The sequence below is a fragment of the Musca autumnalis genome, unplaced genomic scaffold (genome assembly GCF_047663935.1).
Source record: "Musca autumnalis isolate F117 unplaced genomic scaffold, ASM4766393v1 scaffold_3, whole genome shotgun sequence".
NCBI lineage: Eukaryota > Metazoa > Arthropoda > Insecta > Diptera > Muscidae > Musca > Musca autumnalis.
The window spans coordinates 259,057,511-259,201,689 of record NW_027411866.1 but is presented as its reverse complement, the minus strand read 5'-3'; the positions used below and the strand labels follow the sequence as shown (position 1 = coordinate 259,201,689).

At 34.6% G+C, this 144,179-nt stretch overlaps 9 protein-coding genes and 1 long non-coding RNA gene across 40 annotated transcripts; 5 read left to right on the top strand and 5 right to left on the bottom strand.

The window, feature by feature from the left end:
• The first annotated feature begins 7,659 nt into the window (after positions 1-7,659).
• Positions 7,660-27,683, top strand: LOC141399440 (venom carboxylesterase-6). Its single transcript, XM_073978176.1, has 6 exons — positions 7,660-8,775; positions 16,772-16,915; positions 16,981-17,517; positions 17,586-17,933; positions 26,803-27,110; positions 27,178-27,683. Exons 1-6 carry the CDS (start codon positions 8,515-8,517, stop codon positions 27,383-27,385), a joined length of 1,806 nt encoding a protein of 601 aa, XP_073834277.1. The 5' UTR covers positions 7,660-8,514; the 3' UTR covers positions 27,386-27,683.
• On the bottom strand, positions 27,582-57,133 carry Usp2 (Ubiquitin specific protease 2). Of its 11 annotated transcripts, none has more exons than XM_073978168.1 (11): positions 56,966-57,133; positions 49,330-49,439; positions 48,707-49,266; positions 46,945-47,497; positions 43,083-43,242; positions 42,560-42,706; positions 42,280-42,493; positions 41,883-42,205; positions 41,671-41,820; positions 30,484-30,562; positions 27,582-30,418 (listed from the first exon to the last, which is right to left on the bottom strand). In XM_073978168.1, the coding sequence occupies exons 3-11, from the start codon at positions 48,733-48,735 to the stop codon at positions 30,346-30,348; spliced, it is 1,728 nt and encodes a 575-aa protein (XP_073834269.1). In that variant the 5' UTR covers positions 48,736-49,266; positions 49,330-49,439; positions 56,966-57,133; the 3' UTR covers positions 27,582-30,345. The 11 variants fall into 11 exon arrangements, with proteins under 11 accessions (XP_073834269.1, XP_073834266.1, XP_073834267.1 ...); XM_073978165.1 differs by having other exon boundaries at positions 46,945-47,748; positions 56,966-57,094; XM_073978166.1 differs by lacking the exon at positions 56,966-57,133 and adding an exon at positions 55,176-55,296 and having other exon boundaries at positions 46,945-47,748.
• On the top strand, positions 55,716-56,328 carry LOC141399445 (uncharacterized). Its single transcript, XR_012411843.1, has 2 exons — positions 55,716-56,115; positions 56,181-56,328. It is a non-coding gene; the product is annotated as an uncharacterized lncRNA (long non-coding RNA).
• A 13,219-nt stretch (positions 57,134-70,352) lies between the features above and the next one.
• LOC141399444 (COMM domain-containing protein 3) lies at positions 70,353-72,931 on the top strand. Its single transcript, XM_073978180.1, has 3 exons — positions 70,353-70,371; positions 72,191-72,371; positions 72,426-72,931. The coding sequence occupies exons 2-3, from the start codon at positions 72,230-72,232 to the stop codon at positions 72,899-72,901; spliced, it is 618 nt and encodes a 205-aa protein (XP_073834281.1). The 5' UTR covers positions 70,353-70,371; positions 72,191-72,229; the 3' UTR covers positions 72,902-72,931.
• LOC141399443 (uncharacterized) lies at positions 70,576-71,962 on the bottom strand. Its single transcript, XM_073978179.1, has 2 exons — positions 71,733-71,962; positions 70,576-71,233 (listed from the first exon to the last, which is right to left on the bottom strand). The coding sequence occupies exons 1-2, from the start codon at positions 71,849-71,851 to the stop codon at positions 70,690-70,692; spliced, it is 663 nt and encodes a 220-aa protein (XP_073834280.1). The 5' UTR covers positions 71,852-71,962; the 3' UTR covers positions 70,576-70,689.
• LOC141399441 (methylmalonic aciduria and homocystinuria type D homolog, mitochondrial-like) lies at positions 72,927-74,440 on the bottom strand. Of its 2 annotated transcripts, none has more exons than XM_073978178.1 (4): positions 74,027-74,440; positions 73,662-73,819; positions 73,430-73,594; positions 72,927-73,369 (listed from the first exon to the last, which is right to left on the bottom strand). In XM_073978178.1, exons 1-4 carry the CDS (start codon positions 74,226-74,228, stop codon positions 73,082-73,084), a joined length of 813 nt encoding a protein of 270 aa, XP_073834279.1. In that variant the 5' UTR covers positions 74,229-74,440; the 3' UTR covers positions 72,927-73,081. The 2 variants fall into 2 exon arrangements, with proteins under 2 accessions (XP_073834279.1, XP_073834278.1); XM_073978177.1 differs by having other exon boundaries at positions 73,659-73,819; positions 74,027-74,424.
• Positions 74,441-88,036: 13,596 nt separating this feature from the next.
• Positions 88,037-89,873, bottom strand: LOC141398494 (uncharacterized). The gene is made up of 3 exons (XM_073975781.1): positions 89,804-89,873; positions 88,584-89,705; positions 88,037-88,523 (listed from the first exon to the last, which is right to left on the bottom strand). Exons 1-2 carry the CDS (start codon positions 89,871-89,873, stop codon positions 88,765-88,767), a joined length of 1,011 nt encoding a protein of 336 aa, XP_073831882.1. The 3' UTR covers positions 88,037-88,523; positions 88,584-88,764.
• An 8,301-nt stretch (positions 89,874-98,174) lies between these two features.
• On the top strand, positions 98,175-101,788 carry LOC141399439 (probable RNA-binding protein 19). The gene is made up of 4 exons (XM_073978175.1): positions 98,175-98,331; positions 98,398-100,637; positions 100,708-100,827; positions 100,897-101,788. The coding sequence occupies exons 1-4, from the start codon at positions 98,296-98,298 to the stop codon at positions 101,231-101,233; spliced, it is 2,733 nt and encodes a 910-aa protein (XP_073834276.1). The 5' UTR covers positions 98,175-98,295; the 3' UTR covers positions 101,234-101,788.
• Positions 101,457-119,959, bottom strand: RhoGAP1A (Rho GTPase activating protein at 1A). 19 transcript variants are annotated; one of them, XM_073978143.1, is made up of 14 exons: positions 119,301-119,875; positions 117,944-118,555; positions 109,372-109,928; positions 108,653-109,307; positions 108,299-108,594; positions 108,110-108,233; positions 105,281-105,301; positions 104,867-104,965; positions 103,733-104,749; positions 103,274-103,657; positions 103,041-103,210; positions 102,835-102,974; positions 102,520-102,769; positions 101,457-102,448 (listed from the first exon to the last, which is right to left on the bottom strand). In XM_073978143.1, the coding sequence occupies exons 2-14, from the start codon at positions 118,283-118,285 to the stop codon at positions 102,241-102,243; spliced, it is 4,263 nt and encodes a 1,420-aa protein (XP_073834244.1). In that variant the 5' UTR covers positions 118,286-118,555; positions 119,301-119,875; the 3' UTR covers positions 101,457-102,240. The 19 variants fall into 19 exon arrangements, with proteins under 19 accessions (XP_073834244.1, XP_073834258.1, XP_073834246.1 ...); XM_073978157.1 differs by lacking the exon at positions 105,281-105,301 and having other exon boundaries at positions 117,944-118,529; positions 119,647-119,959; XM_073978145.1 differs by lacking the exon at positions 105,281-105,301 and having other exon boundaries at positions 117,944-118,648; positions 119,301-119,936.
• A 10,684-nt stretch (positions 119,960-130,643) lies between these two features.
• On the top strand, positions 130,644-138,666 carry Agxt (Alanine-glyoxylate aminotransferase). Of its 2 annotated transcripts, XM_073978142.1 has the most exons (5): positions 130,646-130,824; positions 130,884-131,060; positions 137,433-138,295; positions 138,355-138,519; positions 138,587-138,666. In XM_073978142.1, exons 2-5 carry the CDS (start codon positions 130,911-130,913, stop codon positions 138,594-138,596), a joined length of 1,188 nt encoding a protein of 395 aa, XP_073834243.1. In that variant the 5' UTR covers positions 130,646-130,824; positions 130,884-130,910; the 3' UTR covers positions 138,597-138,666. The 2 variants fall into 2 exon arrangements, with proteins under 2 accessions (XP_073834242.1, XP_073834243.1); XM_073978141.1 differs by having other exon boundaries at positions 130,644-131,060.
• The last annotated feature ends 5,513 nt before the right edge of the window (positions 138,667-144,179 follow it).

The following is a 144,179-nucleotide window of genomic DNA, read 5'->3' as shown; positions in this document are numbered from 1 at the left end:
CAGAAAAATATCATTAGAATATTTACTTCTGTATTAGATGTGCAAATATTTATTTCAATTGGGGTTATTTGCCCTAACATATCACCATATAAATAAATACCAAGCTACCCAATAAAACAAGGTAACCTAAAATTATCAGTTCATATAATTGATAAATTCTAAAGTGCGCTAAGGCTAAGTGCTGAGTAATTACGGACAATGACTTTATCAATAAGGGTCAAATGAATTTGGTTTATTACCTGTTTATTTATTTGAGAAACAATTCTCGATTGTAATATAGATTCAGTTAAATGATAAACAGTGTAGAGCAATCTTTGCTGATTTCTCTTAGAGTTCATATTTACATATCGCTCATTATCAGAATGACATGCGGCCTAATGTCTGGTCAACAAAATTGTAAGTATAGATCTACATCTTTTGGATCTTGTACAGGATATGCCGCTAGGTACATATCTGGCCAATGATGGATTCTCCGGATCGAAAGCCGAATTGATAAGTGGCGTAAGACGATACCAAGGAACGTTCCTGACTGGATTTAACATGGCAAAGCCTAGAATTTATCTTGATCCCTCTTTCATGTCATGATCTGCACCTGTAATGTTCGGACTCTTTATAGAGGAGCTGAGTACAAGACTATCCAGGAAATACGGTGCATTGGAAAAGGCGTTACAACAACATCTAAAAGTGACACACGGTATTACAGTTGACGTCATGTAAAGCACGGGTTTGGTAGCAGATTTGTAGTTAGTCGGAGTTTAAAAGATCAGGACTCCAGTTTATCCCAGTTCTGAATTGAACAACTTGCTAAAATTGGGATAAAAATTAAATTTATCAACATCGGTTTTTTATGTATCCATGTCCCGAAGATAAGGGCGATCGAAACCAAAGACACATTTTACATACAATTATTCTAGGCGATTTTAAAGGCAGAATTGGTAAGGAAAGCCTCCACAGAATGAGGCTGATAGACTTCCCAGCGACAAAAATATGGAACGACGGCTAATCGAAAATAGTTTTATTGCTTTATTAAGTAGCCTCCAGCATTATTTAGGCACTTTGCCATGTGCTAAAACTAATGGTTAAAACACTTTTTCCACTCCGATTGAGACACCTCTAAAACAAGATTTTTGAACGCTTTTACAGCATCTTCTGGTGATTGCTGGTATATTTCGAGCGCATAGTTCCATGATTCGTCACCTAAATACATCTTATAAACATCTTTTGAAGCACCGCGATTGTATTTTTTAGAAATTTCTTGCACCGATCGACACGGAATCGAACGAGAAAACCCCATTTTTGCATATATTTTTTCTGGCACAATGCACAGTGGATCCACTTGTATGGAGAAAGTGGCCAAAAATATTTAGAGTGTAAAAATCAAGCCAATGCGCCTGTTATAGCTTTGTGCTGCTGCGAAGAGTGTTTTAAGAAGCCACGAGCGTAACATTCTCCCCCTTTCCCCTCTGGAGGGGGTATACGGTAAGAATTGTTTTATGCTGTTAATACAAAATGACATGAACAAAGCTCCCGATTATCTTATGACGGAAAAATAGGCTTGGGGAAACAAAACAATCTCCAAAACAACATAAAATCCAACCAATTTAGCGGATTAAAAATATCAACATTTTTGTCTGAAAATTGGTAAAATTTTTAATATAGATCTTATAGCGTTCTTCCTGGAAAGCATGTACCGCAAACGTAAGACAAACTTGGAAGAAGATTTCTTCATCTTGCCACTGATGCCAATTATGTTAATGTACGTGGTCAGATAACAGAGTTATACGCTAATATATCCATAGAAACCCTATTCCAGGGCAGCTTTAGTCAGCGACCCACCATTTACAGTCTGGCACTAGATGGCAGCTGATTTTAATACTGAATAATCTTAAACCCATGACCTACTTTGGAAAATTATTCCCGAGGTGGGCACTGGTGGGCATCATGACTAAAACCTTAGGTCAAATTTAAGTATATGATCGAATTGGCATTACAAAATACACTAAGAAAATATGCAGCTAACTAGAATTCCACAACACGCTTAAACACTATCTTTTAATGAAAATTAAGCTATTACCTTCTCCTTCAAAGTCCACTATAATATTTTGCTACACGTATTAGTTTCGCGATATTTTGAATATATTTACTTGCACTTAAAATATAGGTTGTACTCACAATAAAAAATATTATTCAAATGTTCCGACTTTTGAAGCTATTCTTAAGAATATCGCGTTCGAATGAAACAAAAACTAATATGTTTTTAAAAAGGTCCATGTCATAGCTGTCAGAGTTGCCAGATCTTGTACCAAATTGTTGACATTAATTTTTTTATTTTTGGCCAATGTGTGGATCCACTGTGCAATGGCCGTTTTTGAACAACCGTCACCACCTTCGGCCACGATTGAATTCATTAAACCAATGTTTCACAGTGCTAGAGGATGATTCTTCATCGCCTTACAAAGATTTAATGTGATCAAAGCACTTTTGCCGCGAAAATGTTCACAAGTAAAATTGATTTTTTGAGGTCATTATAAACGATGCAACACATGGTCGTACCTAATTGTAAAAATTGTACTGATATCAAACTTTCCAATGGCGCTTGGCAGCACGTAGTGTGGCCTAGGCTCGAAACTTTTCGATTAGCCCTCATAGTTAGCAGCATCAGATAAAACCATCCCGATATTCATAAGGGCACCTGGCTGTCACCAAATCCAAAAACTGATGATAGCGGACCCGATGAGGAGCCTTCTTTACCAAAGGCGAAACATGCCATGTCACATAGTGGCGGGTGTGTGTGATCGAGTCGTCGGCTTTCCTTTTCAGATGCATTATTGATCATTAAGCTCGATTTCCAAGGATAAATTAATTACGAGTAAAACCAAAAACTGGTAATCAAATGTAACTCCTTTTTCATACCATCATTCCAAGGAGCAAACATAGACTTGGATCCTTACCTTGTTGTCGAGAAGGTACCCAATTAAACATAGCCACATCATTTTCCACATAACTGCCGAGTTGTTTAATGAAAGCACTCCACGTTGCGACAACATATAAACACAGTCACAAACTATTTTCCAATCCAGGCAAACGATTTTAGACAAATTTTCCATTTTGCATTTTGTGTTCTGATGGAACAACATACCTCGTTGCAAGAAATGTCCATTATAAGTTTAGATATAGGTCCCATATAAACGTACCTCCGGATATTCGGTATTTTGACGATTTTAGCCAGATTTTCTAACCGAGGTCGCTGTAATTTTGTATTTTGACTTCAGAGGAAACACCATTCCCCCGTGCAAAAAATTTTCAATATATGTTCAAGTTTAGGTATGATTCCCATATAAATGTACGTCCCTATATTCGCTATTTTGAGGATTGTAGCCCAATTTGGCTGTAATTTGGAATTTTTGAATTCTGAGGGAACGACACACCTCATTGCAAAAAATGTTCAATATAGGTCCACGTTTAGGCATAGCTCCCATATAGCTCCCGATTTTCGGAATTTTGGCGATTTTACAGGCGTGGTATAAGGGGTGGCAGATGGGGGCAGCTGGATTTTTTATCGTAAACTAGAGACTTTCCCCTGTATTTATGAAAACGAATTATGAATTTGTTTTTTCGTAAGAATATTGTCAATGCAAACCACTATAAGTTTCAGAAACTCCCTCTTGCAAATTTGCCATTTTAGTTGGTGCCGGAAGTATTTCTTGCAGCTTTAAGGCTATTATCTCAGGAAGTACGGACTTACCCCCGAAAAATAGTACCGTCGTTAACGGGGCCCCAAGAATAACCCTCTGTTAATGTTGAAACGATACGAGAGGTGCTCTTTAATTTATTTTACCAATTTACAGAACAATTTTGATTTTTTTGGGAGAGGTACTTGAAGTAGTGGACCGATATGGTACATATATGGTACATCTTCGAACATAAACTAAGTTTGGGGAAAATATTACGAAGTGCAAAATTTGGTAGAATCGGTTGATCCGTTCGAGAGTTATCGTGCGCACCAGCCAGACAGACGAACGGACGGGGCTAAATCGGCCCAAATTGTCTGAAACGAATATCTTCCAAACATCCTTGGGGTCTAAAACCATTATTTCGATGAGACACATGTTTGGTCGTATCGAAGTGTATATACCCTCTTTAGCATAAAGGACATTTGAGCAGTTCGGGTATGTTCTGAGACAGACTACGCCTCTCACTTCACGTCTCAAGCATTTTGTTCACGACATTTAAAAAAAAAAATACTCGAAAAATAAGCGTAAATGGGATGAAGAAAATGCTTAAGGCATAAAGTGAGAGGTGAAGTGGGTCCCAGAACATACCCGATATACTGTTGTGTTTGACGAGTCTACTATGAGCAAAACACAAGTTCAATTATTGTGTAGCCAGTTTAAGGAAGCCGAGAAGATGTCAATGACGATGCTCGTCCTGGTCGTCGACAGACGATGAAAATATTGATGCTGTGAAGAAAATGATTTTGGATCGAATCACTATCAGAGAGGTTGCTGCTGAAATGTGCATACCGTACGGCTCAAGCCAAGCAATTTTTACGGTTGTTTTGGGCATGAAGATATTGCGGCAGCGAAGATTGTTCAACAATTCAAAAATTTTGAGCAAAAAGAACGTCGCAGGGAAATCTCTCAGGTGCATATTAATCATGGGTGTATGGCTATGACATTGAAACCAAAGCCCAATCACCTCAATGCACTATAGGTTAAACGGGACATTTTATTGGCCAAAAGTCTTAAAGTTGAAAAAAGTATTTGGTTTAACTCAAAATAGCGTTTTAAGTTTCGAGAAGAAAAACCCTTATGGACCAAAACTGAAAAGTATGTTATTTGGCCACAGAATTGAAGTCATCGACGTGCGCTAGTAGAACCTTTTTTAGTTATGTTTCGTTTTACTTTTAATGTTGATGTCCCTTCAAATTATTCGATGCCTTTACCATCAAAATCCGATAATATGATGTGACATATTTTTACTGTAACTGGAGATATTTAAAAAAGATTTCTATATATTTTTGTTTTAAAACACAGCAGAATACTATAAACTCCAAACTGGCTAACATTACTTTCTATATGGTATATGGTAACATGAAAAAAGTTATATAATTCTTCTCGAGCAAATTTAAGCAACATAACATAAAATTTTCTGCATTCGGCATGAGTCAATGAAGCAACTTTAATTTTCACTTCCATTGCCGAACGTTGCCGAGACTTTACAAGCTTACATAACCTTAATCTTTAAAATTTTCTCCGATAATTCAAAGTCAACACCTATTTAATGGATATTTTTACATACAAATCAAGATACAAGTACATTAGGCCGGGGCGATTTGTATGGAAGGAAAAAACCTTAATGGGCCCTTCGCGTTTCTGATTCCTGGGATTGAACTGAGCAAAAAAGTCTACTATAGCATAGGTCTATGGTGAAAATCGAGCCTCCCGATTTTGACTTTAAGTTTTTTATCCACGTTTTTTGGACATTTTGGCATATAACAGTCAAACCATTGAGATTTTCGAACCAACACAAGCACAAAAATTTTAGCCAAGACAGTAATTAAGAACTCTCTAATACATCCCAACACGATATAATATTGCATCAGAACGCTTGAATATTTCTCTGATCAACTTTTGTAGCACAGTGCCTTTTATCGACATTTTTCGAAAAGTTTGCACCTTCTCAAGGCCAAAACTGCCTGAAGGAGCGTTCCAATGCTTTTGCGATGTACGCTTAACCACCCGTGAAACGTAGCGTAATGGTTGAATGCGTGGGACTTCGGTAGACTATAATAGGTCTAATAAGCTCAACTCGAAAGAGAATTAATTAAATATCACTATAAATGATGACCTTCGCCTTAATAAGGCAAAAATAAAAAATAATTTCAGCATGAGCCAGGCTGGGATTCGAACCTGGGTCTCCGACAACTGATTGTCAAGGTTGCCGGCGTCTTAGCGTTCTGAGCCACCATCAACTTGTCAAAACTTTATTAGACAATAATTGATGATCAAAATCTTCTGATATAGGAGAACAATTACTAATGACGTAGGAATTAAACTTACCATAGTATTTGTGAACATTGAAAAATGGGATTACCATGCAGGACTATAGGAAAAGTTTGGAGTTTCAATTAACTGACATAATTTCGCATATGCATTTATCTAAGTCCCGGTCCACACTAGCGTGAATTTCATTAAAAAGTTTCATGAAACTAGGCGTTCTTAAATCGAATTCCCCACTACAGCAATTTTATGATTCTACTCTACTATGGAAGTCGATCTAGAGACGCATAATTTCATGCAATTTTTTCAATGAAATCACTCTAGTGTGGACCGGGACTAATGAAGCGCGATATATATACTAGTTCCCAAGCTTTGCCTTCGTCTGCCACAAAAACAACATTCAATACGGTAGACTCCTAATTTTTCAATGTATGTAATAGGTCTAATAAGCTCAACTCGAAAGAGAATTAATTAAAATGATTTTTGTTTTGTCTTTTTTCCTCCTCCGACAATTTCGAAACGATCCAATTTTGGCACAATTTGTCCTCTATCAAGTGGACATTGCTGTTGATCTGTAACTTACTTTGAAGTCATCCTTTACATCCCACAATGTAAACTACGGCATCCTTTTCAATCGAAAATACTCCTTAAACCTAAAATAATTTGCTGATTATACAGATCTTTCCAACATGAGCTTCAACTTACAGTGCAGATGGCAATTCCAATGGATTCGACTTGTCCCTCATATTTCTTCTAATAGATATCATGTACTGTACATTTTCTTCATCATCAAAAAATAATTCCACTGAACTTATCATTTTAAATTAGTTTTTTTTTGCGAATTGTGCCTTTTGTATTAATATAGAGTTCACAAGTTTGAAAAAACACTGATCGATAACACGTTTATCGACATCCCATGATGTCAACCCATCAATAATACAACATTTTATCTCTGTTGTGCTGACAATTGACAACCCAACTCAAGATAAGTGGCAATGCATAATCGACCCCTTTTATTTTTTGGAATATTTTAAAGTATTTTTTTACCTTTTTTTATATCTATGTTCAATAAAATGTTCTTCCCTTGTAAGGGGTAGTTTACACTATATGTAAATGTCATATGACATGAAATTTTCCATCGTTAAATATTCACTAATATGTGGAATATTGGAGATTTTCCTTACGCCATTTATCCTGTGCCTCCACCCCAGCAAAAATATAATAAAATTACGTCTCCACATTGCCTCCGTGGGTAGATATGGAATGTTTTTATTTCGTGTCATATGACATTGATAGATAGTGTAAACTACCTCTAAGTGCCACCACTGTGCAATAGTAGGTATGTCTAATTTTAACATCTTTACAGTCCCATTTCCTTTTAAGGGATCATAAATCTTATCATACTTATGATTGCAGTACTATTTAGAACTATGAAAATTTCTAATACTCGGTATTTGTATAGATTAAAGAAATCTTATTGTTTGGTTTCTTGTTTATCTTATTTTAGATTGTTTAGGGTGCAATCCTTATTTGTCTGTCAATGTAAACACGCTTTGCGGGGGTAAATAAAATATGAATAGGCCACATTGTGCGATAGGTATGTTAGGTAGCGTTGTATGATTATAGAACATAAGATATTTAAAAATAAGAATAGATCAGTGTTGTTTAAACCTTCAAAAAGATCGCGTCTTTGCTTTGTCGTACATTATCTTTTACGTAGCGCTATCACATAGTCTAAATTTATATGCAAGATCAAGCATTATTCGTTTCAAGTGTCTTTTGATTCGTGCTTGTCTACTAAATGTTGACTTTCTTACTTAAAGGAATATTAAGATATCATATTAAAGAAAATAATAATAAATAGAATTTGTTAACTCGAAAATTTCATATTTACATTTATGCCACGCTATGAATAAATGAGCGATATACATTTCACTATTATATTGTCTGATAATCGCTCAGCATTCCGGTTTTATTAAAAAATCCACACACGTTTAATTACCAAATATTAATATTGCTTTTTTCATTTGTGTAATTATTTCCATACAAATTCAGAACACATAACGACAAACAATTAATTATCTGCATCACAGACTACTATGGAATAGCAAAAAACCTGTACTTATTTCAATGACGATGAGTGTTTGATCAGCTCTTATTTTAAACAATTTGTTCACTAAGTACACACTAATGAATCACGGACGCACATACAGATACATGTAGTATAACGAACAGAAAACCACTACATACATACATTCCAAAAATTCTGCCAAAATTAAAAGATCTAATAACAAATTCAAAAATAACCGATCATTACATTTGAATCTCTCTTTACTGTTAACTGTTAAATTCTAAAAACACACACATTCGTATTAACACTGCTTGCCGATCGTTTGTTCGGTCTATCGGATGAATGACTTCTATCAAACAACCAACCAACAATCCATTGGTATTAAACTACTAACACGGGCTTCGCAATCTCCAGTTTAAGTTCCAAATAAGTACGCGTAAGATGTTGGCATGCGGTGATCGCGATCGTCGGTTAAGTTTCTTTTGCGCAGCCAATATATGTCTAAGATTTGCAACGATTTCTTTGATTCTACTTCAGTTATGTTTAACGTGTGAAGCTCGTACATCTCCGCAGCTAAAGGTGCAACTTCCACATGGAGGAATATTGGTGGGACGTCACCTAATAACAAATAAAGGTCGTCATATGCGCGCTTTTATGGGTGTACCGTACGCTGAGCCTCCTTTGGGAAAGTTACGCTTCAAGGTCGGTGAAAATTGATGATTTGTGTTTTCTGTGGAATTTGTGTGTTGACTCTTTTTAAATACATGCACCTGCGATTGCATGAAGTGATCTAATTATAATTTCATTAGAAACAAAACCTAAACTTGTTTAAAAATATTTAAGAAGTGCTGACTATATTTGTTTAAAAAACATTGGGTTTAGTAAGAATGGAGTGTCAAAGTCGGTTTTTAAATGCAATTTTTATACCCTCAGCATTTATGCTTACGAGGGTATATACACTTTCACACGGGCAAAATGTGCCTCATCGAAATAATGGTTTTAGACCCCAAGTATGTTTGTACGAAATCCGTTTCAGACAATTTGGAGTTGATTTAGCAATGTCCGTCCGTCTGTTTTCTAGATGGATTGAGCGCACAATAACTCTCGAAGGGATTAACCGATTTGGTCCAAAATTTGGCTTTGGTAATATTTTGTCCAAACTTAGTTTAAGTTCGAAGATGGATGAACATTGAGGATGATTCTTTTACGACTTTTTTAAGGTGCACCGTTTTAGTTCGCAGCTGCTTCACAGATCACCTTATTCTGCAGAGTCCTGAGAACATCAGTCGATAGATGGTGTTCTATTCGTTCTGTTATAACTAACAACGGTATATGATAATTGCCGGGATAATAAATAAAAACAATGTTCGAAACAACTTCGTCCGTATCTATTTTTTTCGCCAAATTTAGCTTAAAGTAATGGCTAACGAGCGTATATACACTTTGATGCAATCAATTAATTATGGGGGTTATCATAAATGAAATTTCCCCTTGAGTTTTGTTTTTCCGCCGTTGCAACTTAAGGGAGAAAGTGAAAAAATTCACGGGGAATTGCCGTTCATGATAACCCCCAATGTTTGGACGAAATCCTTTTTTAACAATTTGGAGTCGATTTAACCCTGTCGGTCCGTCTACCGAACTGGTCAATCAATCAATTTGGTCTTCGTAAATGTTAGATAAACATAGAACAAGCTCAAAAATGTGCAACATCGGTCCACTTCTACCGGTATCTCTCCCACAAAGGTTCAACATTTTTCGCTAAAATGATGCAAACGATAATTCTAGAACGGATCAACCGATTTGGTCCAATATTTATTTCTCTTCATAATTATTCCAGATATATGTAGATTAGGTTCGAATTGGCCTAAGCTTTACACATCGTAAAATTTCGTGCAAACCATTATGTTCCATGAAGATTTATATCCTCCTTTACAAAAGTTCAAAATTTTCGCTAAAGTGAAGTTAAAGGGCTGTTCGAGGATTATTTTAATGTTTTTTGTTGTCATACCCAAGCTTCCTGACATAATAACCCACGCTCAAAAAATCCTACGGTGGCCAACTAAAAATCGAAAGGAATGAGTGAGTAGAGATTGGAAATGGGTAAATGCCCAAATGATAAATACCCGGTACCATCCGAGAAAAAATTGAAAGGGAAATTTGGGGGTCGATTATGGATATCAACCCAACTCCAGTTGCGTTGCCCACAGCAAATTTAGTAAAAGAATTTTCTATTTCCGCATTAAAATTTATACTTTTTACAATTAAATTAATAGCTGAAGGTTCAAAACCCTGATATTGATTGAATTTGACAAAAATTTACGTCTTTTTACTCATTTTAATTGTATGAATTTCTCCTCTGGCAACGCAACTACAGTTGAGTTGCTATCCATAATCGACCCATTGATCTTGACGATTTTGACCTTGAAGGTGAGGTTGAATGGATGTTATGTGTTCACATTCTTTAAGACGAGAGCTACAACTTTTCTTCTACGAGGAAACCCAAATTCTTAGCGGTTTGGAAGATATGTGCCTGACAAAATGATCCTTTTTGACATCAAGGCCTCAGGTCTTTGGAGGCCCATAACCGCAAAAGTTGAAGTGATAGGAAAAAACGCCGGGACACATATCTTCTTATTTTTGGTCTTCTATCAAGCTCCGGTGTCAGAATATGGTTAATAAACCATGACTCAAAAAATTACAAACAGTGTTAAAGATAAACACGTGTGATTTTAACCTAATTAAGATCCGGACGATGCAACCGCCTCAATGGTATTGTGCTGTCTATATACCCTTTCTGAAAGAAGGGGTGCTTCTATAGACCCCTTCTAAAAGAAGGTCTGCTTTTGTAGACTTCATCTGAAATGAAGGGTGCTGCTACAGACCCTTTCTGAAGGAAAGGGTGCTTCTACAGACCCTTTCCGAAGGAAAGGGTGCTTCTATAGGCCCTTTCTAAAGGAAAGGGTGCTTCTACAGACCCTCTCTGAAGGAAAGGGTGCTTCTACAGACCCTCTCTGAAGGAAAGGTGCTTCTATAGGTCCTTTCTAAAGGAAAGGGTACTTCTACAGACCCTTTCTGAAGGAAAGGGTGCCTCTATAGACCCTTTCTAAAGAAAAGGGTGCTTCTATAGACTCTTTCTAAAGGAAAGGGTGCTTCTATAAACCCTTTCTTAAGGAAAGGGTGCTTCTATAGACCCTTTCTTAAGGAAAGGGTGCTTCTATAGACCCTTTCTGAAGGAAAGGGTGCTTCTACAGACCCTCTCTGAAGGAAAGGGTGCTTCTATAGGCCCTTTCTAAAGGAAAGGGTGCTTCTACAGACCCTCTCTGAAGGAAAGGGTGCTTCTATAGACCCTTTCTGAAGGAAAGGGTACTTCTACGGACCTGTAGTGTATTCCATTATTACATTTCATACACATGGCAACTCTATTTCTATGTTATAAATTCTCTCTTTAATCAAAGTATCTTTTGTACTAATTAGTATTCGTTACATTTTTAGTAACTGCCATTTTGCTTTTATTAGTTACAATCTTTGTTCACTTCGATTTCAACCATCAAACCTATCAAAACGTTCGACTCCATTTTAATTCGATTGTATATTCATCGTTATTATTTATTTAATAAATAAAGTATTATTTAAACATTAATCAACGCGTGCTCATTTTTCAATTTAAATACACAACAAAGAATTGGCGACGAGGATAAACTCAAGTTCAAAGAGTTCTCAATAAGATTTTGTGAAAAAAAATCTATTTTCAACTTCAACAAAATCCATAACCTAAAATGGATCAAAATCAATTGGCAAAACTGTTGGATGCCATTACAACAATGGCAACAGCCATGCAAAATCAGCAAGCAGCTTCTACTTCCACAACAAACAGTGTTCAAATCATCACAAATTTCGATGCTTTCGACCCAAAAAGGGAAAATTTCAAAACCTACAAGGAACGCTTGGAGCTCCACTTGCAGCTAAAAGGGGTGTTTGACGACAAGGCTACCAGTGCAAAGCTTTTGTTGCAGTACATCGGTTCACCTGTATATTCAACCCTAACCACACTAGCTGCACCAAGGACAATTACCGAGTTAAAGTACGAGGAAATAATTCAAATTCTAAATTCACATTTTTGCCCCAAAAAGAATATTTTGGTTGAACAACATAAATTCTTGTGCGAAATTCAAAATGAAGATCAAAATATATCTGAGTTTGTTGCAGTTTTACAAGAACGAGCTAGTGAATGTATGTTTGTGTGTGAGTGCAAAAAGTCAGTGACCGAGATATTTTTACGCTCTCAATTTATTAGAGGATTGAGAGATGCTCACATACGAGAGCAACTATTACAAACGCCAGAACTGAGTTTCACACAAATAGTCCAAAAAGCAACAACACTCGAAGCGGCAAAAATTGACAGCAACATCATTTCTCACAATACATCAACATCAATACATCAAATTCATCAATACCGCCAAAACAAAAATCGAAGCCGTAGTCAAAACCGCCAAACAACAATCAATTACAGCGAATTGGGTTTGGATGGTATGTGTGTGCGCTGCGGACAATCAAACCACATAGCAAGTGAGTGCAATGTAAACAAGCATAAATTGAAATGTCAATATTGTGGAAGAAGGGGACATGTTCAAAAAGTTTGCATTCAAGCGAAAATGAATCAAAAGGAAAACATATCAACAATCAATAAACATACCCAATCGATCGATGAGTGCAACCAGCTGTACTCTCAAAATGATTCAAATTCAATTCACGGAACATACCCCACCGATGACTGTTTTGGTATCAACAAAATTATCGATATCGACCAAAACAAAAACAGAAAAGGAACGGCAATAGCAGATGCAGACAAATTTTATGCAAAAGTGCAAATTGAAAATAAAAATACAATTTTTGAAGTGGATTCGGGTGCGTGCCACACATTAATTTCGCAAAATCAATTCAAAAAGTTACATATTAATAATCCAATACGGAAATCAAAAATTACATTTCGATCGTACACGGGTGAAGAAATTGTGCCTGTGGGAGTTGTGGACGTACAAGTAAAATTCAAAAACAAAACGTCAATAGAAGAAATGTATATTGTCAATCCAAAGTGCGCCACAGTGCTGGGTCGTAGTTGGATACGACACTTGAACATCAATCTCAATGATGACAATATAAACATACCACAATCATTAAGCCTGGGAGAAAAGAGTGCCTGTTCCTAGAATCACCAGTGGTTGTATTCAAAATCAACACCTCAACAAATTCAACATACAGAATCTATCAACGTTCGAAAAACAACATCTAAATTTTCTAAAAAGGAAAGCAGCTTCAGCTAAAGTTCAACATCAACCAATTTGACAAAATCAATTCAACAATTCCAAAATCATCAACACAACCAGATCAAAAATCCAAATCAGCAACTTTCAATATCTTCAAAATTTAAACCTGCCATGTTATCAACATTGTTATCAAAACATGTCATCACTGCAGTCAACAGTCCCTCTCAGCTGCACCTGATGTATAAGAAGTTCAAGCCTAAGGAAACAACCTCCTGCTCTCCTGACGGACCAAGTCCTTATTTAAGCCTGGGAGACTGTAGTGTATTCCATTATTACATTTCATACACATGGCAACTCTATTTCTATGTTATAAATTCTCTCTTTAATCAAAGTATCTTTTGTACTAATTAGTATTCGTTACATTTTTAGTAACTGCCATTTTGCTTTTATTAGTTACAATCTTTGTTCACTTCGATTTCAACCATCAAACCTATCAAAACGTTCGACTCCATTTTAATTCGATTGTATATTCATCGTTATTATTTATTTAATAAATAAAGTATTATTTAAACATTAATCAACGCGTGCTCATTTTTCAATTTAAATACACAACAGGACCCTTTCTGAAGGAAAGGGTGCTTCTATAGACCCTTTCTAAAGGAAAGGGTGTTTCTATAGACTCTTTCTAAAGGAAAGGGTGCTTCTATAGACCCTTTCTTAAGGAAAGGGTGCTTCGATAGACCCTTTCTTAAGGAAAGGGTGCTTCGATAGGCCCTTTCTGAAGGAAAGAGTGCTTCTATAGACCCTTTCTGAAGGAAAGGGTGCTTCTATATACCCTCTCTGAAGGAAAGGGTGCTTCTATAGGCCCTTTCTAAAGGAAAGGGTGCTTCTACAGACCCTTTCTAAAGGAAAGGGTGCTTCTACAGACCCTTTCTGAAGGAAAGGGTGCTTCTATAGACCCTTTCTAAAGGAAAGGGTGCTTCTATAGACCCTTTCTAAAGGAAATGGTGCTTCTATAGACCCTTTCTAAAGGAAAGGGTGCCTCTATAGACCCTTTCTGAAGGAAAGGGTGCTTCTATAGGCCCTTTCTAAAGGAAAGGGTGCTTCTACGGACCCTTTCTAAAGGAAAGGGTGCTTCTACAGACCCTTTCTGAAGGAAAGGGTGCTTCTACAGACCCTTTCTAAAGGAAAGGGTGCTTCTATAGACACTTTCTAAAGGAAAGGGTGCTTCTATAGACACTTTCTAAAGGAAAGGGTGCTTCTATGGACTCTTTCTAAAGGAAAGGGTGCTTTTATAGACACTTTCTAAAGGAATGGGTGCTTCTATGGACTCTTTCTAAAGGAAAGGGTGCTTTTATAGACCCTTTCTGAAGGAAAGGGTGCTTCTATAGACGCTTTCTAAGGGAAAGGGTGCTTCTACGGACCCTTTCTAAGGGAAAGGGTGCTTCTACGGACCCTTTCTATGGGAAAGGGTGCTTCTACGGACCCTTTCTATGGGAAAGGGTGCTTCTACAAACCCTTTGTAAAGGAAAAGGTGTTTCTACGGACCCTTTCTAAAGGAAAGGGTGCTTCTACATACCCTTTCTAAAGGAAAGGGTGCTTATACGGACCCTTTCTAAAGGAAAGGGTGCTTCTACGGACCCTTTCTAAAGGAAAGGGTGCTTCTACGGACCCTTTCTAAAGGAAATGGTGTTTCTACGGACCCTTTCTAAAGGAAAGGGTGCTTCTACGGAACCTTTCTAAAGGAAATTTGATTTTGCCTAGCCGGGACATCGTGCAAGGCGGGTGTGCATACATACCATTGTACCACGGCGGCACCCGCATATTGTACCATTGGTTTTATGTGGAAGCGAAGGCGTCTTCTAAGTAACTTACTGAAATCAAATAATTAAACGTGAAGAATCTTCCCAACAATTTTTCCTGAGCGTTTTAGTAATTTCATTTGGAAATGTAGACAAGTTTTTATTTTGAGGTGAAAACGGTCGATTATACTATTTAAAGGCGTAAGAAGAGTACTTAAATGGTAGTATAAGTATATAAGTGGACCTATACCGACAATTCTGTGCAGAAATATTTTATAGCTCGAACGGAGACATAATACCAAATTGTTACCATTTCGGTTGAATAATGTGGCTGAAACCTTCAAAATACTGAAAATAGGGAACTTCCGTTCTATGAGGAAATATCAAAACGTGGACCTGTACCTATCATACTTTGCGGGAATGTTTTAATCGCCCAGCGAGGACTTCATAACAATTTTCAGCTATTTTGGTTGGATAATGTGGCTAAAACCTTTTAAATACAAAATGTTTTAATCACAACGAAGACTAAATACCGATCTTCATCTAATTCGGTTAGATAATGCGGTTAAATGCTTGAAAATAACAAACATCGGGCGGTACCGTTGGACCTCCACAAACAAATATCCGGAGAAAAGTTTTTTAGCTCCAACGAAAACTACATACAAAATTTTCAGCCATTTTGGAAGAATAATGAGGTTTAATCTTTTAAAATATCGAAAATCGGGAGGTATCATTTTATAGGGGATATATCAAATCGTGGACCGATATAATCCATGTTCAATACCAAACATCGAAGGAGTAATGGAACAAAATTATAGAGCTCTATCTTACATATTGCCAGCTGTACATTTCAATCTTATGGTAGAGGGTATTCGAAATTCTGAATGTAGGTTTAATTTAAAAGAAGAAAAAACACGACTGGGAACAAAAATGGCATTGTTCCAGAACTAAGAAAAAATTACAATTTCCCGTACACAAAAAAAATTAATGGGCCGATTCCGTACAGCGAGGCGAGTCGTGTCGCGTTGCCGAATGCAATTTTTCGATTCCGTATGGCAATATCGCCTGACGTCGTCAAATTTTGTCGCCGAAATGTTCATTTTCCGGCGACAACAAATTAGCTGTCGCCGTACATTTTTACTAACGAATAAAAATAAAATAAAAATAACTTGTTATCGACGATTATTTTCTATCGCTGTACGTAGTGCATTTTTTAAATTTTGTCACAGAGACGATAGACGACGCGACATGACTCGCCTCGCTGTACGGAATCGGCCCATAAAATGTTCACTTCTCTTTAAACAAAAATGACGCTATCTTTAAAAACTTTTTACACGACAGATTTAAGAATGGTTGCCGGTTTCTATTTGACTGGTATGCCGACTTTGACATTTGTTCGAGTTTTTGACGTTTTTTTTTTCATTTTCCGTTCCCGTACGTTCTGAATAAAGTTGTATGTGTTTATTAATTTTTCACAGTTCGCTCGTTTACTACTTTTACCATTAAAAAAGTACGGGAACACACACAATGTGTAAAAATATCCGTTAGAATATAAAAATTTTCTGAAAGTACCCAATTTTCCCAAAAAAAAAAATTTCAAGTTTGTATGTATGTATTTTAAATATATTTTAGCCTCCGGTCCCTTATAGCGCATGGAGTGGAGAAAAGCAAGCAATAGAAGATTCTCCAAAATGCACTCAACGCGATCCCTTCAGGCGGGATATGGAAATGGAGGGCAGTGAAGACTGTTTATACATAAATGTTTATACGCCAGAGGTACTCTGAATGATTATAACCGTGTTGAACAAATAATATATTTTTTTGTATTGCCCTCCAAAAAGAAACCCCTAACCAACGAACCATTGCCTGTAATGGTATGGTTCCATGGTGGTGGTTGGGAATGCGGTTCCGGCATTAGCAGTTTCTATGGACCTGAATTCTTGTTGAATCATGATATCATCTTGGTGTCGGCCAACTTCCGTTTGGGTCCTCTTGGTTTCTTAAGTACCGAAACTGTAGATTGTCCTGGTAATTTTGGCTTAAAAGATCAATTGGAAGTCTTGAAATGGATCCAAACAAACATTGCGGCATTTGGTGGAAACCCAAAGAGTGTTACAATATTCGGTGAGAGTGCTGGTGGGGCCAGTGTTACCTATCACATGTTATCAGAGAAATCGAAGGGCCTATTTCACAAGGGCATCTCTCAATCTGGAACATACTTCAATCCATGGGCCCAGCCTGCGCATAAAGGTGTACCGGCAAAACGAGCTAAGAAAATGGCCAAACTCTTGGGATGTGATGGAGATTGGCCTAAAATGTTGGACTGTCTAAGAGAGAAGCCAGCAAATGATGTGGTGGCCACAATTTATGATTTATTTGTGAGTAGCAGAGAAGTATATAAACTCTTCCTATTGGAAATAATTGATGTTTATTTTTTTCTTTTCAGGAATGGGACTTTGATCCCATGATACCATTTCCACCAGTTGTTGAACCTGAACACCCCGATGCCTTCTTAACGATTTTACCACGCGAAGCTCCACCACCACATGGCCTCAAGTTGCCGCTTATGATTGGAGCAACATCGGAAGAAGGCTTATTAAAAACGGCCGCTTTGTTAAATATACCGCATGTCCTGAAGGACTTTAAAGCTAAATTTAATAAAGTTTTACCCATCATGCTCAACTATGATCATTTGAAAGAGTCGGAACAGCAGGAGGTTACCAGGAAACTGGAACAATTTTATCTAAAGAATGGACATGATTATGATAAATATAATTATCAAAATATAACCGATGTAAGTAAGAATTAGAATTGCATACATTAAGCGTTCTGTACTCATTTTTTGAGTTACCGACAATTGGCGGTAAAATTAAAATGCTTATAATTTCGGTAATTACCGATGTTTTTCGGTAAGTTAGCGACGAATAAAAAACAGTCGTAAAGTTCTATCAGTGCTATCAACTTTTATTTGAACTTTTCATTCATAATTTTGCGTTTTAATTTTACCGATTGTAGATTTGTTAGAGAATCTCACTACTGACCATCTTATTAGAATGTTACTAAGGTTTTATTGAACGCACATCACCGTGCTGCACCGTGCATAGAAAATACATTTGCAACCATGGTAAAACCATTTCCGACGTATCCTTCAGCCAAGTAGACATTCTAAACAAGTAGTGTCCTTAAAAAGAATGTCCCATGTCATTGAGCTAATCAGCCTTATTCTGAACGTAAGTTCCCCTTTAATTTAAAACGGCACAGAAAGACAAATTTCACGGAGAGTTACATTTGAAATAAGGCGAATATGAATCGGAGTGCACTAATTCTGTCCAAGGGTAAAAATCTTAAGGCCCTGTCGAAGGCTATTTGTAAATAATTCAATTTATAGGTGGTTATAATTAGATTCACCTTGGCAGGTTATAATTTTAAGAAGGTTCCAAAGGAGCAACTTACTTTGTGTATGTATGCCCAGACAAATTTTCTTTTATGGATTTATGATTATCACAAGGTGGGCCATAACACACCGCATGAAAACATCTGGCTCGGTTACGTCAGACTTTTTGTGTGTCGACGACAAGAAACAACGAACCCATTGCGCGGCCCAAATTTGATTTTGCACCTAAATTGTTTTTGTAGTTCCTGCGAAAAATTCGCAAAAAGCCAAACTGGGGTACATAAATGTTCCGAATAACATGCAATTCTCGAAATACAAACAAATTGTTACAAATTACAACTACACATTTTTCAGATGTACAAATTTTCATTGTACCTTTAATATTTCATAGACAGAAACTCGTTTTATCACAAAATAAAACGAATTAGGCCCAGAAATTTTTGCATATTTTGACATATTTGAGCATATGTAAAACCATATGCAAGGATTTGTGGCCTGAATATCCCACCGAAATGGCTGAAATTTGGTATTAAGTCTTCGTGGGGGGTATAAAACTATCCACCTGAAATTTGTAGGTATAAGTGCACGTCTTCATATAGCCCCCATAGAACGGTACCTCCCGATTTTCAGTATTTTAAAAGTTGAAGCCTCAATATCCCACCGAAATGACTGAAATTGGGTATTTAGGGGTCGATCATCGATAACAATTATCGTTGAGTGGCGTTGCCAGTTGTCAAAATTGATCCACGTATGGCAACTCTCAACTGAAGTTGCGAATCTCAGTTGACGGATCGGCTGTTTTTCAGCAACCACCAATTTTCAGTTGCAGTGAACATTTTTGAAGAAACAAGCATAGCGATTATGAATCTTCACGTAGGGAGCTACTCACAAGTGAGTTGCAGTTCACTTTCACCTGCTCGAGCTATTATGATTGAGCAGGGAGGAGCACAAAAAGTGAACAAGGGTTGACAAGTCGGAAAATGGAAAATAATGGCGCGACTTGTGAACACTTGAAATAATAATTTGTGTTGCCATACCGTCATTTTTTGCACAAATAACTTTGAGATTAATTAATTCTTATTTTTTGTATAAAAAATAAATAAATTTTCAAATTAATAAACATTTCTAGCAAGAAAAATGTCAGTTATTAACAATCCACTGTAAAAGAACATGGATATTGGTAAAAGAAAATACAACATTAAAACAACATGGCAACATCTGTAACAGCTGTTCTTTTGTTTTGGCAGATATGTGAAAATTGTTTATTTACACTGAAGAATTCGTGAAATTTATTGGAAAATCGTAAAAAAGTGAACAAATTAAACACCTGCATGGATACAACTGAATATATCAGTTCCGACATTTTTCAACATTGAGTGAGTATGGATATGTAGAATGTAGTTTCAGTTACAAGTTGATACTGATACTTTTTCAAACAGGTATGATATGAGTTGGTATAGACAGAAAAAAAGGAACATATTTGTTTATATCTGGTTTGTACAAACTGATATAAATGGATATTGGTGTGATACAATAAGTATTTATTGTATGTAGGCCAAACAAAATAGGAATTGAAATAGAAAAATTCCCACAGAGCTGAATTTTGGTGGAAATGTAGGATTTGTCATTACAAATGAGGTCCTAAAAATCTCTGTTGATCCCATGCCATTCATGGTCATAGGTCATATTTTTGGGTTTTTTATATATCTCAAAAACTGTAAGCCTTACCAAAAAGTGACTAAAGCAAACGACAACGACCGTAAAATTCTCTATAATATATCGCGTTCCTAAAAGTCACATAATAATGATGTGCACATATAAAGCACCTATAACTTATTTGACCCGAAAGTCAGGATACAAAATCTGGTTAGACATGGTGCTACTGGACCGAGTACTACAAACCAAATCAAAAATGTGAATTTCGAATTTCTTCAGAATCATTCCATGGACCAATAACAAATTCTGCATTTTTGCATTTTTGAAAACTGGGTTTTTCGAATTTTTCTTATAAATAGTGGGTGCAACTAGATTATAATCCAAACTAATTTATAGGATTATAGAATTCGCGATTCCACGTCGTTCGATATATATCTCATGAGTGTGCTCCGTACAGCTTCCTAGTAATAGGAGTCCAAAGGCGAAAATTTGGTGCGTAAATTTTCTGAAAAAAACTATTTTTTGGCTTTAAACCCCCGTGATTTTAGTTTTTTTACGTGCTGGATCTAATGAGCTCTTCCGCGGTCGCATCCATCCACTAAAACGCCGGATATAGATACCTTGAAAGTAGGAAAATCTGCAAAAATATATTTTGACAATTCCGCGAATTGAAACGCGATTTTCTTTGATTATTTTTGCATAAATGTAATCCTTTATAAGCGATTATAATATTTGCCAAAAAGGTGTGTCACAAATTACAAAGATTCAGGAGTAATATCCCTATTTATCCCAAAATAGAATGCGGTGGCACATCCGCAGTTCTTGACGAATCTGTGTAGAATAATTTATATTGACGTATTTTTAATAGGGGGCCATTGAAATCGGATGTACCTTATCATCATATGCATATCGCGTAATTTTTGCCCACTTGAAGGTTTTTTGAATAGTAAGATGCAACTGATGGCACACTTTGGCCGCTGAATGAAAAATGGGAAAATCCATGCATATTGATAGACATGGACTCCCTGTATCCGAAAAGCGCATGCACCTCAATCGATTTAAACCAATTCGCAAATTATACCGTTTTTAACTTCTATGTTTTTTCTTTGATTGTAATTTCAATATTACTCTCTACTTCTATTTCTATTGCTTATCACAGAAAGCAAATATACTTTCACGATGACTAATTACTTTTCTCGTAGAAGTTTAAGCAAAATACTTCAGGATTTGGATCGAAATTTAGCGAAATAATAGAATAACTCCCAACATTTATTTTTCAAATTTTTCGTATTTAACCAAAAATATATTTTTGAAATAATTTCCAACAATAAGTTTCCGTTTTTTTTTTGTTGCTGTAATATGCAAGTTATAAACGCGATCTTTATAATTTTGGTCTCACATTTTTCTACGCGTTGTCTAGATCCTGTACGTATTTTTAAATTATTTTTTTAGAGATTTTTTGGACTCTGATTTAGAATAAATAAAATTTATTCCAAGATTTCTTCAATATTTTTTGATTTTCCGCGAAAATAAAAATAAATTTAGCAACTATTTTAGCATCTACGGATAGATATCAAATGCTGCTAACGATTCATATATACATGTTCATATTACAACACAATAGGAATTTTTAAATATTTTTTCTTTACAAGAGAGTAAAACCGCATATAACTTTTGAGTGCAGCATCCAATTTTGTGAACGCGAACAGATTTGAAACCACGATTTTTTTCGTAATCCATGTACCAAAAATGGCGGATGTGCTCGCCAAAAAAATTTTTAATTTTTTTTCTATGTAATTGTAAAGGAAATTTGAAATTTACCATATGTTCTTTATCAGCCCGCTTCTACACCGATATAGCCCCATGACTGTTCTTTTGTGGAAATTACTTTAATGCCCGAAGTAAGTAGGTGGATAATACTTCGGTTAATGTATTGTAGGTCTATTCAGCTGGGAACAACCCCAACCTTACAAAGTGACGCGTCGTTTTTAGGGCTTTTGAAGGTATTATTCACTTAAGGGCCATCCAGGACCAGAACAACAACATTTTCGGCGGTGGTGGCCTGAGTATTTCAGCCATGTAAACTTATTTACAAGTTGTGTCGTAAGATACTCCGTTCGGGCTCGGACTTGATATGGAAGAAGTATCCCTTTTCCCTTCCATGAAAACTTATTTACAAGTTGTGTCGTAAGATACTCCGTTCGGACTCGGCGATAAAAGTAGGTCCCATATCATTGTGCCAATATGAATCGCTGTGCACTCATTGATATGGAAGAAGTTTGCCTTCTCCCTTCCGGGATGTTGTAGGAACATATAATATGTAAGTATTTGTTTAAACTAACCATAGGAAAGCAAATATGTTACTCTCTCTATCTCCCTCTCTTTTTAATCAGTACCACACCAATTTAAAAATGTAACAAGCTAAAACTTGCCTGCGGGAAATAAATTGGTTTGAAGGTATTTTAAACCTAGTTTTAAAATAACCACAAAAAACGCTTCAATATAACAAAACTATTTGCAATAAATATTTGGAATATAATAAAACTATTTTTGATAAATATTCGCGTTTTCATTATTAGGTCGGAAACTTTTCTAGTAGCCCTCGTACATTCCACTCACTGAACCCAGAAAAACATTCGAATTGATGCGTTCAGTTATAAAAGTTCATGTCTTTAATATTTATTTATCCCCTAAATAATAAAAATGTTCAAAAATGTTATTTTTTATGAAATTTCCCTTAGAAGTTATTCACACAAGCCTGTTACAACTAGAGTATCTGTTGGTATCTGTTGTACAACAGATACTTGAGAACGAAAAAACAAATAAAGTTCTCACTCGTTCGTATACAACACAGAACTGTTTCTAACAGTTATGTTATTGTGAGTATACACAACCCAAACAATATCATAACTGTTACACTCATTCCCACATTCATATCATATTATATCTGTTATGTATATGATATATCTGTTTTGTTGATATAAACAGTTATACCATTGCACGTGTTTAGAACAAATGTCGTTTAAAAACGTCATTAAATGGCTACAATAAGTAAATGTTTAATGTTGCATTTTGGGTGATAACAGAAATGGCAAATTCTGAGGAATACCAAGGAAATGAAGTGGAAGTTGTGTTTAGCACCATCTCCCATTCTTTCCAAGACTGCGACCCCAAAAGATCCAAATCGTGTACATTACTCTCTCTAGGAATAACAATTGCTCAACAAGCATTTCAAGTAGTTTTGAATAGCTTTCACATAGTCGCAGGTTCTAATGTAAACAAATATAGTGTGAATAAAGTCCATAACAAACCAGAGTAGTTTTTGCTCAACTATACTTGGGATATTGCAGTCGTCTAAATTCTTAGGCAAATATTGATAGCACCATGCACAGCACTCTGCGTCTTTTAATGGTGCGATGCCAAACCTAGTCATATAACTCCAGTGGATAGTTACATGCCATTCTTGGAACTGAAGGTAGACCCAATTTTGTACCAAATTCTGAAAGAATTCAGAGATTCAGACCTAATTCGTAAAGAACTCTGAAAAAATGTTAGCGGTCAATGTCCTAAGCTTTAAAAAACAAGAACATTCGTTTTATGCAACTATAAACATTATGGTAGAAATTTATAATAATGATATTTCTTTCTTTTTATAAGAATAAAAACAAAAACGCCCATTTGTTTTTAAATTTTTAAGTTGACCTCAAGCCAAATTAAAACCAAAGAAAATAGCGTCCAAAGGTCAACAATAACCTCACAACATAAAAAATCTCTTATTATTTTTTGTTACTTTCAACATAAAATACATTTAATTATCATTACAGATACAAAATATTCGTATTTTTTAAAATAAATGTTCACACTTAAATTTTTTTTGTTCAACTCACTTTGATTTCAGTAGTGAGAAATTTCAGCAGAAATTTGCCTCTTTTTCTCACTTTTTTTACATTTGTAATAGCTAATTTTTTCACGAACGTGAGTTTTGCTCACCCTCTTGTTGTTTATAATAAGGGAACAGTGAGAACATAACATCACTCACGGCGATATGATGTTTATAATAGGGGAGGAGGCGAGAAAGAGAAAACTCACGGTGAGAGGCCGTTCATAATTGGGCTGAAGAAGTAAAATAGAAGGAAAAATAAACATTTTGTTAACAATTATTGATTCTTTGCATCATTAATTAATTTTGTGTATCAATATGGTGAAAATAACGACAAAGCAACAGTTCGAAATATTAATTGATAAACTGAGTGAAAATCCAAACTTAGCCCGAGGAGTTCGGGAGTTTTGGTGAAACCAAAGCCACAGCGGATGAAGCGTGGAGGTCCATTTCGGACAGTTTAAACAGCCATGAACCTCCAACACGAACACCTGAAGAGTGGCAGAGTCTGGATTCACTTTAAAGCAAAGTTGGAAAAGAAAATGCCTCAAAATAAAATAAACTTCAACGACACTGGTGGTGGTCCGTCCATCGCAATAAGTGAATTTATCGCCTTTGGAGCGGACAGCAGCAAATCTTTTGCAAATGAATTTGGTGACAAATACAGTAGGTTCAGTTTAAGTACAAATGACGAACATCCTCCATCTATATAGCCAACTACACCAGGGAATTTCGTTTTTGAATAAAAATGGTTTTTATTTTGCCTTTTTTCCTCCTCTGTCAACTTCGAAACGATCCAATTTTGGCACAATTTGTCCTCTATCAAGGGGACAAGTTTCTTCAATACTCTCGACAATGTAGATTGAGCCATGCAATTGTTGAAATCATTGCCATGGGACTTTTGGAAACTTCCGTCATCCAAGAATCGCTGCGCACACTTTTAAAAGTGGGGGTATTCCTGTTGATCTGTAACTTTCTTTGAAGACATCCTTTAACGTTTCCACAACGTAAACTACGGCATCCTTTGGCAATCTAAAATACGCCTTAAACCTGAAATAATTTACTGATTATACAGATCTTTCCACATGATCATCAGCTTACAGTGCAGATGGCAATTCCAATGGATTCGACTTGTCCCTCAAATTTCTTCTAATAGATGCAATGTACTGTACATTTTCTTCATCATCAAAAAATAATTCCACCGAACATATCATTTTTTGGGACAGCAAATAAAACTTGACGATCCGAAGATTCAATGGGCAGGTTATATTCCAATCTTGGGTTGTTTTCCAAATTTGCTCGAAAACTCAGCCAAAATATTAAAATATTGTCCAGAATACACAAAAGAGTTATCTAAAGCGCAATTATTTTTAAAATGTTTCTTTTTTTTTGGCGAATAGAGGTCACAAGTTTGAAAAAACACTGATCGATAACATGTTTATCGACCACCCAGTTGAGTTGACATTAATGGTACAACATTTCGTCTCAGTCGCGCAGACAACTGACAACGCAACTCAAGTTTAGTGGCAATACAAGATAGACCCATTAGTCTCTGTGAGGGATACAAAACTATCCACCTGAAATTTGTCGGTATAAGTGCACGTCTTCATATAGACCCCATAGAACGGTACCTCCCGATTTTCGGAATTTTTAAGTTTGTGGCCTCAATATCCCACCGAAATTACTGAAATTTTGTATTTATTCTTCGTTGGGGGCATAAAACTTTCCACCTGAAAATTGTCGGTATAGGTCCACGTGTATAAAACTTTCCACCTGAAATTTATCGGTATAGGTCTACGTCTTTAGATAGCCCCCATAGAACGGTACCTCCCGTTTTCCGGTATTTTGAAGGTTGTGGTCTCAATATTATCCGAAATGACTAACTGGTATTAAGTCTTCCTTGGGGGTAAAAAACTGTCCGCCTGAAAATCGTCGGTTTAGGTGCAGACCTTCATATAGTCCCCATAGAAAGATACCTTCCGATTTTCGGTATTTTCAAGGTTGTGGCTTTGGTTATACATTTCTCTATTTTATTGACTTGTCTGAAAAGAATTTTAAACAGAAAAATTGCACACACTAACATTGTTGTTGCATTGAAATTCCGCTGACTATTCATTTGTAATTCAAGAATTCTATTTGTAATTACAAATGTAATTCGAATTACTCCATTTGTAATTCGAATTAATCCATTTGTAATTCGAATTATTGTATTGTAATTCGAATTATCATATTATTCCATTTGTAATTTAAATATAAAACCAAAAACCAATAATTTTGTGATTTTTGTTTCCAATTTTAAAGGGAATGAATTAAAATAAATTAAAAAATTTTAAATAATTCAAATTTCAAATGGAATAATTCGAATTACGAATGAAAATGAAATAATTCGAACTGCAAATGCAATATAACGAATTTCAAATAGAGTTCTCGAATTACAGTTTAAATGTTTCGAATTACATCCGAAAAAAGGTGTACAATGAATGATTCGATGTTATATCTGAACAAGTTTTAGTTTCCATGTAAAACTGCCCGTACCACAAAACAACAAATAAATATTTAAAAGTCTCCTTATATTTGGGTACGACTAGTATTTAGGGATGTTACAGAATTTTTGGCAACATAAACATATAATGACCTTCCTCATATTGTGGTCTAGGTAGGGGTAATAATATTTTTACACTATATAAGTTCACACTACCTACCTATTATTTTCTTTTGATACTATTGTTACAGCTTATATCTGATGGTTGGTTTATAGCTGGCATTGACGAGTACATGCGCTTGCGTATGAAAAATCTGCAAAAGTATCCGAAAAATGTTGGTCCAACATATGTTTATTTATTTGAACACAAAGGTGCCGCCAGCTTTTCAGAATTATTTAAAGGAGGTCGTGAAGATTACTATGGTGCCTGTCATGCTGAAGAATTGCAGTATTTATTCCCCATTGCCCATAGTCTTTTTGTGAGTGCTTCTCCAACGGAAAGTGATTTGAAAGTAAGAGAAATCATGCTTTCGTTGTGGGTAAATTTTGCTAAAACAAGGTGAGTATAGTGCGTCGCCACCTGAAAAGCTGAAATAATAAGTAATTAATTTACAAACAAATCGTAGCAATCCAACGCCAAAAGAATCGAATCTAACAACATGGGAGCCCGCTACAACCTATCCTGTGGCATTTGCGAAAATTGGCACTAAAAATGAAGAGGAAACAGAGTTGCTGAGATACGATAAAGAACTTTATCAGCAACGAGTGGAATTTTGGAATAATCTGAAACCTCATGTTCCAGCAAAGGAATTCCAACTTCGTGATGAGCTGTGATTTCATGGCCAAGAGGAGGAGAAAACACGTTTGTTTATTTTGTATTACTTTATTTTTTATATTTACTTGTATTATTTTCATATTTCTCCATTTTTAATTTTGTATTTTGTTATTTAATTTGATTTTTATTTTTTTTTCATTTAGCAATTGTACCTATTATCTATAAAGTTCTGTTCTCTGTATTTTTAATTATTAATTTTTGTTTTTTTTTTTTTTTTTTGCATTTATACGTTTACATCATTCGAATTTACTATTAATATAGAGATTTTTTGTTAATAAAATTTAGCATTATTTTTAATTGGTATTGACTTGACTCTTATGAATTGTTTGTTTAGTTTCTTTTTGCTTAGTTAGATGTAAATGTTTTTGAAATGTCAACAAGTAAAGATGATTTTAAAGAAGTTATTATTTGTTTATGAAATACCTAATTACATAATAAGAAAATATTGCATACACGAAATGGGTGATCGATTTAAAGGGAAGAAGGGATGTCAAAAAATTTTAATTTTCTAAAGTAACTAGTCCCACCATCTAAATGAAATCGGATATAACGTTGTTAATAGAAGCAATACATTGATTATGAGAGTGTTAAAACTGAGTGACTGTAATGGAATTTCCCTTAATCTGACATTAGCTTTGAAGCACATTAGAAGAACTGCAAGACAAGGATTTCGTAAAAAAAACCTATAAAAATACTGTTGCTTGCCTGCTTGCCTTATCCACATGAAGTTTTATCACTCCTATTGCCAATAGTATTCTCCTCCAGTGGGACTATTAAAAAAAAAAAAACAATATATTGCACTAACATTGGACGAAATTTTAAGATATGGAAATCTGTTGTATCTTTGTTACTAATGGAATACTAACATATATTGTGTGTTAAAAGACGGACAGATAGGATGAGTGGTATTTAGTTCAAAACGGTTAGCCAATATCTAAAGGAATTGGAAACTGTAATAATATTAAAATAGTGATAAATAAACAAAGAACTTCTGTTATTGAAATTAACAAAAACACAAAATTAAATTTAAAAAATTACAAATGTAATTAAATTTTCTTATTGTTTCTTTTGTAACAAGTTTTGTTTATAAATTAAAATAAATAAATAAAATAATTATATAAATTAAGTAAAATAAAGCATCTCTTGTTGTGTTGTTTCTTTTTGTTTTTCATTTGTTGTATATGGATGTGTGTGTGTGTGGGTGTTGTGAGTGATTGATTGTATCCATGAGGATGTGTAGATTCGGGTGTATATGTGTTGTTGACATTCAAAATGTCCCATATCTTCGTCTGCATTGTCTATTTTGTAGTATTTAATAGGATAGGTAAATAGTACATATATATTTATATATTAAATATAAAAGTGTGATTTGATGTTGTTGTTGCTCTTAGATATTGTGTTTGTTTTTCGGTAATTACATTCACGATAGACTTTTTTTAAATTTATAATCTACACACAAAAACAAAATAATCAATAAATAATAATAACGATAATAAACATATGTATGTATAATCTTATATAGGTAGTTACAACAGTTCCAACGACTGCGTTGGATGTTAAGGAGGATGGCCGTGGCATGGGTATAGCTAGCTATATTTTGGCGACAATAAGGAAATCGGTAAAAATAAATAATTACAAAAATTATAAAACATAACAGAAATACACAAACAAACAAATCCTTTCCTTTTATGATTTTCTCATAATACAAGTTTTGTTTTTTTTTCATTTAAGAGTGCGGGCGGGCGAAAGAAATTTGACGACGGCCAAGGATCAATTGGACTTTGTTTTATTTGCTTGAGAAATACTTGCAGCAAAAAAGATGAACGTATAAAATTGCTCTCAAAAATATATGAATTTTTTCTTGTTCTTGTTGTTTTTGTTTTTGTTATCTTCTTTTAACTAACCGTATGTATAAACTGAAATTGTCTTTCTTCTTTTCACACATTATTTTTTATCATTGTCAAAGACAATGAATAGCGGTGCTCTCATTGCTATAGTTTGTTATTAAGTTTTATACATAAAAGGGTGTCTGTCAGTTTGCTGGTTTGTTTGTTAATAACTATTAGCATAAGAATGCAAATAAGTAAATTATATTGTTATATAGTATATATTTATATAGCTCCTATCAGTCACATACGTTTCGTTTCAAACGTTAATCATTGTATGTGTTGTTATGGTTGATTTGTAAGAAATTTCAATTGAATGTTCTAATAAATTTTGTTCTTATATGCATATTTCTCCATCTGACTACATACATACATCTATATAGTATGTGTACCCGTATTTGATTTGCCAAAATCCAAAATTCTAACAAAAGGTTATCTAACATTTGTTGTTGTTTACAAATTCAATAATAACTTGAGGGTTCTTAAATGTTGTATGTGTTTGTTAATCACAGGCACACACAACAAACAAACGCTATTATATAAAAAATATTTTAAAAAGCCTGTTTTAATATAGTCAAAAAGCATTATTACGGCTATACTCTGCTAATGTTGTGTGGTGTTGTATGTTCTCTATTTTCTTAAAATTTAAAATAGTTTGCATTGACTTTTTCATTTATGTTTCCAATGATTCTTTTATCAATGATTTTGAAAAATAGAAAAAAAAACCAAAAATAATAACAATCTTATTCAATATATAAAACAATAATGATTTGGTTTAAAACACTTTACCAAACTGAACGGATGATCGAAATATTATATTAAACATTGTGTCTAGTTTGTTCCGTAACCCATATGGTAATCATGTGTTACGTTTTATATCCATACATGCACACACAAGTTTCACATATTAAAAATAAAACTGCAATACATGTTTTTTTCTCTGTTGCTGTGGTGTTAAAATTTGCAGTTGGTTCGTTAGTAAATAATTTCGTTAAGTTGTTATATCTTGTCGCAGAGAACATCCGTTGTTAAAATATTCTAGTGTAACTCTGAAGAAATTTTCCTACATTTATTTACGCACGTTCATAGAATAATATATAGGCACTGGACGAAACAAGATGATTTTCAGACAATGATTCGCTGACACTACAAAGAAAATTTAGAAGTTATTGGTTTTTTGTAGATGGGAGTATAGAATAATAATAACTTACAGGTTGTCATTAAATTCATGCCATTTCTTTGAGACAGGATGTTTGCATATAGCGACATAATGTCCACCAGCCGTTGAGCCTAAAAAATATGAGAATAATACATATTATGTTGTACAACGTATCCAATTTATTATTAAAAATTAGAGAATTTCGGATGGAATGTATGACATAAGGAATTTAACAAATTTAAAATAAACCGACGTTGGTAAAACCCTCATATCCATCTCAATTCCTAAAGTTCACTGTTGGGGAATATATAATTTTCTTCATTTCGTCCTATTATAATGAAAAGTGGGAGCCAATTTTTTGCTTCATAACTTAATTACAAGGGTGCCACCGTGGTGCAATGGTATGCACACCCGCCTCACTTGTCTCTTCTAGGATGTTTGTGGAACAATGATATAGTATTATCTTAATTAAATTTTTCAACCAAAAAATAAAGTTTTTGGGTTCTCCTGTTTCTACAATTTGTTGTTGAAGTTCCAGGCGTATTTGATTTTATCGTGAGTTTAATTTTTCTTAATCAGGCTTAATTTCCAGATCAAGGAATCTGTCTACTTACACAGACTGTGAGGATTTTACAGTCAACCTATCACCGGTGGGGTACAAAGCATTTGCCTAGAAGATGATATTCCATAACAGAATTCACACGATAATAATGAATTAATGACTGCATTAATATTGTGTTATTCGATGCTGTTTTATTGGCATATTGATCTGCAACACCCACGCGACGAAAGCTTACATAAAAAAGAATCATTGTCCCCTCATGTAAATTATCGACTGAGTTGAACCTTTTTAAAATACCAAAACCCTGAGGGGGTGCAACCAAAAATGGTTGTGGTACTATTGTCGATTATTTTGATTAACCTTCGTTCCGTTCGATTATCAGTAGACATCGGGTTTTGCATATTTGCATATTTTTTAATATTAAAGATACGCAGATTCTGATTGGACCAAAATTCGTTTCAGAGAAATCTAAATTCAATGGCAGGGTCATATTTCGTATTTATTTTGCATATGCACAAAATATGCAAAAAATATGCAAAAAATATGCAAAATATGCAAAATATGCAAAAAATATGCAAAATATGAAAAAAATATGCAAAATATGCAAAAAAAAAAATATGCAAAATATGCAAACAGATTTTGGCCGAAAATCGTCATAAAAGTCGTAAAATTGTCATTTAAAGGTGGAAAAACCATCAAAAAGTACATAACAGTGTTGTAAACTAAGACTGTTGACCGTATAACATCGTTTTTTTCAGCAGATTATTATGTTATTGAGACCATTTACGACAGTGTGGTGTAGGGTATAAAAATATGGTATCGTAATACCATTTTTTATTATTAAACTATGTAAAAATATAAAATTTGATAAAATATCAAACGAATTGAATTCAATATTTTCTTTTTTGTAGCATCTTAATTTAATTTGTAGCATTGGACTGGTTTTAACTCAAAGAACCAAATCGATCTCGGATTTTTTAGCCGGGGAGCCGCCTAAACCTTTTAGTATTATTAGATTTTAAGATTGCCAAAGTTTGAGCACAATTCGAATATGTTAACACGTGGTACTGGGGCCTCGAAGTTATGAAAATATATTTTTTGCTATTTGGCGACTTCGACGGCCTATATATGTGGAACGGTTAAAGCTACTTGCCCGTATTACGCATTTAATTAAAAGCTATTCTGTTCTTAACATTTCTTGCTGAACAACAAAGTACGCAAGTGTTACTGAATACGAGATAATAAACCCAATGTCCCGAAAAAGGCCTTAGGGCAAAAATGGAGTCTATTTAAAAAAAAAAAACTTTTTTCTTCCTATATTATCAAATTTTTGCGAATGAAAACGAATATATTTTACTTTATTTGAAAATGTTGCCTATTAGGGCGAAGATCTATTTTAATATTAATTTTAATTAATTTCTCGTTGGAGTCGAGCTTAATGACCGATGATGTTTGCATCGCTATCCATCAAACATTTCCTTTTTCAAATGCAATTTTGTTTTTACAAAGATGGACATTTGTACATTCATTGTATGGCTTCAATGACAAACGCTTACATTTTGTTCATACTGATGAAAATAGATGGCAACCCTCATTAAGCAACATGAATGCTGTTGTAACTTCTTTCTTCTTCTTGTGAAAATCATTCTCTCATTCTCTCGTTAATCTTCGTTGTGTAAAGAAGCATAGAATATTACTTTTAATTTCAATAAATCTTTTCATATTATTAAAGAATAAAAAACCAAGTTTTATCAGGTTATGGGCCCAGTTCACCCAACACTGGCAATTTGATTGAAAATTAAAAGAAATAAGGAAAGGAGAGAAAAATGAGTGCACCAGTTCTTCAAATAGAAAAGTTGGACGAGAACAATTATGACCTGTGGTCAATCCAGATGCGGAGTGTACTTGTCCATGGTGGCTACTGGAAGATAGTGAATGGAACAATCAAGAAGGAAGGCGATGAAGCGGCAAAAGCCAAATGGGATGCCGAAGACGAAAAGGCCCTAGCATCAATTTTCTTGGGAGTTAAACCAACACAGTTGGCTTATATAAGAAATTGTAAAACTTCACATGAAGCTTGGAAAAAGCTGGAGGAGGTCTATATGCCGAAGGGACCCATACAAAAAGTTTCCTTATACAAAAGATTGTTAAATTTGAAGATGGCGCCAAATGGTAATGTAGTGCAACATTTAAATGAGTTCTCGGAAGTATACGAGAAATTGCATGAAACCGGAATTGAGATTAAGGAGGAGCTTCTGACCATCATGCTTATGTCTAGCCTTCCTGAGGAATTCGACAATTTTGTGATCGCGATGGAAACGCGCGATGATCTTCCTACTTTGTCATCCCTTAGACAGAAGTTGCTAGAGGAGGGAAAGAGAAGACAAGAAAAAGAGGAAGAAACAACAAATCAAAAGGCATTCGTCGCACAACTTGCAAACTCAAAAACAGACAAGAAGAAGCAAAACGGCAAGAAAGGTTTCAAAGGAAAATGTTTCAACTGTGGATTAACGGGACATTATGCGAATAAATGCGAGAAGAAAAAGAACAAAACGCAGGCGATGACGATGTTGGCGGTGGCAGAGACAGCAGCATTAGAAAGCGAAAAATGGTATATAGACAGCGGCGCGACGTCTCATATGTGTAAAAGCAGAGGACTGTTTATGAACTTCAACGCACACAATGAAAGAATTGCGCTTGCTGGGGATAAATATATCAATGCCATTGGTAAAGGTGATGTGAACATATACACAAACGATAATGAAATTAGACTTGAAAATGTTTTATACTCTCCTGAGTTGCAAGCTAATTTCATATCTGTTAACAAGGCTGTCGACAGAGGTTTGACCGTGAATTTTGATGAGAAGAGAGCATTAGTGAAGAAACCAGATGGTGATGTCCTCTTGCAAGCAGAGCGAAAAAACAACATGTTTGTATTCAACAGCAACAAGTGTGAGAAATTGTTCGTTATGGATAATAACAATTTGGTGTGGCACAAAAGATACGGACATCTAAATTTCAAGAGTCTAAATGATTTGACCAAGAAATGTATGGTAAATGGAATGAAGATAAATGAAAATGTTATGGAAAATTGTGACACATGTATGGTCTGCAAAGTTCATGTATTACCATTCCCTAACCAGTCTCAAACGATTTCGAAGGAATTGTTGGAACTTGTCCATTCAGACGTGTGCGGTCCTTTTAGAACTACTTCGGTAGGAGGATCCAAATACTTTGTAACGTTTATCGATGACAAGTCCAGAAGAATATTTGTTTACTTTATGCGGTCGAAATCAGAGGTATTTGAAAAATTCAAGGTGTTTAAAGCCCAAGTTGAGAAGCAGACTGGATACAAGATTAAAACCCTACGTTCGGACAATGGGCGTGAGTATGTTAATGCGAATTTTGATTCATATCTAGAAAAAGAAGGTATTACACGGCAGTTGACGGTTCCATACACACCCCAACAAAACGGGGTAGCAGAGAGGGCCAACCGCACCCTCGTTGAAATGGCCAGATCCATGATGGTGTATGCGAATGTGAAACCAGCTTTGTGGGCAGAAGCACTGAACACGGCGGTTTATATTAGAAATAGGTGTCCCACTAAGCAGCTGGAAAACAAAACCCCTTATGAAGAATGGTGTGGAAGAAAGCCTAGCGTTCAACATTTCAGGATCTTTGGAGCATATGCTGTTGCCTTGGATAAATCTGGGAATAAATCCAAATTTGATGCTAAAGGCAGACGATACATAATGGTCGGCTATTCTTCAACATCTAAGGCGTACCGTCTGTATGATGTGGATAAAAACAAGGTCATCGAATGCCGGGATGTACTTTTTGATGAAAATCGTTTTGGCAAAAGCAGTGAGTCATCTGTTCCTGAAGAATTGTCTAAGAATGATACACTTTTTGATTATCTTCTGCCAGACCAATATAAATCTGATGGCAAAGAAAGTGTCACAGGCGATAATTTACAACAAAGCCAAACTACATATGACGGCGAAAATGATGAAAATTCTGAGGATGATATGAGTGACTTCGAAGGCTTCAACGATGGGTTCGAAACAGCAGACAATGATAGCGAGTCCAGAGATGATGATATAGTTGCTGCACAAGAGATTCCAAAGAAAGGCACTGCAGCAGGTAGGCCTAAAATTATTCGTAATGGCAAGCCTGGTCGTCCACGAAAACAACGTAATGAGGTAATATGCCATGCTGTCGACGAAAATATCCCAAATACGATGGAGCAGGCAATGTCTGATGGTAATAAAGACAAATGGCTCAAGGCGATGGAAGACGAATATCAAGCTCTTTGCAAGAATAAAACTTGGTCGTTGGTGGATCTTCCAAGAGGACAAAAAGCTATTCCATGTAAGTGGGTCTATGCCATAAAAAGAAATGTACATGGTGAAATTGAGAGATATAAAGCCCGCCTAGTAGCCAAAGGCTGCCACCAACGATTTGGAATTGATTTCCATAAGATTTTTTCACCTGTCGCCCGCTACTCAACAATTCGTACTTTATTGGCTCTGGCTGTGAAGGAAGAAATGTTTTTACATCAAATCGATGTCAGTACTGCATATTTGAACAGTGAACTGCAAGACGAAGTCTACATGCAACAGCCGCCGAATTTTAAGGAAACTAGTTCACCGAACAAAGTCCTACGTCTCCATAAAGCTATTTATGGATTAAAACAAAGCGGAAGGGAATGGAACTCCAAACTAGATCGCACATTGCGTAAGATGAATTTCAAACCATGCGATAACGAACCCTGTCTTTACAAAGGCATGAGAGGAAACAAGCTTGTGTTGATCGCCGTTTACGTAGATGATATCATTATTGGATGTAAAGACAAAATGGTTGTTTTAGATATCAAAAGAGAATTGGCAAGCGAGTTCGATGTCAGTGATAAGGGGCAGTTACGTCACTTCATAGGTATGGAGATCGAAAGAGACGGCGAGACGGGTATGATAAAATTAGGACAAAGCCAATACATACGTGATTTATTGCAACAATATGGCATGGAAGGTTGCAAATCACTACAAGTGCCATTGGAACCCGGTTATCAGGTAAATTGTAATGAAAATGACGAACGTGTAGACCAAACCGAATATCAATCCCTTGTCGGAGCCTTGATATATTTAGCAACTTCTACGAGGCCTGACATCTTGCATTCAGTGTCGAAACTGGCTCAGAAAAATGCTGACCCTCGTAAAGCTGATATGGTTGGCCTAAAACATATTCTGAGATACTTGGCTGGATCGATCAACAAGAAAATAATATATCAACCTAATGGAAGTAATCTGGAAGGATACGTGGATGCCGACTGGGGAGGTAACCTAGTAGACCGAAAATCATATACCGGATTTATATTTTCAATTGGTGGATGTCCCATATCGTGGGAATCCAGAAAGCAGAAATCAGTCGCACTTAGTAGCACAGAAGCTGAGTACGTGGCGTCTTCAGAAGCAGCTAAAGAGGCGATATACTTGAAGCGTCTTTTGAAAGAAATAGGCGTATGGAATAACGAATACGTAACTCTACACATCGACAATCAAGGGGCAATCAAGTTGGCTGAAAACCCAGTTTACCACAAGCGTTCGAAGCACATAGATATAAGGTTTCACCACATCCGAGACTTAGTCCAGAATAATGAAATAAAATTAAAATATTGTCCTTCAACAAATATGGTTGCTGATGTATTAACTAAAAATTTGTCTAAGCAAAAACATTGTAACTTTGTAGATTTAATGAATCTAAGATGAGCTCATTGTAAATGTAAAACATTATTCATGTTGAGGAGGAGTGATGAAAATAGATGGCAACCCTCATTAAGCAACATGAATGCTGTTGTAACTTCTTTCTTCTTCTTGTGAAAATCATTCTCTCATTCTCTCGTTAATCTTCGTTGTGTAAAGAAGCATAGAATATTACTTTTAATTTCAATAAATCTTTTCATATTATTAAAGAATAAAAAACCAAGTTTTATCACATACATATTTTAACTTACTTATGCCGGTACGCAGCTACCTATTAGTTATCTTTGCCTACGCGTTTGGTAATTTCTACATGCCATTTACCCATGCGTGTAAATTTTGAAATGATGTGGTAATATTGGTGATTTTCATTCATGATTTCGCAAAATCATTGCCACATAGAAGTGTTTTACAACTTTTAACACATTGACAACGATTAACCAGGTAAACTCCTTGGTGTAAATAACACGGCCGTTTTTGACTCAGTAATGTTCCCTATGCGTTGAAATTATAAAATGTTGCTTACACGGGATATATCTGTGAACTCATAGTTAACTACGCTTTGAAATTACGGGCATTAAGGGACTGACATAATGTGGTTTTGGAGCCATCTGGGTACAGATGACTCCTTGCTATGTCGCTCACAATTTTCAAGTTATTTACCATCATATACCCCTCCTGGTAATTGATGTTCTGTGGTCAAGTTGCAGAATGTTTTTCAAGAAATTCGGAGTTAAAGTTTAATCTCTTGAACAACAATTAAGTCTCACTTGTAATTATGCCTGGTAAACCTTTTTCTAGGAATTTCGGCAGTTGATTTTTGTAAGTTTGGATCGATTATTTCTGGAGAAATTTCTATCTTTGCTATGTCGATTTTTGTCGTCTTTTGGATCTTTACGGTGTTTTGCAGCATCAGTTCAAACAATGCCAGACCAATAAGTTCCTTTATCTGATATTTGTTTGTGAATGCCTTTCGTATTAAGTAAATTTTCAATGCGGTTTAGGTCTTGCTTTGGACCTTAAAATATTTCTGAATATCCTTTTCACTATTTTTTTGTATTAAACTCAATCTATTGTCTGTATTTCTTTTTAACCTATTGATAATGTTTACCCAATATATCCTATATTATATCTATATAAACATTATCTTGTTCATTATACGTTTTGTAAAATCAATAACCCAAACTCTCACTTATAACACTCAGTTGTTGTCGTGTGGGATACCAAATAAATAAATAAAATTGAAAAAATCATTATGGGGGCGTCCTGTCTCGAACGATTTAAACGCAAGGTGCTTCTACGGCCTCTTGTTCTTGGGAAGTGGGCTGGGCAGTAGTTTTAAAACACTCTTGCCTACTTCGAACTTGGATTTGTCATTCGCAGACTATTCTTATAGAAATCGCTTGAATATGTTTGGTTGATGTCCGGATGTGCTTTCAAACGTGCAGTCAAAAATCCCTCTCAACAATTTTCTAAAAAGTTTGTATGGTGGTACAGAAGCTCTCTAATATCTGCTCGAGCTCGTGAACCCCATTTTTCTAGGCATTTGTACACTGCTAGTTCTTGTTTCTCCCATGAGCTACTGTCAGTTTCAGGAACGCATAGGAGTTGTTCTTTACCCCCATGTGATACCAGAACAGCAACCCGTTTTTTCTTCTCTGTTTTGAAAATATCTGGTAATAGTTTTCCATGCCAGTGCACACAAATAGCCTCGTTCCTTGAAGCTGTTGCGTTTATTTTTCACGGTTTATTCTCCGCTGTTCACGGATAAAGCTTCTAGAGATCTTATATTTGTAGGGATCCTCTCCGATAGCTTCTACTGTAGCCATAATGATACTAGTAACGTTCCTATACACCTTACAGGGATCCAGCACCAATGACAATTGCATAGTTACGATTTTCTTGAAGCCACGATTGATTGTTTTCGGGACAGATGGTTCTTCAGATTCTACGATACGTTTAGCATAAAAACAAGAGCTAGACCTCATTGAAAATCTATTGAAATACGAAAACATAGACAAACAAGTATTAGAAAAAGGAAATAACAAAATAATAAATCACCTGTGGATCTTAGTCCTGAGCTTGTTGGCTTGGCATTGTTTGATCCAACGGTGCAAAACGCCATAAAGAGCGAAAAGGCAACAAAAATCTTAACAAAGCAAAGATTCAAATTTCTTCAGAAATATTCGATCCAAACTTCCAAAAGAGCAACTGCCGAAAATCCTAGAAAAGATCTGGCATAATTCTTGTTGTTCAAGAGATTAAACAATAACTCCGAATTTCCAAGAGGCGCAAAGTATGGTAAACAACTTGAAAGTTGCGAACTACATAGCAGAGCGTTCTTCAAGTAGTCAGCTGTACCCAGATAGCTCCAAAACCACATGATGTCTGACTCTCGAATAAATTTAATTTAGAACAAAATGTCAAAGACATTTGTTTTCATTCCAAAAATTGATAAAAATGATGAAAATGTTTCTTAATAGTCTCCATTTTCGCACAAAGGCGTACCTAGTCACGTTTTTCGGGACATTGGCTTTATTATCTCGAATTCTGTAATACTTACGTAGTTTGTTGTTTAGCAAGAAATGTTAAGAACAGAATGGCCTTTAATTTAATGCTTAATATGGACAAAAAGCTTTAACCATTCCAGAGAAATGGGTCGCCGAAATCGCTAAATAGCCAAAAAAAAAATCGAGATTTTCATAACGTCAGGGCCCCAGTGGCACATGTTAACATATTCCAATTGTGCTCAAACTTTGACAGTCTTAAAATCTGACCCAACTAAAAACTTTATGCGGTTGCCGCCTTAAAAAATTCGACATCGATTTGTTCCCTTTGAACAATAACCAGCCCAACGCTACATATTATTACAAAGAAAGTATTGAATTTTACATAGAGCGTTTGATATTCTATCAAATTTTATATTTTTGCATAGTTTAATAATAAAAAATTGTATTACAATACCATGCTTTTATACCCTACACCACACTGTCGTAAATGGTCTCAATAACATAATAATCTGCTGAAAAAAACGATGTTATACGGTCAACAGTCTTAGTTTAGAACACTGTTATGTATTTTTGGATGGTTTTTATAACCTTAATTGACAATTTTACGACTTTTATGACGATTTTCGGCCAAAAACTGTTTGCATATTTTGCATATTCTGCATATTTTTTGCATATTTTGCATATTTTGCATTTTTTTGCATATTTTTTGGCATATTTTTGCATATTTTTTGCATATATTTTGCATATTTTTTGCATGTTTTTGATATGACCCCAAATATCGAAAATTTTCCCCTAAAACGCCTAGATCCAAAATTTGAGTCCAATCGGATGAGAAATAAAAAACATGCAAAAATCCGATGTCTAATTATCAGTGTGCAATGACTGGCGGTATCAAATTAGACTGTTCGGGTTAAGTTGTTAATTTATTTGTTTGGAAATGTGAATCAATTCCGATGCTTATGGAATCTATTCCGATGGATAGAAAACTGGATGGCTTTTTCTGCTGCGACAAAAGTGAAATCATTATGTAGGATTCACATTTGCTGGTATCCTTGACTCTGACTGACGTACAGGGCTGGTTACACATTATCATTTACAATTATTAACACTGAACAAAAGGAAAACAAAATTGAAAAACACGGTATTCCAAATTGGAGAAATAAAGCAACAAATAAAGAAATTTTTTTGTTAGTTCGGCTTAAAGGACAAATATCCTGTATTGGGGCAAATATCCTGTATCCGGTAAGATAGAAGTTTCAACTCTTACTTAGTTGGCACGTTTGGAAATCTGTTCTTAGTTCGGGTTACGGAACAAAACGTTCTTTTTAGAATATAGAGCCATCTAAGTAAGAGTTGAATGTGAAAAATCGAGCAGAAGTGAACGTTTAGAAATTGATTGCTAAGTTGATGGTTCCAACATTAAACATGGTTCCAACATTAAACATGGATGATCTATATATAGCATTTCCAAATTAAATGAAACCTATTCCAAATTAAATGGAACCTTTTCCAAATTGAATGAAACCTTTTCCAAACAGAATGAAACCTAAGCTAAGATCTTCAAAATACTAGAAATCGGAAGGTATGGTTATAACTCCAGAACATGGACCAACGTTGACAATTTTTGGTAAAGATATTTAGTGTTCACTGAGAACTAGATTTCAGATATATTTTGTACACATTGAGAACTCACTGTACCAAATTACACCCCATATGATTGTACAGTATGGCTAATAGATAAAGATTATCTACGGTTATATGGTTGATCAAAACATGGACTTAAAACCCCCATTTCCAATACCAAAATTTCACGTGATATAAACACATTTGAGAAAAATGTTGACAGCCTAGGTCAATTGGTACGGCAGATAAATAGTTTTTACCAAAATATGGAGTAGGTAGTATAAAACTGTAAATTTTGAAACGATTTCACAACCGAATTCCACGATAATCTGTAAATACCCAACAAATACCATCTCTAAACAGAGCTGTTCCTATTATGTAATGCACATGGTACTGAGAATTTCACAGACAGCCAATCGTAAACTACTTCATTAGGCCCTGGTTCTTACTATCATTTTTTAAACCTTAATCCTCTCTTTTAGATTATTTTTCTTTAAACTTCATTGATGGCCAATAATTATTACATTTTTTATTTAAGAAAGCAAAAACCAATGAATTATGAATGAAAACCTGTTAAAAACTAATTTGATTTTAATATTTCTTTCTATGAATATAAAGGTTTCATTTAATTTGGAAAAGGTTTCATTTAATTTGGAAATGTTATAAATTAGACACAATTTTACAACATGCATTTATAGATGAACAAATTATAAAATTGATCGATAGATGATACTTAGGGCTGGGCAAATAGTTAAAACCCAGTTTGAAAGTTCTATTCCGAAACTTACCCATATGATTTGAAATAGCATAAAGTGAGAAGTACATATTTGAATTGGCATTTGCACCATAAGGACCCATATTTAATTCTCGTTCGCCTGTTGGGAATTCAACAATATTGGACAATTTGCTCCAACGTGTCTCTGAAAATCGTTTCAAATCTATAGGAAGATATTTAATTAATTGAGGCTGAACTCTGCTTTAAGTTTTTTCTTTAACTTACGTATAACAAGATATTTTGGAAATCGCTGAATAGTAAATGATTTCGTACATTTTCTTCTTGTTTGGCATTTGGAACAGGTTGGCATTTCATCGCCGTCTAATACCTCCTCTTTTATAAATAAATCAAGACACGCCTCCAACTTGCAACGGGACGATGATGGCAATGGTACACTTAAATCCCAGAACGGATCAAAAGTTACACTGGCATTGCCACAGACAGTACATCGTAGAGTACTTTTTAATTGGCCCACAAACAAGTCACGTATGAGCGAATTTTCCAAACGACTATACCACTCCCATGTAAGTTCTGCCTTTTTATTATCACTGCAAGTTCAGATGATTAATATTATTTGTATAGCTGCAATACTCAGCTGCATTATGAGATTTAAATTACATACCTCAAATTATCATCTATTTTGAGAACTTCGCCTTTAACACCAGAATTAAGTGCACAATGCAGTGAATCCAAAAAGAAACGCAGGAATTCTTGAGCATCTTGCTGATTATAATCACTATACATACGATGCTTTGCAGAGAAGGATCTCTTCAATTCCATAGGAGTTACGCTATGCACATTGTTTGTCCACATTTCTTTGATTAGTTTGGAGAACTCTGTAATGTTGTTGTTATGTTAATATATGTATATAAATGTTGCAAGAAAATTTTGAAAGAATTTACCATATAAGATCTGTTGATCCTTTGAGGTTGGCGATTTAGTGGCATTATAGTTCCGCAGATATTTAGTTAATTCATTTGTGTGGCTAAGACACTGTATAACGGAATTCATAAAACATGTATTTCCAATATTTCTCAGTCCACATAAACCTGAAAGCAAACAAAATAAGCGAGTGATAAACATTTCACAGATAAGTATCAACGGATATTGATTCGGACCAGCATATCGTCTATAAACCATTCAATTTTAACTTTTAAAAAACAAAAATAATTATGAATTTTATAAACACAAACAATTTGTATTGACTGATAAATTTCAAATATTCAAAATCAAGGCTACAAACCATTTATTAGTCTTGATTTACAGTGGGCAAGTAAGACTAAAGCACAGAGTGCTTTGCCCTCAACATTTATATAATCATTGTTTTCGGAGGAGTTGCACCTCAGTAATATGTTATTTAATTATTTCAATGTAATGCACAGATGATGCAGTAGGGACATTGTTTAGCTATGTATAAAAACTTACCTTCAGTTTCTTCATCATTGACTGCATATTTTTTATTCTCATCGGTATGCGACGTTGAGGAAGATATTAGCGATGATCTTGAGCTATCTCTTTCCCAATATCGGGATGACGTTGGTGAAGCAGGCGGATGGGTACTTCGCAACGTTGAAGATGTTCGCACCTAATAAATTTAAAATGAAATAATAAGACAAAGAGAGGCAAGAGTTTTTACATAAAATGTAAGTAGCAGAATTGTTAAAGGCGCAAGGGAGATTAATAACAATTCAAATTGCAAGTAGTGTTAGATACCTAAATCAAAGAATATAAATTTGTTACATTGGCTCAAAAATACATGTGTGCGCAATTTGTTTGATTAGAAAGCAAAAAACATTGAGGTCAGGAAGAGAAATTATTGTTTGGCATAGGACAATTTAGAGCATAGGGGAGGGGGTGCGATTGTGTGTGTTTTTTATAAAAACAAAAGCACAGGTATACAAAGAGGGGGTATAAACAATAATGCATGCTAAATAGAAAATAAAAAATAACAAAATACAATAACGTAATCTTATAAAAATTATGTTTGGTATTTTATTGGAAAATTCTCCCACGCTTTTTTCCCTTACGTCTAAGGCTAACCAAAATATACATATATCAAAAATTAAAAAATTCAATTGGGTTAAAAATTGAAAAGCATAAAAACGGCTGCGTTTTTTGTCTAAGAAAATTATGTTATGGTTGATGAAAATGAAAGGATGTAGGGGAGAAGATTCAGAGAGTGTATTTATTGACGTTTGTATGTGTTTTGAGAAATGATAAGGCACATCGTAACATGTTCTGTTCGGTGTGAAATAAATCGGGTAAGTTTATATATGTATGTATATAGAGATACAAAAATAAAAGTGAACAATAAAAAACTGTCCCTTTAATGCCTACAAACAATTCTTTATTTAAATACTAAACATGAGCTGTGCAGCATGTCTTATAGTAAAATTCAAATTTTGATTTCCATGCATAGATGCGTAATGGGCCAATGTTCGAGGAGTACATTTAACATGGACTCGGCACACATCTAACAAGCATCCCTGTTGCCCAGCTTATGCTTATTACTTGTAGAATTCCTCTAAAGACAAATTATCACTTATATTTGTCATTTCTTTAAAGACTACTGTTTGAAGAATATGGAGCAACTTACACTACTTGCTTCATCCATGTTTTCGCTAAGACCACCAGAGATTGACACGAGTTTCTTTTTACTTGCATCGCCATCAACCGAACTAGAGAGTGCTGTAAAGGTGGTATCCTCGGCTTGGGCATAGTGTTTGCTACTTTTCAATGGCAGGCTGCCCGTGTTATTGGGACTACTACTGAGAATAGCAGCGTGACGGTTCGAAACTGACGACACAGCCGCAGAAGCACTTGGATACAAACTGGTTATCACTTTTCCCGCCGTACTCGTTCCGGAACTGCGGTAGGGCGTACGTGTTAATGAACCTCCGCCGGTATTGGGAAATTTCAAATTGCAATTGTCATAATCACTACTGTGCCGATGATGCTGTAGGTTACTTGTACTTCCACTGCCGCTGTGTGATCGCAGTGTAACTGAACTAAGCGGCAACCGCTTTTGTTCACTAAAACTATTAAACTTTTCAATTGAGGCCCGAATACTATTCGTGTCTATGGCCGGTTCTGTCCTTCTGTCGATAGTACTCGATGCGGTTGAATTAATTGCAGCACCTAGACTACCATTGGCATACTTATAGTTGTTGACTTTTTCAAACACCATGCTACTGGTGGCATTAGAAGTGGAGGGGGCGGCGGAAGAGGCAGATGACGAAGAATGGTTGCCGGAACAGATTATGGTTGATTTGGGCCTAATGCGGCTCTTCGACGAAGACGACGTCGAAACGTTTATACAACGCTCGTATCCACTTTGTGCTGTTTTCCGTTCACTGGTCATTGTTGTTGACTGGGATGGTGGTGGTGGCGTATCATCGCTGTCGATGAATTTTATATCGTCTTGATCCAAAGACGTTTGCATATTGTTGTTACCGCCACTTGTTGCCGCAATTTTGTTTAAACTATTATTACTACCGTTGTTGTTGTTGTTATTGTTGTTGTGGTGGTGGTGGTGGTTACTCCGATGCTGAAGCGTGTGAATAGAGGACGAAAATGAATTAGCTGATGAGTTCGTAACAACAACCTTGTTCCTATGGACCAAAGGTTTGACTTGACTCCGAATATTCAACTTGTTCGGGGAAAAAGTGCTGATGCTACTGCTGCTGATGTTATTTGACGCTGTGGTGCAGACTGCTGAGTTTAATTTCTTGGATGCCGTGGACGCAGATGTGGCACTAGTTGTGGCCGGTGTTGAAGAAGACGACAATCCCTTGAACTGTGGTCCACTGTAGTTAATGTCAACCTTATTAATTGCCGTCGCAACCGCTGTGGTTGTGCCCAAATGTGTACCATTACCAGTTCGTCGCATCCCATTTGTTGTGGCAGCAAAGGCTGCTGACGGTCGTTGCTATATCGTAACGTGGACAACCGAACTAATTTAAAACACTTTGAAGCCACGAATTTGAGTTAAAAGCCGAAAGCAAAGATAATTTCAAGGAATTTAATTGAAGTTAGGATTATTATTATAAAAAGTTATAAAACTCAAAGTTGTGGCTTGGTAAGGATATAGACAGTTATTGAGTATATCCTTAAAGTGTAAGTGTTTGTGTTTATTATGCTTACCAAGTTCTGGTTTATATAAAATAGGCTGTTATCACTAGCAACCGGCCGACTAGCTTTAACCGGGGGTAATGACGGCGAAAACGACTTTGCCACTTCTTTATTGGAGGCTTTGGCGACTAGAGCGAGGGCCAATTCACACTCCTCCTTGAGGAAATTTTGATCTTTATAGGCATTAATTAGGAAAAATGGTTGATTGGCCTTCCTTACTGGATTCGAATCGGACTCGGAGGCTTTATCGGTTACTTGATTTAGTTTAATTTGAGTATTCCCTCTGGAATGTTTGTGTTTTAGAGCTGGAATGTGTTTTGTTGCTGTTGTACCGTTGATCTGTTGCTGCTGTTGCAGTTGAACTTCTTTTGTGGTTACAGTAGCGGGATCACATTTTTGATTTAGCATGGGGAACTTTTGAAAATTGTTTGTGTTATTTTTTGTAATGTCTATCATTATTTAAAATAATTGTATATTTTGTATTTTCTTTTCTTCTTTCACTGAGTTGTTCCTTTTATTTTTTAAGTTTAGAAAAATATATTGATTTTCAATTTTATATCGTTTGTTATTTATTGTTCACTTAACTATTCACCCACACACACAGATGTTATTTTATTATTAATTTGATTTGTTAAACGGGAGTTGTGATGGACCTGCAAGAGATTAGCTGGAAGGAAGGAAGATTTGTTAAATTAAAATGAGATGATGTTTAGGATTAAGGTGGTTGTTCATGAACGGGTTAACAATATGAATGAATATCAAGTCGGAAAGAAGTATGTACGTATAAGAAATTAATGAATGGGATGGGTAGGTGTGAATATATGATGTTGAAAACCTGGATCCTAACAGCAAACCCCTTTATGTTACATGGAAATCTACGTTTACATGTATCCAAGGGGGAAAGAGGGTATACGTGCAAAGCTACATACATAACTGTTAGAAATGGCGCCCTAAAGTATATGGCTTCCTGGGAATTAAGAAAAGGGGTGCATGTTAGTAGCATGCATGCGCGTGGTTAAAATGTTTGCTTGTCAATCAAATTGCCTAGTGTGTTAATTCCTTAAAAAACGAGCACTTCAGCCAAAAATTAAACTGAATTACTGTATTTTTTGTGGGAAGTGGTACATTGCATTTGCGTCTATGCCTTTGGGATTACCTTGTTTGAATCATCATTGTCTTCTGTTGGCGTTTCTAAGCTATTGTTGTGATGATTACTTGTTGTCGTCTCTGCATCAGTTTTTTCATCTTGTGTTGCGGCGGCTTTAGAATTCTCATTGTTGGCATTGTAATCGTTCACATTCAATTTGTTAAGCTTGATGTGGACAACCGTGTCAATACCATTGCTAGTTACAAGCGGTCTGTCCAGGGAACTATATGGTTTACTATCATAGTCAGTGGTGCCATTTTTTAGGCTTGTTTTCTTGCTTTCTTTGTCCTCTGTGGGTTTAGAACGGCGCAACCGAGTACGACTTAACGTAATAGTTGGAACATCTTCCGCACTTGCCGACGTATATAATGCTGTTGCCGATGAAGATCTAATAGCTGACGAAATGTTGTCAGTCTCATCCGTATCATTTCGACTATACAAGCGACTATAACGATTACGAGACCTGGTGTCATTGGCGATTGTGCTCGTGCTGTTGCTAAGGTCGGTGGTACGTCCGCGTTCCTCTATATCGTTACTGATGCCGGCTTCATTGAGCCCTGATCTAGAACCAGACAGTTCAGTATTGGGTTTATAATGGGCCGGACTGTATTTTTCATACATGTCCAGCCCAGAAGTGGCAACCAAACGCGCCAGGGATGAAGATGAGCATGAACCTGACAAGCGTTTCGAATCTCTGCTGCCACTGCCAGCACCACTACAATCTGAACCAGAAGGTGGTTTTTTAGAGACCGTGATCTCACGGCCATTGATGTCATTTTTTAGTGCGTCCAAGGTCTTTCCATGTTTTTTCACCTTCATTTCATTAGCATTGATGTTTAGAGGTTGTGTGGTGGTATGATATCGGGCGTCAGAGTGTTGTGGAAGTGTTTGGTGGTGAAATTGAACGAATTTTTTACGATGACACAGTTACATATTTACACAAATGAACCCAAAACGACAAGATCAATTTGTAAATATATGAGAGATGACACACATAAAGACAATGATGCGCGTTCGATGTTGTGATAGTTATTACAAAAATAAACAAGGGGGAAATGGAATCAGGCATTACATTTGACCACATTAGTATCACCATAATGTAAACGAAGGCCTACCTAATTAAAGTATTGATATCAACATTGACCATAAGCAAGACTACGATTAGATAGATTTGGAATTTATGGAGTTTAAAAAGTTGAATAATATGCAAGTCTCAGGCTAATAAAAAGCCTAATCATCAAAAAGAATTGTGTGAATCTTAAAAAATAAAAAAACGAACCTCTCGAACAAAATGTTATGAGAATGTATCAATACCGCAATTGCGAAGGCACGCATTTTTAAGGGAAGTAGACAAACAAATATGCTTATCTATCTATCTAGCAAATAACATAACCGGAATGCACAGAGTTTTTTTTCTGCTTAGATTATATGCGAAGTGTTCCAATAAAAGATTTTAAAAACTTGGCTAGAAATGCACCTTATGTCTGTTATGTACTTATTGTTAGCAAACATTTTACAAAGGATTCAAATCTATCCAATGGTTTCGGTTGTGTAAAAAAAACAAATGCAAAATTGATATACAAAAAGTTAAGGTGGTCAATTAGGTGGATGGAATAGTATCCAATAGAAAATATAAGGAACTGTGATGTCTCGCTAGATAATATCGATGGATGGAAAGTTTGGGAAGAGGAATTAACCTCAAAGCTTTAGGTATCACATAATTAACATTTTATAAAATTATAGAAGTTAACAATACTTAATGATTACTCACTCCATATCGGCTGAGCGTAGTTGTATCATAGCTGCTGCTAGTTGAGCCTAAAGATGGCAAAATACTACGGTATGTACCGATTCCAGATGATCCGCCAGTAAGGCTAGACGCTGAAGAACGATAAGTTGTGGAAGAACGGGGTGTGTAAGAGGAATACGAATAACTACTTAGACTTGGACTGTATGAAGACGAAGAGCCAGTTAGTTTGGATAGACTGCCAGCACGATCCAAATATGATTTGTATCCGCCGCTGCTGTATCGATCTGAAACACTCCTTGAGGAAGAAGACGATGTGTCAGTTGATGTTGTGGGTCCGACAGTTGCCGATGACGACGATGTACCGTAGATACTGCCACTGGCTGAAGTTGATGATCTACGTGGCGAAATCATCGGCATATTAAAACAGTCGACAGTTATCTGTCCAATTCTAGCCTTATCTAAACACGTAAAAATAGTGATTGCACGTTCGATTTATGTACTACAGCAGCAACAAAAACATCAATAACAAAAATTACTATTTAATTATAGCTTTATGTCATACGATATTTAGCAGCATGTATCTGCAAAAACGAAAGAGAATATGTCAAATTTTATTTTTGTATCCTTATCAAGAAAGTATTTACCATTTGGTTCCTTCATCGATGATAGGTATTCCTCTGTAGGATTTATTTTATTACATACTTAGATAAAAAGGCCTATCTCCCCACAACACAGCACTGGTTTTAAATACTTTCTGCAAATAAAACAAAAAAAGTGTTAATTAGTATACCTATTTACTACGTATTGTTAGCACTTTTAATCAAAGCATTTGGAATACGAAAAAATTAAATTGTAAGAAAATAAACTGTTTAGTTATTTACTAAAGAAACCAAAACATATGACATTTCATATCTCTTCTATTAGAGTATGATAATACATATATTCCATCTCCATTTTAGATTAGATTTAGCAATAGTTTTAAAAAACTAAATTTTAACACTAAACAATAGTATCAGTTTTCGACTGAGATAACGTTATAATACTCTCAAAAGTAGAATGTTTCTGGTGGTGGTGTGCCTACCTATGTTGTTTTAAAATACATAAAGTGTATGTCCCGTACATTTCAAAAATAATATTTGGTGGTAAAACCAGTCTGGAGAAATTTACAGTAAAACAACCACTTTTCGCTCCACTGTTTGCAATAAAATGGTGAGTCATCTCACATCGCTGCCAACATACGATAGGTACGTATGACAACTATGTTTATAAACGTAACCTAATCTGAGATGTTCCGCTTTCACACTCGTATACTTTGATCAAAATTTCAGATCTTAGTCGATTCTACATAAATTCAGTATTAATGATTAAGAAAGATTGTGGTAATATTGGCAATGCTTGCAATTAAAAAGATAAGAAAAATAAGGGACAGTTCACGAAAGACATCCATAATAACAACTTTTCCCTTCTCACTTCTGTGGCAGCTATTTCGATGGTTACTTTGTCCAGTTACTTGGGCCACAAGAAATTAATATGGAAGTCTTCTTTATATCTTACCACAGTTAAGTATTTAGATCCACATAACAAATATATACTTTTTTCCAAAATAAAAAAATGTTGTTGTTGTCCTGTTTACGACGATATAAGGTAACAGCATATTTTTGTGGTCGTAGAGAACCGTCAATAGTACATATAAGAAAAATTTTAAATTATTTATAAATGCAGTTAACACTAGAAAATAATTGTTCGCTTAGCCACAATAAGTATATTCTTCTTCATGATGAAATCTCTCAAATAAAACGTTTAATTTAGTCACCATTTTTAATTTAAATTCAATATTTCTATTTGAGAGATTCCATCATGAAGAATATACTACTTGATGCTAAGCGAAATGTAGCTTATAGTGTTTATATATATACAAAACAATGTAGCTTAATTTTTTTAATTATTTTATTTTTAACTTTGTAGTAAAAACATTTGTTTTGATTATTGAGAACCCCACAACCTAATTACAGCCAATTTAAAAATATAGAAAATGTAGATAAAATAGGGGCTATACCAAAACCTGGACTTATGTCCACAATTGTTCCAATTACAAACCCAAATGTCAAGTTTCAGTCAATTCAGGCGAAAAATTAAGATAAAATCCCCAAAATACTTGAATCGGGTGATACCGCTATATGGGGCAAATGGAAAAAATGGATCCATATTGGATGTGGTTTCATATTCATGTATTGTCATCCAATCTGAAAAGTGTGCAAAGTTTTTGCAGATGCCGACTTTACTAAGCGTTTACACCAGACAACTTGTCTTCTAATACAACTCTGATTTACTAATACATACATACATTTGTCGGCTGTCTCCCAGCTGTCCATCATTTTTTCACAGACAGTCGGGTTAACAAATTTTTGACATTTTTGCAAATATAAGTGGGAACACAGTTTATGCAGTTGGACACTAAGCCCACCAGTAGTAGGGGGATTCTCTAAGGTTTTTTTTTGGTTACCGACAAAAATCGGTAAAATTAAAACGCAGAAATATGAGTGAAAAATACAAATGAAAGTTGACAACACCGTTGCTATCGGTAGTACATAGCGACTACTTTATTTTGGTTGCTAACTTACCGACAAACTTCGTTAATTAACGAAATTATAAGCATTTTAATTTTACCGATTGTTGTCGATAACCAAAAAAAGCGTTAGAGAATCCCACTACTGATTGTTATGTTTGCTGTCAAAAACATTATTGTGATTTAAAATATAAAGAAACTCAAATCACAATAATATAAAATCTATTATGTTTGTTGTCAAAAGTTATTAACAGAACTCTGAATGGCCGACTTTCTATAGACCTTGAGTGAGATCATGGTACAAATACACAGGTAGCCGCATCGGCAATTGTTGGCAACATAAGATGTCAAAATTTGACATCAATTCAATGCAACTGACACATTATGTTACCATCAGCTGGCATGATAATGCTACCTGTATTATTGTACCATGAGTGAGATAATAATTGAAATGTGATGAAAACAAAAGAACATGAAAAAAAATACAAAATATGTGAACGAAAAACAAAAAGAAATCGACGAATTTCATTCATAATTTTACAATTGTTTTTGCAGTTGTCTGAACGCCTACGTCACACAGGCAAGTTTTTTTGGGTTTTTGACAATCGATACATGTACTCAACTGTCCTGTCATGTGTAAACGCAGGGTTAGGGGCAACAAAAATGTAAACGACAGCGGGGTTTATCGTACCGGATTGAATCGAAATCATAGTGTTCGGCAGCGGCTGCCAGGCCAGTCTGAAACCTATGCTTCCACAAACAAAGTTTGCAAGACGTCGACATGAGGTGAAAAACATACGATTTTTCATTAACATTAATAATACTTTAAGTGAGCTAAGACCATTTATTATATCGAAATTTAAATTATTTTTTTGTTTCACGAAAATGCATGTTTCTAAAGAATGTTAAATAAATACTTTAAAGTCTAATTAATAAAAATAGCTTGATTAAAATAATGAGTTTTAAGTGATTTTAGAGGCATGGTTTAAAGTGCATATGTTTGTGGCATGCCGGCAATTGGGTAATAGTTCCCGACTATGGGAACAAACCACTCTATTTAAGCAATATACTTAAAATTTCTTACATTTATAATGCAAAATTAGTTTGAATACTGCTAATACTATTTAGCTTTTAAATAAATTGGATTATGTTAAAAACAAATCTAAAAAGACAATTTTTTAATGAATTCCAAATGTAAAAAAAACAATATCGATTAAAATAATGTTATCTAAAATAATAGAAACGATCAAACGTATAAAATTTTTAACTAAAATACAAGGTGCCGACTATTGGAACATATTGGAACATTTACTCAAAGAGTGGCATAACTCAAAAAATGCGTTTTCCGAGTTAACAATTTATATTTTTTTACGACATCTTGTGTCAAATTTTCATGTTGTTATCTTAAAAACTCAGCGAGTTACAGCTCATTTACTACGAGTTTGGCATAATTCAATAAAAATGTTTTTTTTTGAGTTCATGAAGGACTAAAACACTTCAAATCGTGCTTGATCTGGCACAAAAATTTAGCACTTATATCTGGGTAGCTGTTTACAAAATATGGTCCAAGTACTTATTTTAGTTTTTGTGTAATAATCTTTTTATGTTGGGAAGTCAAATTTCAATTAGATTTTTTGATATGTGTCACTCTTTGAGTAAATGAGCGATATGATGCCGACTATTGGAAAATGGTGCCGACTACTACCCCAAGGGGTAGTATGAAATTCGCAAATTTCACAAGTTTTATAAGAAATTATTCAAATTTCAATTTTTTTATTTAATCGAAAAGTAAACTAAATTTCGAAGCGAATAAGCTTTATTTCATTGCAATTGGAAAAATTTACTGGGAATGGCGAAGGATTGAAGTTAGGAAAAACTTTTTAGTGCCGACTATTGGTACACTTACCATATTAGAATAATTTTTGTTTTCAATCAAACAAAACAATAACAAGAGTTTGGTAGTAATTCGAACGAATTTGAATTCGAATCGTCTTAGAAAACCAGACCATTAAAATGAATTCCGAAATTTCGAAGCTGATAATCTTCATTCATTGCATTGGACATATATATGGCGAAAGATTGAGGTTAGTCGGCAAATCCTTCTGGAATTTATGACTTTTAAAACACTGATATCAAACTTTGAAGCTCCACACTTCGGAAAGTAGGTATGGTAGTTCAAAAATACATATCGTTGTAATCAGACCCCCCAATGGCTATCCGAGAGAAGGTCACAATCCTTGTTATTGGAGTGTCCTTGATTTCGGCAAGCATACTTGCAGAATTTTGTGGACTCAAATGTGTACCATACTCCTGGAACACATAATTTACACAGCTGTACCATTTTCATATCAACTTTCGAAATTTGGAACTTTGATAATTTATTTTATGTTGTGAGCATATAAAGAGAGTATGTATGTATAATACAGTTAGAACAAATGGATTTTGAAAATAGCAGTAATGTTTCCAGAATGACTATGACATCGAAATAAATTTTGATTGTTTTGAAGCAGATGGACGTCCTCATCAATTAATCAGTAGTCATCAGGACAGCATGATTATACAGTTAGGGAAAAAAGTTTGCATACATAAATCGGGTTTTAGAGTATGTAATGAATTTTATGAAATTCCAAATATGCAGTTTTATTTCTTCTCACTAATAAACAATATATAATAAACAAAAGTATATTCCATAATATAAATAACGGTAAATTTTACAAAAACCAAAAATGATAGGGACAAAAGTTTACATACAATCAAAGGAAATATGTGTATTACCGTACAATTTATGGAATTAGCAGCAAAATTTATACATTTTATTATTTTGGTGTATGTCTCTGGGTATCAGAGAATTCGTTCTAATTACTACCAAACTCCTGTTGCAGTAGAAAGTTTTCATTTGATTGAAAACATAAATGGATCAAAAGCATAATTTTGGTAGTAGTTCGAACGAATTTGTATTCGAATCGTCTTAGTGAAACAGGGCATAAATTTTTGGTCTGTTCCAGTACTGCAAGAATCTACTAATTTTTACTATTTTTTTTTTTTCGATAACACAAAGGAAAAAACATTATAGTAGTAAAAATTAATAGATTCTTGCAGTACTGGAACAGAGCAATTGTTGAATATTTGGAACTTCATATAAATCATTACTTACCCTAAAACACGAGATTTATGGGGGGTATGTACAATTTTGTCCCTAACTGTATGTAAATGTTTTTATTTCATTTGTTTGTGGTTGCTGAATCATTGTTTCAATTGGAATAGCACAATATTTCAGCTACCATATTCTTCTATTCGAAAATCTTCACAATAAAATAATTATCATTCTTTTTAAAAAACACATTTTTTGCAAATACATTTTGACTGTGTCTAAATGGGATCGACAAAAAACAACACCTTTTTATTATATATGAATGATCGAATTAGATTCTTTCTGTTCTTATTTTTAGACTCAATGAGGGAACCACTTTGCGCTGCAGCCGAAAAAACAACGGACGACACTGTTCTAATGTGCGATGGTGTGAATATAAACTCACGCACACTTGTACATATCATATCATATGTTAGTTATCATCATTATCAGCGTGAAGAACGTCATCATCGCAAACGAGCATATATCAACAATATTCATTGTCAAATATCAGCAAACAACACCAACAACACAACGACAGCAAAAACACAGAAATTCATTAATTTGTGGCCCACAGGGTGTTAGTTTTCCTTTTAAGATCTAATTTTCTTACGATTTTTGCATTTTACAAATCGCCATAGGTCGGTCAAAAGCGAACAATTACTATTCGATAATCGTAAATTCCAATTAGATATTTGACATTGTAAACATTCTTTACGCTTCATACGTATATTGATTTTCAGGTGGCAAAAACTCATCTCACTGTTTTTTTATTAATAAGATAAAAACTTCACCTTGGTCGGCACTACACTTTACAAATCGAGAGAGATTTGATTCAATTGTACTTTTTTATTTCGTTAATGTGGATCGAAGATAAGATGCAAAATAATTTTTGAGAACGACGCAGAGAGGCAGCAGAATGATAGACGACACGGACAGACAAACATACTATATTTTTAACGTTGCTATTTATTTTATCGCACGTTCTCTTGTTTGATGTGTGTTCTTGTTGTTGTTTTGTTTGTGCTCAAAAGTCAAATAAAGTCATAAAAAAGAAACATTCTATTTTTATAGCGAGCGATTCATGAATTACGCAAAGAGAAAAATTTTCATTCCGCTGAAAATTGGAAAATATGCAAAGGTGAATTGTAAAATAACAAATAACACCCATTATTATTACAATGTTAATTATGATGATATTATGAAAACATCATGTACTACGTAGATACTACGAACATCATTATTGTCATCACCACGTCGTGTTGTCATGATGATGATATTAGTCTCCTGGCCAACTGCCCAAGCCAAGTGGGTGGCAGGAGAAAGGTGGCTTGGCCTTTTCTCTCTACCCAGCTAGCAATTTTTGCCGAGTGCTCTGATTTCAGATTTTTTTCCGAGTTTTTCGGATGTTTGTTTAGAAAATTTGCCGATTTCTCTAAATTTCCCTTAGAAATTCATCCGATTTTCCAATAGATTTCGTAAACGAATCTCTGCACATTTTCCTGTGCTTGTTTCCGAAAATCTTCCGAACATCTGAACATATTATAAAGGGAAATTTTTATTCGTTTCTGGTTCTCGCGTGCAAAATTCCCAAACATCGACTGAGAGTAAGTAAGGGAGAGTTTTTGTTTTGTTTGCATGTTGAAACGTGTTTTTAGTTATTTCACAGCTGTTGAGTGATTAAGACGTAGCGGAACGAGTTATGTTGTGAACATAAGAAAACAAACAGAAATGGTAAGATTTCGTAGACATTTTCTTAAAGGTTGTTCATTATAATAAATATTTTGATTCTATTTTAGATAAATAAAATGACGTGATGACATACATAACTTTATTAGAAAGGGCTGTGCTTTATAATTTTGTAAATAACCTATTAAATTCACATTGTAATAATGTAAACAAATGAATTAAATAAACAAGTTCTTGACAATTTATTGCGAAATAAAACATCCGAAAGGTTTCCGATTTTCGGATCAAACATCCGAAAAGTGTCCTATTTTCGGATCAAACATCCGAATAATTTCCGATTTTCGGATCAAACATCTCAATTTTTTTCCCATATTTTTCAGAATCTCGGAAAAAATTTCCGAAAAGTTTTCTATTTGCATCCGACTATCGAACGTTTTTAACGAGTTTCGGCCGAATTTATCGCAAAACTCTAAATTTCCCTTAGAATTTCCTCAGAATTTTTTTCCGAATTCTAAACAAATTCGTTTAGAAACTCTAATGTTTTTTCCGAATTTCCTCCGATAAAACTTTCCGAATTCGGTGGACACGTCCATACTACTTTTGTACCGAATTCGGAAAGAATTCGGCATCAGAATCGGAAACTTTTGCAGAGATTCTGTCCGAATTCGGAAAGAACTCGGCAAAAAATGTTAGCTGGGTACACACCACCATTCATTCCACTTCTCTAATGACTTTGACAATAATGATGTTCGACAAAGTTGGTGCTTGCTGTCTGCTGGCGATTTTTGTAGTTTCCGAGGTCGTTATTCTCAATTCAATTGATAAGTTATTTACAATTTTTTCAATATTTTTGCATAAACACTGGCACTCTAAACCTTTTGGTTTAAGAACTCACTTTCAGTTTATTAATTTCAATGAAATTCTATGATTTTTTGGTTTATTTTTAGCAGCGGATAATTTTTTCTCTCGGTCGTCACAATACAGTAAAATAACTAACTCATACAGTCACAACTCGATAATCAATGAAAAATGATAGCCAAACGGCGGCAGAACTTTTTAATGTACTTGGTAGTGTGTAATGTTATCATTTTTAGTGATTGCCTGATTCTCTGCAGTGCAGCGTTAGGCAAAGTGCGTTCTCTCTCCGCAAGGCCCATGAAATAAGGTTTAATAGCCCGGTTACACTAGTGAAGCTTATACCCCGTTTATATATAACCGGATTTAACAAACCGACTGGGTTTTAAATGTCAATTCCTTTGCTTATATTTCAAACAAATCCTCTCAAAGAAGGTTAACCCTGCAAAAAGCTGTAATATAAACAGCATATTAACCCACTGGGTTTAATAGATCCAGTGGGTTAATCTTACCTTTTCGAGGATATAAATTGTCTGCTGATATTTGTTTACATATACATACAAAATCATAAGTCCTTGGTCACACTAGAATGGTTTCATTGAAACAATTTCATGAAATCCAGGGTTCCTAGGTCGATATCCATATTAGAGTAATATCATGAAGTTGTTGTAGTGGGGAACTCGATTTATCAATCCCTATAAGTTTTCATGAAACCACTCTAGTCTGACCTTCGACTAAGCAAAATACCACATAAATATAAAAAATTGATAATTTAATACAAGTATTTATGTGCTTTTTACATTAGCACGAAAAACAGGTTTTAGGGCTGTTTCGTCATTTATTTGCTAAAACAGGCAACGTTTTGCGTCATTTAAGTCAAATTTACATATGCACATTAAATGATTTCGTTTTACGAAATCCTAGAAAGAAATGAAGTGTAATTACATCAGTTTTTTTGCGTCATTTGCTTACGCACACAATCGCACATGCACACGGATACAATAACACATACACACGCACACAATAATTTTTATTCCGAAAAATAAGAATTTCACAACACTAAAGGCCTGCGTACATAAGCTGCTCTGCCTGCTTGCCTTGCTTTCCTGCTTCATTTTTGACATAATAAAAATAAAAGAATAAAGAAGGCCGAGGAAATTTCGAACTGGGTTGCCCTTTTCTTTTTTATTCTTTTATCAGAAGTAAGCAAGGTAATGGGTACTTTACACGATATGTTTTTTGCATATGAGTTGTCACTTCTCCCATACAAAATGTATATGCAAAGTGGCAACTCATATGTAAAAAACATATCGTGTAAAGTACCCATAAGCAGGCAAGTCAGCTTATGTACGCAGGCCTTAATGCTTAAAAACTAACTTGACTTAATTCAAAATTAAAAAATATAACTTTTTTTAACCATTTATTTACACTTTTGTCATCGTTTTAGTATTTTTGTTTTTCTACAACACACACAAACATCATAAAACAGTTGCATTGTTTGGTAGTTTATGACGAAAAAGCAGGGTTGCGTATAATAGTATGGTGTTTTCGTGCGTTGTTTAGAATAAATGACGCAGCTATCGTCATTAATTTTTGTATGGTAAATGACGCAAAATGTTGCCTGTTTTAGCAAATAAATGACGAAACAGACCTAATACCTGTTTTTCGTGCTAATGTAAAAAGCACATTACCATACAAAAATAAATGACGATAGCTGCGACATTTATTCTAAACAACGCACGAAGACACCATACTATAGCTTTGTTCCAGAACTAAAAAGTTTTTACAATTTTTACCACTTTTACACATTTTGCGTTCCCGTACACAAAATTTATATGAAAATCATTTACGACTTTTACAACTTTTACGACTTTTACCACTTTATAAAGTACGGGAACAGGCCATATTATACGCAACCCTGCTTTTTCGTCATAAACTACGAAACAATGCAACTGTTGTATGATGTCTTTGTTTGTTTGTGTGTGTTGTAGAAAAACAAAAATACTCAAACGATGACAAAAGTGTAAATAAATGGTTAAAAAAAGTTATATTTTTTAATTTTGAATTAAGTCAAGTTTGTTGGTAAGCATTAGTGTTGTGAAATTCTTATTTTTCGGAGCTAAAATTATTGTGTGCGTGTGTATGTGCTATTGTATCCGTGTGTATGTGCGATTGTGTGCGTAAGCAAATGACGCAAAAAAGAGATGTAAATACACTTCATTTGTTTCTAGGATTTCCGAAAACGAAATCATTTAATGTGCATATGTAAATTGGACTTTATTCCGTATTGTGATTGGTTTGAAATAAATAACAAAATGCTTAAATAATGAGCAAGTGTTTTATACTTCTGCGATTACTTGTATGAGATATCGTCTTCTCTTTGCTCATATTCGTATATTGTACACGCAGGGTTACATTTTTTAACGTGGTAGCATGGTATAAGTAAAGAGGTAGATTTAAATGGAAAAATCTATGGAACCCTTGTTTTTCCTGAATTCCTAAAACATCCAAATTAGTAAACACAAAGGCAACAATTGGGTTTGTTTACAATATCAATGTTGAGCATTTTGTAAAAAACACGAAAAATGAATGAAGGGCCAAGGTTTCTCCACATAATCGAGTTGTGGATATGATAAAATGTTTGTTTCAATGAAAAGCTGACAAATTTCTTCCATACAAATGTTCTAAAAACTAATTTAAAAACCATTGAATTCGATTGCTTTTAAAATTGTTTGGCATATTATTCAAACAGCACACACACATACAAAGATTGTGTATATTGTTTTGACGTTTTAGGAACAGTCGAAAGAAAAAAATTAAATTGACAGGAAGCTTTAGCTAACCTTTCTTATTAAACCACGAGTGGTAGTTTTTGTTAAAAATTCCCTAATGTAAAAAAAGCATTTTATAATTTTCGAATAACTTTAGATTTATAAAGATCATAATACCTAAGACCACGTTTATATTATAGCCTTTTGCAGGGTTAACCTTATCAATGGGAATTTATTTGACGTATACGCAAAGTAGAGTTGTATAGTTCATGAACGAACTAGTTCAATTGAACGATTCATTGAAAAGAGCGTATGAACTAGATCAGTCGATATAGTTCATTATAGTTCAATAGTTCACTGAACTATAATCAGTCGGTGACCGTACGATCAACGAACGATTCACAATCTAGTTCAGCATGTCGTTCACAAATACATTAAGTGACGACGTCGTCTATGTTAAAGGATGCCTTCGTAATGTGATCAGTTTGTTTATGTTTTGGATCAAGGTACATGGAATCATGGTACAAATACACAGGTAGCCGCATCGGCAATTGTTGGCAACATAAGATGTCATAATTTGACATCAATTCAATGCAATTGACACATTATGTTACCATCAGCTGGCATGATAATGCTACCTGTATTATTGTACCATGCATGGAATAGCTGTCGGAAAATGAAGATTTCTACAAAAACATAGAGACATAACGAATCCATTACCTATGGCCTGTTCCCGTACTTTATAAAGTGGTAAAAGTCGTAAAAGTTGTAAAAGTCGTAAACGATTTTCATATAAATTTTGTATACGGGAACGCAAAATGTGTAAAAGTGGTAAAAATTGTAAAAACTTTTTAGTTCTGGAACAGAGCTCTAATGAATCTGCCTTTTTGGGTAGAAAAAAGGAAAAAATAAAAAGAAACACACACGCACAAAGCATTTTCGCAATGACAATTTCTGCACACACACACGCAACATAAGATTTTTTGACAGCCCCCTCAATGAAGGATTTTTTTTTCTAAAATTAATTAATCTTTCTTTAAGAATGCTATAAAACTATGTAAATGTAATATTTTTGTTATTGAGTAGTAAAATTATATTAGACTTCTGTTTGTATTTGGTGTATTTATGCGTATTTATCAAACGACCGATTAAGAGCTGGTGAACGATTTTGATCCGAATGATTGAACTGGACAGTGAACTATGAACTAGATTACTGACCTAGTTCAGTTTAAAGAGCTGAGCTATTGAACTAGATCTTTCAAATGAACTAGATTATACAACTCTAACGCAAAGTCCGACCAATACGTATGGCTGCGTACATAAGTCCCGGGCCACACTACAGTAATTTCACTGAAATTTTGATATGAAATTATGAGTCTCTAGATCGACGTCCATAGTAGAGTAAAATCATAAAATTGCTGTAGTGGGGAATTCGATTTAAGAACACCTAATTTCATGAAATTTTTTAATGAAATTCACGCTAGTGTGGACCGGGACTAAGCTGCCTCGCCTGCTTACCTTGCTTGCTTCTGATAAAAGAATAAAAAAGAAAAGGGCAACCCAGTCCGAAAATTTCGCGGCCTCCTTTATTTTTTTATTTTTATTACGTCAGAAATGAAGTAGGAAAGCAAGGCAACCAGGCGAGGCAGCTTATGTACGCAGGCCTTTAGCCGATTACAAGTGCTCTGTTCCAGAACCTGCCAGAAGCTACTATTTTTTACTACGATAACATTTTTTCCTTTATTTTATCGGAAAAATAGTAAAAATTTGTAGATTCTTGCAGTTCTGGAACAGACAAAAGAAGTTAGTAGGCCCCTGGGGCCTAATTATGAGATTCGTTTCGATCGATAATTTACTCGTGAATAAAATGTCGACACGGAAAAATAGGCGTTACGAAATAAGTCCCCAATGAAATAAGTCCCCAAACTGAAAATGAAATAACTCCCCAAATTTGGGGCGTTATTTCATAATGAAATAAGTCTCCAAAAATTTAAATGAAATAACTCCCCAACGAAGTGAAATAACTCCCCAAAATAAAATGAAATACCTCCCCAAATTTGGGGACTTATTTCATTATGAAACAAGCCCCCAATTTTAAAAATGAAATAATTCCCCAAAAACTTTCATCGATTGTTATGTTTTTTTTTGTTCGTATGCAGCAAAAATAGTAATTGGTAACATATACGGTTATACAACATCAATTTAGATTCAAATTTTCTAGGCAACAAGGCCACTTGAAGGCGTTATTTTGTTCTGCAATTGAGTTATTTTTCAAAGATTTTATTTTCATCTGAAAAACGAACTTATCGAATTTCCTCTTGGAAAATATTTACTTTGTCCCAATTTACATTGGGCGAGTTTACTTGCGGCAATTGTCATTTTGTTGGAGAGAGAGGTGAGGGATATGGTAACCCTTTGCCTCTCAGCACCCTCTCTCACCTACAAACTGACAATTGCCGCAAGTAAACTCGCCTAATGTAAATTGGGACTTTTGGTACCACATTTGTACACATGCCGTTTCTCTCATATATTATCCAAGTTAAAAAGATTTTCACCGTTATCTTACCGTTTTCCAATAACTCTGTTGACTTATCTATTTCACTGTCTTTCATAGGAATATTTTTTCTTTTTTTTAATAAAGATACATAATCAATGCTTTGAAATATTAAGAATTTAAATTTAAATTGTTTTGTTGTGAAAATATCAACCTATTTTCACAACAAAACAATTTACGATCAAATGCGATGAATGGTAGTACGAGTAGTTGTTTGTGGGAAAAAGGGCGTGTCTTGGTATCAAGTTAAAAATTCGCCTTTTTCCCACAAACAACTACTCGTACTACCATTCATCGAAAACGATTTAATACATATTCAATGCTTTCAAATATTAAGAATTTGAATGTAAATTATTTTGTTGTGAAAATAAGTTGATATTTTGGTATGAAACAAAAATTCGCGCAAATTTTGGTTTCATACCATACTATCAACCTATTTTCACAACAAAACAATTTACGATCAAATACGATGAATGGTAGTACGAGTAGTTGTTTGTGGGAAAAAGGACGTGTCTTGGTTTCAAGTTAAAAATTCGCGCGAATTTTTAACTTGATTCCAAGACACGTCCTTTTTCCCACAAACAACTACTCGTACTACTATTCATCGAAAACGATTTACTTTCACAATCACATTTCCCTATGCTTTTATAGGCCGTTTACATATAACCGGGTTAACCCAGTGGGTCTGGGTTTCAAATGTCATTTCCATTGTGTATACTTCAAATAAATCCTCATAAAGAAGGTTAACCCTGCAAAAAACTATAATCTAAACGCCGTATTAGTTATACATATATATTCCTTCTTCATTCTAATGATTAAGCTCCATATTTTTTTTTTTTTTTTGTTAAACAAACTTTCCATCTTCCACATTCACTCTTGATTTGCAACATTTTATGCTGCAAATGCAGGTGTTGTGTGTAAATCATTTTTGGAATATATAATACCTTCGAACTTTTTTCTCAGCGGCAATAATTTCGACCATACTGATCAGTAGACGCTCTTCAAAAAACTACTTGATAAGCAATAACTACATGACAAAGCACAACGACTGCGTCCAGTCCAGTGGGATATAATTTGCAATTTTAGAAAAATGAAATAAGTCCCCAAATTAATTTTTGGGGATTTATTTCATTTCTAAATTTGGGGAGTTATTTCATAATGAAATTTTCGTATGAAATAAATCCCCAGAAAAATGAAATAAATCCCCAAAAATTTAAATTATAGTTGTTGTTGTTTTGTGTATAAAATTTTGGGGACTTATTTCATTTTCAGTTTGGGGAGTTATTTCATTGGGGACTTATTTCGTAACGCCGAAAAATTTTGGTATCATGGTACAATGAAGTAGAGGTAGGCCAGGTATGAAAATCACTGAGAAATGCCACCCTGCAGCCATGGCTTAAAACGTCAAATGGCATGGTACAATAATAATGGTAGATGTACCTGCATAGCTATCCCGTATTACAAAAATATGGAAAAAATGGAACTTAGAGCTTCACTTTTTATATGTTAAAAGTGCCATATAGTGTAAAAACACTTCTTTAGCTAGGCTCCAGAATATTCTTGTTGGAAAAGTGTTCCAAAAATAGCAAAAGTTCTTCCCAAACTTATGACAGTGAAAAAATGTCATTCACTTATTTTCTATTTGACAAGTTTGGCTAATCTGACATCGTGATTGCTGTTATCCGATTTGCAGATAAATGTCAGCAGAATTTTTACAAAAATTGTAATTTTTACATTCCCATACTTTTGGAACAAATTTAAATTAATATCAATATTTGATAAATTGTTCATTCGTAAGTTTTGCTAAAAAAATCAACAATTTTATTTTGCCACGCGAATACATATTTTTGTCCTTGTTTTCAATTTTAAGATATAGTGTTACAGCAGAAGTTTTTTTGTTGGAACAATTCAGCGATACATCTACCTTTATGATTGCATAATGTCAACAACAGTACAAAATGTCAACCCTGCTTTTGACGGATTAGGCCATAAAAAGAAAAAAATTGTAATCAGCTGTTAGCTGTGGCCTACCTTCACTTTATTCTACCATGATTGCATGGCAGAACTACCAGGTAGTGGTATCTCACCAGCTGATCGAATATGAAAAGTCAAATCTCTTTATAAAAAATATTTTTGTTGTAATTTCCCCAACAACATAAAGAGTTTTGACATAACATATTCAAAATCTTACGATGCCACTACCTGGGTAATTGTGCCATGCATGATTGGTATGATGCATGGTACAAATACACAGGTAGCCGCATCGGCAATTGTTGATAACATAAGGTGTCAAAATTTGACATCAATTCTATGCAGTTGACACATTATGTTACCATCAGCTGGCATGATAATGCTACCTGTATTATTGTACCATGGTATGATGGTCCCAATTTACATTGGGCGAGTTTACTTGCGGCAATTGTCATTTTGTGGGAGAGAGAGGTGAGGCATATGGTAACCCTTTGCCTCTCAGCACCCTCTCTCACCTACAAACTGACAATTGCCGCAAGTAAACTCGCCTAATGTAAATTGGGACATGGGACTCGGTCGAGAAGGAAAAATCGTTGTTATCGATAAATTCGAAAAATAACCGGTAATCGACTATATGATATCATTAACACTCATAAAGGTAGACCCCAAAAATAAATATTTAACTTAAAACGAAAATTAAAAAAAAAAAACAAAATTATGAATGAAAAGTATTGAATATCTGTTGAATTGTTTCTATAATACTTGCGGCAATTGTCATTTTGTGGGAGAGAGAGGTGAGGCATATGGTCACCCTTTGCCTCTCAGCACCCTCTCTCACCTACAAACTGACAATTGCCGCAAGTAAACTCGCCTAATGTAAATTGGGACATGGGACTCGGTCGAGAAGGAAAAATCGTTGTTATCGATAAATTCGAAAAATAACCGGTAATCGACTATATGATATCATTAACACTCATAAAGGTAGACCCCAAAAAATAAATATTTAACTTAAAACGAAAATTAAAAAAAAAAAACAAAATTATGAATGAAAAGTATTGAATATCTGTTGAATTGTTTCAATAATACATTGAACAATAATTTCGGAATGAAGTCGTGCTGCGAAAATGTACGAAATTATTTATTATTGCAAAATCTTTTTGACATTGTTATAACTGATTGCTGATGCATCTACCTTAATAAATGTACGGTGGTTTGTGTCAAATAGAAATATTATACTATGTTTACACTTACGAAATCCACTCGATCTCAACTGTCAATTCCATAGGTTAAACGTCAAATGAAATCCAGATGAGATTTCATTTGACGTTTGAGCTATGGAATAGCATTAAAGCTGGAAACACATACAACGTTTGGGTAAAGTTTTGTGTCGTTTTGGCCGTTTTTACACTGTTGGGCATGATGCCGAAAAATTCAAATTCATTTGAAATATATGCCGACAAACAGATAAACGCTGGACTTTGGTATCGTCGTCGCTCTGTTGTTGTTGTTTTTTTCTCGACGCCCAACGCAAAAATTTAATCAAACGTTGTATCTGTTTTCAGCTTTAGAAGACAATTGCTGGTTGGCGCGATATTTTAAGAAAAAATAAATAAAATGGAACCCTCTGTGCTTTTTTATTACATATCATCTTCTGATGAAGAAGATGAAACAAATGTTAATTTAATTAGAAAACAAATCCGTACACAAAGTGAACCATTGTCTTTACCAGAAGCTGTGTAAGAATTTTGAAGTATGAAATCTAAAAATGTATTAATTTAAATTCTATAAAAATAGCTGTGTCTCGTTACCCTAAAGTATAGTACACATTGACAAGCAAAACTGACAGTCATGGAGGTCTATTTCGTGAATATCAAAGCCTAACTGAAAAATTTCTTTTGTAATCTCTAAATAAGATCGTATGTATTGTATTTCAAACGTTTTTAGCTAAATAAAATTTGTTATTTGCCCGAAAATCGTCCTAAAAGTACGTTGACTGTCAGTTTTGAATGATAGTGTGTACTCCCCTTAAAATTTGTAACAATTTGTACCAATTGTTGCTGGAAGTCGTCTGTTAACACAAAAAACCAGCAAAAGAGAGCGATTCGAGAGAGACATTTTGACAGTTATTTCACTGAGAGCTTGCAAATTCTTGCTGGACAAATTTCTTCTAGCAAGCACTTGCAAGCTCTTCTTCTTCCTGAAAACAATCAATCAGCTGTTTTTAGTTTTTTGTTGATTTATGTTTGTGAACATTAAAAACAATTTTATTGTGGAAATAGCATAGTCTAATTGTATTGTTGGCTTAAGACGGGTTTACACGCGCACGCCCGATTTTTTTGAAATTTTTACCACAGGTAGGTCTCGTTGCCCTGATCACAAAAATATATATATCGTCTAGATGTAGTCCATACTTCCCGAGAAATAGGCCTTTAAAGTTCCAAAAATATGTAGCCGAAGGCCGGCTAATTAGAGAAAAATTAATAATATAAAAAAAGTTTTGTTTCCATTCCCTAGATTTGCACTTGTCCATAGGTGAAAGTCTTAAATCCCCGGCCGAAGGCCGGCTATTTAGAAAAAAATTTAATTTAAAAAAAATTTTGTGCCCGTTCCCGAGACTTGTACCTGTCCATAGCAGAAAGTCTTAAATCCCCGGCCGAAGGCCGGCTAATTAGAGAAACATTTATAATTTAAAATAAATTGTTGTTCCCGTTCCCTAGATTTGCCCCTGTCCATAGGAGAAAGTCTTAAATCCCCGGCCGAAGGCCGGCTATTGCAAAAGAAAATTATAATTTAAAAGAAAATTTTGAACTTTAATGGCCTATATCTCGGGAAGTATGGACTACATCTAGACGATATATACATTTTTGTGATCAGGGCAACGAGACCTACCTGTGGTAAAAATTTCAAAAAAAACGGGCGTGCGCGTGTAAACCCGTCTTGTTCCTAAAATACAACGTGTTTGCTTCCTTTGTTGGCGGACAAATTGTTCTGTTTTGGCAAGTCAGCTGATTGCTTGCTGGTTTTTGCTGGGAAGGTGTCTGTTTACTTTTTACAATTTTCTAGCAAAATAGAATAAAAACCCCTTACTCTCTGAGAAAGTTCATGCTGGACAATTCTTGCTGGGAAAGTAACCAGACAGACTTAATATTTCTTTGCAGATTTCGACAGAGATTCAGGCTGACGAAGGAGGCTTTCAATTATGTCCTTTCGTGTTTGCAATTTCAGGGAACAATTTCATCATCTGTTCCACCAACATTGCAGCTGGCGGCAACGCTGTCTCTTTTGGGAAGTGGCGGTTTCCAACACACCGTAGGCTATGATTTCCTCTTAGGTTTGAGCCAGAGTACAACGTCAAAAATTGTGAAGCATGTTGTGAATCAAATGGAGCAAAAGCTATGCCCACAACACATCCAATTTTCTCCGGAACAATCGAGTGCTAGCAAGGAGTTATTTTATACCATCAATTGGAAGAAAAAATAGAAAACATGAATGGAAGTTCTGCAGCTTCATACAGAATACATATTTGGAGGAAAGATAATTCTTTTTCCTGTTGATTCCAAATCATACTACGTTGTTTTTGTGTTAAATTTCCATTTAAAACAGTTAATAAAAATAATAAAACATTAAAGGTAGGGGTGAGCACGCCTGTGTGCTAGCACATAAGTAAATTGTGAAAACATACTCTTAGTTTTTTGTGAACCATAAACAATTAAAAGTTTATGGAATTTTTTATTTATATTTTTTAATGATTTGCATTGTGGACGATTTTAGACAACACTAATGTTTAAAAAATGTTGAAATAAGTAATGAAACATCAAGAAAAATTAAATATTAATTTTCTCTTAAATTTGCCTCTCTCTTGATTTTGCTCAGCTCTGATTAAAGGCCTCGGCACATATGGCGCGTTGGGCGTTGCGTTACAACAACCACATGAAAACTTCAAGAACAAACTTGGCATCACTTACACATTTTTCTTGTGATTGTTGTTTTCAACGCGCAACGCATCGCACAACGTACCGTATGTGCCGCGGGCTTAACTTTGTTACTATGAATTATGTATCGTGTAGTATGAACGGGTTAGTTCGTGTACGTAATTGTGTGAGCGAACAACGTAATCCAAATGCCGGTGTGAACATGACATAATTCATTTAATTTATTTTTTTTTTCTTTCACATTTATTTGCCAATTTATCTTTTGTTCTATAAAACGAAAGCAACGACCAATTTGCACATTTCACTTCTATTTTCTTGATCATTTTTGGCCTGTTCCCGTACTTTATAAAGTGGTAAAAGTCGTAAAAGTTATAAAAGTCGTAAAAGATTTTCATATATGGCCTGTTCCCGTACTTTATAAAGTGGTAAAAGTCGTAAAAGTTTTAAAAGTCGTAAACGATTTTCATATAAATTTTGTGTACGGGAACGTAAAATGTGTAAAAGTGGTAAAAATTGTAAAAACTTTTTAGTTCTGGAACAGAGCTATAAATTTTGTGTACGGGAACGCAAAATGTGTAAAAGTGGTAAAAATTGTAAAAACTTTTTAGTTCTGGAACAGAGTTTTGTTTGTCTCGTAGGTAATTTAGCTACGGGTAAAGTCTCGCAAATATTTTACCGATAAATCGATAATTTTGCTCGATATCGAATGCTATCATACCACATTCGAGTACTCGATTCGAAACAACTCGATATCGAATCTCATAATTAAGTGGGGTACACACGATCACTTTTGACTGTCAGTTTTGCTCAAATGGCCGTTCATCTTTGTCAGGCATCAGGCAACCACAAAATATTTTGTGGTTGCTGGACAGTTTGACATTTATCGATATTTCCGAAGTTTTGGTCTGTTCCAGAACTGCAAGAATCTACTAATTTTTACTATTTTTCCGATAAAATAAAGGAAAAATTGTTATCGTAGTAAAAAGTAGTAGATTCTTGCAGGTTCTGGGCCAGAGCAATTATTGTTTATATGTTGAAATAAAGGATGGTTAAATTGTAAGGGCCGATGTTGAATGTGAACCACACCTAAACGCCAAGTTTTTTTCCGAGTTTTATTTGACATTTCTCTATTTTAGACTTACTCAATTTGAACCATGGAGAGATACACAATCCAACAACGTGTTAAAGTTATCCAGACTTATTATCAAAATGGGCGTTCAAATCAAAATGCATATAGTTTGTGTTTTATTCAAAATCAACATCGGCCCTTACAATTTAACCACCCTTTACATATAAAACCTTTTTTTGTGAAAAAAGAAAAAAAAACAAATCATTGTTTGGATTTTTGAAATTGGCGCGTCATCGGATATTAGTCAAGTAGATTTGTTGGTATATCCTCTTTGGGACATGTAAGTACGATAATTACCTTTTTCGGAATTCTCAAATTCCATAATTTTTGTATACTTAAAATCTTTAAAGAAAATCTATTTTTGGTCCCTTTCATCACCCCAGGAATATACGTTTATTATGCATATTTGTCCTCCTTTTAAACTTTAAGCAAACGAAGGTACTATAAACACATACATATGAGCTCTGTTCCAGAACTAAAAAGTTTTTACAATTTTTACAACTTTTACACATTTTGCGTTCCCGTACACAAAATTTATATGAAAATCATTTACGACTTTTACAACTTTTACCACTTTATAAAGTACGGGAACAGGCCAATGTATATATGTTTGGTCCTGTCTTTCTGGAACGCGCGGGAACCTAATGTTTTCACCAAGCTTAGTTTAAGTTCGTAGATCGGTCCACTCCTTCCGGTACCTTTCCCAGAAAAGTTTAAGCATTCTCGCTAAAAATGGTTTGCACAATGAATTGCGATGAGAGCAGCCATTTTGGTCTATACTTTGCAAATGTGGCCTATATCGTTCCATTCCTTGGGGTACCTCCCACACAATATTTCAAAATTCGCAAATGTGCCGGTGAAGGACATGCGTCGGATTGTTTTGAAATCTTTACAGCAGGTAGTCCTCGTGGCTTATATTATGGCGTAGATTGATCCATTTGGTCTAAATTTTACACATCGTAGTACGGCTTTCATACTACATCAAATTTGAAAGTGGATATCATATATGGAGGAGGACGCTATCCACAAAAGTACAAACTTTTTTCCTGTTCTCGGATAAAATTTTAAAGTTTATTTAACATAGTTTTGGTAGGTTGGTATATATATATATATATATATATATATATATATATATATATATATATATCAAAAAAACAAAATTTTCCTTTAAATCGAAATTTGTTTATCATCGATCCAAATCCAGACTATATATTCAACTTCTGCCAAATTTCCTGTTTTCTTAAGTAGACGGCTCTTGGCCGGGAATTTACGATTATTAAAAACACATTATCCTTCCATACGATGTCGTAAAAAGAATCGATGTAAAAGACTTTTTATTTACAGAAAATATTATAACTTTGTACAAGAGTTTATTTTTAACAAATATTTTTAAAACGCATTCTCTTTTCACATGCCTATGGCCAAGTTATCTTCCACTTCCTGTTCGAACTTTTTCATCTTGGCTAACACAACTAAATTTTGCTTCTGTTCTTCGTACGTCAGATATATTGCTGTTAAACCTTGAATACACAATATACTAGTAAGTAGGGGAAGAATGGGCTTCGTAAATTTCCGGATTAGTTGCAAAACCTCCTTGGGATTTTCGGTAATCGAAGGTAATCTATAGGTGAAATGTCTTGTAGCAAACATACAAGCCGATAGGGGTGCCAGTATTGTGGGATATATTGCCCCGAACGCTGTTTGGAACGCCATTGCTCTCAATTGCACACATGTGGGACATTCACCCATTGGATCCAACAGAACCGAACGTTGTACAAAAAGTTTGTGACATGAAAGAGTAAATATTGCAGGAATAACAACTATGGGAAGATACGTTGAGAATCTACCATATGTGCCCAAGCGTAGCTTGGTGCGGTAATGATTGTTAACGAAAATGCCGGTACCAGTCGCCATAGCTGATAATATACCCGGTCCATAGCGTAACGACCAGCTGAAAGTAAAGAAAACATTGATTAATTCCGTTAAGTCGAATTTTGGGCACTTTGCCGTATCAAGTTATATTTTAACATTTGGAATCATGAGTATAACGATTTCAATATTTTCTTGTTTAATGATATACTAATACTTTCCGAGATATGGGTATTTAAAGTGCCCACGATTTGTCTCGTATTTTTACAGAAGACCGAGGTAATATGATGGGTATCATTGTTAAGCCTTCAGGGCCTTCAAAATTTTGATGGAGATTATATTGCGTAGACGTTTGCCACCCTCAATACTGTTAATTTAAAAAGGAGGCTAAAAATGTGGGAACAAATCATAAGTACTAATGAAACTTTGAAAGCCCATCTCGGCAATTTTGACTTCCGCAAGAAAAAATGTATATCGCTGTACTCATGATCTCACGGAGTATCTGCGGTAAAAATATAAGAAGTATCCGCGTTTGGGCCAAAACTCCTTCCATTAATTAATTTAAATATGCAAACACATACACATCACTCAGTTTCTCCCATTTTGAAATTATGTTCCATTGATATGCGAGAGCTTCATCCTCCGTTATTATGACGGCATCTTTCGGTATGGATTCCTTGGTAGCTCTTGACAAAGCCATTTATTTTATTTAATTCAGTAAATTATAAATATTTATGAAGTTGTAAATACGTAACACGCACGGCAAAAATCATATGAAGAAATTATTATACGAAGAAGAGGAGGAAGAAGAATTGGCCAATAAAAATCGGGAACCAAAACAAAACTTAACAAGTTTCTCCTTTCATAGCTGGTTCTTGCTGGTTCTCTTTCATAGCTATTTCTTCCCATTTTTCAAAATTTCTCTCTTTTTCGTATTCGTTTCTTGTTGATTCCTTCTCACTTTTCGTCGTTCTTTTCCCCTCTGTTTTGATTACTGACGTTTATCGCATTTTTACATTTTCCTTGTTTTTCTAATAAGACCGTTTTCCATAATACTTGGAGTCTTACGGCCTTCACCATGGACTCAGCTGTAAAAACGAATTCTGTACTATTGTCGAGTAATGTTGTGGAAGGGTTGCGGCATTTAGGAACAATGGAGACGGAGACCAGTCGAAAGTTAATATTAAATACAATAAAGTTAACACTACACCCACAAGCCAGTAAGACCATCAAATATGTAGTACATATGTACTTCAAACTAAAGTTTCTTTTAGCGCTCCAACCCATTCCAGAAATTTACGCCACCAATAGCAGTAAAGCAAAACAAAGTGAATATGCTGTGTGTAGTTTATTCACCTTGGCTACAAAACACTGCCTCTCCGAATTCGAATTTAGGCAATTGTTAGAGGACATTGAAGGATTGACTAGTCCTATTATCGAAGAACTCGTTAAAGCTTATATCGAAAATAAAAAGTCCCTAATCTTGAGACATTTACAAATTGGACATAGTTTTCCTCACGTAACGGATTTGCAATGGAGAATAGTTGCAGATGTGAAGTCTTCAACTTCGGAAAAAAGCAGCGGGGAACCAGGTTTCTACATTAATATGGGACGTTACAAACAAAATTCCGATGGAGAAAGAGAAACTATCGTAGAATTTGTGTGCAACACAGAAGAATTGCAGCTGCTAATAAACAAACTCAAGGAAATTGAGAGACACTGTGAAAAGTGGTCAAGTGATTCATCCTAATTCCTCTTAATAAAACATTCAAAAATATAATTTGATAATAATTTATTTACTTATTACGATAATCTAAAACAATATCAACAAAGGGGGAGGTCAACTTAAAGAAAATACCTGAAATTTTTCTTGGTTTTGGTTGTCAGTTTGAAAACAGCAATTCTTACTAAAGAATATCTTTCGTTGTCGCTAAACCTGATTATCGATTAAAGACTTAATTTCAGAATAGTCGGATGGGGCATTGGTGTAAATTGAACCGGAAAATGTCTTTTCGGCATTTTCATCCGGAAGAATGACAACACAATCATTGTGTTTTTTCAATTTCATATTTAGTCCACGAAACCTTTTATCGATTTTGTACAGATTTTTACCGCTGGCCCATGAATAAAATGGTTTCCCACTAAATGGATTCATGAAGTCTGCCCAATATCCATGCAAACGGAGGCGGGAGGCAATTTCACGAGCAGCCAAAACAAACTGGAAATATAAACACGAATTAGGAATAATATTGGAACGAATATTGATATATACACACACCTTTCTAGCTCCTTGTTCGGAATCGCCGTTAAATTTTAATGTTACTAAAGTTAGTTTGTCACTAGATACGACTTCTGGAGCTGGAAAGAGTTCATGTAACGATTTCTTAATCAGTGAAGGGCATTGTGCTACAGAAAATTCCAACAACGATTTCTGTTCTTTTTGCTAAAAGAAGAAACAATAAAATTAGTAATATAAATATTACATAACATGTAACTATTTAATTTACCACCTTTCCATCAAAATCGACCAGCGATTCTAATGGAGCGTCCAATGTAATTGTGCTTGATGCACCTTGCCAAGCAGGCCCTACGGCATTTTTAAGAAAGAACCTGTTTCCTTTAGGCGCTAACAACTCCCAGTTAGGGCCACATTCACCGCCCAAAAATTCTGAAATTAAATTTGCAATAATAAAAGGTGTTAATAACTATCATATTTTTATGTATTAAATTATCACAGTCATCTTCGCCAAACATTGTTCTGCCCATTCCACAATATCAATACACATATGTACACAAATATAGATAATTTGTGTTAACATCTATTATCGTATAGTCATATGTACTGCTTTGCCTTTGCCCCTCAATGTTTATTTACCTTCTACACGAACTTTTGATTTGACAACCTTGAACGCAGACTCAAGGTTTTTCGAATCGCTACGTCTGGAATAATGTGCCACAATGCAATAATTATTTGGACGAATTGCCAGCAAATACAAGGTGAAGGGACATTGTGTATTGGTTATGCGCAATGAGGCAGAGACTCCAGCACGGACAAATCGCAATAAGGAATAGGACATGTTTTATTCCTCCTCCATACGTTTCATTAACAAATTTTGTATACTACAGTTCCCACCAATTCTTTGTCAAGTATTTTTTCGTTAGATTTTATTAAACAACAATGTCCCAAAAAATAAGCCAAATTTAATTTTTGCCCGAATTTTTTTGCAGTCTGTCGTTATTTTCGTTATATTTGTGTAATAATAATCATAGGGTATTCTAGTTCGAATACGATTTGCGATTTTTTTGATTCCAATTCGATTTCGACTTTATATCGATGAGTCGTCCAATAGAGCTGGCAAAAAATCGATGGCACTATCGATAAAATCTATTATTTTTTTAAAAATTAAATATCGATAGATAGTTTTGCCTATCGATATTATCGGAACAAAAATCCCAACCTAATGTCATGTTCACACGAGCGTTTCAATTACGTTGTTCGCCTGTCGAACGACGTACACGAATTAACCCGTTTCCAAGACACCATTCGTAATTAACAGAAACATAAACAAAATTTCCTTCATTTTTGTTTCCTTGTTTTCACGAACATTTGAACCGAAAACACATAAAATATACCTTAAATGAATAGGAAAAGCAATAGACTTTCCTTCAAATGTATCTTCTATATTTAACTACACACATTTCATTCATTTTTTCCATAAATTCTGAATAATTTTGTATTTTCAATTAAAGAGAGAGAAACATGTCAAAACAATATTTGTGTATACAGACTTTCAGTTATTTGTTTCCTTTTTGTTTCTAAATTTTTACACGATTTTGAACTAATGGACAAGAAATGTGTGTGGAATTAAGAAGGAAACACAACCATAATCCTTCAGCATCTATACAAAATGTTAAGTTCATTAATTTCTCATTCATCTTCTTCCTTTTTTCTAAAATTTTTTTTGTTTTCAACAAATTTTTCAATTTTGAATTAAGACATGTCATAATTAATTTTTCGATAAATTCTCTCATTTGTTATGGATGGGACATACTTATTCGTCGTTCAGAGAGTATTTCTAATCGAACAACGTAGAAAAATCGTCGTTTGTTCATAGAATTTTGTGTGGGGAAATAAGTAATTTATTCGTAGTTATGGGTCGAACAACGAATAGAGAACGAACGACGTACCGTGGAAACGGGCTATAAAATTCATTGAAATAAATAGAAATTTCGCTGCTTTTCGGTTTTGTGTGTGTGAGAAAGTAAGTCCGTAGTTACATGTACACATTTTTCGGTAAAGTAAAATTCATTTTTTTAATATTTTTATAAAATAAAAGCAATTGTTTATTCTCCTTTACATTTCTGTGAACTACGTGTGCAAAATATCAAGAAAAGCATTGGCATTTCCCCTATTTTCATATCGATAATATCGATAGCAATCGATATTTTAAAATATTATATCGAAAATATCTAATGTTGGCAATATCGATGGTTTGCCAGCTCTACACTAAAGTACAGTACACATTTGGTTTGTTCCAGTCATGGCACAATTAGGAAGGTAGATGCATCAGCCCAGCTGATCGAATCTAAAACGTCAAAAAACTAGGAATTCGCCATGAAAAATCAAAACAAATAACCATATGATTGGGTAAGTAAGAGATAGCATGTCATCACTTTAAAGACAAACACAAGCGATAAAAAGAGACAACAAGAGACCATTCGGCGAAAATTTTGACAGTTTACATTACAAAAAAAGTTGCTTTGTTGTAGCAATTCGCCGATGCATCTACCTTCCTAATTGTATCATGGTTCCAGTACTGCACATTTTTACTATTTTTTTCGATAACATAAAGGAAAAATCGGTTATCGGAGTAAAAATGTGTAGAAATGTGTAGTACGGGAACAGACCAATTGTCAGTTTTGAATGACGATTTTTTGCAATTATCGATAACTGTCCAACCGTCCAGCAACCACAAAAATATTTTGTTGTTATATGATGAATGACAAAAATGAACGGCCACACTAGCAAGCAACAACAAAGCTGTCATTCAAAACTGACAATGTGTACCCAGCTTAAGCCCAGCTGATTGTTATGTTTGTTGTCAAAAACATTATTGTGTTTAAAATGCAAAGAAACTCATGTAAAAGTCGTAAACGATTTTCATATAAATTTTGGGTACGGGAACGCAAAATGTGTAAAAGTGGTAAAAATTGTAAAAACTTTTTAGTTCTGGAACAGAGCTAATGTAAAATCTATTATGTTTATTGTCAAAAGTTGTTAACAGAACTCTGAACAGAGGTGGAAGCGAGTCGATTTTTAGTCGGAGGCGCAAAAAAAGGTTCGTAATATATAATTTTTCATCATATAAAAAATACAAACTACGCCTACGACATTTGAACGCATACGACTACGCCAACCGTAATAAGGGGGAATAGATAGTGATTTCATGGAAAAAAATATGAAATTATGCGTCCTTAGTCCCAATTTATATTAGGCGAGTTTACTTGCGGCAATTGTCAGTTTGTAGGTGAGAGAGGGTGCTGAGAGGCAAAGGGTTACCATATGCCTCACCTCTCTCTCCTACAAAATGACAATTGCCGCAAGTAAACTCGCCCAATGTAAATTGGGACCTAGATCGAGTTACATAAGGTGTGTTCGTTTACTCAACAATTTGTACAAATTTGTACAAGTTCAGCAACTTCTTGTAATCGGCTAAGGTCTTTTGCATTATACTGTAGAGTAAACGAACAACATCCAGTAACAATTTGTACAAATTTGAGTAAACGAACACACATATAATATAGTTCACAGTTTATACAGTTGGACACTAAGCTAGAGCTGGCAAACCATCGATATTCCCAACATTAGATATTTTCGATATAATGTTTTAAAATATCGATTGATATCGATATTATCGTTAAGTTGTCATGGCCATTAACTTGGAGATGAAAATGGCGGAAATGTCAATGATTTTCTTAAAATTATGCAAAATTATTTCACAGAAATGTAAAGGAGTATAAACAACTGCTTTTATTTTATAAAAATGTAAAAAAATACATTTTATTTTAGCGAAAAATGTGTACGTGTGACTACGGACTTACTTTCTTACACACACATAACCGAAAAGCAGCGAAATTTCTTGAAATAAAATGTATTATTTTACATTTTTATAAAATAAAAGCAGTTGTTTATTCTTTTTTGCATTTCTGTGAACTACTTTTGCATAATTTCAAGAAAATCGTTTACATTTCCGCCATTTTCATCTCCAAATTAATGGCGATGACAACTTAACGATAATATCGATAGCAATCGATATTTTAAAACATATAAGCTCTGTTCCAGAACTAAAAAGTTTTTACAATTTTTACCACTTTTACACATTTTGCGTTCCCGTACACAAAATTTATATGAAAATCGTTTACGACTTTTACAACTTTTACGACTTTTACCACTTTATAAAGTACGGGAACTGGCCAATAAATATCTAATGTTGGGAATGTCTATGGTTTGCCAGCTCTAGTATAAACTGTGAACTCTACTATGTCCCGGGCATGGCACAATTACCCAGGTTGTGGCATCGTAAAATTTTGAATATGCTATGTCAAAACTTTCTTTATGTTGTTGGGGAAATTACAACAAAAATAATTTTTTTATAAAGGGATTTGACTTTTCATATTCGATCAGCTGGTGTGATACCTAGAGTTGGCAAATCATCGATATTCCCAACATTAGATATTTTCGATATAATGTTTTAAAATATCGATTGCTATCGATATTATCGTTAAGTTGTCATCGCCATTAATTTGGAGATGAAAATGGCGGAAATGTCAATGAATTTCTTGAAATTATGCAAAAGTAGTTCACAGAAATGTAAAGGAGAATAAACAACTACTTTACTTTTATAAAAATGTAAAAGAATAAACTTTATTTTACCGAAAAATGTGTACGTGTGATTACGGACTTACTTTCTTACACACACATAACCGAAAAGCAGCGAAATGTCTATTTATTTCAATGGATTTCAGGTTAGGGGTTTTTATTCCGATAATATCGATAGGCAAAACTATCTATCGATATTGAATTTTTAAATAATAATCGATATTATCGATAGTGCCAACGATTTTTTGCCAGCTCTAGTGATACCACTACCTGGTAGTTCTGCCATGGTCCCGGGCCACACTACAGTAATTTCACTGAAATTTTGATATGAATTATCGACGTCCATAGTAGAGTAAAATCATAAAATTGCTGTAGTGGGGAATACGATTTAAGAACACCTAATTTTATGAAATTTATTTTTGAAATTCATGCTAGTGTGGACCGGGACTATGTAACTCGATCTAGGGACGCATAATTTCATATTTTTTTAACGAAATCACTATCTATTGCCCCTTATTACGGTTGGCGTAGTCGTATGCGTTCAAATGTCGTAGGCGTAGTTTGCATTTTTTATATGATGAAAAATTATATATTACGAAACTTTGTAATTTTATAGTATCATAGATCCATAAAATATCGAAAGAAACACATTAATCATTCCCTAGACGGATTTCTTGGATTATAAATAACATTAATTTTTTGATACGACATATCGGTATCACGTTTGGCGTTGACAAACGAGGAAAGAGTCGTGACTGATTTTGTTAACGACTGCATATAAAAATAAAAACAAATCAATTTCAAAAGAATTTTTTGGCAATGATTAATGAAATATATTGGAAAAAAACTACAATAAATAAAAATTTTACTTCTTCAATTCATTTTCGTATGACAACTTTCGTGTTTTTATTAGTAGTGCGATTCTGTAACTCTCTACCGATGGAATTAACGACAAATGTCGATAGTTAAAGATATTTGTCCGTAAGTGCTATTCTGTATACAAATTTTACCGATTTTTATGTCGGTACTTATCGAAAATCATCGGTCAGTTACCGACGAAAAAAAGGAGTCGTTAAAGGCCTGAGTACATAAGCTGCCTTGCCTGATTGCCTTGCTTTCCTGCTTCATTTCTGACGTAATAAAAATAAAAGAATAAAGAAGGCCGAGCAAATTTCGAACTGGGTTGCCCTTTTCTATTCTTTTATCAGAAGCAAGCATGGAAAGCAGGCAAGGCAGCTTATGTAGTCAACCCTTAATAGTACGTTTATATATAACCGGATTTAACAAACCCACTGGGTTTAAAATGTCAATTCCTTTGTGTATACGTCAAATAAATCCTCATTAAGAAGGTTAACCCTGCAAAAGGCTGTAATATAAACATGGCCTAAGTCTACCGATATAAAATAATTTTTATATTTTAAACAAAAAAATCAATGAAAATCAATTTTTTAAGAAATGATTTTGGAATCCTTTTTTTTATTTATTTAAAAAATCAATACATAGAAAGCTTCTTAGCAAATTATATGGTCTGTTCCTTTACTTTTGAAAGTGGTAAAACCGGCAAAAGTAGCAAAAGTTGTAATCTGGTTCCATATGAATTGTATGGTGTCCGAAGTAAAGGAACGCTTTTCGAGTAAAAAGTTGTAAAACTTGAAGATTCTTGCACGTAAAGGAACAGAGCTATACATGTATTGGAGATTACAATAAAAAAGCTAATACTATGGTAGTAACAATTATAATTCAAAAGTTAATAAAAATATTTAAAGATAATTGCATAGATAAAACGATAAACAACATTTCATTGCAAATAAAAAGATAAGCTGAAATACATTTCTTTACGCATAAAAAAGAAACTTCTGTGACATATGGAGGACCCTTTCAATCTAAATAATGGATGAAATTGGGGGTCATTTGAAAACCTCAAGAATTGCGGGAAAAATCTCTTAGAAAATAATAACTATTTTCAGTACGAACAAAATATTTTGAAGGATATATTCCGTAACAGTTGCTACCCATATAAAAATGTAGTGGTGGTTTCGATTAGCATCAACATTAAAAGAAAGAAGAATATCACCATGGTCGTCATTTTCCCTGATAAAACGTAAGGCCATGTTTATATTATAGCCTATGGCAGGATTTGGAAACCTCAAGAATTGCGGGAAAAATCTCTTAGAAAATAATAACTATTTTCAGTACGAACAAAATATTTTGAAGGATATATTCCGTAACAGTTGTTACCCATATAAAAATGTAGTGGTGGTTTCGATTAGCATCAACATTAAAAGAAAGAAGAATATCACCATGGTCGTCTATTCCCTGATAATACGTAAGGCCATGTTTATATTATAGCCTTTTGCAGGATTAACCTTCTTAAAGAGGATTTATTTGACGTATACGCAAAAGGAATTGACATTTGAATCCCAGTCGGTTTGTTAAATCCGGTTATATATAAACGTACTATAATTCTGATAAAACATATCAATATACACAATTTAAATAATTCTGTTCAAAATTTACATATTAAATGTTAGGATTTTAAATCTTCCGTTTCAAACAATTCAACCAATTTGTCGAATATTACACCATTGGTATGTTTCAGAACTGCAATAATCTACTAATTTTTACTATTTTTTCCGATTACATAAAGGAAAAAATTGTATCGTAGTAAAAAATATTAGCTTCTTACAGGTTCTGGAACAATGCACATGTTTACATTAGAACTTGCCGGGTTATGAGAATAAATAAAAAATAAAATAAATATAAATAGTTTTAACTACGATTTTTAATATTTAATAAACCCACTGGGTTTCAAATGGCTTATATTTCAAATAAATCTTTAAAGAGAAGGTAAACCCTGCAAAAGGCTATACCCAGCAAAAAAGTTTGGAAGTAGTGCAATGCAGAGTTATGATTTCAATACATATTTCGATGCCATCCACACGGAGTTATGAAAATGCACTCCGCTCGATACATTTTGGAAGCACTCGCTTAAAGATCCCTAGCCAAGCAAGCCAATTTTTTGATCCCTAAAGTCGCAGTCTTTTTTTCTGAACATAAGAAAGAGTGTCTAAAATTATAAGAATTTGTTTTAAAAAAATAAAGAAATACAAACTAAAATTACGAACATTGCTGTAATTCACGAAACGCAAATTATTTTTGAAGTGGAGTTGGAGTTTTTTTTTGGAAATCTGAACTGGAGTAGGAGGAAAAATGAATAACCATTTGGATGATGAAGCAAGAGCAGAGGAAGTAAACACAGTTACGATCATATTTAATGGATAGTTTTTATAATTTGTGTTAATGTAATAAAGTTAATATTCTTTTTTTGCGCCAATAAGCCATGTATTTTATTTTGGGATATTTGCAATGGCTTGCATTCTATAGCATCTTTAGACTGCATTTAAATTCAATCGAAAACACTACATCAAAGGCTGTGATCTGGATCGAAAATGGAGTGCATCCTATCTGTGTGCCGTGGAAGCAAAATGGAGTGCTTCCTACCTGCGCGCTCTCTTGTAAAATTCATAGGAAAGGATGTACTCCAGCGGCAATTGTTCTAGTGATTTAACTGCATCCGCGGATGCAAACTTTTTGCTGGGATAATATAAACATGTCCTAAAGTTGAATTTTTCTACATGTAATTTGAAACATACTTATTTTATTTATTTTAAATAATTTATTTATATAATTTATTAATATTTAAATAATTTCATTAGAAATTTATATTATGTTAACTTTGAATGAGCATTATTTCGTTTGTCCCGGTTCAAACTAGCGTGAATTTCTTTAAAAAATTTCATGAAATTAGGTGTTCTTAAATCGAATTCCCCACTACAGCAATTTTATAATTTTACTCTACTATGGAGGTCGATCTAGAGACGCATTATTTCATGCAATTTTTTCAATGAAATCATTCTAGTGTGGACCGGGACTTTAAGTTGTGATTTTTCCTATTTCTCCTAAAAAAACAAGAAACGTTTAAAAATTAGAATAACCCCCAGTTCATGTATTTCGAAACGAAAATGTGTGCGCATGAAAGACACCCAAACTTTAGTTTTTGAAATATTATTTCATTTGCTTTTGCTTCAAAACAAAAAACAAATTTGAAATACACACTCAAATTTGGTAGTTTTTCTTCCGCATTCGTTTTCTTATCGACATACATAAACAGGCCCTAATTTATATACTTCCCAGCAAAGTTTGCATTCGCGGATGCAGTTGAATCACTACCCAGCAAAAAGTTTGCATCCGCGAATTTTACAAGAGAGCTCGCAGCTAGGATGCACTCCATTTTGTTTCCACGGCACACAGCTAGGATGCACTTCATTTCCGATCCAAATCACAGGCTTTGATGTAGTGTTTTGGATTGAATTTAAATGCTGTCTAAAGATGCTATAAAATGAAAGCCATTGCAAATATCCCAAAATAAATAAAGTACATTGCTTATTCGTGTAAAAAAGAATATTAACTTTATTACACTAATACAAATTATAAAAACTCTCTATTAAATTTGATCATAACTGAATTCACTTCCTCTGCTCTTCTTTTTGTGACACCGCAACTGATATTGCTTCATCATCCAAATGGTTTTTCATTTTTGCTCCAACTCCAGTTCAGATTTCCAAAAAAACTCTAACTCCACTTCAAAAATAATTTGCGTCTCGTGAATTACAGCAATGTTCGTATCTTTAGTTTGTATTTCTTTATTATTTTTTTTAACAAATTCTTATAATTTTAGACACTCTTTCTTGTGTTAAAAAAAAAGACTGCGACTGTAGGGATCAAAAAATTGGCTTGCTTGAAATCATAACTCTGCATTGGACTACTTCCAAACTTTTTTGCTGGGTACAAGTGTACGGTGCATTTGCCGTTGGAGTACATCTTTTCCTATGAATTCACTTATGAATTTTACAACAGAGCGCGCAGCTAGGATGCACTCCATTTTGCTTCCACAGCACATAGCTAGGATGCACTCCATTTTCGATCCAAATCACAGTTTTTGATGTAATGTTTTGGATTGAATTTAAAGCCACTCTTCGGATTGCATTTTCAGTCCAAAGATGCAATTAAAATGCAAGCCATTGCGAAATATCCCAAAATAAATAAAATGCATTTATTATTTGTGTAAAACAAGAACACAAAGAACTGTATTATATAAACACAAATTAAAAAAAGTTTCCATTAAGTTCAATCACATTTGAGCTTACTTCCTCCGTTCTCGATTCAATCCAAGCGCATCTGATTTCCTTTCATCATCCTATAGTTATTTTATGTTGCCTTCTCATCACTAGTTCAGCCTTCGACATGAACTACAACTCCACTACATTAAACATTTCCGCAAAAATGTTCGCAACTTAAGTTTTTATTTTCTTATTTTATAACAAATTCTTCGAAATGTATACACTCTTGTTTCTCTTTGGAAGAAATGTGTAGGGATCAACCAACTGTTTTTTCTGTAGGGATCTCTACAGCAACTGCTTATAAAATGTATCGAACGGAGTGCATTTTTCATAACTCTGTTGGACTACATCGAAAGATGTTGTGAAATCATAACTCCAATTGCACAACTTCCAAAATTTTTTGCTGGTTTCGTATACGCTTTTCGTTTTGAAATGAAGTGCATCTTCTTCTAAATTCCGCCATTCTACCGATATTCGTCGCTAAAATTTTTGTATCGATAACATTGATGCTCTGTTCCAGAACCTGCAAGATGCTACTAATTTTTACTACGATAAAATTTTTTCTTTATGTTATCGGAAAAAATAGTCAAAATTAGACCGTGTTTAGACATACAAATTGGAAAGAAAAATTTTCTTCTCAATTTCTTTTAAAATTTCCTTGTTGTTTAGGGGTAGTTTACACTATATGTAAATGTCATATGACATGAAATTTTCCATCATTATATAGTCGCTAATATGTGCAATATTGGGGATTTCCCTTACTCCATTTACTTTGTGCGTCCACACCAGCAAAAATGTAATAAAATTACGTCTCCACATTGCCTGCGTGGGTAAATATGGAATGTTTTTATTTCGTGTCATATGACATTTACATATAGTGTAAACTACCCCTTAGACACGGAAACCATTGGTCTGTTCCAGAACTGCAAGAATCCGCTAATTTTTACTATTTTTTCCGATAACATAAAGGAAAATATGTTATCGTAGTAAAAAATAGTAGTTTCTTGCAGGTTCTGGAACAGAGCACATGTTTGTGTCAATTATAAAATTTTTCTGATTCTTCTCCACCCTCATTATCTCATTGCGCCGTTCAAAAACAAAGCCAAGGCAAAATTGTAATGAAAAGTAAAAAAGGACGTGTGTGATAAACAATTAATTATTAAAGGAATCCTTGAATTGCATTTTAATTTTGATATTTCCACTTATTTCGAATTGTTTTTGCTTAAAAAAATAGTTTTTCCACCCTCATTATCTCATTGCGCCGTTCAAAAACAAAGCCAAGGCAAAATTGTAATGAAAAGTAAAAAAGGACGTGTGTGATAAACAATTAATTATTAAAGGAATCCTTGAATTGCATTTTAATTTTGATATTTCCACTTATTTCGAATTGTTTTTGCTTAAAAAAATAGTTTTTCCTCCAAATGGTTTTTTTCAATTGTCTCCGCTGTTGTTTGTTTCTCGACAGAGAAAATAAAATGAAAGAAAATGCAAAAACAAATCTGCTGCCAACTTCAGTAGTGGGATTCTGTATCTCATTTTTGCTGTTACCGACAAAAATCGGTAAAATTAATCGCAAAATTATGACTAAAAACACTAAGAAAAGTTGGCATCACTGTTTGTGTCGGTAGAGGCTAGCGACTACTTTTTATTCATCGTTAACTTACCGAAAAATTTCGTTAATTATAGAAATTATAAGCATTTTAATTTTACCGAAAATTATCGATAACAGCAAAAATGAGTTACAGAATCCCATTACAGGTTGTATACGAAGAAAAACGAAACAAAACAGAATTTGCCAGTACAGAGGTGTGTGTACCCCCTCTTATTCCTCTCTGGTTGGTTTGGTTGGTTTACGTGGTGGCCATACTTTATAGCCTCAATTAGTATGTTAGAGATACCGTTTTGAAAAACCACACCACTCGTTCAGAGATTGCTATTTCGTTGTTGCATGTTGACAGTTAAATCCAGCCTGATGAGTTGAGGAATCGCAGAAGGTCTCCCAGACCTACTTCTGTTATCTCTGTGATATCACGAAGGAACGGTTGTCTTAGAGCTTTGAATCGTCGTTGCATTTGAGCAGGGCAGGAACAGAGGAGGTGCTCAACAGTTTCCTCCTCTTCTTCATTCCCGCAGCTACGGCAGTGGTCATTGTGCGGTAGATTTAAACGTTTTGCATGGTTACCAATTGCCCAGTGACCGGTTAACACTGCAATAAGTCTTGCAAGGTTCCGTCGCGTTTGATTGATTAGGAACTTAGTTCGTTTGGCGTTGTATTGAGGCCACGTTAATTTTGATATCTTGCATGTTGCCGTTTTGTCCCATCTACTTTCAGCCAGTGATAGATAGTGTTTGAAGATATCCCCTTTAACTACTCCCATTGGAATTGCGACTGATGCCTTTGGGAGTTCGTTAGAGGCGGATCCTGCTCTAGCTAACTCGTCTGCTTTTTCATTCCCAACAAGTCCCTTGTGGCCCGGGATCCAGGTGAGAACTACTCTTGACAGACGCCCTAGTTTGGCAAGTTCTTCTTTACAATCTTTCACTAGCTTTGATGTGACAGCGTTGGATTTTAGTGCAAGGAGCGCCGCTTGACTGTCGACGAAGATTCCTATTGAGTTTGCTGTGTGATGCTGTAAAAGTTCAGTACAGGCCTCCTTTATTGCCAGTATCTCCGCTTGAAAGACACTACAGTACTCAGGTAGCTTTGTAGATGTGTGTATGTTTGCTTCGTCCGAGAACACACCGGATCCGACTCCACATTTCATCTTGGAGCCGTCCGTGTATACCTTAGTGTCATATGCTATCAATGGTGATCCATTACTCCATTCTCTTCTGCTTGGAAATTTGATTGCAAAAGGCTGATCAAAATCCAATGTAGGTACGCAGTAATCAGCAGTGGTTGTTATTTCTTTCGGAAGTTGTTGAAGCATGCACGCATGTCCGTAAGTTCTGTCTCTCCACATACCTAGAGCTCGGAGTCTTACTGCATTACATGTTGCTGTTGCTTTGATGTGTAAATCAATTGGCAAAATGTGCATCATTATATTGAGGGCTTCGGCCGGACACGTTCGCATCGCCCCTGTTGCCCCGATGCATGCAGATCTTTGTATGCTGTATAGTTTTTTCTGTGTTATTTTCTTGTCCACTGCTGGCCACCACACTAGTGCTCCATAAGTGAGAATTGGTCTGATTATGCTGGTGTACATCCATAACACCATTTTAGGTTTGAGGCCCCATCGGCTTCCAAACAATTTGCGACATGCGTAATATGCAACAGTTGCTTTGTGAGCACGGTGTTCCACGTTACGTTTCCATGACAGCTTAGAATCTAGGATGATTCCTAGGTACTTGGCATGATCTGATAGGGGTATTTCTTGACCTCGCAGTCTTGGGAGATTAGGTATTGCATATTTGGTCTTTGTAGTGAATAGCACCATCTCAGTTTTCCCTGGATTCACTCCCAGACCACATCTTGTGGCCCAAGTATCTAGCGATCTCAGGGCTCCGCTCATAATGTCACTTATTACGGTCGGAAACAAACCAGAGACGAGTATTACCACATCGTCCGCATAGGCAACCACCTTAATCCCCATGTGGTCAAGTTTATTGAGAATTTCGTTGATGACAAGGAGCCAAAGTAATGGCGAGATAACTCCTCCCTGTGGAGTTCCTCTGTTCACGTGCTTTGACAGTGTACTGTTTCCCAGTGTGGCATTAATAACTCTGCTTTGCAGCATGGTGGTAATCCAACTACTGATGAGTGATTCCACGCCGAAGTTATCTAGTGCTTGTTTTATAGCTGATGTACTGACGTTGTTAAAGGCACCTTCTATGTCCAGGAAAGCAGCTAGAGTAAATTGTTTGTGCTCTAAGGACTTCTCTATAGTCCTAACGACTTCGTGTAGGGCTGTATCCGTCGAGCGCCCTTTAATATAGGCATGTTGGCTAGAAGATATGATGTTTGAGTTTTCCATCTTTTCTCGAATATACACGTCGATGAGTCTTTCGAGCGTCTTAAGTAGAAATGATGAAAGGCTTATTGGTCTGAAGTCTTTAGCATTTTCGTGACTACGTTTTCCTGCTTTGGGTATGAAGACAACCTTTACCTGTCTCCAACTCGTTGCAACGTAGTTAAGGGAGATACATCTACTATAGATGTATACTAGCCAAGGATTTATTATTTCCTCTGCACATTGTAGCATTTTTGGTATGATTCCATCTGGTCCTGGAGATTTGTAGGGGGAGAAGCTGTTTATAGCCCACGTGACTTTACTCGGACTTATTATCTTATCAACTTCACTGTTGTTTTTATCTACAGCTGTAATGGGTCGCATTTCTTCGGTACTGTCTGAGCAGCCGGGGAAGTGCGTGGTAAGAAGGATTTCAAGAGATTCGGCTGAGTTTTCGGACCAGGTGCCGTTGTTTCTCTTTATATAGGTAGGATTCGAATGACCTTTTGCCATAACTTTGCTTAGTCTGGCTGTATCTTTGGTATTTTCTAACGATCCGCAAAAATCAACCCATGATTGCTTTTTTGCTTTGGCTATGGCTTTTTTGTATTCCTTTAGCTTATCCTTGTATGACTGCCAGGATCCGCTTTGGTAGCTGGCATTGAAAGCTTTCCGTGACTCTTTACGCAGTTTAGAGAGTTCGGATGTCCACCATGGTGGATAGTGTTTTTTCGATCGTGTCATTGGACAGGATACTTTAAAGGCTGTGTCTAGTGATTTCTCCAGAATAGATACAGCTTTGTCAATACATGTTGTAGTGTCGCCTTTTTGAGGAGAGCTGGGGAGTTCATCTTTTAAAACCCTATTAAATTTCTCCCAGTTTGTTCTTTTGGGGTTGCGAAAGCAATTTGTTGGCGTTTCTTTTTCAGATATATTAAATAGTATCCAATTGTGATCTGAGAAAGAATTCTTATCGGATACCATCCAATTAGCAATTTCAATATGTCGTTTATCGGATACTAAGGTTAGATCAATGACATCTTGCCATCCCCTAAAGTTATCCGAGCTTGGAAATACAAAGGTTGGGTTAGTACCTCTATTGCATATAGTGAGATTGTTAGTATTAATGAAATCTAAAACTGACTCACCTCTGTCGTTGATTTCAGAGCTACCCCACAGGGTATGTCTTGCATTTGCGTCGCAGCCAATGATAATGGTGTTGTGTGGGTGTATGGCCCCCAAGGTGTCCCAGACCTCGCTTGGTGGTGCTTCCCTTGAGTGGGCCATATAAGAGGATGCGATAAAGAACTGTTTACCATTTTTCAGTTCCACTCTTGCCACGGTGAAGTCCGCTGTACTATACTGAGGACACAGAAATGCATTTATGTTTTTTTTTAACAATTAGACATGATCTTGGCTTACCTTTATCCTTCATGTATAATGTATTGTATTCTCTGCTATCAAGTCCCTTTACTTCATTCTCGAAGACGTATGGTTCTTGTATAATGCCTATGTCTAGATCCTTCTCCACCAGAAGGATCCTCAGGTTATCTGAAGCTACCCTAGAGTGCTTCAGATTGATCTGAACGACCTTAAGCATAGTTTAATGAGGGGATGATGTGGATGGCCCCTCTAGCTGCATATTATCGAGCAGCTTTTCGGCATCGTCGACGTCAACACCATCGTCTTCTCCGTTCGGGCCAAGTGGGCGTAATATCTTAACTTTGGCCTCCCTTACGCCAAAGAACAGTTTGTTGCCTAGTCTCTCCAGTGCCTCTACTCCGGCCTCTGTTATCGAGAGAACCAAGCTCATGCTATTATTATTGGGTGGTTCTATGGCGATTACAGACCATTCATCCATTGGAACGTCTTTGTTCATTTTCGCCAGACCTTGCAGTAATTTGGGGCCGTCGCAGTCTATCTTGGGCAACCAAACTCTGGCTCGAGGTCTCATAGGGATATCTTGGGCTGGTATCAGCCGCAGGCTGATGTCTTCCCAGGCATCGCTGATCTTTGCGATACATTTCTCCAAGAATCCTTTTGAGAACTCGTCCATGCATTTGATTACCCTATAACCACGGTGTACCTCGCTAGAGTCGAAATGGGGCACAGGAGAATCGTCGTTTGCGAAAACATGTTCCATAACTTGTTCTGACAACTTTGTTTCTACCATGCCCCATTCCGCTGTGGTGATAGGGGACAGCTTGTCATTCTTGTCGTTGGCCACGGCAACCATCAGGTTATCCTTAACGACTTCGTTGAATGGGCGTTTTATTGTTGAAGAGGCAGTGGTGTTATGCTTTAACTTTTTCCTCTTTGCGGGCTTGTTGTCCTCTGTGCGAGAGCGTTCACGCTTGGAGGATGTTGGTTGATCATTTTTAGAGGCTTTAGCTTTTTCGTATTCCTCTACGATTTTGGTGTAGGTAATTTTGTCTTCTTCATCCCGTTCATGGACTGTACCTTCTGCAGCATTCTTAGCAATTTTGCTGAGAATATACTTTGCCTTCTGGTACAGGGCCTTACGAACGTCGGACGGGCTTTTTTCTTTTTGTTAGACTGACCATCTTCAGTGACGGTCAGAGTTTGTGTGTTTGTTTTATGTTGCTGAAGTGAGTCAGAGCTGTTTGCAGTGCTGACTACACTTGGTTGGCTAGCTGCCAGCTCCTGGCTGGAGGCTAAAAGTTCATCCTCGGAAGAGTTGCCACACTGCATCCGAGGGGTAGTTTTGGTTTGGTTTTTGTTTGTTTTTTTAGTATTTTTTTCCATAGATTGTTCCCACGAGTGCTTATTCCTCTCTACTCCCTCGCCCATAAATACAGTTGTGTAGTTCCGGAACGAACTAGTTCCAAGGAACTATTCCGGACAAGGAACTATTGGAACTATATCCGGCTCTTTCATTTGTATAGTTCCTTTAGTTCATATAGTTCCAGCCGTGTATATAATTCCATTCATTTGTATAATTCATTTTCTTTATTTAATTGGACACGCACTTCGATCTTTCTTTTAATAAACGTAAATCACATCCTTGTTACATCGCTGCAATTTATTTATTTGTATGTCAATTCATCCACCAAAAGATAAAAAAAGAAAGAGAAAGATTCGGAACGATGGAAATAAAAAGAACGATGAAAGAGAATGATTCACTGAACTATATCGCTCTCAGAACTATTTGGAACTATGGAACTATATTAAGGAACTAGTTCCGTTTGGCAAAAGGAACTAGGAAGATCGATCCGCTCCAGGATCTAGATTGCCCAACTTTACCCATAAACTTAATTTTCTTTCCCATCAACTTTCCCTGTATAAACAGGGACTTAGTAGATTCTTGCAGTTCTGGAACAGACCATGAGTAAGAGAATAGCACTTTCGGTAATTCAACCGAAAATTTTCGTTAATTATCAATATCGGTTCCGTAGAAAAAAAGTTACAGAATCCCACTACACATGACAAATTTTCCATTGAAAATCTGTTAGAGTCCTAGTATAACGATTCAAGCAATGCAAATTTCTTATGCTGTAAACAGATACAACGTTTGGGTAAAGTTTTGTGTCGTTTTGGTCGTTTTTACACTGTTGGGCATGATGCCGAAAAATTCAAATTCATTTGAAATATATGCCGACAAACAGATAAACGCTGGACTTTGGTATCGTCGTCGCCCTGTTGTTGTTGTTTTTTTCTCGACGCCCAACGCAAAACTTTAATCAAACGTTGTATGTGCTTTCAGCTTTACTTCTTGTTCAAAAGATAATTTCCAACGAATTATTTTACAATTAAAAAAATATTTTTATTATTATTTATTTATTTATAATTAGGCTTATAGTAAATATAAGACTAATATACAAGATACAGCATTAGCGACAAAGGCCATCAGCTGATACATTGTGTTTGTATAGTTTTTGAATAATTAAATTATTGTGCTTAATATATTGAAATATACAATTTATATTTTGGATGTTGATATTTTTAAGCATTTCCAATCCTTGGTTTTGTAGAATGGTTCGTTGTTGGTGAGATAGAAATCTGCATGTTACGAGAATATGTTTTATGCTGACCATTTCGCCACATTTTGGGCATCTGTTGTCAATATTCCTGTTTATTAGGTATCCATGTGTTAATATGGTGTGACCCATACGTAATCGGGAGTAAACCTTGATTTTCTTTTTGTCAACGTTGGTGGGATATAATGCGATATTGTAAAGTGGATTAATTTCACTGTAGTGATTATGATAAAAGTTGCTCATGTTGTCCTTATGTAGTTGACGCAGTCGATTAAAAATGTGAGTATTAATATCGAGGGTTTCGACTATGGCATTTTTTATAAGAGGTGCTTTGCATGCATTTTTTGCAGCGGTATCAGCGAAAACGTTCCCTGCTATGCCAACATGGCCAGGAATCCATATTAGTTTAATATTATTATTACTGGATATTAGCTCATCTCTGATTTTATTGATACAAGTCCATTTTGTATTAGAGATATTTGCTATGCATTTCATCGCCGACAAACTATCGGATAGAATTAACGTTTTACTTTTGGTTCTTTTAGCGATATTAATAGTGCGGTTACACTACAGTTTTTTGCCGGGTTAACCCACTTTATGAGGATTTATTGCTTAATCTGGTCAAATCTGACCAGATTTGCCATACAAAAATTAAATCCTCTCACGACTGGGTTTATTTTAAATCCGGCACAAATCCACCAAAAATACAGTGTTGTATTCGGTATTTGTGCAAAAAAATCCAACTCTACTCAAAAAGTACCAAAAGTTGCAACTGTTTTTGCAACAGAGTTTGTCGTGTTTTACACGTTTACGATTGGTCGCATGAGATTTTATGGAGTTAATAAATCTAAAGTTATTTGAAAATCATAAAATTATTTATTTTTTTTACATTAGACACTTTTTTAACAAAAAGTACGCTTGATACCATGATACAAAAATGTATCCCTCTGTGTAAAATATACCAATATGAGCAAAGAGGGGACGATATCTCATACGAGAAATTGTAAAAGTGTAAAACACGACTTTATTAGTTATTTTGTATGTATACGTAAACAAACAACAGCTGACAGTTTATATCCTCGAAAAGCTAAGTGTAACCAGCAAAGATTAACCCACTGGATCTATTAAACCCAGTGGGTTAACCTTCAATAGTGTAACCAGGGTATAACGGCTTCGAGTATACCTGCTACTTCCGCTGTTAACGTTGAGTAATAATTTGATAGTATTTTCGATGAGAGAACTTTACCAGCACTACTCACTACTGCGTATGCCGTGATGAAGTCGTTTTTTGAAGCATCTGTAAACAGAGTGACCCAGTTTGTATGTTGTGCAATTAGACGATTAAAATTGGTTATATATATCTCATTGGGTGTGTTATCTTTTTTGTACACAGATAAAGATATATCACAGGAATCTTCGGAATACATCCATACAGGATATTTCTCAGTATAGCTTTCTGTTTTCCCCACAAAGTTTAATACATTGTTTTTAACACATTCATATATTATAGATGGAACTTTGGGCTTCCTTTTCGATGTAATTACTTTTTTGACGTCTTGATTGATTATTGAGGAGGTTATGGAAAGAATTTTAGGTAATAATCTGTTCCTTATTTCAAGGTACCTTTCCTCTAAGGGCGGTAAACCTGATTCAATAAAAAGCGTTTTAATAGGCGTAGTTCTGTATGCGTATATACTAGATCTAACAGAACCATGGTAAACCGACTTTATGTATTTTAATGAAGAGTTTGGACTGTTTCCGAAGAGATAGAGGCCATAATCTATTTTGCTTAAAACAAATGTTTTAACAAGATAAGTGAGTGTGTTAATATGAGCGTAAGATTTGTTAGCAAGGTATTGGAACAGTTTTATTGCGACGTTGAAAATTTATTAAAGATGACAAAACCACACGACATTACCATAATCCAAGGAGATTTTAATGCTAAAGTTGGGCAAGAAGAAACAACAGGAATCACAGGAAAATTTGGGCTATGACATCGGAATGAAAGAGGAGAACGACTGATACAATTTTGTCAAGAACACCGTTTTAAGATTGGGAATACTATGTTTCGCCTCCACCCAAGACGACTTTACACCTGGAAATCGCCACAAGACAATAACAGAAATATTGTTAGAAACCAAATCGTCTACATTTTAATAAATAAGCGATATTCCTCCTGCATAAATAAATGTTCTACGTACCCAGGAGCAGATGTTCCCTCGGACCATAATCTTCTGTTATGCAAACTACAGATAAAGCTAACTACCATCCGAAAGAAAACACCAAAGCGAAGAATTAATATTCAAAAATTAAATGATCTTTCCACTAAACAATCCATGAAAGATCACCTTAATACAGAACTATGCAATATTGATGGAGAAGATGTCGAAAATCTATGGAACAATGTAAAAAACTCCGTGAATACCATAACCAACAATATCCTTGGAACCACAACAGCTGAAAGAGAAGACACATGGATGACGGACGAGATACGCGCTTCGCATAGAAAGGAGCCAATATAAGAACTCAAATTATGAAAAATATTGGGAAATTAACCAAGAAATAAAAGTTGCAATTCGGGCCGCAAAAAATGAGCAATTAAATAAACAGTGTCAGGAAATTGAAAGACTCCAAATCCTACATGACGACTTCAATCTCCACAAAAAGTTAAAAGAGGCATCTGGAATATATTCAAAAAGATCATCTGCATTTATTTTCGATGAGAATAATACAGCCATATATGCTGTTTATATTAGAGCTTTTTGCAGGGTTAACCTTCTTTATGAGGATTTGTTTGAAATATAAGCAATGGAATTGACATTTAAAACCCAGTCGGTTTGTTAAATCCGGTTATATATAAACGGGGTATTATACGAAACTTCAGAGAAGAAGAAACACTGGGAAAAATATATTAGAAGTCTGTTCACAGATACCACAAGAACAGAAATGCATAACACAGATACGAGAGAAGCCAATTTTAGAGGAAGACGCATTACAAGAAGCGAATTAGATGTGGCCATAAATTCAATGAAAAACAACAAAGCTACCGGGCAGGATGAAGTCCCATCTGAATTATTTAAATTACTAGATGGAAGAAATAAACAACTATTGTTGAAATTATTCAACCAAATTTATGAAACAGGACAATACCCTCAAGATTGGCTGAAATCTACTTTTATTATGATTCCCAAGAAAAATAATGCGAAGACGTGCGGAGATTATAGATTAATAAGTCTTATGAGTCATGCCCTTAAATATTCTTAAAGATAATACATAAGCGCATATACCCAATATGCGAAGCACACATGGGAAAATCGCAATTTGGCTTCAAGGAATGCATGGGAACTCGAGAGGCCCTACTTAGTTTGAATGTACTTATACAAAATTGCCGCGATGTACAAAAAGATGTATATATGTTTTGTCGACTACGAGAAGGCATTCGATACGGTCAACCATGACAAATTGATGGAAATTTTGATTTCAATTGGGTTAGAGGATAGCGATATAAAATGCATCAAAAATCTGTACTGGCAACAGACAGCAAACATTCAAGTAGATGGTGAACTTACTGGAAATGTTCCAATTTCGAAAGGTGTAAGGCAGGGTTGCATACTATCGCCTCTCCTGTTTAATTTATGCTCCCAAAAAATATTTGAGGATTCAATATGTGCGAAAAACATCGGAATAAGAATAAACAACACAATTATAAACAATATACGTTATGCCGACGACACCATCCTAATTGCAAGCAGCCTCGCAGGACTACAAAAACTAATAGATGTTCTTGAACACGCCAGTACGTCATATTCCTTAAAAATTAATATAAAAAAGACAAAGTTCATGATTATATGTAGAAGAGGCGTCGAATCCAACACTCCTTTAAGCATTAATGGTACTCAAATAGAAAGAGTCTCAACATTCAAATATCTAGGAGTTCAAATTAATGAGAACTGGGATCCATCAAAAGAAATAAAATGTCGAATTGAAATGGCAAGAAACTCTTTTCATAAATTTAGAAAAATATTAACTAGCCATGACATAACTCTGGAAACAAAAAAACGATTTGTAAAATGCTACATATGGTCAGTACTATTATACTCGGCAGAAACATGGACACTGAAAGCAGCAGACGAGAGAAGACTGCAATCGTTTGAGATTTGGATATACCGACGGATCTTAAAGATATCCTGGACAAATCACATCTCAAATAATGAAGTACTGAGGCGAATGAATACCGAAAATGAAATTATCAGAACTATAAAGACGAGAAAAACTGCTAATTTGGGACACATTATGCGAAATAGAAAATATAATCTCCTCCAAGTTATTATAAGAACCAAAATTGTAGGTCGCAGACCAAGAGGAAGACGAGAAATAACATGGATGAAAAACATTCAGGAATGGACAGGACACCAAGATGAAATAATACCCCGGTTACACTATTGAAGGTTAACCCACTGGGTTTAATAGATCCAGTGGGTTAATCTTTGCTGGTTACACTTAGCTTTTCGAGGATATAAACTGTCAGCTGATGTTTGTTTACGTATGCATACAAAATAACTGATAAAGTCGTGTGTTACACTTTTACAATTTCTCGTATGAGATACCATCCCCTCTTTGCTCATATTGGTATATTTTACACACAGGGATACATTTTTGTATCATGGTATCAAGCGTACTTTTTGTTAAAAAAGTGTCTAATGTAAAAAAATAAATAATTTTATGATTTTCAAATAATTTTAGATTTATTAACTCCATAAAATCTCATGCGACCAATCGTAAACGTGTAAAACACGACAAACTCTGTTGCAAAAACAGTTGCAACTTTTGGTACTTTTTGAGTAGAGTTGGATTTTTTTGCACAAATACCGAATACAACACTGTATTTTTGGTGGATTTGTGCCGGATTTAAAATAAACCCAGTCGTGAGAGGATTTAATTTTTGTATGGCAAATCTGGTCAGATTTGACCAGATTAAGCAATAAATCCTCATAAAGTGGGTTAACCCGGCAAAAAACTGTAGTGTAACCGCACTATAATAGCCCGTTTAGACTATTCATTTTAAATCGACTCGATTTCTAAATCCAACTTTTAAATCCTAGTTGTTTAGACTAGTCTAAAATGATGTAAGATGTCAGTCAGTTGATCTTTGTTTACGTATACATACGCGAATTTGCTAAAAGAATTGCTTGAAAATTAAAAATGGAATGGAATACTGCAAAAATAATCTGACAAATTGCTATTAAATATGTTGTTTACAATTTATATTAAATTAAAGCTACATCCATTTTATTTTTATTTCATATTTTTTTCTATTTTTCCGCTTCTGTTTGTTTTTGTGTGTTTGTGTTTACAGTTATTTGAAAAATGTAAATAATAGGGTTATGACTTTTTTACAACCTCATATCCCTGTGTCATATTTGGATGAGCTTTTGCATAAGGTTAGATAAAATCTTAATTACAAGGTGATTCGATAGAAAAAAAGCTCACTCACAGAAAGCTTTTAAAGTTTTTATAGATGAGCTTTATGGAAAAAAATTTGGAGTCACTTTAAGCACATAAATAACTCAAAATAATCGTTAAAGCCACACGACGTATCCAGAATGACATAAGCTGTTGTTTCTCACCAATTTTATCATATTATTACATATATATCATTTTATATGATATTTAGCTTCATTCCATGTATCACATAAATGAACTTTATTTTTGGCATTAATAGACTAAAGTTCATTCACTCTTGCTACAGGAAATCATTTTTGAGAAAAAAAGTCATAAAGTCATAACCCTAGTAAATAAACGACACATGAACATAGTTGCCAATATTGGTACAGACTGCAATCGTTGCATTTTTAGGAGCAAAAAGCAGTGTTGTATTTCAAAATATTTCGATTTAACATTTGATTTAAAACAAATCCAAGTTTTGAGTTGATTTAATTTTGTATGGTAAATCAGGGTGGATTAAGCACTTAAATCGAGATAATGCCCTTAATCATGGTATAAGGGTATAGTCTAAACGGGCTATAAGCCTTTTAAGCGCCGCAAGAGATAGTAGTGTTGGGCAATCTCGTTCATTGAGCGGATCGATCTTTTTCATTCCGTTCACCAAAAAGATCCGGGTCGTTTACTTCGTTCGTTGGCTCTTTTTCGTTCAACAATACATTTGACTGTATTATTTTCTTTTGAAGTCGTTCGTTCTCTGCTGCAAATGACTCCGTCGTTCTTTTCACCGAATCGTTCTTATGAAAATGTTCGTTCACGAATGACACAACTGTTGTGTTACTTGCTTGTTTGTGTGCTAATGGGGGTGGTTTTGTTTCTGAACGTAGTGGTGGTGGTTTTGATATGAAAGAACCAGATGAACGAATGATGCAAAAGAAAGATATGACCGATATGTGCTACTGAATGAGGTGAGTTACTGAGCGAGAGTAGCTCTCTGAATCATTGTTTGTTTTGTGTGGAAATTTGTGCTGCTTGCGCTAAGGCAGCGTTTGTTTAGAGTTTGACTGCAAAACCAATGCTGTTAATTTTGTAAGCAGCAATGACTCGTCCATCGGGGATCTAAATGAACGATATAAAAGTATGAGCTGGATACGAATACGTTCGTTCTTTTGGCGGAATCGTTCCTTTGAGCCGGTTCGTTCATGAACGACACAACTCTAAGAGATAGAGAACTAGCTATAATTGAATGATATGTTTTAACTTTATAATATGTAATTAAATAACTCTGTAATAATTAACATTGTATGATCGCTAATATCCGAATACGGATTTGCAAATAAAGAAGAAGAAGAATTTTTTAGCAAAAGAATTCTTTAAAATTTGATATTTTAGCTTTTAAGGACGTTTCGACACGTCAACTTGCAATTTTGGATACGACTACGCCAACCGTAATAAGGCTGATTAACTCATTTTCATGATAATGAAACTTTCAAGGTCTGACACAATACCATATAGAAGCAATGGAATTAGCCTATTGTGAATGATTAGACTGTTTGACGTTTGTTTTAAAGAATTTGTAGCCAATAGAATTGCCCTGTTGTTGCTATTGTAAATTGACTTGTTTCACGTGTATTGTGAAATAAACAATGCAAACCCTCGTCGGTAGTGAAAAATAAATTAAAAAATCTTCAATTATGTCTAGAATTATTGTAAAACAACTGCCAAAAAATGTAAGTAGCGACAGTCTGTTTTTTTCAACATAGTTGATTTAATCTTTTCATTGTTTCCTTATATAGGTCACAGAAGATAAATTGCGCAGCCTTTTCGGACAAAAAGGCACCATAACTGATATGCAACTCAAATATACACCTGATGGAAAGTTTCGTCAATTTTGCTTTATTGGATATCAGACGGAAGATGAAGCAGCGGAAGCTATTAAATATTTCAATAATTCTACGATACAAACCAGTCGGATAAGAGTGGAATTATGCGCGAAATTGGGAGGGGATGAGAAGCCACAAGCATGGAGTAAATATGCCAAGGACAATAAGAAAGATGCAGCTAATAAGGAAAATAAAAGTACCAAAGAAGTAAAGGTGAAAGATGTTAAAGCACCATCAAAAGTTGATGAATTATTGGGCAAACACAAGGATGATCCCGAATTTCAAGAATTTATGAAAGTCCATGAAAGAAATCGTACGCTATGGGCTAATGACACCACAGAAGTGGAGGTTCCAAATAACGCAGATACAAGGGCGGATATTGAAAACAATAACGATAACGTATGCGGTAAAGACGGAGCAGAAACCAAGGAAGATACCGACAGTGATGAAGATAAAAGTGACAATAACGACGAGGATGAGGAGAGTGAAAAGTTGGCGGAAAAGCCCATTAGTGATATGGAATATATGAAATCTTTAATGGCGAAAAATAGTAATAGCTCTGCGTTGAAGACAAAGAAATCCAGTGTTGATTTATTTACAATCAAAATTCACAATGTACCGTACAAGACTAAACGTCAGGATATAATTAAGTTCTTTAAACCCTTGAAGCCCTTCTCAGTGCGTTTGCCTACTAATGTCCACGGCTTTTGTTATGTGGGATTCAAAACTGAAAAAGACATGAACAAGGCTATGCTGAAGAATAAAAGTTTTATCAAAGGCAAGCAAGTGTTTTTCTCCGACTTTACCGAAAAGAATAAAATCACCAAAGCCAAGCAGAGTGCTGCCAAAGATGGAGAACAGGCCAATCAAGTTGATAGCGCCGACAAAAACTCGAAATGGAAAAATCAAGAGGCAAGTGTAAACAATGAAGAAGATATATCGGAGTCCGGCAGAATATTTTTTAGAAACTTAGCATATACCGTAACTGAAGACGATTTGCAAAAAGTGTTCGAAGAGTTTGGCCCAATTGCTGAGATACATTTGCCTGTTGATTCTGTTACACGACAGATCAAAGGATTTGGTACTGTAACATACGTAATGCCTGAACATGCTCTCCAAGCCTTCAATAAATTAGATGGTACAACGTTCCATGGACGGTTGCTACATTTAATACCCGGTAAAGGCAAAAAGTCGGACGAGGATCAAGATGAAAACGATGCAAACTTGTCATTCAAGCAAAAGAAAGCGCTGAAACTTAAGAAGACTGCCCAACAAACTACCAACTGGAACACTTTATTCTTGGGTCCAAATGCTGTGGCCGAAATTTTGGCAAAGAAATTCGAAACCTCGAAACAACGAATTTTGGACACCGAAGAAGGTGGATCCAGTGCAGCAGTACGCATTGCCCTGGGAGAGACGCAAATTGTCATAGAAATGAAAAAATTTCTCGAGGATAATGGGGTTCGAGTTAATGCTTTCGATTCCGTAAATGCCAAACGTTCCAAGACGATAATACTGGCTAAGAATTTACCGCCCGACACTACAGTGGCAGAATTGACGCCCCTTTTTGCTAAATTTGGTCCAATTGGAAGACTAATTTTACCGCCCAGCGGTGTGACGGCTGTAATTGAATTCTGTGATCCCACAGAAGCTAGACATGCTTTCAAAAAACTTGCGTACAGCAAATTTAAGAATGTTCCGCTCTACCTCGAATGGGGTCCCGCAGATACATTTACAACATCATTGAGTGGGGAACCGTTAATTGCTAAAATTGAAAATGAAGAAGCCAATGCAGATCAGGATAATGCGCCAGAAGAGAATCCTCAAAATGATAAACAACCCGAAGAGACAGAGAACATGGAGGATGAAGAAAATGAAGATCCAGAACCGAATACAACATTATTTTTAAGAAATCTTAACTTTAAGACCGTGCGGGAAACGGTTTACAATCATTTCAAAAGATTGGGCACAATACATACCGTAGAAATAGCAAAACGCAAAGATCCCAACAATCCATCACAGACAACGTCATTGGGCTACGGTTTTATACAATTCAAGAAGTCGTCAGTTGCCGAATATGCCCTTAAAAATATGCAATTTACCACAATCGATGACAATCAGGTGGAATTGAAACGCAGTGATCGTATTTTAAAGTATGTAAACAAACAAGACATTATACCACAATGTCGTATTAATGTACATATTTCCTTTTTGTTTTTGTAGAACACCAATCATCCAAGGAGAACGCAAAAAGGTCCAACTTACCAAACAAACTGGTACAAAAATATTGGTACGAAATATACCTTTTCAAGCCAAAGTTCGCGAAGTTCGAGACATTTTCAAGTAAAATAACCAACAACAAATGTCGCTTAAACAAAGATGTGCTAATATATTATTGTTGTCTTATTTCAGAGCTTTTGGAGAATTGCGTTCAGTGCGATTACCAAAGAAAATGGCACCCGGAGAGGAATCGCACCGTGGTTTTGGTTTTGTAGATTTCGTAACGAAAAGTGATGCTAAAAAAGCATTCGATGCATTGAGCCAAAGTACACATTTATACGGTAGACGTATTGTCCTCGAATGGGCTTCTACAGCCGATGAAGATGTAGATGCCCTACGCAAACGATCCGCTGAACAATACAATAGTACAAGTCAGGATAAATTTGCAAAACGGAGCAAAAGAGCAGTTTTCGATGCCAGTGGTAGTTCAAATGTTGCTCAAAATGATGATGAGAACATGAGCGATTAGATATTAAAAATTACACCTGTTCATAGATGTAATTCAAATGACTGGGTAAAATTCAATCAGAAATTTAAAAGCAAATATCAAATTTTTCATATTTACTTTTAAATTACGTCCAAAATGTAGACATATTAAAGTTGATTTTCTTACTCCCACTTACTCTTAAGAGACGACCATGTTGTTTTTATACAATGCCCGTTTTCAATTATTTAAATATTGCTTTTTCTCGTTTATTTTTATGTGTTTTTTATATGTATCATTTGTGAATACATTATTCTTTATTTTTAAATAAGTTTACGGTCGACTAAAGAATATTATATAATTTTTAACATTTGCGGTAAGATTTAAGACCTTTGAAGCTGTTATAGTTCTGTAAGACGAAATAAAATACATACGCGAGAACATTGCAATGTGCCGAAGAAGATTTGTGGTGCCGTGCGGCATAAATCTTCATATAAATATATGTACACAGCAATATGTCCTCTGTAATAACGATACACACTATAGAATAAATGTATAATAGTAATAATAATTAATAATAAATTTTGGATTTTCAATTTATTTATTTTTCTTTTGTGTTCTTTCTTTTCCCTATCAAGTTGAAAAGCATTAGGAAACTTCATTCATCCAATTTTCTTGATCTGTATCCAATTGCATATGTTTAGACGATGTATATTTATGTAGGTATGTCTGTGGGGGGTCCTTACGAAGAATCAGCCAGCTCAAAGCAATAATACTTGACAAAACTGAACCACTTGGATTTATGTACTGTATTTACATAAAATGCATAATATATATGTATATATAAAAATATCGTGCTTTCCTCTATATATAATATATGTATGTATGTTCATAATGACCTGTTAAGTGTTACTTGAGCTATGGAATACGCTTAATCAAACTTGCCGCCTCGCCTGTGCAGCATATATGGTTTGCAGCATTTTGAATGCTTTATTTTATAGATGGCCGGTAAATCATCATCATCATCGTATATATCGCTAATTTCCTTTCCATTATGGAATTATAGAGTCTCTGTCATACTGCATACGTGCTTGCAGGAAACAATATAGGATGCCAGCCTGAGCCATAACATCTACCGTACTGGCAGCCAAAAGATCTTTTTGTTTTGTTTGGGTTGCTCCCGGTCGTAGAAGTGTTGGACCAAACACCATAGCCAAATTGTGTAGAGACATTTTGTTATCGGCTTCCCGATTGTGAACTCTGCATAAAAAATATTTTATAGTTTACAAAAAAAAAAAAAAAAGAAAGAAAATCTGAAACAAATTGCATACCTTATTAAATGATCTAAGATATGATTTATGGAGGCCTTATTGGCCGGCGGCAACTCTTCAAATACTACCAAAAGTTCGCTGATACGCTCTGCTTCGTTGTTATTGGTAAATTTGCTGAATGTCTCGAAAAATTTAGGATACAAGACATCCGTAAACAAAGCCTCGGGTAATTCACGTAAATACGACTTAAGAATGCCAGTTACCGAGTGAATGTCAACATCTTTCAGTAACTGTTCGGCTTCATATGCATCTGGAAGGAAGATACACATAGATATAAGCAACGACTTCAGACTTTAGTTTCTATTTGAAACTTACTTGTTTCGAACGATTTCTTTAATTTGGCTAAATCAGAGGCAGAACCACTAACCCGATAAATGCCAACCTCAGACATTCCCCGTTTCTCCACTTCTCGTATACAGGCACTTATAATAAATGGAATGTCTCGTTTTTCACGTCTAAAACAAAGATGTGCAAAATATTTAATATTTTTCAGAACTTATGTGGAAGCCTTCGCTACTTACTTCAAAACTTGTTGCATTTTTGCACCAAAAAGAGCTCCCGGTTTCGAGGTAGGCACTCGCCTTAAAGTCACTTCACCAGGTACGAAATGTAAAAGAGTGTTCAGCACTAAGTTATCACCTAATTTAATGACACGGGCTTGTGGTGTTTCCTTCAACCAGCTGCGACTCAACTGTAATTTTGTGATATTTTTGTGAAGCGAGTGGGCGGGTCAAAGCAAAATTTTCTTCCTTACCTTAAGCACATGTTTTGATTTTAGAATGGGTCTGTCCTGTACAGTGTAGAGTAAAATACGAACATTTTGACTTCCCTCCAGTTCAACAACAAAACTTTCATTCCAAACGGGATTAATGGTGCGGCAAATCATTTTCGTCCCAGCCTTACGGAAATAATGGCCATACGAATCAACTTCTATAATTATATATGAATCGACGGGATGTTCAAGACCCGTTAAACTTTGTACGGTCATATGTAGATCGCCCACCAGTAAACTTTCATCATTTGTATTGCGCATAAGATAAGAACCCATTTCGGTCTTCATGCTCTTCTGCATTGCCACAATAAAGGCATGCACTTCTAGGGCATTTATACTGCTGGCACCGGGAATATTACAAGTTTGCTGTGTAATCCAAAAAATAAAAAGTACACATTAGTTTAGGAACACTTAAAATGCCACGAATTGTGTCACACCAACCTGTAAACTAAGTATCGACTCAATCCACTGGGTTCTTTCAAAATCTGAACTTAAGAAAAATGTAACGGTTTTATTTGTTGACTTATTGCCTATACGAAAAACTAAATTGGGCGATGCCAGCACTAATTGTGATTCTAAATCAGCCAATTTTCTGCGATATTTGTCGCCATAACGAAGTCCATTTGCCTTGCGTGACTTATCATCGGCTTTCTCCTCCATCAGCAGCTGATCTCTTACCGTACAGGCTTGCGTTTTTAGCTGCAAAATATTTGGTGGACTAGATTCTTTAAGGTCGGCACCGGCATCAGTTTCTTCAAAGACAGCCACATCTTTCAACGGTATAAACCACTTTAGTTCGTAGTCGATGCGATCACGGCCGGAGGCCTTGTATTTGGCACATGCTATTACGTCATTGAACAGGAAGAGATGTCGCAGCTTACGATGCCCATCCACAAGTTCAACAATAAACGAATTCTTCACCATACGGCGGAGATTCTTATTCGATTCGGTTGGTAGCTTTTGATTAACCACATTGAATTGTTTGAGGAACTTGTGTATTGTGTCGTGTGCATGCCTAAGCGGATGATGATCGGGATGATTGGGAGGGGTACACTCAAGAAGATCATTAAATACCAAGGCATTTATTTGCACACGTGCCACTGGCTTGTGCAATAGATCTTCTAGTGTTAGCGATTGCTCTGTCTGCAGGTTCAAGACAATTGTCGAAACAATTTTCTTGAACTGCGGATTATTGGCACTGCATTTCTTTACCGTTTCGATGGCTTGATTATAATTGTGCAAAAATGCACTATACAAATCAACCATTTCGGCTAGACGCTTAAACGTTTCGCCAATAAGCACATCGCCACCCTCATGAGCAACCAGAGTTTTCAAATCGCTCAAAAATATCGAATGAGAATCGTATAATTTTTCGATCATAAAGAAAATGGTATTCTCTTCCTCTTCTTTGATGACCGGTTGTGATGTACCCAAAGTAGCATGTATGGCCTTTTTGTACTAAAAACAAAAATAGATTAATTTGGGGTAAATTCAGCGTTCAAATCGATATGAAAAGAAAACTAACTTTAATATAGCATGCGATTTGAATAAAAAAGAAAATATAAAATCACTTACTTGAATCATTGTATTCAAACATGCCACATAAATGGTTTCGCTTTGTATGATTATATTCAAAATTGTCCGTATTTTATTGCCACGCTGATTGCCCGAAACCTATAAGTTATAAATAATAATTTTCTAAATTATTCAGGAGACGCAAAGATCTTCGACGATAAAATAAAAAAGACGATACACAAGATATGAAAATGTACCAAAGTCCCACAATTATAAATAAGAAAAAAAAAATTATGAGAAAATATATTTCGAAATGCAACAGAATACATTGAGAACAGCAAAAATGATAAAAATAATATGAAACAACCAACACCACAAATGCATACATATAGTAGGTAAATATGTAGGACAAAAAAAAAAAAACAAAAACATACGAAATATATTTGATCAGGATGATAAAAAGTGTATACTCACAAGTATTGCTGAAACAAGATTCTGTTCAGTTGTTTGTGTATGTGTGTAGTTTGTAAAAATAAAGGTATTAGAAAAAAGGAAAGGTTAACAGGTTAGTTAGTTCATTATTATAAAATAAATTCTTTTTATTCGGAAATAACTCAATTATGAACGACAACAGACGACATCCATAGGAAATTCATTTTAATAACCAGCAAAATTTATTTGACGTTGTTCTATGTGAAGTAGTGATTGATTGCATAGCTTTTTCTGAAGTCAAGAGTCATGAAAAATCCATTCCGTTCTTCACATTTCGACAATGTCCGATTTGAATCCATTTCATAAAAATTTCACATTTTAGCAATGTTTACATTTTTAATAATTTTTTGCAAATGAAGTACTTAATAACTTTAGTAAAAACAATTTGTTTCATGTAATTTTAATTACGTAGCAAAATGTTTGTATTCAAATAAGTAATCATGAGTGCAATTTGTTTCGGACTACATCTTTGTTTGTAGCCAAAGAAGTAGTTGAATCATGAATGCAAGTGACTATATTTTATTATGTGAAAGAATTCACGATTTTAAAAGGGCATGGTGCAGCTTGTATGCTCTCTATTTTGGATCTTAATCACGTCTTTTGCATGACTCTATGGACGTGAAGCACTTTGAAGATGTTTTTCGGTATTTTTGAGTAATCAAACATAAAATATTACCTATTTAATTTGTATTATACCATCCACCATAAGATGTATTTTGACTTTGCATATATCATGGTTGAGGTATAAAAGTTCCACCAAATCGAACTTAAAACCTTTTTTTATTTCAATTGCTTTATATAATGATATACTTAAAGTATATCATAGTTTTTTGTCAATATATTTCAATTTCTTTATATTTAAGTGTACTATTATACAATGATATTCATTGAATGATGGCATGTCTCACTGAGACGATTCGAATTAGCTCGAACTACTGCCAAACTTCTGTTTTTATTGATTTGTTTTTATTTTCGATCAAACAAGAATAACATAAGTTTCGTAGTCATCATCTTAGGGAACATGGCATAAAAATACATACCACAACTTTTTAATATTTCCTACTAACCCTGATAATTTCCAAATCATTGAAACAATTTGCAATTCAATTAATTCAATTAATAGATGTCAACTTCTTTGATATCCGCAAAATGCTTTCTTTAGAATAAATTTTTAACGAATCGAAAAATAAATTAAAAAAACCTTCCATGGAATATATATTTATTCACTTCAAAGAACTAATGCAAAAAGTGTGATGAGATGCAAAATGGACAGTAAGAGCACCATGCCATTGTAAAAATCATGGCTTCTTTCACGTAAAAAGATCTACTCCGGAATCACTTGCACCAATTACTTCTTTGGCTACAAACATTTTGCTGGGTAAATAACAATGTATTTCAATTTAAGTTCATTTGTTGTTCATAATCGGATTATAATTTGTGTGTTCGGAATTAGATTAGTAAATGAATGTAATTGATTTTAAGAGCCGAGTGTCAACATATCTATGTGGCTTGTGATGCCTTGTCAGAATGAACCTTAACTCCCGTGTTTCTAGGGATTAGTACCTAAGTTTTTTGCGAAAGACATTGAATGAAAAAAAGATTCTTTGGCTGAAATGTAAATTAACAGTTCTCGAACGAAATAACTGGCTCCCATCTTTGTATTAATTTATTTCATTTCATAACAAAGCCTAATATAGGCCATATAGGCATTAAAGTAACACAAAACAACTTAACATAATAGTCAATATGACATCGCCAAACGTGTGACTGATTTCCAAAACGACCATTGCTTTGTCGAAGATGTAAGTATTGTGTTCCACAAATCCGTTGAACAACATTGGAGTTGTTCAGAACAGATGGTGCCGCAAAACAGTGCGAATGGCGAGCTTGATCAACTCTACCTTCTCTTCTATCCCTCGACCTTGCTTCAGACGCTGTATAATGTTTTAAATGTGTGGAAACCCGTGATGCATAAAATGCATGTACAAGAAGTCGAAGTTCCGAAGTGTGAATCCTGAATAACTTGAGTTCTGTGGATCAAACAAACATGAAAGTCTTCAATGCGAGAAATTTGTAAATATCCACCACTAAATGTCCAGGTCAATGACAGAACAATTCCGATCACAAATATTTTCAGGCCATCTGGACATTTCACAGCTATCTGAGAAAGGAACAAGGTTCTTAAATCCCTAGCCACTTTGGTTATGAAAAGGAGACCTAGGTAAAACTACTGCATAGATGCCGATTGGTTTGTTGTAAACTATGCGCCTCTAGTATGATCCGCAAGTTTAAAGATTATTATCGTACTACAGAATAATAAACAGTTATTGTTGTAGTACCTTCTTGGGTATTACCTAACCATCTTTGTGTTCTAGAAATGAAGATAAAGATAAACGGTGCTGTCTCCGATACTATATTGGAACGATATACGATAACTTTCGGAATTTAACATGTTAATTTAGAGACTTATGTTAATCAAATATTGTTAATGGATTTTGTTTGAAACTATTTGAGAATAGATAAGGTCTACATGATATCAATTTTTTTTTCAGCATCAGTACTATTAATATAAATGTTTTGTTCTTGAAGGCTCCATATAGATGGTAATTCGTGTCTAATTATATGTGATTCTAACAAATTCCTAATGCCTTGGAAGAACAAATTGTCAAAAAATATGATGTATTTTATCGTTCCATTCATAATTTTGAAGTAAAATGATCCTTACTGATAAACAATTTTTTTGGGGTGTAATTCGTGTACGTTCATATTGACGTTATATCTCCCAATATTCCTTTAAACATCTTTTCTTACCTTGCGAAGAACACCTGGAACTGGAGTATTGTGATCATCATGGGATATAGTGCGCATTATAGGCATGCCATTTTCATATTCCCCATCACTATCCATTGAACTGGAACGGGTTTCATTATTTTGACTAAAACAAAAAATGATAAAAATGTATTTCAAAGTCCAATTTAAACAAGCCCAATCATAACTTACTGTATAAAATAGTCAATATTGACATAATTTGAAGATCGTCCAGGAGATTCAGGATCTGTAACACTAGCTTGACTGCTCAAATGGGCATGTGAACTCATGGGAACAACGCTACCAGGCGTTGATAAATCATCGCGACTAGAAGAAGAGCCTGTGCGACCTGGCTTTATATAAACATATTCATCATCCCCATTGTCTAGAGGCACAGTATCATATAAATGTTCCTGTTCACTATCTCCCGTCTGATTTGCTCGAACACTTTCTGAACTTAATGACGATACCGATTCATAACTTTTGATCTGTAAAAAAATATATTGTTGAGTAGTATTCACACATTCCAAGAATTAAATTACATACAATTTCTGATATGCCCTGTGAAGACAACGACTCTTTAGATCCAACATTACGACCATGGGCCATTGATGATTCTGCATCAACAGGTTGTAGGGTTGACCTTGATTTTTTATCCAAACTACCAGTAGAGGCATTATCCGCGGTTGTAAGCTTTGCATTTTTATTAAGACTGCTTGTGGGGGATGTTCCCGTTGCGGCATAACTTGTGGGTTTACTCTGTCGGCTTATTGCAGGAGGGCCACTGGTTTGTGCGTTGGGACCACTGGCAGTTCGTCCCAAACTACCAGTGGGACTATGAGTGTATCCTATCTCTGGTCTTTTAGTTTTCTCTAAACTCTCAGTTTTGCTAATTTTATGACCCAATTCTTCAAGAAATTCGGAATTATTTATGAACTTGTTCAGTTCAGGTGTGGTCTTGCGATTTTGAGAATATCCTTTACTCTCGCTCGTTTCCGATGACTTTGATCGCAGAATATCAGATGGTTTGACATTACGTTCTAGAGAATTTGCTGGGCTCTCGGAAGAGGACAAATTACCAGAATTGGAGGGTATAGGTACAGAACTACCAGAAAAAGTAGCATCGCGCTTTGGCGAAGAGGAAAGAACTGAACCGGGAATTGTGGGGGGTTCTACACGCCGTATAATTTTTGGCGGAGGGCTGTAAAGATAAGGAAATACGGGTGTTATTTAAGTTGACATTTACAGTGAATATTTTGCCTTACCGTGGTGGCATTTTTTTCTTGGCCTCTAATAATGCGGCAGCATTTGACGACGACATCGAAGGGGAGAGCGGCGGTGCTGAAGGTTTTCTTTCAAAGCTACTAAATGTTGAGGTCATATGATCAGGAACAATATCCGATCCTTGATCCATTGATAAACATGGATTATTTTGATCCATGTTTATTTTACTTTCCTTCACCTCGATAACGGTTACAAAATGTGATGTGTTTTTGGAAGATGAGGTTGATCGATCAGATGCTGACGATAATTTTTTGTTTGAAGAACTGCCTATTTCTGCCGTTGAATTATCTTCATTCGATGCTATCGATGCGGCCAATTCACTAATACACTGATGCAGTGCTCCATTTTTTCCGTTGTCTTTTTCGGTACCAATATCTTTGTCTTCTTTTTCACGTTCCTCGCTGGATGTTGATGGAAAATTATTTTTATCATTTTTACCACCCGGTCCAGATGTATATTTATTATCGGTATTCAATGATAGCCTATTACTTTGTTCCTTGTTTGCATTTTTAGATTCTCTTAAATTTAAACTGGATTTCTGTAAAACAAGAAACGTTTATTAGAATTTAAAAAATAAAGGTTTTTTTAAAATAGCTTAGTGTGGGCGCACGAAATACATATATGGGAAACCCGTAGAACGAAAGTGAACACGGAGAAACGTATAACATAGTTGACTTAGTGTTATTCTTCATTCTGAGATCACAAACAACCGACTGCTATGACTACCATTTACGATTAAGTAAACGTAATAGGCCGTTAGCGTTGACCAATCCGTGGTATGATTATTCGAATGTTAACGGTACGCAGTGGAAGATTATTCGATGCTGTCCGGAGGACTGCGACCAAGTACGCACTCATGAAATGAATCATCTTCATGAACAACAGGCGATACACACCAATATTCTTATAAAAGAAATTCAATCGCCTCATTCCTTTAGGAGCCGAATTGGGAAAATTTAACTAATTACATGGAGTTCAGGGATGTTGCTACATAGCTAAATGATTTCACCAGTGTTGTCCCAGGTTGCTATGAGGAGTCTTGCCAATGTAGGAGAAACTTAGCAGGAGGGCAGATTGTGACTTGTAAAAATAGTTTCAATAACAGTGAGATCAGGAAAGCTAAGAGGAAATCCGATATAGGCTTCAGTAAGCGAATAGAGGGATTTAGTGGAGCGGCAAAATTTTGCAAGGTGATCTGGAAGGGTCCCAAACCCATTGGGAGCTTTAGCGAAGTGAAGGCACGTGGACGAATTCTGTTGGCATCGTTTCTAACCAATTCTAATCTGCAAAACGTGGAGACGAATAACACTTATAATTCTTGTGAAACCATTGTTAAAGCATTTCGTGGGCGATCAATGCATTTCAACCCTACAAATCTCTAATGCAAAAATCTACCTAATGCCGCAGTTTTCTATCTGATGCTTATTTTGTGGGTATGCTGCGCAACAGTGATGTTTTGGAGTGCAATATTTCTCATTAATACTGTAGACATATAAAACGCAACTGATGTTTCGGATTTCAGCCTATTATTCCTCACGTTAACCAACCAACCAAACATTGTTCACAAGGGATAAGCCCTTGTATATTTACTAACAATTTCTTAAAATATTTTTATTAATATAAAATTTTAGCAATAGGTTCGTTATATTAGGGCGAAGCTTTTGTAAATCCTCATGGGCTATACATTTTTCAATATTAACGTTCAGTGGGATCTGGATTACAATTTTTACGATTTATATACATAACTAAAAATTTAAAAATAATTAATTTTCATTGAATTTTCTTTAATTTATAGCGGGTTGAAAAATTTTAATACGGTATAAATCTTTCAAGTTAAAAATGCTATGAACATAAACTGCAAAAAACACATAGCATAGTTTTGATGCTGGGTTGGCCGCCGCTGGCCGAAACACTATGGTTGCCGTGGAATTTGTTTATACCCTCAGCATTTATGCTAACGAGGGTATATAAACTTTCATACGGTCAAAATGTGCCTCATCGAAATAATGGTTTTAGACCCCAAGTATGTTTGGACGAAATGGGTTTCAGACAATTTGGAGTCGACTGAGCAATGTCCGTCCGTCTGTCTGGCTGGCTGGAGCGCACGATAACTCTCGAACGGATCAACCGATTCGGTTCAAATTTTGGCTTTCGTAATATTTTCCCAAACTTAGTTTAAGTTCGAAGATGGGCTATATGGGTCCACTCCTTCCTGTACCACCCCCACAAAAGTTCGAAAATGTTCGGAAAATTTGTGCGCACCATAACTCTTAAAGGGAGTAACCGATTTGGTCCATACTTTGCCCATCGTGAAATGTGTACCAGACTTAAATAAGGTTTAATATGGACTCAATCGGTCCACTCCTTCGGGTACTTCCCACACAAAATTTTGGAAAAGTTCAGTTTAGGACCATCTCTCGAATCGCTTTGATTTTTGTTTTAGCAACTTGTATTCACTGGTCTCCATACGACGGTACAAGTTTCATCAGGGGCAAGTCCATACTTCCTGAGAAAATAGGCTGAAAGTTGCAAAAAAAACTCTATGACACCGTGTGAGGTGGTTGGAGCGCAAGATAACTCTCGAACGGATCTGGCGATTCGGTCCAAAATTTGGCCTTATTAATATTTTGTCCAAACATAGTTTAAGTTTGAAGATAAGCCATATCGGTCCACTCCTTCAGGTACCTCCCCCACAAAAGTTCAAAAATGTTCGGAAAAATTGTTCGTATGGTAACTCTTGAAGGGAGTGGCTGAATTGGTCTATACTTTACACATCCTAATATATCTACCAGATATAGATCAGGTACAAATATGGGCTATATTTGCCCACTCCATCCGGTACCTCCCACACAAAATTTCGGATAAGTTCACTTTAAGACCTGATATGAAATCACTTTGATTTTTGTTGAAGCAATTTGCATTCGCTGCCTCAATTACGATGATAAAAGTTTTTTAGGGGCAAGTCCATACTTCTTGGGCAAACAGCCCGAAGAATGTAAAAACCCCTTTTGGCACCATATGTTGTGGCTGGAGATCCACTTCCATAACGGTCAATGTCGATCCATTCCTTTTAATATCTCCTCCGCAAAACTTTTGATCTTTAATCCTAATCAACATTTTTGTCGGTTCAAACGGCCAAACCCCCTAAATACATACGTATTTTGGGAAAAAATGTTTCAATATACACAGGCTGAGGGTTTATCTCTGTCGGCAAAGCCGACTGATACTTTTTTACTTGTTATATTTTGTTCCCATCAGTTAAGATTTCGAAATGTTCTCCAACAGCACTACATTAAAAAATTTTCTTCTCATAAATTATCACAAAATATTTTATTTTATAAAAACATTTGGAAATGTTAACACGATTTCCTGTTTTTGGAAAAATTGATGCCGGTTGGGATGAACAAACTGACTTATGTACATGTAGGGACCTCTAGCAACTGCTAATAAAATGAAAGAAGACTCCGTTTGAACTGCATACGAATGCTATTAAAATGTGAGTACCTATGCGGTTAAAATGCAAGGAATTAGAGTGCATTTTTCACGACTCTGATTGAACTGCATCCGAATGCAGTTAAAATGTGAATAATGGATGTCATTCGTTGGATCGCATCCGAATGCGCATAAAATCCCAGTAAAATGTTCGATGAGAAATTATGAGTTGAATCATGGGTGCAAGTGACATGGCATCGATGAAAATTCGGGTGAATCACTATTGAAATTTAGAAGGGAGTGACAACACGCTTTCACGAATTAATTTTCATGACATTTTGCACCAGTTCATTGTCATGGGATCTTGCAACAGTTCATTGTCATGGCATATTGCACCAGTTCTTTGTCATGACATTTTGCACCAATGCATTGGATCTGGATTTCCAACAATCGGAAATAAAATTTGCGGACCAATTATGTAATTTGTTGAATACAATACACAGATGTCATTCTTTTTATTTTTATGTAATTTTCAAGATTATTATCTTTATGTGCTTTTTAATATATTATTAAACAGGTTTCCAAACACAAAATATATTTTTCTGCTTGCTTTATAACAATTTACATAGTATATTTAATTAAAATATGTAAATTTTGCCAGTATCGATCACTTTCTTCTGACTTTTATTTTCATTTTAACAATTAAGGCCTGGGTACATAAACTGCCTCGCCTGTTTGCCTAGCTGACATAACAAAAATAATAGAATAAAGAAGAAAAGGGCAACCAAATTGTCTGAAACGAATTTCGTCCAAACATACTTGGGGTCTAAAACCGTTATTTCGACCGTGACGACCAGTCGTTTTGTGCTCAAAAAACACTGATATTCATTAATATTTCAAAATACATTATATAAATGAAGTACACCGAGTTATTCTAGAGGAATGAACAAAGTCTATTTTAACTTCGTAAGTATAATTTTATTTTTTAAACTATGATTTTGAGACATTTTAGTCGTGTCCCTATTTTTGTTTGTCATTCCCGTGGGCCAATGTAGTTATTAAATCGGTTTTTAATTTATATGTAATCTGTCAATGCAGCGACAATTCCCGTTAGCTTTAAAGATAATCGACAGAAGTGAAAAATATAGTCAGTAGTTTGAGAACTGTTGAAGTGTTTTGTGTTTTTGTGCATGTTTCTGAAATTTGTTCATTCCAAATTTATGGTAATGGTGTATTTATTTCTTGAGCCTTCATTGAATTACATCATATGTAACAAATTTTGAAAATTTCCACATTTAAATCCAAGGATAGTCACGTTTCCATCATTACCGTGGCCTCATTACCGTGGGTATAATTAATGTAAATTTGAGATTTTCCAATCTATGATAATTATTAAATAAATTTATCATAAAAAAACCATCAAATACAACATGGAACCATAAAAAACAAAGTAGAAATGCAGAGGAAAATAAGTAGTCAATAAAGAAAGGATCATGTCGACCGGGCTCGACTATATGATACCCTACACCACTGTGAATATGTTATATTGTACTTGGAAGCTATATCCAAATAGACCAATTTCAAAGTCGAGGCTCTACATAATTAATATACTGAAAGGACAAATGAATCTTAAAAATGTAATATTTATATATAATATCTGTGGGTCTATGTCATTCCCGTGAAATAACCCTTAAATACATATGGCCCGTTGCTAATTTATGCATAAACTTATTAAAATTGTCTTATCAGCCTAAAAATATTTATTTAAACCCATTTTTTAAACTTTGCCGTTTTCGACCCCCAAAACAAGTCTTTTCGCAATATTCACCTTATATAGTTTTTTTTTTTTTTTTTTTTAATTACTGTCACTTTTTTATACTTTATATTACACCTTTAAGATCGAAAGACTTGGCAACTTACACGATCAATATTATCTGTGAATATCAGATAGGTACTACTTTGTTTTATACATACTTCCCTCCTCACCCGCCTTTAAATGACTCACACACTATTAAATTAAAAATTTCATTTGAAAACAGAAGAAAATCGAAATATTTACATTCAATTGATTCGACCGTTGTTGTTGTATGTTTGCTTGGTTGGTTGGTAGCTTACAGCTGTGAGTTGAATGCAAACGGTTTTAGGAAATGATAGCGAAATATTCTTCATTAAGTGTTCATTAACACAGTGTTCATATGTTAAGTATAAGTATGGATGAATAGATGTGTACGTATATTCATAACATGTTGGTAGACTTTACCCCGCGCCACAGTTTAAACTTTTCCTTGAACGAAGACATTTTGTCTGGTGAATTTTGCACTGGCCACTATTTTATGAATGATGTCGTCACTGGTGGTGATTAGGATGTGCTGGTGCCACGTTCAGATTTTTATGTATATTTTCCTATAAAGGCAGTGGAATCGATAGACACTATGCAACAGACACCATTAAATGATAAACACATTTTCAAGAAAAAAACTCTTTTTTTCAAACTTAAGCACACACACAAAGGCACGAACTACTCCACCCTGTTGGTGTACATTTTATATTCGCAACAATATATTATGGGTGGATGGATAACTGGATCAATGACTTCTGTTGTTATTAGGTTTTAGCAGATTGTATTTATGAAACACAAAATTTTCTAATTGTCTTCGGAGAAAATAGAAAACAAAAATAACAAAACACGACGATGTAAAAAAGAACAGCGTTTCTTCAATTAATGGCAAAAGTTACGACTAGGGAGTGCGGGTAAACCCTACGAAGACATAGTATTAACTGAACAATTCATATTGTTCGCATTGCTTCGTCTTGGCATGATGGTGGCTGAATAGTTCTATGTCGTCAATGTGGAGAAGGGGAGGGCAACTCAAAATGCAGATAACAGCAAATGAATGCAGCATAGAGCAGGAGGAATTTCGTAAAAAAGGAATTACAAAACGAGAGAGATATTGCAACTCCATGGAAAAGGGTGCAATTGGATGGATGGACATTATGGACAGACGCATCAGTCAAGGAAGAAAAAGAGTATGGGCCATCATCTCTCCCAATTGAATCGAAATGTGCAAACCCTATAGACAAATAGCTTCATACACATGTACAAGTAAGTATTTGTAGGATGACGATGATGGTGGTATTGTGTGTTCCAGTCATATCTCGCGACAACTGTTGTCCAAAAACGAAAACCGAAAAGAGAAACAGCGACTACGACAATTGAGATAAGATAAACAATTTTCTTTGCCTTTTTGTGTAATAATATTTTTTATTATTATTATTGTGGTGCCTTGTTATTGTTTTCGTTTTATTTTTTTAATTTGCTTTCGTTCTCTTTCGTTCGTAGATTCAATTAAATTTCCTCCTCCCACTACTACCCTTTGGGATGGGAAATATTAACGCCACAACAAAATTAAATAAGCATGAATACAACAACAATAAAAGTCACACAAGATAGTGGTAGCAATAATTATATGTCTGGTTACTGAACGCCTGGTAACTGAAGTTGTTGAACATTGCCAGGTTATTGAGTCAACAACAAACACAAATCCAAGAAAGCAACTATTTAACAGATGATTCTCCAAATGGAAGGCTAACATAACAGTAATATTTGACAACCGTTACAAATCGTTATTTCAAATATTTGAATTTCCTTCCTATTTATGTTTGAATATACACGTGTGGGAACTAGAGTTGCGCAAATCTGTTCAATTAAACAATTTAGTTTACTATGTAGTTCCAATCGATCACATCGTTGTGTGAGAGAGTTGCGCTAATCTAGTAGAAGTAGAAGGACAAATTATTATTGTAGCATTAACAAAGGAAGTGAATTGTGTTCTCCCATGTAAGTGCATAAAAACCCATTGTAAACGGGCCTTCCTCTAGCAATTGAAATGTACTCTAATTCTAATGAAACCATACATGTGGAGAAATTCTAAAAATCATTATTTAACACTTGTAATGTAGAATCTTATGATCTAAGACTAAGATGCAGCCACAGTTCTTTATAAGATAGGAGTTCGGCAACTACGAATTACTGAGTTATAAAGAAAATTCAACTCGTTATAGAGGAAAAAGGAACAAAAATTGATGTGGCCTACAAACATATGGGAATGAAACAAAAAGTGATTTTTATTTGTTTTTGATTGTTCTACATCTTTTTATAAACACAATGAGCAATAGAAGTATGACCAGACTCCAAAAATGTCGTTTTTATTTTTTACGATGTTTGTAACTGGGAAGTTGAGGGCAATTCAGAATATTTTTGTGTCCGATTCATAATACTCGAAATCTGAATGAAAACAATTGACAAACATAGTGTTCTCTATAATTTTAGTATAAGCTTTGTTCCAGAACTAAAAAGTTTTTAAAATTTTTACGACTTTGAAATGAATAAATTTAAATAAAAAAATGGCGCTGAATTACGCTCTCGTTAAGCACTTTTTACTCAATTCAATTTTTCAATTCAATTCAATTTATTTTCATACTCGACAAATTGGAGCGTGTAAAAATAGTAACATGATTGCCGGCGTCTTATTGGTTGGTACGCCGACTTTGACAACTTTTTCAGTTTTTTTACTTATTTTCCACTTCTCCGTTCCCGAACTATTTCCAAAAACTTTTGTGTGAGAAAAAATTTTTTACAGTTCTCTCTTTTACGAGCTTTACTATTAAAAAGTACGGGAACGAAGCTATAGTATGCGACCGATCACCAACATTATTTTTAGCTAATATGTTTCCTCATAAACGACTGTTTTCTTTTTTTTTTGGATTTTGGAACTTTCGAAGCGTATATCTCGGGAAATACGGACTTCTCAAACATGAAAGATATATTAACGTAATCAACATTCCCAGATCTACCTGTGGACAAAATTTGAAAAATTTCGGAGTCCAGCCACTACATTCATCTTATGCCGGTTTGTTTCGTAGACTAGACAATTCCCACAAGTAATAATTTCCAAACAACTGACAAATTCGGCATTTGTAAATGTTGGACCCTGATAACTTCGATAACTTCCCCTGGTTGCCTATATGTAAGTATTTACGTATTTGTTCCAGCTAATAACTTAAATTGGGGGTGTATGTTATGAATTGTCTTATTTAAAGTAAATTACAATTTGTTCTTACCGAGCATCGGTCACCACCACTGCCTTCCCTCTCGCCAACACTGGACGATTCTATGTGATCACCCGGAGTGGAAGACTTCGATCCATTATTTTCAGCGTTGGTAGCTGCCTCAAACAAACTTGTTGGATCACCACCCGATTCTCGATACTTTTCAACATCGGATAACAATCGTTCCAAATATTCGACGTACAGTGTTTCTTGTTCCAATTCTTTGGTTAATTCGTTTATTTTCGTTTTATGTCTTTCGAGGCTGGCACGAACGTCCTGTTCCCATGCATCGGATAGGGAACTTTGTGGGAAGCGCTCCATCCACAATCGTTGGAAGTCATTGAAAACACTCATGTTTCTTCAGTGATTTGTTTGTCTTCTAGTCACTTAATTTCATTTATATTATTTTTAAGCGATGTTTTTTCAAATGTATTTAATGTTGTTTTGGAGTTGTTTTTCTGTGTTTGACAGATTCTTTGTTTTTGTTTTGTTTAGCTCAAATTAATAACATCTAGCGACGAATAATTTCCTCTCTCGTTCTCTTTATGTACTACTTCAATCATACTCTCTCAATTTCTCGCCAATCCTGTTTTCCAAACTACGCACCACCGCCACCAAACCAAACTTTTTTAATTAATATCAAAGATTATTATTGTATATATTTTTTGCAAATATTATACAATTAGAAGCATAACGGCACAAGATGTTTTTTCGCTTCTAAAAATTAGCACACGCGTTAATTATTAATTTTAAAATTTGTTGTTTTTGTTGCCATATACATATAATAGTTGTGTCTTTTTACTTTTTCAGTAATAATTATTCAGTAACTTCTTTTCAGAGAGTAAGAAAGATTTTGCTCTTTGATACGAAAATAGAGAAAAAAGTAAAAAGACAGCATTTAGTAAACTTTAGCAAGATATCAGTTGATAACCAAAACAAAAACATTGGCGCCAATGCATGAACGAAAAAAATAGCTCCAAATCAAAGAAAAAGTTCTTTAATTTTAAGCAAAATAAATAAAAATAATGAATATATTAATAAAATAATCAATAAATAATCCTGAATCGTAATATTTATAGTATTTTCCCACAAAAATAAGATAAACATTGAGCAGCTGCCCATTAGCAGATGATTAAAAAACAGCTGATCGAACTTGCTAAATGTTGCTGGGAAAAATTCTTTCAGCAACTTTTAGCAATTTCTCAGCAAACAACTGTCAAAATTATTCTCTCGCTTCGCTCTCTTTTACTGAACTTTTGTGTAAAAAGACAGCATTTAGTAACATTTCGTAATAATTATTACAAATTATCACGTAAAAAGACACACCTAATATATTATAGATATTATGAATTCAATACAAGGTCATCACCGAAACTAAAGCCCATCTTTAAAGGATCTACGTAACGCAACAATAACAATGCTTGCATTTGCATTCATCCGTGCGTGTGGTAATAAACGACACGCACGGGACGGATATAAATCGCACCAAATCAATTACTCGTATATTTTAAGCCACTTCATCAGCTCATCAGCTTTGCAACACAACAAATTAACAAAAACACATAGAAGATAGTTATGCACTTTCCAATTCGATTTTTAGTCAGGGTTCAAGCAATGGTGGTGGAGTATTTACTTGGCACACCTTTCTTTCGAATTTTTGTTTTGTGTCGTTTCGTTTTGTCAGAGTAGTGGTGGTGTGTTGATTGATTTTTTACATTTACAATTATACATTGGTTTTTTCAACACAGCATCTTTTACACGACCACTTTACAGAAAAATGCACACAATTCGAGTATAAGCGAACAGATTTTAGCAAATCACATATATTAATTCAATATCAAAACACGATGAATTATTTTTTCCAATATTTTTAGATTTTTTAACAATTTTTTAGGAAAACAGCACATCAAGACTTCTTTTTTTTCTCGATTTTAGGTATTCTTCTTCTTCATGTTTCTCATTTCTGACGTTTTCCCTTTCAATATATTTTCTCCGTTAACAGGGTGTCTCAACATTAAATAAAAGTGTGTCACAAAACACATAAGCTTTGTTCCTTTACGTTAAAGTTTCTTCAAGTTTTACCAGTTTTAACATTTTTAACTCGGAAAGCGTCCCTTAAGGCTTGCGTACATAAGCTGCCTTGCTTTTCTGCTTCATTTCTGACATAATAAAAATAAAAGAACAAAGAAGGCCGAGCAAATTTCGAACTGGGTTGCCCTTTTCTTTTTTTATCAGAAGCAAGCAAGGTAAGCAGGCGAGGCAGCTTACGTACCCAGGCCTTTAACCCCAAAAAGTAGTAAAACTGGAAGCAAAATTTAGAGTGTTGCGTTACAACAACCACATGAAAACTTTAAGAACAAACTTGGCATCACTTACACATTTTTCATGTGGTTGCTGTTTTTAACGCGCAACGCGTCGCACAACGGCCAGTATGTATTTGGCCCATAATAGAGAGAGCATGCCGAAATGGCTTTCTCTTTTTTACTACTTTCTGCTCTACAAATTTCGTGGTGTAAAAAGTTGAAAATCTGTCAAACTGCGGATTTGTCATTTATTTGACAATTAAGGCAACTACAAAAAAAGCAAACAATTTTGGAAGATGTGCATGTGGAGTTATGATTTCACAACATCCTTCGATGCAGTCCACACGGAGTTATGAAAAATGCACTCCGTTGGATATAATTTATAAGCAATTGCTTTAGAGATCCATAAAAAAACAGTTGGTTGATAACTACCCGCCGCTGGCTAAATCATAAAATAAGATGGAGTGTATACATTTCTAAGAATTTGTTATAAAATAACGAAATAAAAACGTAGGTTGCGAACATCTGTGCGGTAGTTCACGATTTTTAATGGAGTGGAGTGCAATTGGAGTCCATTTCGAAAGCCGAACTAGTGATGGGAAGACAACATAAAAAACCCTTAAGGCGAGAACACAATGGATTTTTGTTGCTTATTTTTTCGTCCTCGCTTCAAAGCTCAAAAATGAAATTGTACTGTTTCAATAGGACATACCACAACGAAGCGAAGCTTCAGGCCACATAGTTGAAAATTGTTGAACTTTTGAATTCTTTGCCTGGCTTCATTTTTGACACTTCTTTCCGACATTCAATTTGATATAAACACGTTTTCAATCTCAAAAATAGAATTTGGCTGTAATTTTTATGTTCGGTACTAAGTCGAAGGCCACACTAGAGTGGTTTCATTAAAACTTTTAGGTATTTATAGATCGAGGTCCCCACTACAGCAACTTTATGATATCACTCTACTGTGAAACTTGACCTAGGAACCCTTGTTTTCATGAAATTGTTTCAATGAAACACTCTAGTGTGACCTTCGACTAATTATTTACGAACAATTCATGTTAAAAAATTGAATTTTATTTGATATATTGAAATAATTATGTTTATAGCGCCCATGAATTTTACGCTTCGATGTGTGTTACCAAGAAATAAGCGGTCTAGTGAAGAAATAAGCTAAGCAGCAAAATTAACTCCATTAACAATTTCCGTCTCATGAATTACCGCAAAAATGTTCGCAACTTAAGTTTTTATTTCTTTACTTTATAACAAATCCTCCGAAATGTATACACTCTTGTTTGTCTTTTGAAGAAATGTGTAGGGTTTTATCTGTTGGGATCTCTACAGCAACTGCTTATAAAATGTATCGAACGGAATGCATTTTTCATAACTCTGTTGGACTACATCGAAAGACGTTGTGAAATCATAACTCCAATTGCACAACTTCCATTTTTTTTGCTTTAGAGATCCCTACAAAACAAAAACAGTTGGTTGATCCCTACCCGTCGTTGCCGACATAATTTCTTCAAAAGAGAAACAAGTGTGAATATTTTTTTAGTGCCTGTTTCTGTATGTCGAAAGAACGAGAGGATACTACCAAACTCTTGTGTAATTTTCAAATTTGTTTTTTGTTTTGAAGCAAAGCAAAGGTAAAAATATTTCGAAAACCAAAGTTTGGAATTGTTTCATTCGCACACTTTTTCGTTTCGACATACAGAAACAGGCTGTTATTAAATTCATATTTTGTTTACAATAAAATTTGTACATAAAGAGATGGTTAAAAAACCTTAAAAACTTACAATTAAAAATTTAATGCAACACATACATTTGTACATAGTTTATACTAAGGTAATAAATGGAGGAGGAAAAGATGACAAAAAACCTTCAAGTGTGAATATATTTCGAAGAATTTGTTATAAAAAAAAAAAAAAAAACTAAAGATGCTAACATTTTTGCGGTAATTTACGAGACGGAAATTTTTAATGGAGTGGAGCTGAACTAGTGATGGGAAGGCAACATAAAAAACCTTTAGGATAACGAAGCAAAATCAGTTGCGCTTGGATTAAGTGGAGAACAGAGAAAGTACACTCAATTGTGATTGAATGTAATGGAAACTTTTTTAATTTTTGTTTACTTAGGGTTAGTTTACACTATATGTAAATGTCATATGGCACGAAATAAAAATATTCCATATCTACCCTCGGAGGCAATGTGGAGACGTAGTTTTTTACATTTTTGCTGGTGTGGACGCACAGAGTAAATGGCGTAAGGAAAATCTCCAATATTGCACATATTAGCGAATATATAACGATGGGAAATTTCATGTCATATGACATTTACATATAGTGTAAACTACCCCTTAATAAAGTTCTTGTATAATAAATGCTGAAGCAATCCATAGCTGTGTTCCTTTACTTACCTGAGGTTACCATTTGCTACCATTTTTAACCTGCAAAGCGTTCCTTAACCCCAAAAAGTAGTAAAACTGGAAGCAAAATTTAAGAGAGAGCATGCCAAAATGGCTTTCTCTTTTACTACTTTCTGCTCGACAAATTTCGTGGTGTAAAAAATGGAAAATCTGTCAAACTGTCTATACAGTCGGACAAGCCCAAACTAGTTAGCCCTGACTATTTAGTTTGCTGTGAAATACATTATTGTGACATAAAATACAAAGGAAATCAAATCACAAAAATGAACAATCTATTATGTTTGTTGTAAAAAGTTGCTAACAGAACTCTGAATAGTCGACCTTCTGTAGACCTTGAATGGTACGTTTAGACTTATAAATCCACCCGATATCAAATGTCAATTCCATAGTATATACGTCAAATAAATTGTAGTTCTAAATCCACTGGATTTTATTTGACGTATATTGTATGGGTTTGACAGTTTAAATCATAGTATAAGTTCATAGTCTAAGGCAAAAGAAAACAAGGAAAAAACGCGAAAAAAGCAACCACTTTTAAGGCAAAAAAAAAGAAAAAAAAAAACGCGCACTGTCAAAGCAAAATAAAAAGAAATAAAATAAAATAAATAATAATAAAAATCCAAGCCAACGAAATAAAAAATAGTGAAATTTATTTTGTTTGTTATTATTTTTTAAGCAACCACGTTTGTTTTTTTTGACATTGCTGCCAGATTTACTATTTTTTCGTTCCTCTTCTTTTCTGCTAAACTTGTTACCTGAGAGCAATTTTGACAGTTCCCTTTTTTGCTACTTTTACTACTAAAAAAGTAAAGGAACAAAGCTATAAAAAGCACATTTCGTATAAGCTTTGTTCCTTTACCTGCCTGAGGTTACCATTTCTTACCATTTTTAACCTGCAAAACGTTCCTTTACTTTAACAAGCATACGATTTATATGAGACCAGTTCACCACTTTACCATTTTTTGCCACTGTTACCATTTTTTAAAGTAAAGGAACAGACCAATAATGAGCTATCTCTAAAGCCACACTTTGAAACTTTCATAGCTTTTGGGAGAGAGCGGATATGAAGGAGCTCCTTCAGTTCAGGTATTCAGTTTGTATTTCCAGCGGTTGCTTCTACTCCAAATGGGAGAGTTCAAATCCGGTCAAGGCAAATTGAACAGGTAGTGGTATCGACAAATTTTGAATATATTATCTCAAAATGTTTTATATGTTTGGATTATTACCCAAAGTGACAAAATACATATAAAAAACATATAGTGTAATGTACCCATAAGTATAAAGCCGAAAACACATCCAACGTTCGAGAAAAGTGATGGCGGAATAAAGGCCTGGGTATATAAGCAGCCTAGTCGCCTGGTTTTTTGCCTTGCTTCATTTCTGACATAATAAAAATAAAAAAACAAGGAAGGCCGAGCCAATTTCGAACTAGGTTGCTCTTTTCTTCTTTATTCTTTTATTTTTCTTATATCAGAAATAAAGCAAGGCAAGAAAACCAGTCGACGAGGCTGCTTATGTACCCAGGCCTTAAAGGCATCGGCACATACGGTCCATCTTTTTCTATGAATTCATTTATGAATTTTACAAGAGAGCGCCCAGCTAGGATGCACTCCATTTTGCATCCACAGCACACAGCTAGGATGCACTAAATTTTCGATCCAAATCACAGCTTTTGACGTAGTGTTTTGAAGTGAATTTAAAGGTCCTCTTCGGATTTTTAGTCAGTCTAGAACAAATAAAATGCATTTATTATTTGTGTAAAACAATAATACAAAGAACTATATTATATAAACACAAATTTAAAAAGAGTTTCCATTAAATCAAATCACATTTGAGTTTACTTCCTCCGATCTCCATTTAATTCAAGCGCATCTGATTTTGCTTGATCATCCTAAAAGTTTTTTATGTTGCCTTCCAATAAAAATTAATTTTATTTATTCTAGGATATTTTGCAATGACTTGCATTTTGACTGTATCTTAAGATTGATTAAAAACTAAAAGTGTGCAGTACATTTGCCGTTGGAGTACATCTTTCCTTATGAATTTACCCAGCAAAAAGTACAGTACATTTGCCGTTGGAGTCAGCGTTGCCGACAGTTTTTGGTCGGAAATCGTCAAATCGTCATTAAAATATGTAAAATCGTCAAAAAATCGTCAACATGGTCCCAAACTCGGTTTGGTTACGATTTTTCGCTTATATTTTTGTGAATGAGACTGGCAACATAAGATATACAACCCACAGCAATAAATCAAACCCAATATCACTTAAATACCCCTATAAAAATAGCACTCAGTAGATGATAGTTTCCTATGGTTATCGAGTTTGCAGTAATGCGGCATGGTAAAGCTGGGTACACATTGTCCCGAATGACAGCTTAGCTTAAATATCGCTTTCTTGACAGTGTGACCGCCCATGATTGTCGGTACACGTACATTTTGGTTGTTGGTCGGTCGTAAATCGATAAAAATTGTCATTCAAAACTGGATGACAGCTTAAAGGGGACATTAATGGGAAGTTAATAAAGCTGGACTCATATTTTTTTTACAACAAAATAGATATCTTTTTATGAAAATACCTGTATTCCAGGTATGTGCCTAAATATAGCCACTCCGTCTGGAAATGGCTATAAACCATTAAAAAAGCTCAAAAGAGATTTTGGAACATTGTTTTCCTTAAAATCTTTCGTGAAATGTTGGTCAAAATTTAGTAATCGTCTTTTATTTCATGCATTTCTGGCTTAAGTGAAAAATCGTCATTTTGGACCGTCAAATCGTCATTTTTCAATTTTGGGCCAAAAAAACGTCAAAATGACGATAAATCATGCAGCTAGGATGCACTCTATTTTGCTTCCACAGCACACAGCTAGTATGCACTCCGTTTTCGATACAAATCACAGCTCTTGATGTAGTCTTTTGGATTGAATGTAGTCGAATTGTGTTTTTAATCAATCTAAAGATGCAGTAAAAATGCAAGCTATTGCGAAATGTCCCAGAATAAATAAAATGCATTTATTATTTGTGTAAAACAAGAATACAAAGAACTTTATTATAAAATCACAAATTGAAAAAGTTTCCATTAAATTCAATCACAATTGAGTGTACTTCCTCTGTTCTCCATTTAATGTAAGCGCAACTGATTTTGCTTCGTCATCCTAAAGGTTTTTTATGTTGCCTTCCCGTCACTAGTTCAGCTTTCGACTACAACTCCACTCCATTAACAATTTCCGTCTCGTAAACTACAACAAAAATGTTCGCAACTTTAATTTGTATTTTTTTATAACAAATTCTTCGAAATATATTCACACTTGTTTCTCTTTTGAAGAAATTATGTCGGCAGCGACGGGTAGGGATCAACCAACTGTTTTTGTTTTATAGGGATCTCTACAGCAACTGCTTATAAAATATATCGAACGGAGTGCATTTTTCATAACTCTTTTGGACTACATCGACAGATGTTGTGAACTCATAACTCCAATTGCACAACTTCCAACATTTTTTGCTGGGAAGTATTAAGAACTGAATAATTATTATATTTCTAAACATAAAATGTCCTTGAAAACAGTCTAAATGTGAAATAGGCATCTGAGTTGCAATTGTTTTGAGCAGCACTGTATATCGTTGTGATCAGGGTGCCATGGAGCCTTAAATGAGTTTAACAATAGAAATGTCAGTCATGTAGATTTTTCTGATCGATTGTCAATATTTATTAGCACTTTACCCTGCGTTTACACATGACAGGACAGTTGAGTACATGTATTGATTTCAAAACCCCAATACTTGCCTATGTGACGTAGGCGTCCAGACAACTGCAAAACCAGTTGTAAAATTGTGAATAAAAATCTTCGATTTATTTTTGTTTTCCGTTCAAATATTTTGTTTTTGTTAATATTCTTTTATTTGTCCCAATTTACATTAGGCGAGTTTACTTGCGGCAATTGTCAGTTTGTAGGTGAGAGAGGGTGCTGAGAGGCAAAGGGTTACCATATGCCTCACCTCTCTCTCCTACAAAATGACAATTGCCGCAAGTAAACTCGCCTAATGTAAATTGGGACTTTTCAACATATTTCAATTATCATCTCACTTCTTTTTTACAAAAAAGACAAAAATTCGTTAACCCTACTGTCTCTGAAAAAATTATGGACAGCTGGGAGACAGCCGACAAATGTTTGTAAATCAGAGTTGTATTTGAAGACAAACTGTATGGTGTAAAGGCCTAGTTAAATTTAATATACTTTTTGATATAACCCAGCAACAAAAATTGGAAGTTGTGCAATTGGAGTTATGATTTCACAACATCCCAGCAAAAAGTTTGCATCGCAGTTTAATCAGTACAAGTGTACAGTACATTTGCCGTTGGAGTACATCTTTTCCTATGAATTCACTTATGAATTGTACAAGAGAGCGCGCAGCTAGGATGCACTCCATTTGCTCTCTTTTACAAGAGAGCGCGCAGCTAGGATGCGCTCTATTTTGCTTCCACAGCACACAGCTAGGATGCACTCCGTTTTCGATCCAAATCACAGCTTTTGATGTAGTCGTTTGGACTGAATTTAAAGGCACTCTTCGGATTGGGTTTTTAATCAATCTAAAGATGCAGTAAAAATTCAAGCTATTGCGAAATATCCCAGAATAAATAAAATGCATTTATTATTTGTGTAAAACAAGAATACAAAGAACTTTATTATAAAATCACAAATTAAAAAAAAAAGTTTCCATTAAATTCAATCACAATTGAGTGTACATCCTCCGTTCTCCATTTAATCCAAGATTTTGCTTCGTCATCCTAAAGGTTTTTTATGTTGCCTTCCCATCACTAGTTCACCATTCGACTCCAACTCCACTCTTTTAAAAATTTCTGTCTCGTAAATTACCACAAAAATGTTCGCAATTTTATTTTGTATTTTTTATTTTATAACAAATTCTTCGAAATATATTTACAATTGTTTCTCTTTTGAAGAAATTATGTCGGCAGCGACGGGTAGGGATCAACCAACTGTTTTTGCCTTGTAGGGATCTCTAGAGCAACTGCTTATAAAATGTATCGAACGGATTGCATTTTTCATAACTCTGTTGTGCTTGGTTTACATTTACGAAATCCCCTCGATTTCAACTGTCAAATCCAAAGGTTAAACGTCAAATGAAATCCAGATGAGATTTCATTTGACGTTTGAGCTATGGAATTGACAGTTGAAATCGAGTGGATTTCGTAAATGTAAACTTAGCATTGGACTACATCGAAAGATGTTGTGAAATCATAACTCCAATTGCATAACTTCCAAAATTTTTTGCTGGGTATTCTGTATACTAATTTAAACGAGTTTTGTCGGTAAATTATGTCGTTAATCACCGAAAATTATTGTTATGTTAACAACCAAAAAAAGTAGTCGTTAAGTCTTAGCGACAGTACATTTTTGCAATATTTAGCTGATTTCTTTTAAGTAAGACATATGTATTTGTACATATGTATGTTAATAAGGCGGGTATACAAGGTAAAGTCCGCATTGTTGACCTATGTTAAGTTTTGTTGGTGGGTAAGTTTCGTGTCACCTGGCCGAAATATTGCATGAAAGTTCCAATAGCGTTAGAAGGTGTACACTAATATATTAAAGTTATGAAGAACATGCAAATGTGAATTATTTAAGCATTTTCGGCTTATATTTTCCACATGCTCAAATACTTTGTAGAAGGAACATGTTTTCAAAGTGATTGATCTCTAGATGACTTTTCAACCAATTTAAAGTTAGTTGAAAAGTAATGCAGAAATGGACAATTGTCGAAATTTTTTTCTGTTCAAAGTGGTTGATCTCTAGATGACTTTTCAACCAGTTTATAGTCAGTCTACAAATAATCGATTTATTATCAACCATTTTATCAGCTGGTTGATAAAAGTCCGACAGGGTAGTTGTTCTACGACAAAATACGTGGTCCTTAGTGAAAATAAATGTTGCCAGCACATGAAAATGTAAGACTGCCTAAGCCTATGGTAGGATATTTCAAATTCGTTATAATATTACAGTATAATTCTAAAATTGATATTACGCCAATAATTATAGATAATCGCAACAAAAAAGTAGTTTTTGAGAGTCGTAATTTTGTCAGAATAGAACTGAATTTTTGGGTAAGTAATGACATAGGGTAATCTTTCCCAAAAACTCCACAATAAAGATTTTTTAATCTGAGAAGTAGCTAATTTTTTAGTGAAAATTAAAGAAATAAACATAAATGTTACATATGAATGAGAAAAAAAATGGGGCGGAAAAATATCTAAGATCACACACAGGACGAAAGAGTTTTGTTCAGATTTCGACATTGATATCAAGGATTTACCTAGTGATTTTCCATAATTATTGCAGTGACGTGAATTTCAGAGTCCTTCTCAAAAATTCAAAACCATTTTGGACCACATATTTAAGAATAAATGTTCATTTTTAGAAGAGGAAATGAAAAATGTCCTGCCATAATCATAGGCAGGCTTCAATTCTTCGGAGCTGGCAGCATTTATTTTTTTACTTTAAAATTCGCTATTTTACGCCATATCCATAAATAATTTAAGATTATTGTTCATTTCTTGAACAATATTTCTTAGTTCTATAGAAAATTTATTATAATTTTTAATCAGTTCACTTTTTACAAAATTGCTAACATTAACTTTATTAAATTTTATTTCTTGAATACCAGAGGCTTCCTAGAAAAATCCTTCAAAACGGCAAAAATGTAGTGCCTGAAGGTGTTCGAATATGAATTTTAACCACCCGGGAAACGTAGCGTAATGGTTGGATGCGTGGGACTTCGGTAGACTCCTAATTTTTCAATGTATATCTAAGGTCTAACAGCTCAACTCGAAAGAGAATTAATCAAATGTGTTTTTGTTTCATGTAAATTATTCTTAAATATTTTCTATCCAATAAACTAAGGCACTTGTTACTGCCATATCTGCCATAAATAATGATTTTACTTGTTTTTGAGGGGTTTTTGAATTCGACGTTGGCCCCCATACAAAGTACAATGGAAATATAGATCGGTCGGGGGCACCGGTTTATCGCTATCCGATCATCATAAATAAATTTTCGTCAAAATTCGCCTTTGGCTCCATAAAAATTACTATAGAAACAAAGATCGATCGATAAATTGGCACGGGTTAACCTTAAATGTTTTTTGGGTCAGTATATATGTACATATGTAAATACATAACGACATTTTGCTAATTATGACCATAGTAGTTCTTGTTTTTTTTATTTTATATACTCTTAAATTTACTATAAGTTTGTAATAATAAATACACATACATCAATTTTATACATAACGTGTATTAAATTTGCATATTTGATGGTCATATACATTTTATTCCGGGTTATACTACATGATCAATATTTCAATTCGTTATCATTGTCAACAAATCAATCAATAACTAACACATCTGCTAAAAGTTTTTTTTTTTAATTCTAATCAACTTTAATAAAGCAGGCGCAAAAATAATTGTGCAAAGCACAAGTTTTTAAGTGTTTTGAACCCAACTTATAATCAGGAAACCCAATTGGAAAAATATACATCAGAATTTGTCAAGTGCCCTAGAGATTGCGTTTTCGCAAATTAGAGCGGCGCTGATCTATAGTATTTGTCTTTAATGGATACTCTTCTTTTGCTTGCGGTTCACGTAAATTGAGTTCGAGCTTATATTTGCATATGGAATAGCTGTTTAAACATTTTTTGGATGTTCATATAAATATAGTTAAAAAAATCGGCTCAGATATTGTTGGCATTGAGTGAGAAGGAGTTATTTGTGTATATAGAAGATTTTATATATGTGTTTTTACTTCCACTTTCAAAAAATTTGAGTTTAATGCATATTATTTATTTAACAAACATTTTTTCAAGATGTATGTATGTCCAAGAGAACAAAAATGGTATGTTCATATTCTATTTTTGAGATTATTTGTAGTGATAAGAACTGACAAACTTATAAGTGTTTTTCCAAGCGTATTCCATGCATTTAGTTCGTTTAATTCTTTTCGAGACTACGGAACTGACTAGAAGGAGTGTGTGTTGCGATCTGAACATTTCATGTTATTCCTTTGCGGTTTTTAATTTTTTGGTTTTCTTTACAAAAACAAATCAAAAGTCGTACAAGTGATAAGGTTGGGTGTCTTGTCCACGCATATAAAACGGTAGCTCAACATTCATTCTGCTAGTATTCAAATAATATTCGTCGTTGCATTTCGTTAAGCTAAAATTTAAAGCCTACAATTACAAAATGGAAGTACCACCACCGGCGTGCCTAAAACGTTCCTTATACGTTCCCACGAAAACCCTAATGGGACCAGGGCCGTCAAATTGTTCCCAACGTGTCCTAGCAAGCCTAATGAATCCGGTATTGGGTCATTTACATCCAGAATGTTTAGAGGTAATGAGTTGAAGCAAAAATAATGTGTATCAAATTAATATCTATTATAAAAAATTCAATTGGAAATGTTTGTGGTATTATTACAAGTGAAATTTCAATTTCATAACATTACGTACATACGTTATACATACATATATTCGTTTTAAAAATATTTTCTTGTTTGTTTTTGTGTTCGCGATTAGAGAGAGGTTAGTGAAATCTTAAGGTGATGCTTGATAACGAGTGTCTTATCTTTTATTCTTTTATAAAGCCGTGGTACATTGATTAAATACCACAATAAAACAAATTCATAGCTGAGAACTAAAATGATTTAACAATGAAATAAGTGAACAATCTATATATATAAAAATGGTATAAAAAATGTATAGTAATTCATAAAATGAGAACGGCTAGGCCGATTTCTGTAAAATTTTTCTTCAGTTATTCGTATTTTCGAGGAGAAGGTCTTTACGGAAGAAAATTTTGGAAAATCTCTCTAGAAAAGTCGGAAAATTGGAAAAATCGAAAATTGAGTTTTTGTATGAAATTTTATTCCTTAATAGCGAGACGAAGTTCGCCGGGTCCGCTAGTATTTTTATAAAAATAAAACTTCATTTTGGTAAATAGAATGTTAAATTCGATTCGAATTAAATTCAAAGTGGAATTAAATATATTTACGAATATTCCATATATGTACATCCATTTACGGTACCGTTGTACTAAAATTTTGCGAAAAATAAAAAATGGGCATTTTAAATTGGGCATTAAAACGCATGCACCATGGTAATCGATTAATAATTACCAAATTGACTCCATTTAATTTTTTTATTTTATTTCATCATTTTCAGTAGTTTTGTCATTGATTCTGACAGAAAAAATTACGTAATTTTGGCATGATCTTAATTAGTGCCCTTTGTAGGCAATTTCTCTAGAAATTTGTAGTTTTTGAAGTTATTTTGGAACAAATGACTATGAAAAGGCATTAATGGTAATGTCTAGAGAACTTACAAACAATTTAATGATATATACGAAGTCCTATATTAGCCAGCATTGCCCCATATTAGATAGAGGAAAGAGGAAAAAATCAGGGCATAGAAAAATTTGTTTTGCACTTTTCTTTGAAAATAGTCATGGCACAATTACCCAGGCAGTGGCATCGTAAAATTTTGAATATGTTATGTCAAAACTTTCTTTATGTTGTTGGGGAAACTACAACAAAAATATTTTTTTATAAAGGGTTTTGACTTTTCATATTCGATCAGCTGGTGTGATACCACTACCTGGTAGTTCTGCCATGAAAATAGTTTTTAGAACCATTGCTAGTAATGTCTTGATCATGCTTGCGCGAATTTTTACAAAAATATTTTCGCCTACGTCGCTTTTCGGTTTTATAAGAGTATTTGCAATTTTTTAGAAAAATATTTTTGAAAAAATCGAGCCATTTTTTACAAAAATATTTTCACAATTTTGGAATTACAAAATTTTTCTAAAAACTTGAAAAAAAAACCGAAAAAAATATTTTTCTAAAAAATCGCCCGATTTTTTTTTCCAAAAATATTTTTGCAATTTTAGAATATACAGAATTTTTCTAACAAATTGCAAAAACTTGTATAAAACCGAAAAGGGCCGCAGTCGAAATATTTTTGAAAAAATAGCGCGATTTTTTACAAAAATATTTTTGATTTTGAAAAAATACAGAGTTTTTGTAAAGAAATGCAAATACTTAAAAAAATATCCCGATTTTATTATGTCCGCTTTGCTTCACGGACAAAACTACCAACCAGTTTTGGGGCACCGTTTTTTATTGTTTCTAATTGTTTAATAAAATTTATGAAATTACACCCTAATTTTCATTCGTTTTCTTAATAATAACTTTCGAAAATTCACCCCAATTTGTTGTTTGTGTTCAACACTGGATTGCATTTGGGCCCTAAACATGTGCAAAAAGCCCTCAATGAAAAATGCAATTAGACCACAAGATCATTTAGACCACAATATCATTTAGACCCCAATTTGATTTTCAAATATTCGATTTACTTGTTGTGAAGACAAATTGGCCCCATCAGCCGAATGAAAAAAGGTCCCAGAAAGACGAAAATAGGCCCCCAAAAGCTTTGTTGTTGTTTTCCATATACCTGTTTGGGACCTATTTTCGTTTTTAATTTGGGTTGTTATTTCATGGGGCCTTATTTCTGTACGCCGAAATAAGAGGTGAAGGTCGCCTCAGAACATACCCGAATATGTTTGACAATTCGGAGCTAGAACAAAACAGGACTGCTATCGAAATGCTCGTGTGAATTGTTTTTCTTTTTTAATTGTTTTTATTGCTAAAATGTGTCAATTTTTTGTGACTATAACTATATACTTGAATGACAAATTTAATATTCTACGGAATGAAGCGAGTCTTCATTTACTAAGAGGTAGCCGTCAATGTCATATGTTCTGAAATTTTTCATTCTTATTTTCCTTACCCTTTTTTCTTTTTGCGTCCACACCACAAAAATTAAGTGAAATTACGTCTCCACATCAGTAGTGCGATTCTCTAGCTCATTTTTGAGTTAACGACAAAAATCGGTAAAATTAAAACGCAAAATTATGAATGAACAGTTCAAATAAAAATTGAAAACACTCTTGCTGTCGGTAGAACTTTACGGCTACTTTTTATTCGTCGCTAACATGGGTAATTACCGAAATTATAAACATTTTTTGCTCTGTTCCAGAACCTGCAAGAAGCTACTGTTTTTTACTACGATAACATTTTTTCCTTTATGTTATCGGAAAAAATAGTAAATATTAGTAGATTCTTGCAGTTTTGGAACAGACCATTTATTTTACCGAAAATTGTCGGTAACTCAAAAAATGAGTTAGGGAATTGCACTACAGGTGTGTTGGTTTACTTAATAACTTGTACAAGTACAGTAACTTATTGTATTCGACTAATGTCTTTTGCATTGTACTGTAGAATAACGAACAACATCCACTAACAATTTGTACAAATTTTATGTAAACGAACACATATTGTTACGAATGTAACTGATAGGTTTATGTTAGTTTAGTTTAATTTCCGTTAATTTAAAAATTTGAATTGTAACGTAAAGTTTTTATTACGCAGTTACTTTATTTAAGCAACAACAACTACCATGTAGAACTCTCTTCATCATTCTAGTCGTTACATTACCTTTTGTTAATGTTCTTTTGTTTGTTTTGTTTTGCAACAATAATGTAATTATCGTCATTACTGTGCTTGTCTACTTGTATGTATGTGAGTATGGTTGTTCGCTTAGTGCGAATGTGCGTCTGTGTGTTCGCTGCACAGATTCGAGAGGTTGCCATATGTTCTAGATATTTCTAGACCAAGGAGATTTTGGGTATAAATAGAGTTACGAATGGCAACCTTGAGTTGAGTTGTGTTTTAAGCGTTGAACTGAACAGATCGTTTAAAGAATTGCTGCGTGCTAACTAAATACAAGCTGTGTGCTTAGTAATTAAAGTCGGTTACGAATAAGCGTAATAAAGTAAATAAAGCATTGTAGAAACGTAATCTAAAACGAACCCTGTTTTATTTGGTACAAATCGTACTGGGGAATAAAACAACGTCTACACGGAGATTAGTTAAATCTAATTCCGTAACAATATATTAGGCCTGTTCGATAACTTCGCAAGTAAAAAGTAATTGAAAATACTTCTCTTTTAATGAACAAGTTTGTTATCGAAAAGAATTTTCAAAAAGTTTGTACAAACTTTTTTGTTATCAAACAGACCCATTGTCTGTGTGGGTAGATATGGGGCTCAATTCTGTTTCTATGAAAATGAGAAATGAAAACTTTTATAAAGGAAAAAACTATCAAATGAAAAAAATTATAAAGAAAATATTTTTCATTACAAAATTTCATAGAACAAGAATCCAGCCCATGCACATAGGTTTCAATCAGGAAATTTTTGGCCAAAACCCTATTTTTGAAGTTTCGAAATTTTAATTTTTTTTGCACAGAATAATAAAAAACACATCAAGTCATCTGAAATTAGTTAGTTTTTGTAAATAACGCTAGTATTCGTTGATTGGCGCAGTACCAAAGTTGACCCTTTTTTATGTAAAAATAAAACAGACTTTGTGCTGTAAAATATAAAATTTTTGTTGTACGGCGTCGGTGCATAAATATACAGATGAGAGACCAAAGTTATTATAAATCGGGAAGCTGTTAATGAGTACTTTCATAATATTTACAAAAAGAACGATAAAATTTGTAAAATTAGCGTAATAATATCAATGTTTTTATATATATTAAAAAATATTTTTTACAAATATTTTTTAAATATACTTAAACTTTTAAAAAAATGTCCAAATATGTCCACCTTCAAATCGAATTTGAAAGACAGCAGGGGGTTTGTACTAATAAATTCAGAAGTAAAATCGTGCTCAAATTTGAGACAGTTAAAATAAAGTTGATTTTTCTATTTTGTTTTTTCAAAATAGTCTGGCTTAATCCCATTGTTGTTGTTTTAATATTTTAAAACAACTATTTTATTAGTGGAAAAGATTTGGCATTGTTCGCCAAGGGGTAAGGCAGGGAATACTATAGTTTCGATCCACGCCACTGGATCTCTGTTTTAATATTTTAAAACAACTATTTTATTAGTGGAAAAGATTTGGCGTGGATCGAAACTATAGTATTCCCTGCCTTACCCCTTGGCGAACAATGCCAAATCTTTTCCACTAATAAAATAGTTGTTTTAAAATATTAAAACAACAACAATGGGATTAAGCCAGACTATTTTGAAAAAACAAAATTGCAAACGCTATCCCAATAAAAAAACGCCACAATGCTTCAAGTTGATTTTTCTATTTTAAGATGGGAGAATTTTTTGTAAAAACCTGTTGTGACTGTACGTAGTATCCAATTGAAATAGAACGGTAAAGCCCACATCTATCAACCGATTTCCCTTAAAATTCATATTTAAGGGTTTCAGAGTGTATAAAACAAGTATGTATAATTTTTTTGAAAATAGGTCCATTTTTTGTCATAGCCCCCACATAAAAGTACCGTCCGATTTTAGGTATTTTGTGGATTTTAGCGACACTTTATGACCAATTCGGCTGAAATTTGGTATTTTGACCTCTTGGAAGATATGAATTCTTCATACCAAAAATTATTAACATAGGTCAATGTTTTGGTTTAGACCCCACACAACGGGACCACCCTGTTCAACAAATTTTGGCAGTTTTTGTTCATTTTGGTCGATAAAACGTAAGAATTGCTGTTTGTACACATTTATTATAAATAATAATTAATTTCAATACAAAATGGACGTTGAAATAGTTTTGGCCAGAAAATTTGGATTTGGGACCATTGTGCCATGGAATGTTTTTATTTCGGTACATATGAAATGATGGCTAGTGTAAACTACCTCTAAGAAGTGATATATCGGTTATAACAGCAACAACATATATGTACATACTATATGAATTCATTTTATTATACATACTACATACTGTTCAATAAAAGATAATTAAAAAACATAAAGTTAAAACTAGAAAATAATTTGTTGCTTAGCCTCAATAAGTTGGAATCTCTCAAATCTTCCATCATGTGGAAGAATATACTTATTGAGGATAACCGATAAATTATTTTCTAATTTTAAGTGCATTTATAAATAAAACACTGGAACTTATTTTTTTAATTATCTTTTCTTTTTAACTTTTTAGTAAATAAATTTTTTGACATTGGCTGAAATGGGGTTGTATCGTTATATGGGGCTACACCAAAATCTGACCCATGTCCACAATTATTGGTGGGGAAATTTCTGTACAATTGGGAACTCCAAATACCAAGTTACAGCCAATTCGGACTAAAAATGAAGACAAAATCCTCAAAACACCTTAAATCGGGTGGTACCGCTATATGGAACAAAATGGACCCATATTGGATTTGGTTTCATATTCATGTATTGTCATCCAAATCTGAAAAGTGTGCAAAGTTTAAGTTCTATTGGTCAACTGTAACTGTGTCAAAAATGAGTTACCAGATGTAAAAAGCAAGTTAAATAAAACACTGTAAGAACACTGTAAAAATGGGCCAATATTGGTTTTGATTTCATAGTCATGTATTGCAGTTAGTTGGATTAGATGCTGCAACCGTGTTTAAAATGAGTTACCAGATTTGAACGAAACGGACACCAAAGCAAGTTAAATAAAACACTGTAATAAAAAGTTTTACTTTTTTGTTTTATTTTTAAAACCTTTTCTACTTCTTCGATATACCGGGAATATGTATCATTTACATACATACATATGTATATATTTAGCACCAGACAAACGATAAGAATAACAACATTAGCCCCATTATTGATCTGTTCGATTTTTCATTTATTTCTTTATTTATTGGTCTATTACAGATAATGGATGAAATTAAGGAGGGCATCAAGTATGTCTTTCAGACAAAGAATGATGCCACTATGTGTATAAGTGGTTCAGGTCATGCGGGCATGGAAGCAGCTCTATGCAATCTCATCGAAGATGGTGATGTTGTATTGTTCGGAACAACCGGTTTGTGGGGTCATCGAGCTGCAGAAATGGCCAAACGTTATGGAGGTGATGTCCGTTTTGTAGAATCCCGCTTTGGCCGTTCATTAAAATTGGATGAAATTGAATTTGCCTTCGAGGGACATAAACCGAACATCTTCTTTATGGCCCAAGGTGATTCCTCTACTGGTATTTTGCAAAGACAACTAAAAGAAATTGGTGAAATTTGCCGTCGATATAACTGCCTTTTTGTGGTTGACACTGTGGCTTCCCTGGGAGGTACTGAATTTTACATGGACAATTGGTTCATCGATGTGGCCTATACGGGATCACAAAAAGTTTTGGGTGCCCCACCCGGTATAACACCCATTTCGTTTAGCAAACGTGCTATGAAGCATATTGTCGAACGTAAAACAAAAGTTAAAGTGTATTATTTCGATGCGACTCTTATTGGCCAGTACTGGAATTGCTTTGGAGGCTCTAGAATATATCATCACACAATTTCGTCCACCTTGTTGTATGCTCTGCGTGAAAGTTTAGCGCAAATTTGTGCCCAAGGATTGTCATCCGTCATTGAACGACATGAACAATGCTCTCATCGTTTGCAGCATGGTCTAAGTGAACTTGGTTTGGAGATGTTTGTACCAAATGCCAATGATAGATTACCCACTGTTAACACGATTAAAGTGCCTGCAGGAGTGGATTGGCGTAAGGTTGCTGAATATACAATGCGAAAGTATGTTAATTGTACATAATAGTATGTATTTGTTATTAATTTATACTTTATACTTTAAGATACAATTTGGAGATTAGTGGTGGCTTAGGACCAACCGTGGAACAGGTATTCCGCATTGGCTTAATGGGCGAAAACGCCACATTTGAAAGAGTTGATTTGGTGCTGAATGTTTTGCACGAAGCTATACAAAGTTCGAAGCGTGATGTCAATGAAAAATCAAAAATGTAAAGAAAATCCATCGAGATAACTTTGTGTACATTGTTGTGTATTTAATTTTTCATTATTTTTTAGCATGTATTAACCTGGGACTTCCTGTATTACCTATTATGATTAATTAATTTCCATAAAATAAAGAAATAAACAATATTAAAGGACAACATGATTACTTTAATAAACAGGTAAATGAGATCAGTTTTTCTTTCATAAATATGTTATTGGCACTCTTTACTACCAGAATGAAAAGAAAAATTCCTGAAAATATATTATTATTACGTAGATAACGGTAAAAAATGTTACAACTGCTAAATTAGAGCCCCAAAAAGTCTGCGTTCACTTTGTATGTTGCAATAATACCGTTAGTTTTTTTGAATTTTTTTTGCAGTTTTCTCCCATTTTTAATCAATATTGTCACAACTGGTCATTCTGTGAGGTCGTTCGCACACTTAACTTAAAAAAGTAAAATATTTCAAGAATGGAAAACAGGGACAAAATTATTGACATCGATAAAAGGAAAGTTCTAAGTAAATGATGGAAAAAGCTATCGAAATATTGGCGAAACTTTAGGTAGAACATATTAGTCCATACATAGAGTGATAATTAACTATAAACAAACCAGAATTTTTACATCAAAACCCAGATCTGGGCATTATATAGGAGCCAAAACCTTACAATCTCAGCAGTATGCTTTGAAACGTTATGTTGTTGCAATCAAAATTTCGTAGTTCTTCTGCATTTTGGTTCAAATTGCGCTTCATGATGTTTAGGTAACCATACTTGTCCATTGTCGATTCAATAAATACAAGTTGGCCCACTCCAGAAGCTGCTACACACCCCAAACCAAACAAGATTTTGTTTTTCAAGCGCTGTTCGAGCTTTCTCTAAACAGTCATTGCAAACATATAGAACATGCTTCCGGCCGAAAATATGACTTCATTCCGGAATACTTGGAGGCTTGTTTATTCATTAGCAAATTCAATATGCTTCTGCCTGTTCACTAGTGATATGTACGGCTTTCGCCGTGCGACTATACCATGATATCCAGCTTTATGCAGTATTTTTTGGCGGTTTGTGCACAAATACTTTTTTTGGATGCCATTTTCACATTTTCAATAATTTCTGAAGTAATTATCGGACTGTTTGTTTTAACTATATTAGTCATGTTACGCTCCTCCCGTTCTGGTAATATTTTTGACCGTCCAAAACTGAGCTTTGACCGTCCAGATCTGGGCATTGACTTCAAAATTCCGATTTTTTTATAGTTAATTATCATTCTATGTATAGACTAATATGTTCTACCTACAGTTTCGCCAATATTTCGATAGCTTTTTCCATAATTTACCTAGAATTTTCTTTTTATCGATGCCAATTTCTTTGTCCCATGGTATAAGTAAATGAAAAATAAATGAAAAAAATCTATAGAACCCTTGTTTTTCTTGAATTCCTAAAACTTCAAAATAAAAGCAACAGGTGGGTTTGTTTACAATGCATTTTTTGAGCATTTTATAAAAAACGCGAAAAATGAATGAAGAGTTAAGTTTTCTCCACATAGTCGAGTTGTGAATATGATAAACTGATTGTTTCAATGCAAATCTCAGCAATTTCTTCCATACAAATGGTCTAAAACAATTTTAAAAATAATTGAATTCGATTGTTTTTAAAATTGTTTGGCATATTATTCAAACATCACACACACATACACAGTTTGTTTATATTGTTTTGAAGTTTTAGGCATACTCGAATGAAAAAAATTTAAATTGACATAAAGCTTTGGCTAACCTTTCTTATTAAACCATGCTTTGTCCTTGTTTTCCATTCTTGAAATACTTTACTTTTTTAAGTTAAGTGTGCGAACGACCTCACAGAATGACCAGTTGTGACAATATTGATTAAAAATGGTGGAAAACTGCAAAAAAATCAAAAGACAACATACAAAGTGAACGCCGACTTTTTGGGGCTCTAATTTAGCAGTTGTAACACTTTTTTACCGTTATCTTCGCAATAATAATATATTTTCAGGAATTTTTCTTTTTATTCTGGTAGTAAAGAGTGCCAATAACATATTTATGAAAGAAAAACTGATCTCATTCACCTATTTATTAAAGTTTTAGCATCGTTTTTGAAAAGTAGTAAGGTGAACGCAGACTTTCTGGGCTATGTGTACATACATACATACACGTTTTTTTCCAAAATTAACATTTGCATAAAGAAAGAAATATCAAAAGACATTTAGAAGTAGTTTTCGTTGATTTTTACCCAAACCTCCAATGAAAAAACGAAATTTTTTTAGGTATTACATTACTTTTGACCAAAGGTAGGTAGCACAAAAATTTCAAGACTAGTATGTCCCAATTTACATTAGGCGAGTTTACTTGCGGCAATTGTCAGTTTGACGGAGAGAGAGGTGAGGCATATGGTAACCCTTTGCCTCTCAGCCCCCTCTCTCACCTACAAACTGACAATTGCCGCAAGTAAACTCGCCTAATGTAAATTGGGACTACATCATTAAAATTTACAACAATTTAAATTGTGCTAATTTCGCTCGCAAACCAAAACAATAAAGAAATCCATTTACGTTATCTAGCCGCTACATCGATATAATTTGCATCAAGAGAGAGGTCACGAGTTCGTTTTCTAGTTTCGTTTTCGTAATCTGTCTGGATATGTCCCCCCAGAAATTAAAATGTGGAGCCAAAATGAAAATTTTATATCTTTCCCGCAAAAGTTTTGGTTAATTTAACCCGCTAAATATTATCCGATCATTATCCAAATTATTGGCATCATCCTAGACCAAAACTCTTACCTCGTGTATATATTTCTTAGTATTGAACTATAACCGCGACCTTTAGCGTGAATGTAATTACCTTGCACACAATTAAAACTGTGGTATCCGTGTATATAATAGGTTGTAATTGTGTTATCTGACCACGTACATCAACATAATTGACATCAATGGAAAGGCTAAAACATCGTCTTCGAAATATAACTCACGTTTTCGTTCAGGACATAATATAAATTTTACACACAAGTTTTTGTCCATTTAATCCACTAAATATTAGCTGATCATCATGTTAAATTGCAAGCTTCTTCTTCGTCGTAAACCCAAACTTTACTTAAAATTTCGCGACGATCAGAATATTATTGCAAATTTGTAGCATCGGAGGAAAATATGTTCTCTACACAAAACCCATTATATACAAGGTGGCGCAAAAGTAAACTTCCGATGTTTTTTGGCTGTAATTTAAAAAAAAATAAAAACTTTGATTCTTCTTGTGGATTATTTTTATTTGGTCTTTTAATATTTTTACATCAAGTCGAGAATATGGTGTCAGATAAATGACCGCCACCACAGTTTATTGTCATTTGAGCCCTTTTTATGGCATTTTCCATCACTTTGGCCAAAACTTCCGCCAATAGGTCCTCACATTCTTGACGGATATTGTCTTTAAGAGCTGAAAGAGACTGCGGCTTGTTGACATAAACCCGCGACTTCAAAAAGCCCCACAAAAAGAAGTCTGGAGCGGTCAAATCAGGAAATCTGCGAAGAAATTCACGTTTTGCCAAAGTCACCGACCGATTATTGGTCAAATAAATAGTCACCAATATTCCGCGTTCTGGAGCAGTATAGCGTAACATTGTTTATTAGCGTGTTTACTACACAAATGTCAAAACAGAACTGACATTAGGGGCCAATCTCAAAATTTATAGAATTTTCCTATCAGAATTACTTTTGTAGAAGACACATTATTTGCACCAGGGGAAAGGTCAGTAGTTATTTTCCCATATGTAGGCTACTTTGCCCGTATATGCCCTCCAGGAATTAAAATATGGACCAAAAATAAAATTTGGTATTTTTCATAACAAATTAATGGTCCATTTCACCAGCTAAATAGTAGGTCTGTACAAAAAAATTTGTACAAATTCGTACTCATTTTTAATGAATGCTGTTCGAAAACAAAATTATCCAGCAAAAGATAGCGAGTTTGGAGAGGTTTTTACAAAATCGCTTAAAAATTACAATTTTTAATGGACAGACGGACGGACACACATCTCAAAATCGCTTAATCTCGTCGAAATATGGAGATTGGTATACCACATTGTGTTACATGAATTTTTTCCAAAACAAACTTATAATACCCTTTCCACATAGTGGTTTAGGGTATAACAAGTAAAAAAGTATCAGTCGGCTTTGCCGACAGAGATATACCCTCAGCCTGTGTGAATTGAAAGTTTCAACTATTCACAATCATGGTATAATAAGGAAGGTAGAACAGGTTCGAAAAAACCATAGAAAATCAACCCTACATGTATGCCCGCTTCCTTTCAAAATTGTCTATTGTGACAAACGTCAAGTTTTGTTTTTGTTTATGTTTGTTTCTTATTCAAATTTCAAAATTAATGAAATGTGAAAAATATAAATGGCACGCAATAAATTTTTATTCGGATCTACTAGAAACGATGTTGTTGTGGCGACGCAAATATGTTCGTTCGGATATTATTTCAGTTGTCCGGTTCCTCTGTATCCAGACTCAAAAATTCTGCAACGGACTGGACCTGCGTCCATACAGAATGGGGAAACGGTGAGTGGGGTTAGCTGGGCAGCTAAACAAATGCATGTGTGGGCATGTGTTGGATATCATGACATCAATACGAATTGAGGCGGCTGCATCGTCCGGATCTTAACTGGTCTAAAACCACTCGTGTTCGCCTTGGGAGCTGGCGTTCTTCTGTTGCGATGGATGCTCAAGTACGACATTCACACTGTAGGGCCTTCGCGACTGCATCAGTGTGAATGCTATCCAAAATCCTGTTGTTCTGATGCCCCGGCAAAACCTTCGTCTCCTCATGAACATGGTCTACTGGTGTGGTGAAGAGGCACCCTATTGCAGTCATCAGGGCGGCATTCTGGCAGGTTTGAATATTCTTCCACTGCGTACAGCTAACATTTGCATACCACGTTGGCTCCGCATAGCTTACCACAGAACGGCCTATTGTTTTGTAAAGGCCTCGGCAAATGAAATCTATTGAGTGCAAATACAATCTATGTGTTTCTACTTCTCAACTTATTGCAAAAACCTGTGGCTTGCGCGGACGACTTAAACATGCTATCGATTCTACTGGAGATTAAGATACCGTATAGTGATAAATAAATGAAAAATCTGGAGAACATTACATTAGAAATATAAACTTTTGGTCTTTATTGATTATTTTTATTCACTGATAAGATACATTGTTAAATAGCCAACACTTGAGCGGGGAGACTTGTCTCATTCCATAGATGTATGCATTACAATGTTTTTAATTATTCTTCAAATGGGGAAAGCATGCAAATTCTAAAAGATTATCCATTTTACTTTCCAATCAGGTTTTTGCACACGCGACAGCTTCTCATTTTGTGAAAGAAAAACCGCTGTTGTTTTAAATTTATTGTTATGATTAAAATTCCTTTTTGATTTATGAAAATAAAATGTATGTACATATGTATTTTATTTTCTGAAATTTGTCATAATCTGAGCATTAAAACAAAACATTTCAAAATGAGTTTGACACAAGTCGGTCACCAATGGAAAAAAAATTGTAATCAGCTGTGAGCTCTGCCATACCTTTCTTATTATACCATGTTCACAATATCAAATATAATACCGGCTGTACATTTCCAAATGATCTT

Bases quoted from the DNA above. Each gene is read 5' to 3' on its own strand.
- LOC141398494 (XM_073975781.1), bottom strand. From the start codon at position 89,873: ATGCAGTGTGGCAACTCTTCCGAGGATGAACTTTTAGCCTCCAGCCAG. The intron at 89,706-89,803 runs GTGTAGTCAGCA...TCTAACAAAAAG, and splicing joins GCTGGCAGCTAGCCAACCAA to AAAAAAGCCCGTCCGACGTT.
- RhoGAP1A (XM_073978143.1), bottom strand. From the start codon at position 118,285: ATGAGTGTTTTCAATGACTTCCAACGATTGTGGATGGAGCGCTTCCCA. The intron at 102,770-102,834 runs GTAAGTTTCAAA...TCTTCCTTCCAG, and splicing joins AAAGAAATCGTTCGAAACAA to ATGCATATGAAGCCGAACAG. The intron at 102,449-102,519 runs GTATGCAATTTG...TTTTTTATGCAG, and splicing joins ATCTTAGATCATTTAATAAG to AGTTCACAATCGGGAAGCCG.
- LOC141399440 (XM_073978176.1), top strand. From the start codon at position 8,515: ATGTTGGCATGCGGTGATCGCGATCGTCGGTTAAGTTTCTTTTGCGCA. The intron at 16,916-16,980 runs GTACTCTGAATG...CCCTCCAAAAAG, and splicing joins TAAATGTTTATACGCCAGAG to AAACCCCTAACCAACGAACC. The intron at 17,934-26,802 runs GTAAGTAAGAAT...CTATTGTTACAG, and splicing joins ATTATCAAAATATAACCGAT to CTTATATCTGATGGTTGGTT.
- LOC141399439 (XM_073978175.1), top strand. From the start codon at position 98,296: ATGTCTAGAATTATTGTAAAACAACTGCCAAAAAAT. The intron at 100,638-100,707 runs GTATGTAAACAA...TTGTTTTTGTAG, and splicing joins CGCAGTGATCGTATTTTAAA to AACACCAATCATCCAAGGAG. The intron at 100,828-100,896 runs GTAAAATAACCA...GTCTTATTTCAG, and splicing joins GAAGTTCGAGACATTTTCAA to AGCTTTTGGAGAATTGCGTT.
- LOC141399441 (XM_073978177.1), bottom strand. From the start codon at position 74,228: ATGTCCTATTCCTTATTGCGATTTGTCCGTGCTGGAGTCTCTGCCTCA. The intron at 73,820-74,026 runs GTAAATAAACAT...ATTTAATTTCAG, and splicing joins ATCAAAAGTTCGTGTAGAAG to AATTTTTGGGCGGTGAATGT. The intron at 73,370-73,429 runs GTGTGTGTATAT...TTATATTTCCAG, and splicing joins CCGAACAAGGAGCTAGAAAG to TTTGTTTTGGCTGCTCGTGA.
- LOC141399443 (XM_073978179.1), bottom strand. From the start codon at position 71,851: ATGGCTTTGTCAAGAGCTACCAAGGAATCCATACCGAAAGATGCCGTC. The intron at 71,234-71,732 runs GTATGTGTTTGC...CTTTACTTTCAG, and splicing joins TGGGAGAAACTGAGTGATGT to CTGGTCGTTACGCTATGGAC.
- Agxt (XM_073978141.1), top strand. From the start codon at position 130,911: ATGGAAGTACCACCACCGGCGTGCCTAAAACGTTCCTTATACGTTCCC. The intron at 131,061-137,432 runs GTAATGAGTTGA...GGTCTATTACAG, and splicing joins TACATCCAGAATGTTTAGAG to ATAATGGATGAAATTAAGGA. The intron at 138,296-138,354 runs GTATGTTAATTG...TTATACTTTAAG, and splicing joins GCTGAATATACAATGCGAAA to ATACAATTTGGAGATTAGTG.
- Usp2 (XM_073978163.1), bottom strand. From the start codon at position 46,244: ATGATAGACATTACAAAAAATAACACAAACAATTTTCAAAAGTTCCCC. The intron at 43,243-44,253 runs GTAAGTTGCTCC...TAAATTTATTAG, and splicing joins ACATGGATGAAGCAAGTAGT to GTGCGAACATCTTCAACGTT. The intron at 42,707-43,082 runs GTAAGTTTTTAT...GTTTGCTTTCAG, and splicing joins CAATGATGAAGAAACTGAAG to GTTTATGTGGACTGAGAAAT.
- LOC141399444 (XM_073978180.1), top strand. From the start codon at position 72,230: ATGGACTCAGCTGTAAAAACGAATTCTGTACTATTGTCGAGTAATGTT. The intron at 72,372-72,425 runs GTAAGACCATCA...AGTTTCTTTTAG, and splicing joins AACACTACACCCACAAGCCA to CGCTCCAACCCATTCCAGAA.